General features: G+C 46.7%; 3 protein-coding genes and 1 non-coding gene across 7 annotated transcripts; 1 reads left to right on the top strand and 3 right to left on the bottom strand.

The window, feature by feature from the left end:
* Nucleotides 1-915: 915 nt before the first annotated feature.
* Nucleotides 916-20,248, bottom strand: Flcn (folliculin). 2 transcript variants are annotated; one of them, XM_048364936.1, is made up of 13 exons: nt 19,991-20,248; nt 17,906-18,000; nt 16,113-16,386; nt 13,349-13,495; nt 10,862-11,083; nt 9,929-10,089; nt 8,044-8,135; nt 6,374-6,564; nt 4,547-4,660; nt 3,737-3,860; nt 3,029-3,160; nt 2,815-2,920; nt 916-1,518 (listed from the first exon to the last, which is right to left on the bottom strand). In XM_048364936.1, the coding sequence occupies exons 3-13, from the start codon at nt 16,359-16,361 to the stop codon at nt 1,317-1,319; spliced, it is 1,740 nt and encodes a 579-aa protein (XP_048220893.1). In that variant the 5' UTR covers nt 16,362-16,386; nt 17,906-18,000; nt 19,991-20,248; the 3' UTR covers nt 916-1,316. The 2 variants fall into 2 exon arrangements, with proteins under 2 accessions (XP_048220893.1, XP_048220894.1); XM_048364937.1 differs by lacking the exon at nt 13,349-13,495.
* A 5,986-nt stretch (nt 20,249-26,234) lies between these two features.
* Cops3 (COP9 signalosome subunit 3) lies at nt 26,235-56,284 on the bottom strand. 3 transcript variants are annotated; one of them, XM_048364938.1, is made up of 12 exons: nt 56,091-56,284; nt 52,024-52,153; nt 49,259-49,371; nt 49,120-49,169; nt 46,209-46,301; nt 41,630-41,809; nt 39,932-40,072; nt 38,327-38,500; nt 32,460-32,546; nt 28,257-28,370; nt 27,065-27,145; nt 26,235-26,539 (listed from the first exon to the last, which is right to left on the bottom strand). In XM_048364938.1, exons 1-12 carry the CDS (start codon nt 56,143-56,145, stop codon nt 26,486-26,488), a joined length of 1,272 nt encoding a protein of 423 aa, XP_048220895.1. In that variant the 5' UTR covers nt 56,146-56,284; the 3' UTR covers nt 26,235-26,485. The 3 variants fall into 3 exon arrangements, with proteins under 3 accessions (XP_048220895.1, XP_048220896.1, XP_048220898.1); XM_048364939.1 differs by lacking the exon at nt 52,024-52,153 and having other exon boundaries at nt 56,091-56,236; XM_048364941.1 differs by lacking the exons at nt 49,259-49,371; nt 52,024-52,153; nt 56,091-56,284 and having other exon boundaries at nt 49,106-49,128.
* A 7,390-nt stretch (nt 56,285-63,674) lies between these two features.
* On the bottom strand, nt 63,675-63,891 carry LOC125366639. Its single transcript, XR_007213927.1, has one exon. It is a non-coding gene; the product is annotated as a small nucleolar RNA U3 (small nucleolar RNA).
* A 9,780-nt stretch (nt 63,892-73,671) lies between these two features.
* Nt5m (5',3'-nucleotidase, mitochondrial) lies at nt 73,672-94,533 on the top strand. The gene is made up of 5 exons (XM_048364942.1): nt 73,672-74,069; nt 77,942-78,042; nt 83,484-83,544; nt 92,925-93,039; nt 93,719-94,533. The coding sequence occupies exons 1-5, from the start codon at nt 73,797-73,799 to the stop codon at nt 93,859-93,861; spliced, it is 693 nt and encodes a 230-aa protein (XP_048220899.1). The 5' UTR covers nt 73,672-73,796; the 3' UTR covers nt 93,862-94,533.
* The last annotated feature ends 27,363 nt before the right edge of the window (nt 94,534-121,896 follow it).

Raw genomic sequence — 121,896 nt, 5'->3', positions numbered from 1 at the left:
TTCGATTCCTCAGCACCACATAAACAGAAAAGGCCAGAATTGGCACTGTGGCTCAAGTGGTAGAGTGCTAGCCTTGAGTAAAAGAAGTTCAGGGACAGTGCCCAGGCCTTGAGTTCAAGATCCAGGACTGGAAAACAAAAACAAATACAAAAAACAAAGGAACTTCTAGAACACTGTCTGAAATCACCAATGGCTTACACTTCTACCCCACTGAGCACTGGCCACTTGCTGGTGTTGTCATTACCATAATATAATTGTGTACCACGTAACCATATTCTGGCACTGGCCACTTGCTGGTGTTGTCATTACCATAATATAATTGTGTAGCCACCAATGGACCACACATACAACACTGGACCCATCTGTTGTCTGTGATGTTTGCACAACACCTGCTCTGCACACCTCCCCTGGTAAGCAATACTTTCCTGAAAGTAAGCACAGCTTGTAATTAGGCATAAAACATAAAAACCACAGTCAACAATTTACAAAAATACATATTTACTATGCCTCAATGTTCTTGTATTATACAGAAATCTAAACACAAACTCAATCTTCATGTTAAATATAAACAAAACTATAAACAAATTGGGAAATCTGCCAACAATCTTCCCAAGCCTTGAGTCCTTTACAAATCTGTATGGTAGGGTGAAGCCACACTGGAAGCAGTTAAGCGCAGCCCCAATAAATGGTGAAGACAACAGGGGAGATGATACAGAATAGTCATGGTGGGCCACGGTATGTCTTCAGTTAGGCAGGACAAGAGTAAAGCCTCATCATTGTTGGAGATCAGGGTCTCCATCCTTGAACTGCAGGTTCATGCCTCACGAACCATGACCCCAGAGCAACACCATCTTCAGAAGCCCAGAGATGAACATGGCAGCTTCACCAGAGCCTTCACAGCGCTCTAAGCAGCTGCCAAAAGAGCGGATGGGTGCATGTCTTGGACATTCACAAGTGTAACAAAACACAAACCCAGGAAACTTGCTGAGTTTCAAAGCAGGGAGTGCTGTGATGTTAACACCAAGAAAAGGCAGTTCCTGCAGGTCACACCCACGTCAGGCCTGGCCTGCCTGGCTCCTCGGGTCAGTTCTCACCTCTGCAGAAGCACAGGCACCTCCTCCAGACAGCCTCCTGCACCAGACTGCTCAACACAATGCAGAGACCCACTGTCTGCCCCCCGCCCTGCCTGCCAGCCCCACAAGCAGAGCAAAGGCCAACCCAGCAACTTGCACTTCTTCAGCTGGGAAACCCTGGCTGCCCTCCCCTCTGCAGCTGGAAGACAGTGCATTTCCACACACAGACACCAGGCCCTCAGCTCAGTTACGAGACTCTGAGGCCGTGGGGCTGCGGACTGTGGACATGAGATGTGACTTGTAGGTCTTGCTCAGACCTGTCATCCAGAACTTCAACAGTTTGACATTGTCCTCCTCTGATGCACCCAGGACACTCAGGAGCTTCTGCGTGTCCTCTTTGGGGCGACTGTCCACCTTGGTGAATTTAAAGAGGACCTTCACTTTGCTGCAAAAACACAAAAATACACAATCAAGACCCACAGCCCAAGCACCAGAGCTCTGCTTATAGGGCCTAAACAGCTTCTAGAACTGTGAGGGCCCTGTGGGCCCTGCTGGAAATCATGCTCAGATGAAAGGGCTCAGAAGAGCAGCTACCACCCACTTAGGACCTAGGTCAACATGGCAAAATGAGCAAGAGCCAGGTGTGATATGGCATGCCTGTAGTCCCAGCTACTCAGGAGGCTAGGCAGGAAGATCACCTTAGCATACAAACACTGGGCAACATAGGGAGACTCATGTTAAAAAAAAGAAAGAAGCCAGGTACTAGTGGCTCATGTCTATAAAATTCCAACTATTCAGAAGGCTGAGATCTGAGGATCAGTTTGAAGCCATCTGGACAAGAAAAATCAATGAGACTCTATCTCCAGTTAATCACCAAAAAAAGCCAGAAGCAGAACTGTGGCTCAAACAGTAGAGCATCAGCCTTGAGCAAAATAAAAAGCTCAGGAACAGCACCCAGGCCCTGAGTTCAAGCCCCAGAACTGGTATAAAAAACAAACCACTTAAATTCATGGAAGAAACTAGTTTCTGAGTTTCACTGCTTTATTTGAAACCAGGATGTCTGGTTTCTATGTCTGGCTAACTAAATCCTTGAAGAAAAATATCAAAGAGTCAAGACACAAGAAAACATCTGATTTTAAAGAAAAGAAAGTAGGGGGCTGGGAATGTGGCTTAGTGGTAGAGTGCTTGCCTAGCATGCATGAAGCCCTGGGTTCGATTCCTCAGTACCTCATAAACAGAAAAGGCTGGAAGTGGCACTGTGCCTCAGGTGGTAGAGTGCTAGCTGTGAGCAACATAAGCTCAGGGACAGTGCCCAGACACAGAGTTCAAGCCTCAGGACTGGCAAAAAAAAAAAAAGGAACAAAGGGAAGGGATCAGGCAAGGGTATAGCTCAGTAATGTGGCACTTGCTCAATATGGGTAAAGACCTAGGTAAAATACCCAGTGTAAGAAAAAAGGATTGGGGTAGTATTAGCTCATACCTATAATCTTAGCCACTGAGGAGGCCGAACTGAAGTTCAAGGACAGCCCAGGCAGAAAAATCTGCAAGACCTTCCCACAGTCACTGGATTCCAAGGTGAGTGGGCTGATATCTGAACCCTGCTCCTAACTTCCACTTATGTCAACACCCAGGGGCCACAGAATGGCCTCTTTCCCAGAAACAGCTTGTTTTCCCCCAGCAGAGCCTGCCATGGGCAGCTCTGTCCTCCCTGGGCAGTTCTGGTGGCTGAGGCGATGCTTACTTCATCCACTCCTCCTTGAGGCAGACGAGGCACTGGTCCACCACGTCCACGGACAGGTTCTGGTTGGTCAGAGCAGCTTCAATCTTATTCAGGATGGTAGGGCCAACTGGGGATGAGGCCGGGGGGTGGGGGGAAGCATCAGCACTGGATGAAGGGCAGGTCTTGGTACCCCTCCTGCCCTGCCATGGGGCAAGCCCCACACAGTGGCACCTACCTCGGTCTGCAGCCACGGGGCTCCCACTGGTCACCACAAAGTCGTACTTGCTGAGAGACTGGTCATCCTCATATCCAGCTGGGTGGAGGGTGGAGCGCGTGGCTGTGTGGACTTCCACAATCACCACAAACTCTGCAGCAACACCAAACACACGGTCCTGTGGTCACCCCTTAATAAGCTCACCCCAAACCATCTCACATCAGCCAGGAACACCCTGCACTGCATTTGCCAGAGCGAAGGTCACCTGAGAACTGTGGTGTTCAAAACCTTTTGTGAAAAGAGTTAAGGACTCATTTCTGGCCTCAGTTAAACTACTAATTTCTTACAACAATCACAATCATAGGCATCATGGCACTCATACAGCCCACCCCACCCTGTTCCATTCCACAGACAAGAGAGGCCTGAGAGCTCAGGAATTTGCCTAAGGTCACTCAGCTGGTGTAAGAAGCTCACAGCCATCTCAGAAAGCAAAGCTTTCCTAACTGTTCCTAACATGACCCAAAGAAGGGCAGCACGGCAGGGCTCAGGATGCAGGCCGGGAAAAGCACAGCCCTGTGAACCACCCTCTCGGGTCTCCACCCATTCCACAGTCAGGAAAGGGAGGCCCCTGCCACTGGGAACAGCAGGCCATGCCCTGAGATCCAGGTCCACAGTGAGCTGGGAGCCTCCCGGAGCAGCAGGAAGGGCACGTCCCGCAGAGGCACACACCTGAGGCCAGCACATGGGCAGGGATGGGCACGTGCAGGCTGAGCCCAAGGAAGTTGCACCGATAGGCCTCCTCGTACTGGCTGCTGTATGGGATGATGCGGACACAGCCCACAGGCAGCATGGTCTGCAGAGGACACGGTAGCTCAGAACCCACCAGATTCCCACCTGCCCCCACACCCCTCTCGACACCCTCTGCAGCTGGCTCACAACCTCTCTCCTTGGTGCATCCAGTCCCTCAGGGTGGTCTCCCACCAAGCGACCCCCAACTCCTGTCAACCATCATTCACACACTGATTCCTCTCTCATCTGCAGATGCTGAGGAGTCAGAACTGGCATCAGGGCTGCTGTGCTAGTATGCTGTGCACACCCTCCCCCCTCAAGAACACCTGCAAGATAGCTTCTTGGAGGGATGGGGAACAGTAGACAGGGAGACTGGCTCACACCTGTAATCCTAACTACTGTGGAGGCTGAGATCTAGGGATTGTGGTTCAAAGCCAGCCCAAGCAGGAAAATCTGTGACATTCTTATCTCCAATTAACTACCACAATGCCAGAAGAGGAGCTGTGGCTCAGCTGGTAGAGGACCAATCTTGAGCTAAAACACTCAGGAACAATGTCCAGGCCCTGAGTTCAAGTCTTAGGATCAGCACAAGAAAAAAAAAAAAGATAATGGTAGTGACTGTCATTATAGGTCCTAGTCTGGAGCAGATGATTCACAAAGTTCTATACTAGTAGTCACAGCCACATCCAGAGTCAGGCACTGACCCAACACAGCCTGGTCACACCGTTGGTAAGCAATAGATGCTCTTACCCGGAGAACGTCGAATGCTGACTGCACAAGGTCCACATCTCTGCTTTTCCAAATCACCTGGTTTCCCATGAGGACGTGCCAGGCTAACATGCGAAAAGACGGGGCACCCAGGACCTGAAACACAGCACACGGCACCTTCTACATTCCCCCAGTCCTCCTCTCTCCCCTACTGGAAGTTACTTTGTGTATTTAGAAAAGTTTCTGTACAGCAAAAGAGGCTGTAAAAAAGAGGACAAAGCTACTTCTTTTCTTGGGGAGGCTGACAGGAAATGTGGGAAGTTTTGATTTGTACACTTAGAGACAAGGAAGACTTGCCAGGTGCCAGTAGCTCACACCTGTAATCCTAGCTACTCAGGAGGTTGAGATCTGAGGATCATGGTTCAAAGCCAGCCTGTGCAGGAAAGTCCGTGAGACTCTTATCTCCTATTAAGCTCCAGAAAACTGGAAGTAGTGCTGTGGCTCAAAGTGGTAGTACCCTTGAGCATCAAGAGCTCAGGGAGAGTGCCCAGGCTCCAAGCTCAAGCCCCACAACCAAAAAAGTAAATAAAAGATAAAACCCAAAGTCCCTGTACTGAAATATCCTTCCCCCGATGCTACTTTGAAGCACACAGGTACTGACTCTGTACACTCATCACCCTCTCAACAGGCGTACTTTCTTGTGATGAGCCACTTGGAAGTGATTTGCCGCAGGCACCATGACTTGGGAACAGGAAGCCCAGCCAGGCCAGGCTATCCCTGGGGTGCCAGCCTAACAGCACCCTTTACAACTACAGGAGCCATCACGGAGTCCAGGCTGCTTTCCATCTGTCCACTTTTCTCTACCCCAGTATAGGCTCTCCCCACCTGCCTGGAACATTTAACTTCCCAACACTGACATTTCAGAAGAGGACAGTATTGGCCAAAAACGACTTTGAAACCACACAGCCAAAAGGAGGCTATGAAGCTGGGTGCTGGTGGCTCACATTACTCAGGAGTTCAAAATCAGCTCATGCAAACAAGTCCAAGAAACTCTTTTCTCCAATTAACCAACCAAAAGCTGGAACTAGAGATGTGGTGGAAGTGGTAGCATGTGAGATGTGAGTAGAGAAGCCAAACAAGTGTGAAAACTGGAGTTCAAACTCAGTGTCAGCAACCACCCAACCAAACAAATTAAACAAAAAACAAAAAAAAATGCTTCACAGCTTTTTTTTTTTTTAATTGGCTGTGGGGCTTGAATTCAGGGCCTGAGTTCTATCAGAACCTGGGTAGCTAGGATTATAGGTGAGAGCCACCAGTGCCAGGCGAGTCTTATGCACAACTCCAGGCTCTTCCACACTCCCTGTCAGCCTCCCTGGGAAGAGAACTCAGGGCCTGGGCACTGTCCTACCACTTTAAGCCACAGTGTCACTTTGGGTTTTCTGGTGGTTAATTGGAGGTAAGTGTCACGGACTTTCCTACCTGGGCTATTTTAGAACCGCCATCCTCACATCTCAGCCTCCTGAGTAGCTAGGATTACAGACAGAAGCCACAGGTGCCTGGCTGACCATCACTTTCAAGCTGCAAAGAATCTAGGCTGCATGTAGAAAATATGATCCTTTTAGAAGAGTCTAGAATAACAAAGATTAGGAGACCACAGAAAACAGCCAGGCTTCTCTCTGAACCTACACTGCAGCAAGAGCCCTGCTTCTGAGCTAATACATCTCAAATGCCCACTGTGCCTTCAGCCACCACTGCTAGTCACTCCGGCTGGGTCTGGAAGAGGCTGGGCCCAGAAGACCATGTGTGCTGGATGGAGAAGTCTGAACTCTTCTCCTGAGTTGCTCCTGGGGCTCTACACTTGCCGCTTACCTGTCTCATGTGTCGAAGAGACTTGAAGACTGAGAGCTTTCGGGGCTGCCAGGTGCCACAGTCTGAGAGCAAGGACGAATCTGTAGGACATTTGGTCAGTTCCCGTCCTCCAGCACCCTCAGGAATCACAGGGGCTTTCTCCTCCTCTTCTGCCTCTGAGTTGTCCCAGCTTTCTGATTCCTCCTCTAAGTCTACAAGACAGATGACAAGGACCATTTTGGACTGCAGCCTCCTCCTGTGATCACACCAGCCCCAAGCATCATGTGGCTACACCAGCTGTTGTTTCCTGGTTGTGTTCAGCTATCTGTGCCTGTTGCCCCCAGGACCTGGAAGGCAAAGGCTCTCACTGAAAGATGCACAGTTGTTTCCCATGGTGGAAGAGCTCAAATCAAGCATGCAAGGGCTGCAGAGTGCGTGTCCTGTGCTCCTCTGCAGGGGCTCCGCACACTGCTTCACTCAGTCTCCCCAACATTCTGGGTCCACATCCTCATTCACACTCACAGGTGAAGGCAAAGACTTGTTAGTTCAATTAACCCTAATAGTAGATCTCACAATCATATCTCCAGTGCATGTCATGATGAGACCTGGAACAAGGGGCCTATGGGTAGTGGAGCCAGGATCTGAGGTCAGGTCTGACTCCTGAGTGGGGGCCTAAGCCTACGCTCAGCTCCTTCATGACCCAACACAGTGCAGGCATGGCAGAGCGCCTCACTGGCCAGCATGTCTCTCTATCCTGCCTGAAAGCTTTAGTAGGCCTGACTTCTCACTGAGACATTATGACGGCATGCATTGGTATGCAAGTCTGAGTGGCACAATAATAAGCCATCTATGGCCAACTGACCATGAGAACAGGCAGGTAATGGCACGGTCTGTCTTTTCTGAGTATGCTTTGCTTTCATGGAGACTTCACTCCTGAGTGACCTCACAGAAGAGCTCTCAGGAACACAGGTGGGTACAGGGAAGACCTTGGAAGAGCTCCACTTAGAACTGATGGCTCAAGGGGCAGAGCATCTTGCCTAGCAAGCACAAGACCCTGACTTCCAACTCCAGGACTACCAAAGAGTTAAAACAACTTAGAAGAGCCATACTTAAAAAGGCACAGGAGGCACTGTCAGCAGTAAACTGTACAACATACACTGTAAGTGACCAGTGCTCTCCCATCCTCCAGCTGTGGGAACAAAGGAGACCCTGCCAGGGTTAACTGGGTCGCCACACTAGGGTCTCCTGGGAAGTCAGCAACAAAGGACTCAGCCCCAGGTTTAAAGGTTCAATCATGAACGTGGGGGGAAGGCCAGACCCCCAGAGGCTGGGGAAACACCACTCTGGATGGAAAACTCAGGCCCAACAGAAACAACCTATTCTTTGTTGAGCAAACCTTAAGAGAATGATTACAATGCTGGGCAAATTGCTATCGTCACACAGTAGGGGCAAAAGTTTTTCAATCTTTCAGTCTTCTCTATAGGCAGTCATAATGGTTACTTTCCCAGTCTACCTACAGAACCCTTTCAAAGTGAGAGAGACAGAGACAGAGACAAAGGAGGGAGAAGAATCACACAAAACTGCAAAGGCTCATCCGGCTTATTCAGACACGTTTCCCGTAGCACTCTTCCTGCTGAGATGCCCCACAGACACCCCAGGCAAAGGGCCTCAGCAGTAGTACCCAGCCTCACCAGCAAGCTTCTCCATCTGGACCAAGGTGTCCTCGGTCGGCGCGCCCTCCAGGAGCTTCTCAGTCAGTCGGCTGCCACATGCTTTCAGAAGCCTGGAGAAAACAGCATCAGCTATAAGGCTCCTTACAACAGGAAAAACATCAAGACCACTGCCCTGACAATCAGGCCTGAGTGCACCCGATGTCCCTATCTGGCCATTCTGTAAGACACAAGCCAGGTCTTTCATTAAAGAGTATGAGGAAGCAATGAGAGGAACTGTTTGTTCTGATCCTGATGCAAAGTCACCTCAGAGACAAAAAGACATAACATGGACTGCACTGGCTGACATTAAGGAACCAGTCAATTCTGTTAGGTAGGATAATGGAATTAGGGTATACTTGTTGTTTTAATGATACAACTAAGATTTGCTTTGAAAATAGGAAAAAAGTGAGGGGACAGTCAGGTGCTAGTGTCTCATGGCTGTAATCCTAGCTACTCAGGACGCTGAGATCTTGGGATCACAGTTCAAAGCCAACCTGGGCAGGAAAGTCTGTGACATTCTCATCTCCAATTAACCACCCAAATAGCAGAAAGTTGATCTGTAGCTCAAGAGATAGAGCATTAACCTTGAGCAAAAGACGTTCATGGATGGTGCCCAGGCCCAGAGTTCTAGCCCCAAGACCAGCACACACACACACACACACACACACACACACACACACACACACACACAAAAGCCAAGGGACAGGAAAAAAAAAAGTGAAATGGTATAAACGCTAGAGCTGGAGGCTCACTACACTGTCTGCTCTATTCTGAGCCTGTGAAATTCCATCATGAAAATGGCTTTCAAATATAGGAGCAAGCTGAGTGAGGTTTTAGGTGTTTCCATCACAAAGAAAAGAACAACAAGGTAAAGTGCTGGGAACACCCCTGCCACACTGTCTCTGTGTAGACAACACAGAGCTGACTATGCCATCCATCCTCAGGCCAGATGAGCTAGACAGAACTCCCCTCCAACGTGGCTACTGACTGAACGGCCATTAGGCAGCACATGCCCTCATGGTACACATACTGCTGTGCAGCATAAGTGTATGTGATTTAATTTTTACTTGTCAACTTCAATTTAAACACAGGAGGAACTGTGTTGGGTGGGAACAGGTTTTTTTCTCTCGGGAACTGCACCTGCAGGATCTCTCTCCAGGAGCTCACTCACACCAAGACAAGATTTAGACAATGATGAGAAGTGAGGCCTATCTATAAGGGAAGAAGGTACAGAGCAGCCACGTGTGGCCAGGAAAAACTGGAACCCAGTACATCCATGAACTCACCTCACCGACCTTCCTCCCTGCAAGCACTAAAGGCCAATCCTCCCTTGGCTGGCCTGGGTTTAGTGACATGGCATGCTTCTACTAAACACCTGCAAGGGACACACATACCTACTGAGCCTGGGCCTAAGGCCTTGTGGTTTCTACCCCATTCTCCTGAACCGTCAATCTGGGGGCACAGGCTCCATGAGGCCTCCACTGCACATGCACTGGCCCTTGGAAGGAACCATTTCAGAAGTGGTCTGAGTGAGACCTCATTAATGGCGGCCTAGCCAATAAAAATTCCTGAGACCTGAGCCAGATGTCTACTGTATATCTTCAGAGAGGTTTGCTGTTGGCACAGAAATGGTTTTCACAGCATGGGAAATGAGTGCCACCTCACTGTGTGACTGAGGCCAGGAGAGGACTGTCCCTTGAGTACAAGGCTCCCTGGTTCCCTGCTCACTCCTCAGTGCCCATGGGTCAGCTCAACCAGGAAATGGCCAGCAACCTTGGTCAAGGGCTGCTCTCCCAAGTTGTGATGATCTAGCCAATCCAGTGAATGCTTACACTGACAGCTGCCAAGCCCCGGGAAGTGTTACCAGGCAAAGGAGGTGTGCAAACACGCCCACAGGTTGTCATCACTGGTCAAGGAGGTCAGCGAGCGGGCAGCATTGCCGTTCCTCTGGTGCAAGAATGGCGTAAAGGCTGTGTTCATTCTCTGGGCACGTTGTGGGCACCCAAACTGCTCTGCCTCAAACACCTGGAATGCAAGGGGGAGGGCGTCCTCTTCAATAGCTAGCCAGACCCAGCTCTTTCATAGCCACTGCCACCCAGTGCCCCAGACAGCCCCACAGTCCTCTTGATAGAGCATGGAAGGTTCCGCCAGCCTGGCAATCCCATGCAAAGTGCTTCCTCAAGAAGAGGAGTTAATTCTTCCATCCTCTCTGCTATCTTACCCCTGGTGCCTCAGGGACCTGCCAGGCATTCAGGTCACACAGGCACATAACCCCACGAGTCCTGACACTTGTTCCCCTCCAGACTCTGTGAGTGTGTGTGTGTGAGAGAGACAGACAGACAGACAGACAGACAGAGACAGAGATAGAGAGACAGAGAGGGGCAATGACTAACTCTAGCAGCCACTCCAGGGGACAGAGACAGGGCTTCCAACACCCAGAGGTGCACCCCCAGAATGGCTCAATTCATTTGGAACTATTACAATGTGAGGACTGTCACCAGGGCATGACTTTTAGTCCTGAGAAGGCTATACTAGGCAGGAATCAACACAGACCAGTGGACAGTTGCAACAGGAAGAGCAAAGGAAGCAAAGAGCAAAGGGAGGAAGCCTGGCTGAAAGAGAGCCAGGAAGGTGTACAGGTGAGGCCAGAACAGATGGGCTGGCCAGCAGGCTCATCAGTCATCCTCAACTCTGAAGCCAAAAGAACAAACTGGGCACACAGCAGCTGCCAGGAAGAGAAACACAGCTGCCTGTGCAGCTGTGAAGATGCCACCATTACTCCTGTCCCCAGCGTCACCTTGAGGGCCTTGCCCTGGAGCTCATCAATGATCCCTCGGATCTTCCCCAGCAGGAAGGGCCAAGAGTTGATGAGGTATATCCGGTCCATCATGATGGTGATGATGCTGTACCAGCGCTGGAAGCCCCTGGCCAGGCTGTCTTTGATGAAGAAGGTATGACTGAACACAAAACCATGCTGCTCATCCCCAAAGAAGATGGGGCCTTCCCGGCCAGGGCACACCTGGGAGAAAAACATGGCAAGTCAAGAGACAGCTCTCCTGGCATCAGAGAAAACATGTCCGAGCCTCCTTAAACCCAGGAGTGGAACCTAGGGCTTAGTACACACTAGGCAAGTGCTCTACTACTGAGCTAAAACCTCAGCCCCTCTTCCGACCTTTCAGCATGGATTAGCCACAGGGAATACAAGAACAAGAGGAGGTGGATAGGAATGAAGGACTTTGCATTTACCAGTTCTTTTTCATTTTTACAATGTGAAGGATGAAACCTAATGCCTTGGGCATTCTAATTTAAGCACCTGGTCTAATACTAAGCCACACCTTCAACTCAGCAAACTTTCTAGAGGTCACATTATTTACTATGGAATAATAGGGCCAGGATACTGGGCTCATTATTTTCCTCCTCTTTGTACTATAGATCACTCTGTGCAAATATTCCATCTATTCCAGACTCTAATGTGCCAGCTTATTCATGTAGAGTGGACAAGACCTGTAGCCACTGCAGAGCCTATAGAGCAAAATCTGTTCCTCACAGGGCTTGAACTCAGGGTTTGGGCACTGTCCCAGAGCTTTTTCACTCAAGGCACTCTACATTTTGAGCCACAGCACCACTTCCTGTATTCTGGTGGTTAATTGGAGATAAGAGTCTCATGGACTTTCCTGCCTAGGCTGGCTTCAAACTGCAATACTCAGATCTCAGTCTCGAGCAGCTAGAATTACAGGCATGAGTCACCAGTGCCTGGACATCTGCATCTCTTTTCCTAGGCTTCAGTCTCTCCCCTATGACACTCCTGCTCTTATTTAATGCACACTTGGAGCACACATGACTGTCTGTTCATTTGCAGACACACAGCAGGAAATGAGAACACTGGCAGCAATGACAACCAGCAAGGGATGGGGGGAGCCTCCTCAGGTGGATGGATACAGGCTGAAAAGCTAAATCACTGGGCCTTGAGCTCTATGTGGTAGACCAAGAGCAGAAGCTATGGAGTTCAGGAACAAATTGGTCTACTTCTCAGGTTTCTAAGAACATGCGATGATTCAGACAATAAAATAGTAAACTACATACATATTGCAGAAAGTGTTCCTGTCAGGAATGGAAAAAAAAATCCCCTTTTGGGCTGGATGTAGCTCAGTGGCAAAGTGCTTGCCTAGCAAGTACAACATCCTGGGTTCAATCCCCAGTACCAAAAAAGAAAAGACCAAAAAAAAAAGATCCCTTTTTGTACAACCATTTACAGATAAAAATCAGGTGCCAGTGGCTCACTCCTATAATCCAAGTTACTCAAGTGGCTAAGATCTGAGAATCACAGTTTGGAGCCAACCGGGCAGACAAATCTGAAAGACTCTTATCTCCAAATAACCAGAAAAGGCTAGAACTAGAGGTATAACTCAAGTGGTAGAGCACCAGCCATGAACAAAAAAGATGAGCAAGAATGTGAGACCTTGAGTTCAAGGTGTGTGTGTGTGTGTGTGTGTGTGTACAAAAAAGGAAGATTATAACCCAGGTAAGCCCCCAACATAAAATGAACCCTACCTTGAAAATAACCAACACAAAAAGGAGCTGGACATGGATCAAGTGGTAGAGCTCCTGCCTAGCAAGTATGAGACTATATACACAATAATCTATATACCCAAACCAGGAATTTAGATTGCAGTCATTATATTCAATTTATATTATGTAAAACTTGAACTACATAACTCAAGGGTAAGGATGGGAGGGAGAATAATGGAGGAGAACAAAGGAAGGAGTGATATGATCAAGAGGCATTTGACTCACGGAATTGTACCCTCTTTGTACAACTGCTTAATAATAAATTTTTTTAAAAATGAACAATTTAGGGGCTGGGGATATAGCCTAGTGGCAAGAGTGCCTGCCTCGGATACACGAGGCCCTAGGTTCGATTCCCCAGCACCACACATACAGAAAACGGCCAGAAGCGGAGCTGTGGCTCAAGTGGCAGAGTGCTAGCCTTGAGCGGGAAGAAGCCAGGGACAGTGCTCAGGCCCTGAGTCCAAGGCCCAGGAATGGCCAAAAAAAAAAAAAGAAAAAAAAAAAATGAACAATTTAAAAAAAAAGCAATTAGTACTTAACATAAAAAGTTAGCACCCACTCAGAAAACCAGAGAGCCCACTACAACTTATTCTTTAAGCTTCAGGCAATGGTGTGCTCTATCCTGTAGTGACTGGCCAAGCAGGCCCTCCCAGCCGGTAACCAGCACTGAACTGTGCCTGTGTGGGTCTCCCACTGAGACAGGCCCCAGGCTTACCTCGCAGCTTAGGCTCCTAACACAGGCCTGGCGGACAATGCTGAAGAGCTGGGGGTGGTTGGGGTGCTGGTGACTGACATACTTGATTGACGTTTCTTTATCATGGCTGATATAGCCTGGGTGTCCTGCAGCAAGTGACCGGCAGCCCTGCTCAAGAGGAGAAGAAAGCCTTTTAGACAGAAGCAAGCAACAAACTGCCCTCCTTGCACAAATATGAATTTAGAAAGTTAATCTTTCTCTTCCTTTCTTCCTCTCTTTCTTTCTTTTTTTTTCATTTTGTCAGTCGTGGGGCTTGAACATTGGGCCTGGGCGCTGTCCCTAAGCTTTTCATCTCGAGGCAAGTGCTCTTTCACTTTGAGCCACAGAACCACTTCTGGTTTTCTGGTGGTTAATTAGAAATAAGAGTCTCACAAACTTTTTTGCCTGGGCTGGCTTTGAACTATGATTCTCAGATCTCAGCCTCCTGAGTAGCTAGGATTACAGATGTGAGGCACCAGTACGTGGCTTTCTTTTCTTTTTAGGATAGGATATGTCTCTACAGCCCAAGTTGGCCTAGAACTCAGGATCATCCTCCTGAGCCTCCTAACTTCTGGGGTTACAGGCATGTGCCATCACCCTCAACCTCTCAATTACTGGATAAAACATAGCTGGCTTCTAGATTTATACTCACCTCAGGAACAAAGAGTTTCCTAACTAGAAAAAGCAGGCCCCTGAGACCACAAAGGTTACAAAAGTTAGTAGGGCCGTCCACAGTTCATACAGGTAATGAGGAAGATGAGACAGAAGGATCACAAGCTTGAGACCAGACTGGCGTACATCTTTGACCCATATACGAGTAGCTCATGCCTGTAATCCTAGCTCCTCTGGAGGCTGAGATCTGAGGATCACAGTTGGGAGGCAGCAGGGTAAGAAAGTCCATGAGACTGATCTCCAATTAACCACCAAAAAGCCAGAAGTAGAGATGTGGCTCAAATACCAGAAGCAGTCTTCAGTGAAAAAAAACTAAGGGACAGGGGTTAAGAATGTGGCCTAGTGGTAGAGTGTTCACCTACCATGCATGAAGCTCTGGGTTTGATTCCTCAGTACCACATACACAGAAAAAGCCAGAAGTGGTGCTACGGCTCAAGAGGTAGAGTGCTAGCCTTGAGCCCAGAGAGGTCCAAGGACAGTGCCTAGGCCCTGAGTTCAAGCCCCCCTGAGTTCAAGCTCCAGGACTAGCAAAAAAAAAAACAAAAAACAAAAAACAAAAAAAAACACTAAGGAACAGTTCTCAGGTCCTGAGTGCAAACCCCAGAACCAGCACAAAAGAAAAAACAGTTCACAGGACAGGTAACAGGTGTTATGAGAACAATTCTGCCTGTCATACCTCACTCAGTCCCAAGTACAACTCTGGGCATGATTCCAGTGACACATTTCCATTTTACGAGGCAAGCACTATTGCCACTAGGCCATATTCCCAGCCCACACATTTCCATTTTAGATGGTATCTGAGGTTGTAGAGAAGTGGCTAGACACACAGCAGTGCCACTTTTCTGAATGACATCATCCACCTCCTCCTAGCCCTCAGTCCTTTGTTCTAAAATCAACAGGTGGTAAAGGCCTTGGCCATAGGTAAAGGTAGTGAACACATGGATGAGGGGCTTCACAGGGTCAGTGTGGCAACCTGAGGACCACCATTCAGACCACCTATGGGAATAAACATGGAATGGGCTATGCTGGTGGACACATAGCCACCCACCTTGTGCCACTGCTACACTGGTGCTGAAGTTGTCTTAAGAGTGGTCCCAGCTGGGCGCCAATGGCTCACACCTGTAATCCTAGTTACTCAGGAGGCCGAGATCTGAGGATTGCAGTTCAAAGCCAGCCTGGGCATGTGAGACTCTTATCTGCAATTAACCACCAGAAAACTGGAAGTGGCACTGTGGCTCAAGTGGTAGAGTGCTAGCCTTGAGCTGAAGAGCTCAGGGAGGGCGCCCAGGCCCAGAGTTCAGGCCCCATGACCAAAAAAAAAAGAAAAAAAGAGTGGTCCCATTCCAAGACTACACACTGGACACTGAGGTGAGAGTCCAGGAGATCAAGGAACTCTCTAGATATCTGGCCCAGCCACCCAAGACTGCCTGTCCCTCTTCTCCTGCCAGGCCTAAAGGTTCTGCCATCTCTGCCCATCCACTCCACCACAGATAATTTCGACAGCGGTTAAATCCCTCATAACACTTGGCATCTTTTTTCCTTCCCTCCTCTCTGTCTCTCTACCACCCAATTTCAGGCCTGATCCAAGACCTCCACACAGTGTGGCCTGTTAGGAGAACTTTGGCTCAAGAGGTTTGCAATGAGGACCTTATTATGTAACTGTACCCCCTCTGTACATCACCTTGTCAATAAAATTTAATTAAAAAAAAAAAAGAGGTTTGCAATGAGGAATGCCAGGATCCAACAAATAGGAAACTCCCTTTGGGGACACTCGGCTGAAGGGACATAAGGCTAATGGGTGGATGCAAGGGTAAATGCCATGTTGGGGCAGCAACTGTCTGTGGCTTAAAATGTTAATGCATATAGTGGCTTTAAATGCTAATACTGGGACAATGAGAATGAACAAAAGGGACCACAGTGAAGCATGCACATGCACAGAATCAAGGAAAAGCCCTTGAGGCCTGGGTCATTTCCTGAAGGCATTGTCCAACGCTTTCAACATCGTGGGGGTCTCCCACATCCACTTGCTTCTCAAAGACCAAAATGTCCCCAAAGATCCCAAAAAAACACTTGCCTCACACATGTCCGATTTCTTGGGCCCTGGGCTGCTGGACTCGGCACTGGCACCCTCAGCTGGACTATGGGCACGAACACGGCTGCTCATCTGGATGCCGCCTTCCTCTTCCTCAGCTTGTTCTCCCTGGCCAGGACTGTCTCCATTCCCAGCACCCTGGGGCAGGGGGGCATGCAGAACTTCCGTGCAGAAGAGCGTACGGGGGCCGTGGAGTTCACAAAAGTGACAGAGGGCAACGATGGCATTCATGGTGCCTTGGGTATGAGCAAGAAGCCTGTGGAGGCAGAAAGTGTGGTCATGGAAGCTAGTAAGTTCCTCTATAATAGGAGAGGTGGCATCCTGTAGGCCAAGTTGGAGAGGGTATGCCATGTAAGATATATAAGAGTTTCACTTATGATTTAACCTTGACAAAGTTATGTAATTATTTTACTAATATCTTATTGAGATATTGGAATTGTACCTGTTCACGCCATGGAACCTGCCCAGAGCCTCTGGAGTACTGGGACCACACATCACCTAGGGGCTTCCTGGTCAGCAGAGGTAAGTCACCCGGCCAGCACAACCAGATGCCTGTTCTAATCACACAGAAAGCTCTCCAGGTGCAAGTGCCACAGAGCTAGGAGACAGATGGTACAAGCAAACTGCACCTTGGAATGCCACCATGCAGCACCAACTTAGCACCACTGGAAAAAGAAAATGCCATAGGACCCAAGGAGAGGGAACTTCACCCAGCACTCCTACCTGCCAGGCAAGTTTGGATGCTGTGATGCACCCCTGGGGGCTTACCTCAATGGGCAGATAAACACATAGGTAGATAGCCAGATAGGCAACCATACAGACATGCACATGCACATGCGCGCGCACACACACATACACGCATGCACACACACACATGCACACACACACACACACACACTGCTCATCCTCGTGTGGGGAAAGGATGTGGAAAACGACATGGTGGGCCAGGGGAAGAAAATCCCACAAGGAGGTTGAGTGCAGGCCCCCAATAGACCTGAAGAAATGGGAGCATGCTGGCCAGGTAGAATGGGCCAGGGCCTGAGGGAGTATGGAGGGGAAAGAGTCAAGGACAGAAGCTACAGAAAAGTGATTTCATGGATCCCTGCAGGCCACAGCAAAGCTCCTGAAACTGCTTTTAGAGATAGCAGGGCTATCTCTGATGAGGCAGAAGACCTGAGCTGAACTTGAAGGCTGACATGCAAATGCCAACCGAGATGGCCCCACTGACTAGAGTGGGTAGCAAAGCCAGGAAAGACACTGTCAGAAAGGACAGTAGGGGCACAGAACCAAGCCAGCTGGGTTTAAATAAAGGGCTCATGGGACACACTAGAGTGAGGTCAAAAGAACAAGTATGGGGGCTGGGAATGTGGCTTAGCAGTAGAGTGCTTGCCTAGCATGCAGGAAGCCCTGGGTTCAATTCCTCAGTACCACATAAACAGAAAAAGCAGGACGTGGCACTGTGGCTCAAGTGGTAGTGGTAGAATGCTACCTTTGAACAAAAATAAGCTCAGGGACAGTGCCAAGGCCCTGAGTTCAAGCCCCACGACTGGCAAAAAGAAACAAACAAACAAGGATGGATAGACCACTGATGGAATAAGGAGTCTAAGGAGGAGGAAAGGGAGTCAGAATCCAAAGTAAAGGCAGAAGCACTGGCACTGGAAAAGATGCTACAAACTCCTCCAAGAGACAAAGAAAGAGAAATGGGTACTTCAGTAAGACAGCCACAGGAAAGCAGCTCAACTGTTTCACTCCATATGCAAATAATCAGTACTAACCTTACACTTAGAAGAAGCAGACCTCCACCATCCCATCTAGGCCAAAGCTGGATGAATCAAGTATGGTAACTTCAGATTCAAACCCCTAACATTATCTAAGGAAAAAAAAGTCAGAGAAAGAAAGTCAGGGAAAGGAAAAAGTCAGAGCTAACTCTAAGAGCAGTGATTCTTTCATTTTATTTGGTGTCAGTCCTGGGGCTTGAACTCGGCCTGGGAGTTGTCCTTGAGCTTTCTTGTTCAAGGCTAGTGACTACTTTAAGCACAGCTCCACTTGTAGCTTTTTGGTGGTTAATTGGAGATAAAGAGTCTCACAGAGTTTCCCACCCGGGCTGGCTTGGAACTGATTCTCAGTTCTCAGCTTGCTGAGTAGCTAAGATTATAGGCCACTGGTGAGCCTCTGGTTCTGACCTAAGAACTGTCATCTTTGTAACATGAAAACACCTTCTCAAGTAGTTATGCTTTAGATTCAATGCCTCCCAAATGCCATGTGTTGAAGGCTTGGTGCCTAGTTAACAGTGGTTTGGAAGTGGTAGAACTTTCAGGTGATAGGGCCTATTGGGAAGAAGTTAGGTCATTGGAGGATATGCCCCTGAAGGGATATTGGGGCTGCTGCCCCTCCCTATCCTCCACCAAAATGTCTGTCCTATAACCCCCAAAACAGAGTTTTGCTCTCTCATGTGCTCCCCTGCCAAGATGTTCTGCCTGATCACAGGCCCAGAGACCAAGCGTCTATAGACTGAAATCATGAAACAAATTAAGCCTTTTTCCTTTCCAGGTTATCATTTCATGTATTTAGTTACAACAGCAAAACACTGATACACTTGTGGCTCTGCGACTTAGGAGCTCTCCAGCCTATTCAAGGCCTTTCAGGGTCTCACAGTCCACAGCATTTGAATTCTGGATAGAAAGAGGCCAATTCTTTAGTCTCTCTCCAATTCCAATGATCGCTCCAATTCTTCTCAACAAGCAGTTCTGAGTGTGCCTATCACCCTTCCCAAAAAACTTTCCAAAACCAAGACAGTCATCATATTTAAAGTAAGTACTCAAAATCCTTGAAGAGGCTGGCTGCCTGACTATGTCCCAGCCCACACTGGCTGAGTCACAGGCCTGAACAATGATAGATACCAGGACCATCCTTCCACTTTCTATCACACCCTGGGTCTACTTCATCCTTACTTCTGCTGTCTTCTCACAACACCATGGAGAATTAGAGGTCACTAAGAGCAAGGTAAGAAAAGGAGGGATTACAATGGGTCTCAACCAAGCACACAGCTCTACAAACTCATATCCCATAGGAGAGTTTCACTCAGTAGGAGCTGGAATCCCAGCAAAGTACACAGGGATGAAAACTTCTGCAGGACATTCCTTCCAGCTCAGACTTGCTCCCTGTGTCCTACTTGTACCAGCTTCACCGGGATTTCTATTTATTTACAGAGCTCCCCAACACACAACACTAGAAGGGCAAACAATGTCATGTGCCACAATTGCTCAATCACTTAATGACAATGATGATAATCTAGCGCCTCCAGCACTAGAGTAGCTGTGGCCTTTCTCTGCTGGGACAGTTCTTCCTGCCAGGCTGGCCCAGCACCCTGGGTGGTGAGAGGTGTCTAAGGGCGGGAGAACCAGTACCAACTTTCAACAAGCTCCTTGCTCCTCTGCCTCCCGTGACTGCTGGGAACCACCCTGCACCTCAACGCCACAAGCCAACTACTGGGCTGGCTAAGTTTTCCAAGTGGAAGACAAAAGGAGATCTATAAGCTGTGCTAGGTCTATTACCGTATCAGGGGGTCCTCCCCCGGCCAACCAGGGAGGACGTGGCAGGAAGACAATCACTTCTCTCTCAAACCAGACGAAAGACAACCGGAGCAGCAGGCAGGCAGAGCACAGGGAATAAATGGATGACCCTGACCAGGGGATGCACCAGGTCACCTTCTTCATCCCCGAATTTAAGATGCGCCACTCCCCGTCCCTCGGCACCTCACGGTCTCCGTGATGCCTTCCACTCAGCTCCAAGCTCCCCCATCACGGCCCACGGCCCACCATTAACTCAGCTCTGCCCCTTCCGCCGGCCCCCAGACCCACCTCTCCTCAGGTCCGCCCCATTCCGCGGCCCGGCCTCGACCCGGCTCCTCCGAGAACCCCGGGCTCGCGGGACCCCGGGAGGCGGCCGCCCCGCCTCTGACTTCGCTAGGTAGGTCTTTACTGCGGGACCACGTGCCCCTAGGACGCAGCGGGCCCGCTCTGGGTCCCGACCCCACGACAGGCACGCCGGCCTCAGCCCCAGCCCTGGACGAGCGGCCAAAACAGGGGACACTATCCTCACCCGTGGACTCGCAGCCCCCGCCCTCAGCCCAGGCGCGTGACTCCGATGGGCCGTACCATCCGCCTCGCGCTGCCGTGAGGGGGAAGAAACCTCCCGAAGTCGCCCTGCATCGCCAAGGGAGCGGATACGACACAGGGTACGACAGGATACGACACAGCTACTAACACAGACCCGGTTCAAACAAATACAGAGTTTGAAAGGGAACCACACTCAGCGGCCAGACACACCTTCTTAGTTGTCTCTATTCCTCTTCCCCCTTCGAGAGGTACAGAATGGTTCAGCCCGCGCTGGGTGGGAGAGATGCTGGAAGAAACCATTTTTCGCGCGGGGGATGCTGACTTTTTTCCAAAACACTTTAAAAAGAGAACTTAGGAAGAATAGTCAGTATATGACTCTATCCTCACATATGAGTTAAAAGAGATGAACAGCCTTCTAAGTGCGCTATCGTTCCTCTCGGACTCACTCCTGATTTTTAATAAATTGCCAAGGAATTCGTCTTCTCCCCCGTTAAAAAGGGTGGAAGGGACAGCAGGGAGCCGTCACGTGACCCGACCAAGCCGGGTGCTGGGGGAAGACTGATTGCTAACGAGAGGCGGGCGGGCCGAGGGCGGCACGAGGGCGTGCTGGTGCTTGTGGCTCCCGAGCTTTCAAAACACACAAACCAATTATGGAGCTACTAGTGCATGAGGTAATGTGGGCTGTGCATCGCCTGCCGTAGGAGCCCGTGCTGCCACCTGGTGTGTGGTGACTCTGAGATGGCTGAGCAACACAAGCTCTGTTTTCTGGCTTGTCACAAGATAATTTCTGAAATAAAAATACACGCACACACAGAGATATGGTAATTTAGAATTCTATTTTTACTTCTGCCATCAACAGTATAAGTTTTACTGTTTGCAAAATGCTTTGAAGGCCTTAAAAGTTGCTAGAGACGTTCACAGCACCCTTTATCTGCTATCCAGAGTCCAAATTTCCACTTTGTCAAGGTGGTTTGTATTCTGGCCCAAAATGGTTATTCCTGCAGTTCTGAATATTAATATGGCTCCTCACAAGTTTTCATTACTATGGCTGGTTTTATGTAACAAGATTATTTTATAAATGTTTTCCCACATTTTCTCTTAGTGGTAGATGTTCTTTTGCACTCAAAATCAAACCCCAGGTTCTCCCGTGCTAGGCAAGTTATCACTGAGTTCTGTCCTCCAGCCCTGAGTGTTCTTGCAGTTAGTAGTTGTTACTGATGATTTCAGCAAAAAGTAACTTTATACCAGAAGTTTCTTTTCTCATATTGTTGGTAGAAGCCACCATCTTACTCAAGATTATCCTTATCTCCATGTTGATAGGCTCATGAGGTCCTATTGGAAGAAAGCCACTAGATCACTGGTATTTTCAATACCAGTGTGTACTCAGCAGCACTGGGCTTTGGTTTATGCCAGTATTATCTTCCTCAGCACTGGCTCAGCCGCCTACTTCTTTTAGAAGTGCGTTCTCAACTAAACCTATATAGATCTGTTAAAAATGAACAACTTGCCAAATCATTGCCACGGAGAATCTTACCAAGCATTTTAAAGTATTAATGAAGCTGGGTTGTCCTGAGTATACAATTTATAGAGCATTCAACAAAAGGAGTATCTTAGAAGTCAGGAGGAAAAATAACCTTCGTTATTTGCAGAAAGGCCATTAAATTCAGTGAAAATGTTAAGAAAGTAAAGTTGGAAGTAATGGTCTACAATTCACAACCAAATGAAATGTTAATTTCAAAGATCTCTCCTACAGTGAGAATTGTATGAAAAATTATTAGAAGCATTAGCTATACTACTGCCCAGAACTTTTTTTGTCACCACTAAAACAGTCTGGACCACAACTGAGACTTCTTGATGTTTTTCTGCCTTCTTACAAGCCCTGAACTAAGAAGGTTAAAATTATGGCTGAACATCCAGATTGATGGAGTATTTTCAGGCTACCAGAACCAAGTAAGTGAAGTCTCACAGTGAGATTTCTTAGAAGCTTTCAAAATACCCTTACCACCACACTCTCACCCTCTCATGCAGCAAAAGGGTACCTGGGACTTTCTCTTTAGGCCACATCATTTCACTGACTGGAAGTCCTCAGTTTCATAATTTTTGTTTTTTTCTTTTTCTTTTTTTGGCCAGTCCTGGGGCTTGGACTCAGGCCTGAGCACTGTCCCTGGCTTCTTTTTGCTCAAGGCTAGCACTCTGCCACTTGAGCCACAGCACCACTTCTGGCCACTAGTCCATATTCCCAGCCCCAGGAATGTTTGGTTTTTAAAGAACTAAATCTAATATTTTTAGTTATATCTTAAAAGTTACTATAATAGAATCACTATTTTTTTTAATAGTCAAGATTCTACCCCAGTCCCAGCACTCATGGACTCACACCTGTAATCCTAGCTACTCAGGAGGCTGAGATTTGAGGACTGAAGTTCAAAACAACCCAAGCAGACAAATGAAGAGTCTCATTTCCAAAACAACAACAAAAAACAGAAGTGGAGGGGGGTTGGGAATATGGCCTAGTAGTAAAGTGCCCGCCTCATATACATGAAGCCCTGGGTTTGATTCCTCAGCACCACATCTATAGAAAAGCCAAAAGTGGCTCTGTGGCTCAAGTGACAGAGTGCTAGCCTTGAGCAAAAAGAAGCCAGGGACAGTGCTCAGGCCCTGAGTTCAAGCCCCAGGACTGGCAAAAAAACAAAACAAAAAACCAGAAGTGGAAGAAGTAAAGGTGTGACTCAAGTAGTAGAATGCTAGTCATAAGTGCAAAAGCCAAACAAGAGAGCAAAGGAAGCCCAGAATTCAATCCCTGGTATAAAAAGCCTTATGCTAGAAGGGGGGAGGGGGAAATGAGGGAGGAGGTAACAAACAGTAAAAGAAATGTATCCAATGCCTAACATATGAAACTATAAGCTCTTTGTACATCATTTTGAAAATAATTTTTTTTTTTTTTTTTTGGCCAGTCCTGGGCCTTGGACTCAGGGCCTGAGCACTGTCCCTGGCTTCTTCTCGCTCAAGGCTAGCACTCTGCTGCTTGAGCCACAGCACCGCTTCTGGCGGTTTTCTGTATATGTGGTGCTGGGGAATCGAACCTAGGGCCTCGTGTATCCGAGGCAGGCACTCTTGCCACTAGGCCATATCCCCAGCCCAAATAAAAATTTTTAAATTAAAAAAAAGCCCTATATAACTTAGTAAGGTAATTCGCTACTGTTATCCTGGCTACCTGGGAGATGGAGATTAGGGCTATGGTTTGAGACTATCTCTGCGGAAAATTTCTTGAGAACCCCATCTCAACCAATAAAAACTGGTCTGTGTTGTGTGTGGCCTATTATCCTAGCTATGAGAAGCTTAAATAGCCAGATCAAGGTCCCGGCTGGCCCAGGGTATCAATGTGAGAATCTGTTTAAAAAAACTAAAGCACAAAGCTATCTAGGAACATAGCTCAGGCAGTGCCTGCCTATCAAGTATGAGGCCGGAGTTCGGAGTTCAAACCCTAGTACCTCAAAATATCTAAAAGTAATGCCTATGCAGCTAGGCAAATGGCTCACACCTGTAACCCTCCTTGTAAGTAGAGGGAAGATGGAGAGGATTCAAATTCAAGCCCAGTCCAGGCAAAAAGGTCACAAGACCCCCACATCTCAAGGCTGAAAAATGCTAGGCATAGTTGTGCATACCTGGTATCCCAGCTACATGGAAGTATAGCTAGAATGATTCCCAGTTGAGGCTAGATAAGCAAAAAGTGAGACTCTCAACTCAAGAACAAAAGCAAAAAGGGGCTAGGTTTGTAGTTCAAATGGAAAAAGCCTGCTTAGCAAGCATAAAGCCCTAAGTTCAAACCCAAATACTACCCAAAACAAGCAAACAGTTCTTCTTTATTTGCTTTGTTTTTTGTTGCCAGTCCTGGGCCTTGGACTCTGGGCCTGAGCACTGTCCCTGAGTTCTTTTTGCTCAAGGCTAGCACTCTGCCACTTGAGCCACAGTGCCCCTTCTGTCCATTTTCTGTATATGTGGTGCTGGGGAATTGAACCCAGGGCTTCATGTATATGAGGCAAGCACTCTTGCCACTAGGCCATATCCCCAGCCCCAGCAAACAGTTCTTAACTGACTTCATAAACAAAATTCCATTTATATATTTCCTGTTTCCTAAATACAGGCAGAAGAGAGCATAAATGATGCCACTTGTAAGCATAAAATTCAAAGAATTTGAGTTTAAATGGAAGCTCAATATACTACTGGCTTTGAGGTCATTTCCAATGGTTGTATACTTCTCTACAAATAAAGTTCTATTTGCCACTCACTGACTGCAACACAGAGCAGTTACAGCACACAACGCAGCCACAGAATCAAAATGTGGCCTCTACTTAGCTCAGGAGATTTAAGATTTTTCTTTTTAAAATGATGAAAAGCCAGGCGCTGGTGGCTCACATCTGTAATCCTAGCTACTCTGGAAACTAAGGATCTCGGTGTGAAGCCAGCCCAAGGCAGAAAGTTTATGAGACTCCTATCTATCTTCAATTAACTACCCCCCTCACTTCCCACCTCCCCCCAAAAGCCAGGAGTGTAGCTGTGGCTCAGTGCTAGCTAGGAGCGAATGAGCTCAGGACAGCCTCCAGGCCCGAGTCCACTACTGAAAAAAAATAATAAAAGAAAAGATGGACTGATTATGGCTGGTGATAGACCATTTGTTTAACTTGCAGAAGCTGGATTCTAGCTAGCCTCAGAACCAAAAATAAATATACTTGCAAAAATGCAGCCAGTCACTGGAAGCTCTCTCCTGTAATCCTAGATACTGAAGAAGCTGAGATCTAAGGATTGTGATTCGAAGACAGCCCAGGCAGAAAAGTTTGTGAGACTCATTATCCCTCTCCAATAAACTACTCAGAAAAAGCCAGAAGTAGCACCGTGGCTCAAGTGGTAGAGTGCTAGCCTTGAGCAAAATAAGCTCAGGGACAGTGATTAGTCTTTGAGTTCAAACCCCAGGACCAGCAATAAATAAAAAATTAAAATAAACAATGCAATTTATAATAAACAATAAAATAAACAATAATGCAATGTATAACACATCTGAAAAAGTGACTGATCTTAATGAGAAAAAATTAAGATAAACATTTCTTATTCATGCATACTAGGTAAGCTCCCTAGCACTAAGCTATACCCCTAGCCTGTTCAAAAAAATTTTTTTAAACCAAATTTAAAAAAGAAGTGATACAGGGAGTCAGATTGATTGGAACATATTGCAAATTTGTGGAAATGCAACAATAAAGTCCCTTCCTGTGTAATTAATACCTCATGTTTTGGGAGATATTTGTTGTGCTTTATTCTGACCACACTTGGTAAACACTCCACACTGAATCCTGGCCCAAAGACCCAAGGCGGGGGCCCTGAACAGAATTCAAATACAACTGTGTAGCTTACCAGAAGTGCTTCAAGAAGAAAAAGAGAAAAGCATGCTACTTGTTTCATAAAACTCTAAGAAGAGAAGGAAAGAATTCTCAAGAACTCACGAAAGGGCAAAAATGCTTCTTAAGCACTCACAATCCTAAATTCAGATGGTCACTAAAACGCACATTAACTCTAACTTTTAAAACATGGCTTTTAAGCCAGGCAATGGTGGCTCATACTTATAATCCTAGCTACTCAGGAGGCTGAGATCTGAGGGTCACAGTTCAAAGCAAGCCCAGGCAGGAAAGTCCTCTTATCTCCAATTAATCATAGAAAAAGCCAGAATACGCAGTGTGGCTCAAGTGGTCGAGCACTAGTCTTGAGCAAAAGGAGGTCAGGGACAGTGTGCCTAGGCCCAAAGTTCAAGTGCCATGACTGGCTAAAAACAAAAACAAATAACAACAACAGAAAACAAAAACCTGGCTTTTACCCTATAGATTCTCTTAGGATTTTTTTTTAGACTGATATCAACTTTTAGATTCAAATCTTCAAAAAAGTCCTAAAGCTTCACATACAAGAAAAAAGTGATACAGAAGACACATCAATGTTCAAGGAATTAAAACAAAATGGTAAATTTAATGCAATAATAACAATAATCTGAGGATAAATAAATCCACAACAGACTCTAGTTTGAACTTTTTTCCTTTCTTTGCAGAGAGAATGGTTTTCTGAAAGCACATAGGAGTGAAGATGTCAAAACAAAAGTGAATGTCCAGGTGGAACAGGCCTGGTGCTCCCTGCTGCCCTCCGCACGCTCTCGGCCACCAAGGTGACATTCGCCTGTGCAGCTCAGGATGGGTGTTAGTTTCAGGAGTAACTGGAGGGCTTGTTTCCTGAATCATCTTCTTGCGAGCCCATACTCTGTGAAGGGGAAAAGCAAAGAGTGTTTATGATTGCACATTAGTTATCTATTCCCCATTTTTCCCGCAGGACGGCACCCTGGGAATAACAGAGACAACCTGGGACCAACTTGGGACCTCCTTGCACATTCCTAAGCATACATCTAATGTTAACAAGTTCTCTTTCTTGCTCTCTTTTGATGCCACTACTCAGGGTCTTGTACTCTCACCTTTTATGCTCAAGGCTGGCACTCTACTACTTGAGCCCATATTTCCACTTCTGGCTTTTTGCTGGTTAACTAGAGATAAAAGTCTCTTGGATTTGTCTTCTTAGGCTGGCTTCAAACTGTAATCCTCAGATCTCAGCCTCCAGAGTAGATAGGATTACAAGCATGAGCCACCAGCACCCAGCTATAATCATACTTTTCACAAACAACTGAATATTTAATAACCTAAAACTAAGTTCCTGTGGCTGAGGTTAGAGGAAGGAGGCAACCACCCTCCTTTTCCACCTGACCACTTATCTCATGAAGGGAACCCCAATCACCTTTTGCACGAACTGGGGGTTCACTGTGATTTCCTGGTCCATGGCCTTCAGTCGCTCATCCAGCTCTATGCACTTTAGCATCTGCATGATATAACCCATGGTTAGCAAAGAGGCATGGGTCAGTCACATCCCCTGGGATCTTAACTGTTCTTAGACATGCCAGAGATTCACAATTCCTAATCTGGTACCTCAACACTATCAGGTTTTGGAGTCAGAACACTGTAGATTCAGTGTTACTTAAGTAGTGCTAGTTACTGTCTAACACCCCAGCAGTCAGAGCAGCCCCCATTGTCAAATACATCAACATCTTTTCCAGGGAAACTGAAGCATATTTAAGCTAAGTGTAAAGACTACATATCATTTCAGGCGACATTTTCCATTCATGAATTACCAAAACAATTTCTAGTTTCTAGTTTTTGTTTAATTGCAAGAAAGGAAATGTGTGTGTTGCTTTTAAATTTCTGAATGTGACATAAGTTCAATAATTTCTTTACTCAGAGTTAAGAATCCTAAATTCCCAGAATACAGAGCAGCACTATGGGGCTGGGGATATGGCCTAGTGGCAAGAGTGCTTGCCTTGTATACGTGAAGCCCTGGGTTCGATTCCCCAGCACCACATATATAGAAAACGGCCAGAAGTGGCACTGTGGCTCAAGTGGCAGAGTGCTAGCCTTGAGCAAAAAGAAGCCAGGGACAGTGCTCAGGCCCTGAGTCCAAGGCCCAGGACTGGCAAAAAAAAAACAAAAACAAAAACAAAACAAAAAAAAAACAGAGCAGCACTATGGGTGGCAGGGGTGGCCTATGCTGCTACTAACAGGGCACTCGGGTGTCCTCCTCCTCCAGCTGCCCCTGCCCCTACTCCTGACACAGAAGAGATGCTTCCTGACATCCCTACCTAGACATCCACGGACATAAGGCCACACTGTGGCAGCTGGGTACAGATAAAATTGTACCAGAGCCTTCAAGTGTCTCTAGAATTAGAAGTAGGCATCGGTGAGCCTGTTAAGAAATCTAACCTACCATTTAGTGTAACCATATAATCCAGAAGTGTTTGAAGCAGCCCATTTTAAACTTTCTAAATAGGGTTCATAAATTGGGAACTGTCTTAAACTAAAATTATGCTGGAGAAAACATTTCTAGTACAGCAACTAACCCATCAGTCAAAAATGCCCAAATCTGGCAACACATTTACCTCCTGATCGATGTTATGAAGCATAGCTGGGTTATTATATTTTTCTGGATTATCATGAAAACTGACCATACCGTCCTTCTGATTAATACTTGCAAAAATTTCACCATCTTCTATCTACAAAGAAAGAAACCAAGAAAGAATTCCAGACCTGAGCACCATGTGAATTTAGTCATTGGATATAACCAGGAAAAGCACAGAGTACACAACATAAGTAAACTTGGGTATATGTTTTATTATCGGTGGCACTAGGATTTGAACTAAAGGCTTCTGGATAGGGTCTCAATTTTGCCAGGCACACTCAGATTGTGTAGCTCAGACCACAGAAGTGTGGGATTGTGGGAACACACCACTATGCCAGCTTAATTAACCACTATAAGGTGAACAATTTGTGTCATCCTAAAAGGAAACCTTAAATCCTTTGTATTTACTCCCCATTCATTTGTCCACCTAGCCCCTGGAAATCAACAATCTGCCTTCTCTCTATGAAATCTGCCTGTACTAGGTGTTTTCCATACATGGCCCCATACATAATCTAGCCCTTTTCTGGTTGTACCACTCAGCATAAAACTGTGGAAGTGTCCTTACGCTTTTCTCTTTTGTAGAGCAAGGGATCAAACCAGACCTCATACATGCTAGGCAAGTGCTCTGCCACTGACTATACTCCAGCTCTGCCCTGCTCTCTTTTTGGAGACAGTCTTGCTATGTAACTCACATAGGTGTGAGCCACAATATTCAGCTCCTGCCCTTACCCTTACATGTTTTTTTGTGTGTGTGTGCGTGTGCGTGTGCGTGTGCGTGTGTGTGTGTGTGTGTGTGTGTGTGTGTTTTAATCATGCTGGTCCTGAGGCTTGAACTCACAGCCTGGGCACTGTCCTTTTTTCATTCAAGGCTGGTACTCTAGCATTTCAGCCATACCTCCATTTACAGCTTTTATGTGGTTAATTAGACACAAGAGTCTCTCAGATTTGTCTGACCAGGTTGGCTTCAAACTATGACCTCAGAGTTCAGCCTACTGAGTAGCTAGGGATATAGGCATAAACCCCTGGCACATGGCTTTTTTTTTTTTTTTTTTTTAATGCTTGTTCTGGGACTTGAAGTCAGGACCTCAAACTCTAGCTCAGCTTTTTTGTTCACATCTGGCACTTTATCACTTGAACTGTGCCTCCAGTTCTAGTACTTTGCTGGTTAAATTGAAGCTAAGAGTCTCTCAAACTTTGCTGCCCAGGCTGCCTTCAAAATACAATATTCATATCACAGCCTCCTGAGTAATAGAATTACAGCGTAAGGTACCAGTGCCAAGTTTCCTGCCCTTGTGTCTTTAAACAGCCATTACATTGAGCCATAATTTATATTGCAGCTGCCATTTTAAAAAGTGAAGACCTAGCCAGGCACTGGTGGCTTACACCTATAATCCTAGCTACTCAGGAGGCTGAGATCTGAGGTTTGCGGTTCAAAGCCAGCTGCAGGCAGGAAAATCCATGAGACTCTTATCTCCAATAAACTACTCTGAAAAAGCTGGAAGTGGAGCTGTGGCTCAAGGGGTAGAGAGCTTTGAGCACAAAAAGGATAGGGGACATCACCCAGGGCCTGAGTTCCAGCCCTCAGACCAGGAAAAAAATGAGAGAGAGAGAGAGAGAGAGAGAGAGAGAGAGTTAAAAACCTAACATATTATGATATTTTTGGTTTGTTTTTGTGCTGGTCCTGGGCCTTGATCTCAGGGCCTGGGTGCTGTCCCTGAGCTTTACTTTTTATTTTTTCTCAAGGCTAGCCTCCACCACTTAACCCACAGGCCCAAGACTTCTAGCTTTGTGAAGGTTAATTAGACATAAGAGTCTCACAGATCTTCCTGCCTGAGCTGGATTTGAACCATGATTCTCAGATCTCAATCTCCTAAGAGAAGATAAGATTACAGGCATGACCCACCAGAGCCTGGCAGTATCTTGCTTAAGCAGGGTACTGATTGTAAGAGGGTTTATCTTGGCACTGGTATGTTACTGCCTTATTGCATGACATCACAGACCACTATTAGTAAGGGTCTGGAGTCATAAGTCAATAATGTTGGAAGCACAACATCTTCTGGCAAGACTGTGATGTTATGGGGTCCTGTGAACTTACCACAGACCGAAGAGTAGATTGCTTTATGCCTTCTATATCTGAAACAACTCATGGGTATCTTAAAGTTCAAAACATTCTAACTATGGGGCTGGGAATGTGGCTTAGTGGTAGAGTGCTAGCCTAGCATTCATGAAGCCCTGGGTTCAATTCCTCAGCATCACATATACAGAAAAAACCAGAAGTGGTGCTATGGCTTAAGTGGTAGAGTGCTAGCCTTGAGCAAAAGAAGCTCAGGGACAGTGCCCAGGCCTTGAATGCAAGTCCCAAGACTGGCAAAAAACAAAAACAAAAAACATCTAGTCACCAAAATATCTAAAAAGGGCTGGGAATATGGCCTAGTGGCAAGAGTGCTTGCCTCGTATACATGAAGCCCTGGGTTCAATTCCCCAGCACCACACATATAGAAAAGGCCAGAGGTGGCGCTGTGACTCAAGTGGCAGAGTATGCTAGCCTTGAGCAAAAAGAAGCCAGGGACAGTGCTCAGGCCCTGAGTCCAAGCTCCAGGACTGACAAAAAACCCCACAAAAAAACATCTAGTCACAAAAATATGTAAAAAGGGCTGGAATATGGCCTAGTGGTAAAGTGTTGCCTTGTATACATGAAGCTCTGGGCTCGATTCCTCAGCACCACATAAATAGAAAAAAGCCAGAAGTGGTACTGTGGCTGAAATGGTAAGAGTGCTAGCCTTGAGCAAAAAGCAGCCAGGGACAGTGCTCAGGCCCTGAGTCCAAGGCCCAGGACTGGAAAAAAAAAAAAAAAAGAAAATATGTTAAAAAAATAATAATAATAAGAGAAAAACATAGGATACAATCATGCTGAATATAAGTACACTAATGTTATGATTCCATATCTTGTGTTTCTGTGTGCATGTGTGTGTGTGCATGCAAGATGCAAGTAGGTCCTATGGCTTGAATTTAGGGCCTCAGCACTATCTGACCTTTTTTGCTCAAGGATAACACTCTACAACTTGAACCAAAGCTCTACTTCTGGGTTTTTGGTGTTAATCAAAGGTAAGAATCTCAGTACTATCTTGTTCCCACTCACATCAACCTGCAATCCAAAGACCTCAGCCTCCTGAGAAACTAGGATTACAGGCATGAGCCACCAGCACCCACCCTCTTATCTCTTATTTAATGGCTCATGTGTGTAGCCACTATTGGAGATTCTAACATGTAGGAGGATAAGGCCTCATAGGAGGATCTTTGAGGTATAGCTTGAAGGAGACTGTAGGACTTCAGTCCTCTTTGCTCTGCTCTGGTTTGAGATGTGACTGCTTATTTCTACATACACTCCTGACATAAAGTGGCACCCTCACCAAGGTTAAACCAATGCAGTTGCCTGATACTGGACCTGAACTTTCAAAGCGGCAAGCAAAATAAATCTTTTCTTTTCTATGGGCAATCATGGGGCTTTAAGTCAGGGCCTAGGCGCTGTCCCTGAGCCACTTTGTTTGAGTGGTTAGTTGGAGGTAAGAGTCTCATGGGAATTTTCTGCCCCAGCTGGCTTTGAATTGCAATCCTCAGATCTCAGCCGCCTAAGTAGCTAGGATTACAGATGTAAGCCACCAGTGCCTGGCTTAACATTTTCTTTTTATAAAGGCATTACCTTGCAGTAATACAAAGAAAATAGAAAAAGTTCAGTTATACAACCATGATAATCCTACAGGGTATAGGGGAATGACCAAATGTAATAGTAAGTGACTTTGGAGCTCCCACTTTTCCCCTCTTTGATTTATTCTAATGGAATATAAATATAATACATTTTATAAGAAACAATAAGTTTATAATAAATAATACATTTTATAATAATTTTTTAAATTTACCTTTTTTGGGGGGTTGGTACTAGGGTTTGAATTCAAGGCCTCCTACCACTTAAAACAAATTCCACTCAACCCTTTTTTTTGTTTATTTTTAGATAGGTTCTCATGTTTTTGCCAGCCTTGAACCAGCTTTCCTGCCTCAATCTCCTGAGCAGCTAGAGTTATAAGAATAGGCCACTACATGCAGTTAAAAAACATTACTGTTACATTACTGTTAAAAAAAAGATACAAATCTACTAGTTAAGATTTTTAAATGAAAACACACATACCATGTGTAGAACATATTTTTCTGCCTCTTGAGGTCCAGATAACTGCACACGACTTGCCATATCTTGTAACGATAGCGTTAAGAAGGTCTGGAAACCAGAAGCAAATTAATCACAGGTCCAAATAACAGAAGAAAAACTTTTTAAAATGTATAGTTTGGGGGGCTGGGAATGTGGCTTAGCAGTAGAGTGATTGCCTAGCATGCATGAAGCCCTGGGTTCGATTCCTCAGTACCACATACACAGAATAAGCCGGAAGTGGCGCTCCAGTGGTAGAGTGCTAGCCTTGAGCAAAAGAAGCCCAGGGACAGTGCCCAGGCCCTGAGTTCAAGCCCCAGAACTGGCAAAAAAAAAAAAAAAAAAAGTTGTTTACTATACAAAATAAATATTGTTTTGTGAAAAGAAGTAGTTGCTATACAAAATAATATTGGTTTGTAAAAATTACTTGAAATTGATGAGCCCAATAGTTACAGCCAAAAAAAATTCTTAGTAGGATAATGACAAAGGCTTAATTTCATATATATATATGTATGTATGTATATATGAATATATAATACTTTTGCAAGAAAAAGGCCAAAGTCATGAAGAGTAAAGACTACAAACATGAAAAAATAAAATGGCTTGAGAATATGTAAAAAAAAATGTTCATCACAATTACATTAGAAAAATATAAAGTAAAGCTCTACAAGATTCTATTTTATCAGTTTATCAGTCTGCTGAGGCTCCCGAAGGTTTGATAACAATGGAACACTGCATCAGTGAAGGTATGAGGAGCCAGGACCCCAGTGCAAGCTGGCAGGAATGTACACAGATGCAGCTCTAGGAAGATGAGCCTGCAGAACCCTTAGTCTAGCAATACATAGGTCACCTGACCTCCTTCTGTAAGACAACAGTGTTTACTATAAGGAAAGACCATAATCCACTTCTGTGTTCACAGAGGAGTATGCTTAAGTAAAGCACATCCACAAGAATGGACTATTATACAGCTGTTTAAAAAAAAAAGGTGAGGGCATTTTTTATGAACTAAAAAGGAAGGGATCCAAGATACATACATTATTAAACAAGTAAAGAGTTGCTGAACAGCAGATGTGGCATGCTAACAGCTGAGTGTGTGTGCCTGCACATGCACGTGTGTGGCCATGTGCATTCATGTCCACATGGACTACCTCTAGAAAGCACTCCAGACATTTGTTAGAAATTCTGGGTTATTGGGGCTGGGAATATGGCCTAGTAGCGAGTTTGTAGCTCGCATACACAAAGCCCTGGGTTCGATTCCCCAGCACCACATATATAGAAAACAGCCAGAAGGGGCGCTGTGGCTCAAGTGGCAGAATGCTAGCCTCGAGCAAAAAGAAGCCAGGGACAGTGCTCAGGCCCCGAGTCCACGCCCCAGGACTGGCAAAAAACAAACAAACAGAAATACTGGGTTATTTCTGGGCAAAGACCAAAGGTGGTTGGGGTACAGAGATAAACAGAGATATTTATAGCTTTGGGATTATGAATGTATCATCTATTAAATAAAGTAGAAAAATTCACATTCTCCTTCAAATTCGAAGCTCTTTTTTATTTTTTGTGGTGCAGGTACTGGGGCTTGAACTCAGAGCCTTGCACTCTCACTTGACTCTGTCATTCACTGCTGGCATTCTGCTACTAGAGCCACAGTCCCAACTTTCTGCTGGTTAATTACATATAAAAGTCTCAAATCTGTCTGCCTGGGCTGAGTTTAAACAGTGATCCTTAGATCTCAACCTCCTGAATAGCTAGGGTCACAGGTGTGAACCACCAGTGCCCAGCCAAATGTCAAATTTTAAACAAACAAGAGAGCCAGAGGAAAAGCTGCACCTTTGTAAAGTACAAATGAAAGCAATGTTCACCACTGCTCTGCTTGGGATTTGATGAAAATGCCAATTTTAGGAACAAATTAAAAGGGCTCTTTTTTTTTTTTTTTTTTAGTGGCAGCTGGTAAAATTTAGAACAATGGCATTTTCAGAGTTAGGCACAGTAAAATCTTGATCTTGAAAAATTTCTCCGGCCTCAGAGACATGGCATGCAGCAAACACTCCTCACTAAGCTGTACCCTCAGCCCCAAGTTCTTGGTTTTTAAAATCTTCATAGTTTGGGAAGTGGATAGCTCAGTGATAGAGCCACTGCCTCCAGTGCCTTGCCTGGGTCAATCCCCCTACTGCCAAAAATAGGGGAATAGCACCCAAGAAACTGAAATAATTACAAGTTTAAATAAGTACCAAAATAGTTTAACACTAAGGACGACTCAAGAGTCTTCAAGATTCAAGGCTTTATAAAACTATCATTTGCCTATCTCAGAATAAATAGGAACTTCCACTTGAATGTCTACCATCAGAGGACTGGCTGAACAAATCATGATCCCTCCACACATGGGACTACTACATAAGGTATCTATGACTTGGGTTCATGTCCACAGAAAGACATTCACAACATATCAAACAAGAACAAGGTATGGGGCTGGGAATGTGGCTTAGTGGTAGAGTGCTTGCCTAGTATGCATGAAGCCCTGGGTTCAATTCCTCAGTACCATATAAACAAAAAAGGCTAGCAGTGGTGCTGTGTCTCAAGTAGTAACATGCTAGCCTTGAGCAAAAGAAGCTCAGGGACAGTATCCAAGCCCTGAGTTCAAGCCCCAAGACTGGCAAAAAAAAATTTTTTTTTTTTAACAAAGGCAAGGTAAATAAAGAATAGCATATAGGTGGGCTGGGAATATGGCCTAGTGGCAAGAGTGCTTGCCTCGTATACATGAGGCCCTGGGTTCAATTCCCCAGCACATATACAGAAAATGGCCAGAAGTGGCACTGTGGCTCAAGTGGTAGAGTGCTAGCCTTGAGCAAAAAGAAGCCAGGGACAGTGCTCAGGCCCTGAGTCCAAGGCCCAGGACTGGCACACACACAGAAAAAGAATAGCATATAGGCTAGGAATGTGGCCTAGTGGTAGAGTGCTTGCCTCGTGTACATGAAGCCCTGGATTCGATTCCTCAGCACCATATATATAGAGAAGGCTGGAGGTAGCGCTGTGGCTCAAGTGGTAGAGTGCTAGCCTTGAGCAAAAAGAAGCCAGGGATGGTGCTCAGGCCCTGAGTTCAAGCCCCAGTACTGGCAAAAAACAAAACAAGCAAAAAAAAAAAATAGCATGTAGAGCACAGCCCCAAATACATGCAACTGAATTTCTACAAAAAAGACAAGACCTAAAAATGTAGATAATCTCCACACTAGAAGCAGCATATAAAACCTTCACTCAAGGATCCTGGATGCCTGATTTCAGCTAGCAATGCTATTAGTTGTACTCTAGCACTGACATTAATGTAACACCTACAGGCCATGATTGTTTTGTTTTATTTTCTGTGCCAGACCTGTGGCTTGAACTCAGGGCCTGGGTACTCTCTCTGAGCTATTGTGCTCAAGGCTAGCACTCTATCACTTGATCCACAGTTCCACTTCTGGATTGGTGGTTTATTGGAAATAGTATCACAGTCTTTCCTGCTCTGTCTGGCTTCGAACCTCTATCTTCACATCTCAGCCTCCGGATGCCCAACTCAGACTATGACTTCTTTTTTCTCTTTTTTCTTTTTTTTTTTTGGCCAGCCCTGGGGCTTGGACTCAGGGCCTGAGCACTGTCCCTGGCTTCTTTTTTGCTCAAGGCTAGCACTCTGTCACTTGAGCCACAGCGCCACTTCTGGCCGTTTTCTGTATATGTGGTGCTGGGGAATCGAACCCAGGGCCTCATGTATATGAGGCAGGTACTCTTGCCACTAGGCCATATCCCCAGCCCCAGACTATGACTTCTTGAACAGCTTCTGACTTTCTGATTCTCTAATAAGAAAGAGGCTTCACTTGGGGAGAAAAATCCTTGGCTCTTTTCTGCTTCTATTATTCTGGCACTAGGACCTAATGCCTAGTGGAGAAGCCACCATCACAAATTTACATTTTGGATTAGACTCATGCTTTAGTGCAGCATTCCTGCTTTCTATACTTTATGGTATCCTCCTCTACTGCCCTCCAGCAGTGCTTCTAAGCCCAGTGTGCCACAATACACCATAAGTCAGTACATGAAGGATCCAGGACACCATGACTTTGTGAGTCACTGCTCCAGCCCTGACCTGAACACCCTGAGATGCTTCCTGTTTGTTTGGTCAAATTCTTGCTCTGAATTTTCCTATCTACAGCAGAAAACTGTATTTTACTATACAGATATTTCAAGAACAAGCTACCAACTATCCCCAAGAGATGACCTGTGTCTGAATTTGAAGTAAGAGCTGTTGCAGCAATGCCTACACAAACTAGATTGCATATGTTGGTCCTTTCAGTCTGAGGGTCAAGTTGGTTTTTTCCTGGCTGACAGGTCACATTTGTTTTTTATCCTTCCTGAGTTTTTCTTTTTCGCTTTCTCCGTCTTTCTCCGTCTTTCTCTTACAAATTAATGTTTTAAAATTTCTCTGCTGATTTCCTTGTGAATCAGAAAACTTTAAGTTACTCTCACCAGAGTATTCAGAGGAAATTCCTCCCTACTCAGTGACACTCTTCCTTCTCCAAAGTCCACGTCCTTGAATAGCCTCATCACCTGCACCTCTGCCCAGCTCCTTTCCTTGGCCTTGCACTGCTAAGTCCATCACTACTTCCAACTGCTGGAGACAGCCTGACCACGAACAGTGCCTGTTCTTCCCATGCATCCTGCAAACCCCTCCCCCCATTACAGATGTGGTTAAGGAGTATCACACCAGCTGTCTCTTGCTGAGTCTCTGACCACACTTCTCACCAGAACAAAAGCAAGGTGCTATTTGCTTAAGGTACTCTTATACCAACTACTTGTAGCAGCATGCTTTTTGAATACACAGATGATTGTTAGCCTTCTTATGCTTCTCTGTATGATTTAAACACTTAATAATACATTTTCTTGCTTTTTGAGACTGGCCTCAAGTGATGCTCCCACTTCAGCCTTCTGAGTAGGTAGGCCAGCATATATTTTCTATAATAAAAAAAATCAATTCTTGTATTTTTGTGCCAGTCCTAGGGCTTGAACTCAGGGCCTGGGCACCATCCCTGAGCTTTTTTGCTCAAGGCTAGTGCTCTACCACTTGATCCATAGCTCCAAGTCTGGCTTTTTGGTGGTTAATTGGAGAAAAGTCTCAGAGTCTTTCCTGCCCGGGCTGGCTTCGAACTGTAGATCCTCAGACCTCAGCCTCCTGAGTAGCTAGAATAACAGGTGTGAGCCACTGGCACCTAGAAAAGATCAATTATTTTTAACTTGAAAATAAAATCTTAGAAGAAGGCACAGTTAAGCATGCCTATAATCCCAGCACTCAGGAAGGTACAACAGGAAGATCAAGTTCAAGGCCATTCTGGATAGTGAGACTCCTGTCTCAAAAAACAAACAAAAAAAAACTATGTAATTTCCTTACATCCTAGAATTCAACTGCATGTGACATATACATCCTTGGCCTAAAGGTTATGTCAAGAGTCATATTATGTTTAAATAAGATGTTCAAGAAGAGATCAGCACAGGCTAAGAAGTTCAAGGCCAATTATCACTAGCACCCCTAGCTGCCCATATAGAACTGGTGACCCCTTCAGGGCTACTTTTTCTGCCTCCCAATGTAGCCGTATCTCCTACCTTGCTTCCTCTTCACCTGCTCCTCTTCTCAAATACCCTGCTCTAGCCCTGAAAAGACCAAAAGGTATCAATCAAACTCCTTCTAAGAACCCAGATGCAACAGAGTTCTCTCTTAGTATAGAAATCCTGCCACACTTATCTCTGGACCTGCTTCCTCTATGCTGAAAGGGAAAGAGAAGAAACCAGGCCCATGGCAGTCAGAAGACACCATCCAAGGGCCATGCTTGCCTCACCTTCGTTAGCCTCTGAATGTTCTTCTTATAGAGAGACGACAGGCACTGCTTCACCAGTCCCATGTTGTTATCGCGGGTGAAAGTTTCACTGTGCTTGTTCACCAGGTTTTGCAGTTCTGAGGGGTTATTGGTTGAATAAACTTGTGCTAACTCATGGTATGCATTACTGAGAGGCTAAAAGTTTGAAGATAAGGAAAAAAATCAGAATAAATCTTTAGAGGACTAAAACTTGGATAAGAAAAATGAAGTTACGGTATTCTATTTTGAGCAAATATATTCCATGCTGTTCTTATCAAGTTACAACTTATCCAAAGCAAATGCCTAGTTTTTAAGACAAAATATAGAAATTCACAAGGGAGTAATTTACCAAGAAAACTTATTACCAATAACTGAAAAGCATGTTGAAAGTCCACTGAGTTTAGGGAAGATAAACATTTTTTCTGTATCAGTGTTTCCATGTTTTTCTATTGCTAAGTCATACTAGGAATAAAGAATGCAAGAACTTCCATCATCTCCAACTCTCCCTCTCTCTGACATACCTCACCAGCTGTGCTAGAACAACCTATTATTTCTATTAAGGAATTGACGCAGGGTTCCAAGAGAATGTGGACAGGTCTTGAGAAGCACAGCCTTCAGACAGAAGCCATGTTCAAACCTACCTCTGACCCTGAAGTCCTGTTCTTTTCAACATCTATGGTATCATCATAAGTAAGTTGCTAAGTCATGTGAGTGGAGGCCCTGAATACGAAGACTTCACTTTATAAAGCATGTCCTCTATGGTCAGTAGAGGGACCCACAAAGCTATCCACAGTGCTGAGGCTGGCTGTCTTAAATCTACACTGCTCACCACTCTTCAACTGGAGTATCTTTACCAACCTCTCCCTTCACCTGTGACCAGCCAGTCAGAGCACTGAGAGCCACAAAGGGCTCTAAGGCAAAGAACATTAAGCTGTCTTCAACAAGCCAGGATGAAATCTCACTAGGAAGATTTTCAGGCTGATATTCCTAAAACTTTTGAGTTTTGTTTATAAGGGTGAAAGTTACTATAAAAATGACCACAGTCATAATCTTTCGCAAGTGTCAATTTTTCTTTAATTATGAATATGTGTTTTCTAAAAATAATTTTAAAATACTGCCCCAAAGGTAGGTTGTCAGTGAGAACTAGAACAAATGTACAGTGAGATAGAGCTGTGGTCTTCACATTGGGCTCTATTAAGATGTCCCCACATTTCAGAAGGTGGAGTTCAATCTAATCAACACCATTTTTCTCAACATTTTGGCTTAAATGTAATCAAGAAAACAAAATTAGAAAAATCAACCCTTATAAAACAACTTAAAAACCTATCATCTTTGTGCTCAGAGAAAAAGTTTGCAAAGAGCTTTCTGAGAAACATTCTCTGCAGCAGGTGAACAGAGTGTATATGGACTAGAATTAAGTTAGGCACACTGACTCAACTATGCTCTGAGACTCCACAAAACAGTTAATAAGGGTCTGCTAACCTGAAGCTGCTGGTTAAGCTAGATCACTATAAAATGAAATTACAGAGCTGTGTCATTAAAATTTCTTTATATACATATTTAAGAAAATTAATTTTAATAACTCACCTTAATAAATCTACCCACAATTTGAGATGTATATTTTGGTAGCTGTTGTACTTTGCCAAGCAATATCAAAGACACTAGAATATACTTTTTGTATGATTCCAACATGATATGACTGACCGCCATGGCAGGAGTTGTTATAGCCTGAGCAAGAGAAGAATGTGGAGTGTAAAGACTGTACACTGCAGCAGGAAACATCAAGAGTTAATGACTCATTATTACTGTGTATGTGTGTATGCACGCACCAGTCCTGGGACTTGAACTCAGTGCCTGGGCACTCTTCCTGAGCTTTTTTGTTCAAGGCTAGTGCTTCTACTGCTTGAGCCACAGCTCCACTTCCAGCTTTTTTTTTTGGCCAGTCCTGGGCCTTGGACTCAGGGCCTGAGCACCATCCCTGGCTTCTTCCCGCTCAAGGCTAGCACTCTGCCACCTGAGCCACAGCGCCCCTTCTGGCCGTTTTCCATATATGTGGTGCTAGGGAATCAAACCGAGAGCTTCATGTGTAGGAGGCAAGCACTCTTGCCACTAGGCCATATTCCCAGCCCACTTCCAGCTTTTTGGTGGTTAATTGAAGATAAGAGTCTCACAGATTTTCCTGTCCAGACTGACTTCAAACCTCAATCCTCAAATTTTAGCCTCATGAAGAGCTAAGATTACAGGTGTGAGCCTGACTAGAATTCAAACTGGATATCTAATGCTGAATTGGCTAGGGTTCTATCAACTGAGTCACAGCTCCAACCCACTGGCTGTCTTTAGTGTGTTAGAGTGTGTGTGTGTGAAGGGCTGACTTTCAATAGATGGCAGTGAGGATGCTGCTCTGCTACATATAAAACCCCAACCCAGAAGCAGGTCATCTACAAATGGGTTAGCGCCAGGTTCCACATGAACATGTTGGATTGAGGGTGGCTCACTTTCCAGCTGCACCCTGAAATATGCTCTTTTTTTTTTTGTTGGTCGTGGGGCCTGAACTCTGGCTGTCTTTTTAAAATGTTAATTATCCTAATAGATGTGAGCTGGTATCACACCATGATTGAATTTTTATGTCCTTTCCTGTTTAGCATGTGCCTGGGAATGGTCTGCCAATGTTAGACTTCTCATATAGCTACACCCCTCCTCAGTTAAGTCTCTAGAACTCTTCAGTTCAGTCTGGCTCCAAATTGAGGTCCCAACAATCTCAGCCTCCCACGTAACTAGAATAACAGATGGGAGCCACTGACATTCAGTTTGGAATTACTCTTACAAATAAAAATAAATTTGTCATTTTCTGGAATTTATGTAATAATACTATAATCTATAGCTGCATACATACTAATAAAATAAGTTTGCTAGAACTGGAGGTGTGGCTCAAGTGGGAGCCGAGCATGAATATGGAACTGAGTTCAAGCCCCAACAGTTGCCATTGCAACAATAGTTGCCATTAGGTTCAAATCAAGTCTTAGAATAAGACACTTCAGAGATTATTCAGTTCAATTTCTCCCCTATAAGCAAAAAAAGCTAAAAAGGTCAAGAGATTTTGTAACTTGACAAATCTAATGGGGTCTAGTCACTTCCATTTACATAATCAGAGCAACAAGTTCTGAGAAAACCTCCCAGGAAACTAAAGAAGCCCCATGCCCAATCCACCCCAGTTATAAACCAAGGGGGTCCTCTTAAGATCACATAGGTTCAAATTACCCCAGGGAAATGTAGAGAGATTATTACCTGTTCATAAAAGTAGAGTGCTCTTTCAAAGTTCTTCAGCCCAGTATAGATCATACCTCCATAATAATAATAACATAAAAAGTGTTTTGCATCATAAGCTCCGTTCTCTTTACAAATATCCATCATGTCCACATCAAGATACGGAAGGGCAGGTTTAAAACATTTTGCCAGCAAACAAAGCTGTGAAAACATTTATGCCATATCACTTTTTTTTTTTCCAAATCATCACTTTAACTTTACTATGGCAGGACTTAGTAAAAGAAAAATACATAGATTCTAAAAATTTCAAGGAAATGTTATTTTTCTTTACATCTTATTGATTAAAATGATCTAAATGTCAACACACAATTCTACTTTAGTCATTCAAAATGAAACAGCATTTATTTTTAAAATAATAATTATCTCAATAAGGTAGAGTACACCACAGATTAAAAATAAATATGGGGGCTGGGAATATGGCCTAGTGGTAAAGTGCTTGCTTTGTATAAATGAAGCCCTGGGTTCGATTCTTCAGCACCACATGTATAGAAAAAGACAGAAGTGGTGCTGCGGCTCAAGTGGTAGAGTGCTAGCCTTGAGCAAAAAGAAGCCAGGGACAGTGCTCAGGCTCTGAGTCCAAGCCCAAGGACTAGCAAAAAAAACAAAACAAACCAAAACAAAAAAAAAATGAATACAGGCTGGGCACCAGTGGCACATGCTTACAATTCTGTCTACTCAAGAGGCTGCTAAAAGCTAGAAGTAGAATTGTGGCTCAAGTGGTAGAGCACTAGCCTTGAGCACAAAAGCTTAGGGACAGCACCCAGGCCTGGAGTTAAAGCCCCAAGACTGACACTGAATGAATGAATGAATGAATACAAACAGACTCCACAGATGCATTCAGTTACCACTTAACCTGTCTAATACCCATTTGTTTACAGACAAGCAAACAAGTGTGTCTTTTTTCAACTAATTGATTATGAGGAAAACAAAAATGTACGATAAAATGGGAAGCTTGCTGGGTGCTGGTGGCTCATGCCTGTAATCCTAACTACTGAGGCTGAGATCTGAGGATCATGGTTCAAAGCCAGCCTGGACAGGAAAGTCTGTGAGACTTTTATTTCCAATTAACTACCAGAAAACAGGAAATGGTACTGTGGTTCAAAGTAATAGAGTGCTAGCCTTGAGCAAAAGAGCTTAGGGACAGCACGAGTCCTGACTTCAAGCCATACAATCAACCAAAAAAAAAAAAAAGTGAAGGTTATGGGCCTGGAAGCCTGACTTAGTTGATCAAGTGCCCACCCCACAAACAAAAGCACCAAGTCCTGAGTTCAAGTCGTGCTCTCAGAAAAAAGAAAAAGTGAGAGCCTTTTCTTTATTGATCCTTTTCCAATTTGAATCCTTTATGTAAGTAGAGGAAACTATTCAAGTCAAGATATCAAGTAAAAACAAGCACTCCACCCTGTTGTGGCACACAAACAAAGATGGCAAGGACAGTTTGCTACATAGCAGGCTCTTGTCTCAAAAAAAAAGAAAGAAAGAAAGAAAGAGGCAAATACAAGGCGACTCCTACGTGTAGATAATGGTAGCACAGTGTAAACATCAGCACAAGCACATAGAGTTGTACACATAAAATATTATGTGTTATACAACTCAGTTACAAAAATATATTAAAGAGGAAAAACAAAAGAAAAAAGAAATGTTTAAAACACTACTAAGTATCCAAAACACACTAGGTGACCTCAGATATACCCACTGCTATAAAACCATCTCCAAGATGGTTAAACAGGAAAAAGCACATGAGAATGTGTACAGATTACTGCAATGTGTGTGTGTGCCTGTAAAAGAGACCCAGAGTATGAAGGGTTTAGGCCAGCCTGGACAGAAAAGTCCATGAAATTCCATTTCCAAAATAGCCAGCAAAAAAACAGGCTGGAGCATAGTTTTACACTAGTAAAGGGGCAGTCTAAAGCCAAGGGAGTGTGAGTTCAAACCCCAGGAGTACAAAAAAAAAAAAAAAAAAAAAAGTTGGACACCAGTGGCTCATATCCATAATCCTAACTACTCAGGAGACTGAGATATGAGGATCACAGTTCAAAGCCAGCCCAGGCAGGGAAAAGTTAGTGAAAATCTTATCTCCAAGAATCTACTCAGAAAAGGCCAGAAGCTCAGGGACAGTGCCTAGGCCCTGAGTTCAAGCACCAGGACTGGCAAAAAAAAAAAAAAATTAATAAAAAGGAGAAAAGACAAAGAAAAAGAGACAGAGAGAGGGGACAGAACTATTCATACTTATTTTTGTGTGCATGCAGCATCTTTGGAAGGATACATAAGAAACTGACATACACACACACACCATCCAAATAAAAACACTAGGCTGGGAATATGGCCTAGCGGCCAGCATCCAAATAAAAACACTACCACAGATTTTCTTTGGATAGAAGAAATGGTGCCAAGCAAACAAGATGTAGGAATACTTCATATCCTCCCTTTTGCTTTTTTTTTTTTGTCCCAGTTCCAGGGCTTGAACTCAATCCTAGATATTGTCCCTGAACTTTTTTGCTGTATATGTTCTTGGTACATTGTGTATTGTATATATGTCTACCTGACCTAGGGAAGGGAAAGAAAAACAGGGTGTAAGATATCACAAGAAATGTACACACTGCCCTACTATGTAACTGTACCCTTTTTGAACAACACCTTGTCAAAAAAAATTTGTTTAATAAATAAATAAATAAATAAATTACAAAAAAAAGACTACTGCTCTACCACTTGAGCCACAGCTCCACCTCTTGGTTTTTCAGTGGCCAATTGGAGATAAGAATCTCAAGCCACAAAAAGTAAGTAAACAGATGAACAGTGTGTGTCTGTGTGCGCACGCACATATGTGCGCGTGCATACACGCACGTGCACACCCAAGTACTGGAATTTGAACTGAAGAGCTGGGAGCTGTTCCTGGAGCATTTTCAACTCAAGACTGGTATGGTACTCTACCATTTGAGTTATAGTTCCACTCTGGCTTTTTAGTGGTTAATTGAAGAGTCTCACGGACTTCCCTCTCCAAGCTGGCTCCAAACAGCAAAACTCATATCTCAGTCTTAAAGAGTAGCTAGGAGGGGCTGCCCCGTATACATGAAGCCCTGGGTTCAATTCCCCAGCACCACATATATAGATAATGGCCAGAAGGGGCTGGGGATATGGCCTAGTGGCAAGAGTGCTTGCCTCGTATACATGAGGCACTGGGTTTGATTCCCCAGCACCACATATGCAGAAAATGGCCAGAAGTGGCGCTGTGGCTCAAGTGGCAGAGTGCTAGCCTTAAGCAAGAAGAAACCAGGGACAGTGCTCAGACCCTGAGTCCAAGCCCAAGCCAAAAAAAAAGAAAGAAAGAAAGAAAATGGCCAGAAGTAGAGCTGTGGCTCAAGTTGCAGAGTGCTAGCCTTGAGCAAAAAAGAAGCCAGGGACAATAGTCAGGCCTCAGGACTGGCAAAAAAAAAAAAGAGTAGCTAGGATTACAGGCATAAACTGCCAGCACCAGACTAAACAACATTTCACGGCATAAAAATTACCTGTGCTTGAGGGAAGGGAATTGGGGAGGGAAGATGGGAGAAAAATGAGGGATAAGGTAACAAGTTTGATAAGAAATGTACTTACAGCCTTACGTATGAAACTGTAACCCCTCTGTACATAACTTTGACAATTAAAAAAAAGTTACCTGTGTTTAGTCTCTGGTAATAAACCCTTCTGAGGTTCCACACTTGCATTAAAAGAAAATGTTTGGCTGGGAATGTGGCATAGTGGTAGAGTGCTTGCCTAGCATGCATAAAGCCCTGGGTTTGATTCCTTACTACCACATAACAGAAAAAGCCCCAATTGGTTGAGTGCTAGCCTTGAGCAAAAGAAGTTCAGGGACAGTGCCCAGGCCCTAAGTTCAAGCCCCAGAACTAGGAAAAAACAAACAGAAAGAAAATGATCTTAATGAGCCAGGCACCAGTGGCTCATGCCTATAATCCTAGCTACTCAGGAGGCTGAGATCTGAGGACTACAGTTCAAAGACAGCCCAGACAGGAAAGTCTGTGAGGCTCAACTGACCACCAGAACTTGAAGTGGTACTATGACTCAAGTGGTAAAGTGCTAGCCTTGAACTGAGGAGCTCAGGGACAATGTCCAGGCCCAGAGTTCAAGCCCCATGACCGACCAAAAAAAAAAAAATCTTAATTTTTCAAAATGTTAAAACTAGGGCTGGGAATGTGGGCTTAGTGGTATGCATGAAGCTCTGGGTTTGATTCCTCAGCACCACATACACAGAAAAGGCTAGAAGTGGTGCTGTGATTCAAGTGGGAGAGTGCTAGCCTGGAGCAAAAAGAAGACAGGGACAGTGCTCAGGTCCTGAGTTCAAGCTTTAGGATTGGCAAAAAAAAAAAAAGTTAAAACCAATTACCCTACCCTAAAAGCTTACTAGCCAAGCCCCATCTTACATATTTCAACTTTTACAACATAGCATACTCTTCAGCAATTTACCCTTACCTATTTAATCCAATGTTGAACAAGCCCATGAACAGCCTTACACCTCTAGCCTGGATAGAATCAAACACTGGTTGCTTACCTGGCAGAGATCAGCATGTATTGAGGTCAGCTGATTTGTATTCATCTGCATCTTGTCTATGGCTTGCTTAAGGATGCCAATTCCTCGAAGGGGCTGTCAGAAATGACATCTCTTTCAGATAAGTTCTCAAAGATGGCAGCACAATGGATCTTAATGTTGTCACTTACAAATAAAAAATAACACTAATTGATAGGTTCTTTTAAATAGCAATACGAGGTTTCCATACTCTGTTAGGAAATGCCTGCCCTCATTAAGTCTGGAAATGTTTTCTTAAGTTGTTTCTTAGAATATTTAGACAATTTAGAGCTCTAGTGGCTCAATTGGTTAGCGTGTGATATTTAGATAATTTAGCAACACACACACATACACACACACACACACACACACACACACACACACACAGTTTTTTTTGCCAGTCTAGGGGCTTGAATTCAGGGCTAGGGCACTGTCCCTGAGCTTCTTTTGCTCAAGGCTCACACTCTATCACCTGAGCCACAGCGCCACTTGCTTTTTCTGTGTATGTGGTACTGAGGAATCAAACTCAGGGCTTCACACATGCTAGGTAAGTGCTCTACCACTAAGCCACATTCCCAGACCCTTTAGTACCATATTTTAAATAGTTTTTTTAAAACAATATCAATAATCAAAAACAAAACCATTTTCTTTATAATTGACTATATTTAAATCCAAAGAAAAATTTTTCCCATCACTTATAATAGACACAACTCTGAGCTTAGAAACTGTGTTCAAACATGCTGGTATATTTTCCACAGAGCAATCTGGCCCTTCTCTTGTAGGAGATCACTACTAAATCTAAAATCACAAGCCACAGATGGTTTCTGTTTTCTACCCCAGTTATAAGTAATAAGAATGTTTTTTGCCAGGTGCCAGTGACTCATACCTGTAATCTTAGCTACTCAGGAAGCTGAGATCTGGTGACCCAGGTTCAAAGCCAGACGGGGGCTGGGAATATGACCTAGTGGCAAAAGTGCTTGCCTTGTATACACGAAGCCCAGGGTTAGATTCCCCAGCACCATATATATAGAAAAGGGCCAGAAGTGGCGCTGTGGCTCAAGTGGCAGAGTGCTAGCCTTGAGCAAAAAGAAGCCAGGGACAGTGCTCAGACCCTGAGTCCAAGGCCCAGGATTGGCAAAAAAAATAATAATAATAAAAAAATTTAAAAAAAAATCAAAGCCAGCCAGGGCAAGAAAGTCAGTGGGACTTTTATCCCCAATTAACCACTAAAAAAAAAGCTAGAAGTGGAGCTGTAGCTCAAGTAGTAAAATAGCTTTGAGTAGAAAAGCTCAAGGATAGCACCAAAGCCCTTAGTTCAAACCTCAGGACTGGCACAAAAACAAGTAAATAAGGATTAATTATCATGTGAGGCACAATCAGTCTCTTGTCAGCAGATGAGACTATAAAATTACTTATATGGCTTTTTTTGAATATTTTATTTTTTTGTTAATTAAATTTTGTTGACAAGGTATTGTGCAAAAGGGTTATATGGCTTTTTCAATAAAGACTTGGGGGCTGAGAATGTGGCTTAGCAGTAGAGTGCTTGCCTAGCACACATAAAGCCCTGGATTCCATTCCTCAGTACCAAATAAACAGGAAAACCCGGAAGTAGAACTGTGACTAAAGTGGTAGAGCACTAGCCTTGAGCAAAAGAAGCTCAGGGACAGTGCTCAGGCCGAGTTCAGTCTCTAGGACTGGCAAAAATAAGTACATAACGACTTGGGGACTTTTTCTTTTTAGCTCTCTCTTCCAAACTTAATACTCCTACACAATAGAATACCAACAAATCCCTTCTGTCTTCAGCCTCCTTCCAGCCACCAATCTTAAAAGTTTACTTTCAAGCCCAGTGCCTGTGGCTCACTGTAAACACACACACACACACACACACACACACACGCGCGCGCGCGCGTGCGCGTGCGCGCGTGCACACGAAAAGCCAGAAATGGAGCCATGGCTCAAGTGATAGAGTGCTAGCCTTGAGCAAAAGAGCTCAGGCCCCACAACTGACTAATAAAATAAAATAAAAATAAAAAGATCAGGGACCAGTGCTCAGGCTCTGAGTTCAAGCCCCAGAACTGGCACAACACAGAAAAAGTTAAGTGAAAAAATTTAACAGGACATAGCATATTACAACAGAGACACAGAGACAGTACTTGATTGGAGGTAAAACCATTTGCCGGGGATATAGCCTAGTGGCAAGAGTGCCTGCCTCGGATACACGAGGCCCTAGGTTCGATTCCCCAGCACCACATATACAGAAAACGGTCAGAAGCGGCGCTGTGGCTCAAGTGGCAGAGTGCTAGCCTTGAGCGGGAAGAAGCCAGGGACAGTGCTCAGGCCCTGAGTCCAAGGCCCAGGACTGGCCAAAAAAAAAAAAAAAAAAAAAAAAAAAACCATTTGCCTTGGGCTGGGGATATGGCCTAGTGGCAAGAGTGCTTGCCTCATATACATGAGGCCCTGGGTTCAATTCCCCAGCACCACATATACAGAAAATGGCCAGAAGTGGCGCTGTGGCTCAAGTGGCAGAGTGCTAGCCTTGAGCAAAAAGAAGCCAGGGACAGTGCTTAGGCCCTGAGTCCAAGGCCCAGGACTGGCAAAAACAAAACAAACAAACAAACAAAAAAAACATTTGCCTCACACATACCAAGCAAATACCACTGAGCCAAACCCCCAACCCAGACTGGCAGATTAAAAAAACGCCACTATACTAGTCATCTCTCTCCAGGCACAGACTCTCTTAAACCACTACAGCAACGGTTTGGGGTTTGTTCAAGGAACCACATATACTAAGTGCTGGGATGCTGAGTACTACCCTGGAATCACAATAAACTACTTCACTATATGAGTTAGATACATGTTATAACAAAACTATGAATACTTACACAACATTTCTTACCTGTTTCCTCTCCACAAGTGCATTTGTTAGCTGATGGCAAAGCCCAGCAACTAGATTCAATAATAACAAAACATTGAATATACAAATAATCATAAACGTAAAATAAATTCAAACAAGGATAAAATATTATTTAGCTTACAAGTGTCTGTTGCATATCGAATGTGCTCCCCATTACAAGTACTGATGAAAAGCTGAACCTGGGAGAACAATGTTTCGAAGTCAGGAACACTGGGCATAGAAAACTTCACAAACCTAAAATAGGAAGAAAAGAATCTAGTTACCCTGATATTTCATAGGGTAAACTGTAGAAGCAACTTACAAATGAGGTCCTCCTGCTTTCAATACTGTGAGATTAAAAAAGGCCAACTATGACAGGCATAAGTGGCACATGCCTGTAACCCTAGCTACTCAGGAGGCTAAGATCTAAGGATCATGGTTCAAAGCCAGCCAGAGCAGCAAAGTCTGTGAGGCTCTTATCTCCAATTAACTACTAGAAAACTGGAAGCTGATTGGAATATATGTTAAATTAATATGGAAATGTAACAATGAAATGTCCCCCAAAGTTGGTCACTGGTGGCTCACTCCTACAATCATAGCTATTCAGAGGGCTGTGATCTAAGGACTGTGGTTCAAAGCCAGCGTGAGCAGACAAATTCAAGTGACTTTTTGGGGGGGTGGGCGGGGGGGACTTGGACTCAGAACCTAAGCACTGTCCCTGGCTTCTTTTTGCTCAAGGCTAGCACTCTACCAGTTAAGCCATAGTGCCCACTCCCAGCTTCTTCTGTATATGTGGTGCTGAGGAATTGAACCTAGGGCTTCATGCATGCTAGGCAAGCACTCTACTACTAAGCCACATTCCCAGCCCTCAAGTGACTCTTATCTACAATTAATCAACAAAGAGCTGGAAGTGAAGGTGTGATTAACGTGGTAGAGTCCCAACCTTGAGTGAAAAAGTGTGAGGCTCTGATTTCAAAATCCAGTACCGGGGCTGGGAATATGGCCTAGAAGTAGAGTGCTTGCCTCATATATATGAAGCCTTTGGTTCAATTCCTCAGCACCACATATATAGAAAAAGCCAGAAGAGGCGCTGTGGCTCAAGTGGTTGAGTGCTAGCCTTGAGCAAAAGGAAGCCAGGGTCAGTTCTCAGGCGCTGAGTCCCAAGCCCCAGCACTGGCAAAATAATAATAATTAATTTAAAATTTAATTTTAAAAAAAGATCCAGTACCCCCACCCAGCCATAAAAAAAAAGTCACCCCAAACACATATACTTCCTGGGCACCAGTGGCTTATACCTATAATCCTAGGTACTAAGGAGAATGAAATCTGGAGGATCGTGGTTCGAAGACAACCCTGGCAGAAAGTTTGCAAGAGTCCATCTCCAATTAACTGGAGGTAGAGCTCCAGGCATGAATAAGAAAGCTGAGTAAGAGAATACAAGGCCAGCCAGGTAATGGTGGCTCATACCTGTAATCCTAGCTATTCAAAAGGCTGAGATCCAAGATTCACAGCTCAAAGCCAACCTGGGCAAGACAGTCTATGAGACTCTAATCTCCAATTAGCCAAGAGAAAATCAGAAGTGGCACTATGGCTCAAGTGGTAGAGCTAGCCTTGAGCACAAAGAGGCCCAGGGATAGCACCCAGGCCCTGAGTTCAACCCCAGTACCACCACCAACAGCACCATCACGCCTCACACATATACACATACACAAACCTCATTTAACAAGAGCTGTGAATGTGGCCGTAGGTGGCAGAGTACATGGCTGGCAAGCATGAAGCCCTGAGTTCACACTCCAATACCACCACCAACAACAACAACAACAAAAAAAATCAGAAAGTGGCACCGTGGCTCAAGTGACAGAATGCTAGACTTGAGCTGAAGAACTCAGAGACAGCGCCCAGGCCCAGAGTTCAAGCCCCACAACTGACCAAAAGGTTGTAGAACAATTGCCAAGTGCTGGTGGTTCATGTTTGTTATTTTAGTTACTCAGGAGATTGAGATCTAAAGCAGCTCTGTTCAAAACCAGCCCAGGAAAAACGTCCAAGAGACTTTATCTAAAAAATAACAAATAAAAACCAGGGCTAGAGGTGTGGCTCAAGTGGTAAAGCACCAGCAGAGCAAGCACAATGTCCTGAGTTCAAACACCAGTACCAACAGTAGTTGAAAGCCTATGGATTCGGTTAATAAAAGTACTCCAAAAAAAAGGAGCTGGGCGCTGATGGCTCACACCTGTAATCCTAGCGACTCAGGTGGCTGAGATCTGAGGATCCTGGTTCAAAGCCAGCTTGGCAGGAAAAGTCTGTGAAACTCTGATCTCCAATTAACCACAAGAAAACCAGAGGTGGCACTATGGCTCAAGTAGTAGAGCACTAGCCTTGAGCTGAAGACCTCAAAGTCAGCACCCAGGCCTGGAGTTCAAGCCCCAGGACTGACCAAAAAAAAAAAAAGGTACTCCAATAAGACCAGGTACCAGTGGCTCACAACTGTAATCAGCTACCCAGAAGCCTGAGATCATAGTTCAAAGCCATCTAGGGCAGGAAAGTCCACGTGACTCTTATTTCCAAATAACCACCAAAAAGCCAGAAGTGAAGCTATGGCTCAAATGGTAGAGCACCAGTTGTGAGCAAAAAAAGTTCAGGGGCAGCACCCAGGCCCCTGGCACACATGCATGTGCACGTGCACATACACACACGTAGTATCTACAACTGGGATGGCTAATTTATTTTTTTAATAAATTTCAAAATGTATATAAACAGTCAAATCACAAAACTTAGTAAAACTATTATGACTATAGTTTTACAAAAAAGTTCAATATTGTGTACAATAGCTTACTTTCTACACATACATACACAGGGACAGAATGTTCAGTTTTAACAAGCATGAAACTGAAAGAAAATGACCCTTACAAAACAGCAAGGACGCCCAAGGAGTGTTCTTGTACATCCAGAGCCCCAAGCACAGTGTCCAGATGGGACAAATTCTTCGCAAGGAGTTCCCCACTCTTGTTGATCAGTTCACAAAGCTGGGTCATTTGCCCTGCAAAACAGGAATGCTAACATTCAGTCACAGTACTAAACCCAACTAAAGGAAATAAAACCAGACTCTGCTTAAAGCTGAAATGCCTAAAGATGACTTCTTATGCATCCTCCTCTTCAGTTGAAGACTTGAAACAAAGACGTAAAATTATCCACCTATGTATTAGAACTAATCAAGAGATGACACCAGACCCTGTTTTCCTCTAGTTTCTGGAAGTTTCCCCTTTTCCTCTAGTCCCCTTTCCAGTCCCTCAAGCCAGAGATATACACATTACTGTTACCACCTCCTTCATCTCCCTCACCATACCCAAAAGGTCACCAAATATTGCTTGATTTTACTCCCTAAATCCCTGCAGCTGTTTTCCTTTCTCTTCCCTCTTGCCTTAATTTAGATTCCATCATTTCTTGTCTAGGCTATATCACAAATCTTCTAATAGTATGTCTATTTCCATCTTTCCTCCAACCTATACTTCATACTGGTACTGACTAATCTTTCTAAGATGAAAAACAGAAAGGCGCTGGTAGCTCACATCTGTAATCATAGCTACTCAGGAGATAAAGATATGAAGACTGAGGTTCAAAGTTAGCCCAGGTAGTAAAGTCACTGAAATTCATCTCCAAAACACCAGAAGTAGAGGTATGGCTCAAGTGATAGAGTGCTAACCTTAAGCAAAAAAGATAAGGGACAGCATTCAGGCCTCTTAGTTCAAGTCCGTGTGGCTCGTATGCATGTGTGTGTGTGCGTGCATGCATGCATGTGTGTGAAGTGAAATTAAATGAAACTCATCTGAATTACTCCAATGGCTTTAAGAAATCTAAATGTGTAGCTGTGGCAAGAGTGCTTGCCTCCTATACATGAAGCCCTGGGTTCGATTCCCCAGCACCACATATATAGAAAATGGCCAGAAGGGGCGCTGTGGCTCAAGTGGCAGAGTGCTAGCCTTGAGCAAAAGGAAGCCAGGGACAGTGCTCAGGCCCTGAGTTCAAGGCAAAAAAAAAAAAAGAAATCTAAATGTCCCACAATGCCTCATATGGCTTGCAAAGCCCCTTCAATAACTGGTCCCCTGCCACTTTTCCAGTCTTACATCTTGCTACCATCCCTCACACACCACCATTCTTTGGTCACATCAAACCCCATCCCTTTCCTTCCCTCTACCACCTAACTCCTAATCCACACTTAACAATCAGCCTAGGCCTCCTCATCCTTACAATTATACTGAACATGTGCCCTTTTTTGCATGCATAGGATTGTGGTGATAAGGTAATTGAAAGTAAATTCAAGACAGTTCTGTTTATGTAGTTTCAGAATATGATGCCTGTTGGTAGCCAATCAACTAGCAGCTTGTTGAATTAATCTAATTCATTGATCTTCTCTCTATATCACAATCTATGTTCTACCAACAAAGGCAAAAAAAACCCTAATTAGTCCTGAATTAGTACTTTAAGATCGATCTATTTTGATGTTATTCTGATGACTGGCAGACACTTTTTCTAGTGGCAGTAGAAGGTAGTATAAGTCCATGGACATTGGTTTATTTTCCCCTTCAATATTTCTACTCTTCTATTTCTATTTTCCTTATAATGTTTAAAATGATTTCTGGCACCTTAAATTCAGTGTTTTATGGAAAACACTGTTATTACATACACTACAAAACAAAGTAAATTTCTTCTAATAGCAACACATCATCTTTTTATTTACAACCTAATGATAGAATGAAATAGCTTCTTCCAGTTAAATAATTTACACTTTTTTAAAACCCACTACTCCAAATATATTTACAATTTGAAACATCTGGAAATGATCATTCCAGTCCATTAGTTTTGTTGTTGTTGTTTTTCTTAAATTGAATGTGGAGTTGAATCTGAATGAAAACTAGGACACTATAGAAGCATAGATAGCTAACTAGTGCAAGGCCAATGAAAGAGTCAAAAGCAAGTGTCATATACATTTGAAATGAACCAAGTCAGAAATGTGTTTAGTGAAATTCCCTCAAATCAGTGAAAACTACAAATAACATTCTCTTCACTTTAAATGCACATTAGAAAATCCTGAGTACTGGTGGCTCACTCCTGTAATCCTAGCTACTCAGGGTCTGTGAGACTCTTAACTCCACCAAACAGCCGAAAATGGAACTGTGACTCAAGTAACAGAACACTAAAGCAAGCCTCAGGGAAAGCACCTAGGTAGACTCTGAGTTCAAGCCCCAGAAGTGGCACCAAAAAAAAAAAAAAAAAAAAGGAAAAGAAAGAAAATCCTGGGCTGGGGATGTGGCCTAGTGGCAAGAGTGCTTGCCTCCTATACATGAGGCCCTGGGTTCGATTCCCCAGCACCACATATACAGAAAATGGCCAGAAGTGGCGCTGTGGCTCAAGTGGCAGAGTGCTAGCCTTGAGCAAGAAGAAGCCAGGGACAGTGCTCAGGCCGAGTCCAAGCCCCAGGACTGGCCAAAAAAAAAAAAAGAAAAGAAAATCCTGAGTAATAGCGGCTGAAATAGGCACAGAATTTGACAGCAGAGAAAGTTATTCTATTTATTTCTGCCTAGCAGTCTGTTCCTAAAGCAGTGTCTTACACAAATTAGGAAGCAAAGCCAAAGGAACTTTTCTTAATTCTCCCAACATTCCTCATTCATCTTATAAATGACAATATCAGCTTAGAGAATTTAAAATGCTCACAGAAGTGACTGAGATTCCAACCTCGATCTTCTAGTCATATTACAACTCAGAAAGAAGAAATTATTTATGGCACAAATGATGAATGCGTCTTCATTCCTAAATACACACAAGCCTGGGCAGAGAAGGTGGCCAGGTATTCGAGCACCTGCATAACAAGCAAGGCCGAATTCAAACCCTAGTACCACCAAAACAAACAAAAAAAGCTAAATCTGTACCTGACCTGTAGACTTCATCCATATCAAAAGAAAGATATAACTATTATTTACTAAGCATGGATTCATATGAGATCATTTAAGCCTTACAGCAACAACATGGCAGACACAAAAACATCCCCTTTCTACAAATGGAGATGAGTCTAAAAGAGATTAAAAGCGACTTGTCCAAGGTCATACAGCTCTAGGTCTTTACAACTAGTGGCTGTCAACTTGTAGAGGTATTGATTTTATCACATATAATAGTCACCGGATATTTTTACATGGTTTCTCAATTCAGTCCCCACAACGCCACATAGTAAGGGTTTATTTATTTTCACTTTGCAGATGAAGAAACCGAAGCACAAATAGTTAAAGGGGCCTACATAGCTAATATCAACTATTTCAACTCCAAGATTCTGTCTATTAGGATGATATGACTTAGCCAAACAGCATGAAAACGAAGGGTCAATAGTCAAGGTAACAATTCTATCCCCTACAAATGAAGTTGTATAAGCGAGGGCTCCCTTGGCATTCTGTAGGCCCAAAATAGACAACCCTGCGCCAGTCGTGGGCCGAGAGGCCAACCAAGGCGAGCCTCCAAGTCAAGTAGCCCAAAAAGGACTCGCCTCCAGCCGGCTCCAAGGGGCCTAGGCTAGGGGCGGCCAGGAGGAGCAAGACGGACAGGGCGCTTCACCAATCACCGAAGAGAACGGAAGACCAGAGAGCCAATGAGAACTCAGGAAAGAGCCTAACGGAAGTCACGCCCCAAACTGTCAAGCGGAGCGCCGGTGGCTGGGGCCCGGGCTGGGGAGGGTGGGGGGAGGAGTGTCCCGAGGGCCCTTAGTCGGGGAGTCTGGCGGGCGGCGGCAAGGCTGAGAGGCCGAGCAAGGGTGCTGCTCACGCCCGGCCGCGCTCCATCCCGCCTTGGTCTAAACTCCGCAACCCTGAGGCTATCAAGAGAAGAGGTTCAGTCTAAGAGGGCGGTCCCGGCCTTCCGCGCTGGCGCCTGGGGATGCAGGCCCAGCCCGAGGGTCCATCCAGGCCCAGTTCTGCTACAGCTCAGGAGCTTACCTTGAGCTGAGAGCTGTCGGACACTGTTCACGAACTGCTCCAGGGCAGACGCCATGTTTTCCCGCAGGCGGCCCGAGCGGCAGGAGCAGCTCGCGCGGGAAAAGGCGGCCGCTCTGGGAGGAGGGGCCGCAGCGATACACCAGAGGGCCTAGAAAAACCACTGACGTCACTTCCGCCTTCTCAATCACCGCGAGATCTCACTTGGCTGGAACGCCCCCTGCTGTTTCCAAGGAAACAGTTCCGCCGCTCAACGTAACCGGAAGTCGGTCTCCCCATTCTTTTTTTTTTTTTTTTTTGGCCAGTCCTGGGCCTTGGACTCAGGGCCTGAGCACTGTCCCTGGCTTCTTTTTTGCTCAAGGCTAGCACTCAGCCACAGCGCCACTTCTGGCCATTTTCTATATAGGTGGTACTTGGGAATCGAGTCCAGGGCTTCGTGTATATGAGGCAAGCACTCTTGCCACTAGGCCATATTCCCAACCTCCCCATTCTTTCTTTGCTGTGTGCACCTGTGAAATCTCTCACCTCTTCACCTGGAGATTTGTAACTAAGCACGTTTTCCAGCTCGGTTTTTGCTAGGAATTTGCAGGGTTGTTGTTTTTTTTTGTTTTTTTCACCTGGAAGATCCTTACAGCGCACTGATTGGATATATCCTTCATGAATTTTTTTCCCTGTGAATTTAGGCTCTCGGTAGATTGGGCGCAAATCCCTTTTGTGTTACTTTGTCGCTTGTGATTTGAGCAAGTTATCTGGCAGCCCCAGGCTTCACTTTTCCAACATGTAAAAACATCTCAACATGCCCTAAGCACATGAAACATTTAGAATATCGCCTAGCACTGTATCTTCACCCAAGATGTATGCTGCACCTGGCACTGTTGGCTCAAGCTTGTAACCCCAGACACTGAAGCGGCAGAGATTTGAGGATCACAGTTCGAATCCAGCCTGGGAAGGAAAGACCTTGAGACTCATGTCCAATTGGAGCTGTGGCTCAAGTGTCAGGTGCCTGAGCTGAGGCAACTAAATCATATTAAAGTTATTGGACTTTTTCTGAGATTAGGAAGCTGCTGGAGGGTTTTGTACGAGGAGGTAGCGTTATTGAATTTCATCGTAAAAGCCTAAGTCTGATTGGGCACCGGGGGCTCACACCTATAATCCTAGCTTCTCAGGAGGCCAAAACCTGAGGATCATGGTTCAAAGCCAGCCAAGGCAAGAAAGTCTGTGAGACTCTTATCTCTAAATAACTACAAAAAAAATATTGAAGGGCTGGGAGTATGGCCTAGTGGCAAGAGTGCTTGCCTCATGTACATGAAGCCCTGGGTTCGATTCCCCAGCACCACATATATGGAAAACGTCCAGAAGGGGCGCTGTGGCTCAGGTGGCAGAGTGCTAGTCTTGAGCGGGAAGAAGCCAGGGACAGTGCTCAGGCCCTGAGTCCAAGGCCCAGGACTGGCCAAAAAAATAAATAAATAAATTGAAGCCAGAAGTGGAGCTATGGCTCAAGTGGTAGAACACTAGCTTTGAGCGCAAAGGCTCAGGGACAGTGTCCAGGCCTTTAGTTCAAACCCCAAGACCAGAAAAAAAAAAAAAAAGCAAAATAAAACATAGGTCTGTGCAGGGTGCTGGTGGCTCACAACTATCAATCTTAGCTACACAAGAGGCTCTCAGGAGACTTTTCTCTCCAATTAACCAGCAAAATGCCAGAAGTGGAAGGGTGTGGTTCAAGTGCAAAGCCCACTTGCCTTGAGTAGAAAAAGCTAAGCAAGGAGCTAGGAATATGGCCTAGTAGCAAGAGTGCTTGCCTCCTATACATGAAGCCATGGGTTCGATTCCTCAGCATCACATATATAGAAAATGGCCAGAAGTGGCGCTGTGGCTCAAATGATAGAGTGCTAGCCTTGAGCAAAAAGAAGCCAGGGACAGTGCTCAGGCCCTGAGTCCAAGGCCCAAGACTGGCAAATAAAAAAGAAAAAGCTAAGCAAGACCATGAGGCTCTCCCTGAGTTCAAGCCCCACTACTGGCAAAGACAAAAGCAAAACCATGGGTCTGGTTTCATGTGCTAACCCCAAAAGAGACCATTAGGAAGCTATTATGAGTTTGGTATATGGCTCAGTGGCAAAGCACTTGCTTTCCATTCTCAACAACAGAGATGGAGGGCTGGGGATATGGCCTAGTGGCAAGAGCGCTTGCCTTATATACATGAAACCCTGAGTTCAAGTCCCCAGCAACATATATACAGAAAATGGCCAGAAGTGGTGCTGTGGCTCAAGTGGCAGAGTGCTAGCCTTGAACAAAAAGAAGCCAGGGACAGTGCTCAGGCCCTGAGTCCAAGGCCCAGGACTGAAAACAAAACAAAAGCCAGAAATGGAAATAAGTTGGCCGATTTAAGACACTGTGCATGACTGAGCTTAACACTGTCCTCTCACATAGACATGCGCCCTGCCATAGCAGCCCTTGGTCCTCAGTCTTTGGTCTGTTGCAGCACTGGAGACAGGTGTTTGTTTTTATTTATTTATTTATTTATTTATTTATTTATTTATTTATTTTTGCCAGTCCTGGCAGGCCTGGAGGCAGTTACCTCCCCTTTCCCTGAGGTCACATCCTAATCCACCTGGCCACACCCCTCACCCCTGCCCTAGATGAGGCAGGGCTGGGTGAGGGTGGTTCCTTCTCTCCCTTCTCCAAGCATCATCTTGGCCACAGGCCAGCAGTTCGGTAATAAACTGTTCTGTCCTACCTGAATACCATGTGGTGTTCTCCTTTACCGGATACCTACTTAAAAAACCAAACAACTGGAAATGCAAGTTCAGGGACTCCCACACTAGACTTCCTACTCAGAAACAGGAGTTTACAAGCTCTTTCAGGGAATTCCGAAGGGCACTGAAGTCTTGTAGGTTAGGCCAGTATAAAATTTGTACTTGCTTCACAACAGCCAAGAGCAATTGTACCCTTCTCTCTTTCTCTTGAGAATAAATTGGGCCCAGCACGGGTGGCTCACACCTGTAATCCTAGCTTCTCAGAAGGATGAGAGCTGAGGACCAGGGTTCAAAGCTGGCCCAGGGGCTGGGGATATAGCCTAGTGGCAAGAGTGCCTGCCTCGGATACACAAGGCCCTAGGTTCGATTCCCCAGCACCACATATACAGAAAATGGCCAGAAGCGGCGCTGTGGCTCAAGTGGCAGAGTGCGAGCCTTGAGCGGGAAGAAGCCAGGGACCCAGTGCTCAGGCCCTGAGTCCAAGGCCCAGGACTGGCCAAAAAAAAAAAAAAAAAAAGCTGGCCCAGGCAGGAAAGTCTGTGAGACTCTTATCTCCAGTTAACCATCAGAAAACCAGAAGTGGTGCTGTTGCTCAAGTGGTAGAACACTAACCTTGAGCTGAAGGGTTCAGGGACAGTGCTTAGGCCCTGAGTTCAAGCCCCACGACCGACAGAGAGAGAATAAATTCGTTTTGTTTTGTTTTTGTTGCCAGTCCTGGGGCTTGAACTCAGGGCCTGAGCACTGTCCCTGGCTTCCTTTTGGTCAAGGCTAGCACTCTACCATTTGAGACACAGCGCCACTTCTGGCTTTTTTCTATATATATGGTGCTGAGGAATCAAACCCAGGGCTTCACGTATATGAGACGAGCACTTTACCACTAGGCCATAGTCCCAGCCCAAGAGAGAGAATAAATTGGAAGACTTGAGATTACAAAGATAACCTTGAACACATTCTGATTCTTTTTTGTCAGTTGTGGGGCTTTAACTCAGGTTCTGGGTGCTGTCCCTGACCCTTTTTGCTCAAGGCTAGCACTGTACCACCTCCTGTTTTGTGAAAGGTTAATTAAAAATAAGAGTCTCATGGAACTTCTGTCTGAGCTGGCTTCAAACCACAGTCCTCAGATCTCAGTCTCCTAAGTAGCTAGGATTACTGGTGTGAGCCACTGGCCTGATTTTTGTTCTTAAGCAGGTCCTTTGGAAAATGTAGGAATTACTGGAGACAAACAGCTGCCACAACAGTGGGTGAACTGATACTTTGAATCTCTTATTCTTCCATTCTTTGAACACATCTTTACTTTGTGTCAAAGAAATACAAACCCTGTGCCTCATGCTAGGGATGTATCCTTGAGGAAGATAAAGTCCTTGTGTGAAAAACAAGGAAAAGTGTAGCCCCTGAGCTCCTAGAAACAATAGGGCTTGTAAAATTTCACTGTCTTAGAGTTTACTCTTAACTTCTATAACTCCATTTTGGTGACTCCATGCTAGAGGGCTGCACCCCTACCCATGAGACTAGTTCCTTGTAGTCTGACATTTAAGAATATGTGTACCCCTTCTCTCTCTCTGTATCTAGGTAGCAACTATAGTAATGTATTAAATGATCATAGTAATAGATTATAGAAATAACCATAGTAGTAGTCATAGAAATGCCATGGTGACTGTCAGGTTGGTCCACTTATGATTGAGTATTGTTTTAGTCTGCTCATGCTTGCCTAGTTGATATTAGGGGAACATGGTAACAATTGTTAAAATAGAGTTGATATTAGGTCAGCCTGATTGTGAAATTCTGACTTGCTCTGACCCCCTGCATTGACACCCTGGGTCTGTACTTACTATGTGACTACCTGCTGTAGAATGCATAGTTTCTACCTTTAAAAACCCAGCCCTGGGGTCGCTCGATGCTGTTCTTTACCATCCCAGTGGTGGAGGGCAGACACTGTGCACAGCTAAATAAAGACTCCTCGCCCTATTGACTGAGTGCTGGTGACTTTCTTGTCATGGGTGCGAGTCCTGGGTGGCCAGGATACTGCATTTCGTGAATGGAGGTTCTGGCTGGGAAAGGAAGATAATTAGCAAGTAAACAGAACAAATTTAGGGGGTCATATGCACTGTGGAGAAAATCAAAGACAATAATGGACCATAGGAAGGAAAAGCCATGTTTCTGAGGTCTGAGGGTAAGAAGGGGCCATTCAGAGAGATCTGAGGCCAGAGAGTTCAAAACAGAGGAACATGTGTGATGGGCAGAGGTCTTAATGTAATGGGGGTCCCCCCAAGGGAGGGGACCACAATGTAATGGGGCCCAAGGGGGGATCCCCGGGGGAGGATCCCCCATCCCTCCAAGAGTCCACCACTCAGAGACAGTCTCAAGTAAAATGATGGATTTATTGGGGAAGTAAAAAGTATACTGACTGGCCAGGGTCACAGCCCAGACTCGGGAGCTGAAACTGCCACTGTAAAAAGCAGGCTGGCCAGCCAGGGCCAGAGCCCAGACTCTGGAGCTGGGACCATGCGCCCCGGGGCCAAGCTGGGGGCCCAGTTATAAAGGCAAATACCACATGGTCAAGCCTGCCACATGCAGGTGGTCAATGAGGTTACAACACTTACAGAGCATGCCAGGTCACACGCAGGTGGCCAATGGGGTTACATTCTGCCTTATAGCAACTGTTTGAACCAACTTACCACTTTAGGGCCTGGGAATATGGCCTAGTGGTAAAGTGCTCGCCTCGTGTACATGAAGCCATGGGTTCGATTCCTCAGCACCACATATGTAGAAAAAAGCCGGAAGTGGCACTGTGGCTCAAGTGGCAGAGTGCCAGCCTTGAGCAAAAGGAAGCCAGGGACAATGCTCAGGCCCTTAGTTGAAGCCCCAGGACTGGAAAAATAAGTAATTTAAAAAAGTCTCACAGAGTTTCCTGCCCAGGCTGGCTTTGAACTTCGACCCTCTGATCTCAGCCTCCTAAGTAGCTAAGACTACAGGTGTGAAGACTGGCACCTGGCTAAAACAAAGTTTTAAAGTCTGATAGACATTTTGACACATTTTCTTCAGTGGATACATCTTGACTTCAGCCGACACCTGTGAAAGCACTTCCTTAATCAAGACAGTGATTCCCTCATTGCCCCAGAAGTTCCTTCTGTCCTTTTGTAAATTCCTTTCCTCCCTTACATCCCCAAATGCCCTAGCACCCATCCTGTCACCATAGACTAGACTGAGTTCCCTAGAAATTTATATAAATGGAACCATACTGTGTTATTCAGCTTTATTACTACAACAAAATACTTGAATCAATTCACAAATAAAAATGGTTGCTTTGAGTTCCTAGTTATAGAGGTTCCAGCCCATGACTGGCTCCAATCATTTTTTTTATTTTAATTTTTTTACCAGTCCTGGAGCTTGGAATCAGGACCTGAGCACTTCCCTGGCTTCTTTTTGCTCAAGGCTAGCACTATCTCTTGGGCCACAGTGCCATTTACGGCTTTTTCGGTTTATGTGGTGCTGAGGAATTGAACCCAAGCCTTGATGCCTGCTAGAGCCACTTTCCCAGACAGGGCTCCAATCTTTTGGCCTGTGGCAAGACAACAGTGGGGGAAAACTGCTCACCTTACAGCCAGGATTTCCCGCATAATCCTCTTGTGGGTCATACCCACAACTACCTAAAAAACAGCCACTAGTCCAGATCACATCAATAGTTCCACGTAGGGACCCCAAGCTTTTGTGTCTTTGGAGGTCATTTAGTATGGTATATATGCTCTTTTTTGGTCTAATTCATTTTATTTGTCATCATAAAGATATATTAAGCATTTGCATTCAACTTTTCCTTTTTCTGTTTCCAATCAATGCTACTTTATGGCTATAGCACAGCTTATTTAACCACATGGACATTGGATGTTTCTGGCAGGAGGGCAGGGGAGAGAAGAGCCAGGGCCAGTGGCTCACACCTGTAATCCTAGCTACTCAGGAGGCTGAGATCTGAGAGTTGCTGTTTGAAGCAATCCTAGGCAGGAAAGTCTGAGACTCTTATTTCCAATTAAGCACCAAAAAGCCAGAAGTGGAGCTCAAGTGATAGAATGCTAGCTAGCCCCTGAGTTTCTGTCTTTCCTATTTTCTTTCTTTCTCTCTCTCCCACTCTTTCCGCCCCTGCCCCCTCCATTCTTTCTCTCTCTCCACCCGGCCGATTCAACCTGTACTGTGCTGTCCTGTCCCCTGGGGCTTGAACTCAGAGCTTGAGCACTCACTGTCCCTGAGCTTCTTTTGCTCAAAACTAGCAGTCTGCCACTGGAGCAGAGCATTTTGTTTTTGTAGTACTGAGAAATGAACCCAGGCCTTCATGTATGCTAGGCAAGCACAGGAACCACTAAGCCACATTCCAAGGCTGTCATTTTTCACAAATACAATAATTTCATCTTTATCACTGTTATTATCAGCAGACTAACCAAGGGCTCTGATAGATGAGGAAAAAGAATAAAGGGTTAAAACTATGTCTGTAATCTGATGTCTAACCCTAGCTATTTAGGAGGTCAAAACCTGAGGAGGGAAAGTTTGGAAGCAGGCCAAGTAACCTATGAAAAAAATCTCAGGGCCCATTAACCAATAAAATCCGGGAAATGGAGTTGTCGCTTAAGTGGTAGAAGGTCTACATTGAGCTGCTCACAGGAACAAGACAATATTGGTTCCCCTTTCTGCCAAATATAAGTGGTAACACTTTTTCTTACAGGCGAAGTACTGAAGGAATCAACTTAAAGCAACACAATAATAAACAAAGCTTAAGCAGACTTCCCCAAAACGCGCGCTCTCAGAGCCGTTCTTGGGAGCTTTCTTTGTTACCCAATTTAAAACGAGAGCCACTCAGAATGCATTCTCTCCCTCTTACTCTCTACAAGAAGAGAGAAGAACGATCATCAATGGCAAAAGGCAGTTGTAGTAAAACAACACCTGATGCCGGCTTCACGCTCAGAAGAGAATGCTTCATCTCCTCCTCGTGGTTCTCGGTGCTCTACACGATCAGTGAGATTTCTCTAGTAACATACTATAGAAATGATCCCTGAAAGTATAGTCTTAATTCGACAGTGCCCGTCGCTCCCTAGTCAGGAAAACGTTTACATATTTAGCTGACGGTGAGCTATTCATAAATTATCTTCCCCCAATTCAGGTATGTATCTGTCTATATATTGTATTAAATATCTTTTTTTCGGAGTTTACAGAGAATTTTAAACACTTTTCAGACTTTGAAGTCATTTCAAATGTTATGTTCATTAGCATGCAGTGACTGACCAACCAATCGCTCGCTAGCTGTTTCCAACTCCGCCCCTCTCCACTTCCGTGGCGCGTAATGTTTGCGCATGAGTTCTGACGTGTACAGAGTGCGCGGCAGGGTTGAGGATGGAGTTCAACGACGCCGCGCTTCATCTATCATGTCGAAAGCCTCGGGTTCAATTCCCAACGCCCTTTAAAAAGCAAGTAAGAAAAAACACCATCTCTCGAGTTTTTAGTGCCCCAGCCCCAGCCTTCTGCTTTTTGTTGGTTAATTGGAGATAAAGATCAGCTTCCTGCCAGGGCTCGCTCTCAAACTCAATCCTCAGCGTTTTTAGTATCCAGGGTTACGTGTGAGCCACTGGTGTCCAGCTTGAATGTCTTTCCTTGTTTCTTTCAAACCAAGGAATTTGTATTCTATGACACATGTTAGGATATTATGTCCCTGCTTTAAGATTCAGTGGTTTTTCTACCTCCGGTTGAGGGAAAACTTCCTATGTATTTACAAGGCCCTTCATGGTCTGGCCCACACTCACTTAAATCTTATTTTGTCCTACAACACCCTCATTCCAGTCAAATAGCCCTCCTGCAGACCTACCTTCTTATAGACCTCAGACATACTGGCCTCATACTAGCCCTGCTCCTTCTACCACAGGATTTTTGCATAAGTTTGTTGTTGTTGTTTTTAACAGAGAATCTCCCCCTCTTCCCAATCTCTGACCTGCAACTTCAGTTCATCATTCAGAGTCCCAAGTATCATTGTCTCATAGGACCCTTGCTCTGACCTCAACAGAACACCTCTGATATGTGATTTTTAAAAACAAAATTAATTAATTTTGACAATACTGGGGTTTCAATTCAATACCTCACACCCTTGTTCCAAATGAATGAGTCCAAGTACACAAAACTAGGCTACATAGGGATCATTGGACATTCATAAGCCATAGAGAAAAAAATAAGTCACCAAAAAATACTACCCAAACAGTGGGGAGGGGTAGTTTAAGAATGATGACCTAGGGGCTGGGAATATGGCCTAGTGGCAAGAGTTTGTGCCTCGCATACACAAAGCCCTGGGTTCAATTCCTCAGCACCACATATATAGAAAACGGCCAGAAGAGGCGCTGTGGCTCAAGTGGCAGAGTGCTAGCCTTGAGCAAAAAGAAGCCAGGGACAGTGCTCAAGCCCTGAATCCAAGGCCCAGGACTGGCAAAAAAAAAAAAAAAGAATAACAACCTAGGGCTGGGAATGTGGCTTAGTGGTACAGTGCTTGCCTAGCATGCATGAAGCCCTGGGTTTGATTCCTCAGTACCACATAAACAGAAAAAGCCAGAAGTGATACTATGGCTCAAGTGGTAGAGTGCTATTCTTGAGCAAAAGAAGCTCAGGACAGTGCCCAGGCCCTGAGTTCAAGCCCTAGGACTGGACGAAAAAAAAAAAAAAAAAGAATGACAGCCGGAGGCCCCTACCCTTACATTTTTTGTTTGTTTGTTTTTGCCAGTCCTGGGCCTTGGACTCAGGGCCTGAGCACTGTCCCTGGCTTCTTTTTGCTCAAGGCTAGCACTCTGCCACTTGAGTCACAGCGCCACTTCTGGCCATTTTCTGTATATGTGGTGCTGGGGAATCGAACCCAGGGCTTCAAGTATACGAGGCAAGCGCTCTTGCCACTAGGCCATATCCCCAGCCCCCTACATTTACATTTTAAGAGGCAGACTAAGAAAGAAAAAAAAAAGCCAAAAAGCAGGGGCATCAGAATGACTTCATCTCAGATTAGTTAAAGAGAGCAGAAGCCGACTCCATCTTCTCTAAGATCTCCCCCACCCTATCCAGGGAAGTTTCCCTTCACATAAGATTGTGTAAACTGTTTTACCACCTTAGTAGGAGAATGCTCAAGGCTAAACCTGTGCCATCCCATGAGTAGGCGTATCCACTTGCATCATGGGAGCCCCACCAAATCCATGCGCCAATTCTAACTAGAATGATAGGTTGGTTCAAACAGATACTATGAGACAGACTGTAACTCCATTGGCCACCTGCTTGTGACCTGGCATACTCTGTAAGTGTTATAACCTCATTGGCCACTTGTGTGTGGCAAGCTTGATCATGTGGTGTTTGCCTTTATAACTGGACCCCTAGCTTGGCCCAGGGCACGCTGGCCAGCCTGCTTTTTATGGTTGCAGTCCCAGCTCCCGAGTCTGGGCCATGACCCTGGCCGATCGGTATACTTTTTATTTCCCCAATAAATCCATCTTTTTACTTGAGACTGTCTCTGAGTGGTGGACTCTTGGAGGATGGGGGATGTCCCCCCCCCCAGACCCCATTACATTGTGTTCCCCTCCCCTAGGAGGACCCCATTACAGTAAGGAAGACCTGGAAGAAATCAGTCATGGTGTCAAGGAACTAAGAATTTCAGTCAGAGCATAAGAAGTGACAAGTCCATCTTCCTAAATTCAGTGACTGAAAACTTGTTTGTTAGTTTGTGGAAATCAAGTGAAAGGTGTAGGGAACCCCCTTTATTTGAGTCCCTAGAAACAGCAGGCTTAGACAAAGTAGTGGGCCTGGGGAAGGGCAAACATAAGTTGGTTGACCTTTGCAAAAGAAAAGAATGAGGAAGACCACTCAGTTTGCATGTTTTAGTTTAGGAGAAGTCCCAGAAAGAGAAAGATCTAAGGTGAATTAAGTTGAACGGGGGCTGGGAATATGGCCTAGTGGTAAAGTGCTCGCCTTGTATACATGAAGCCCTGGGTTCGATTCCTCAGCACCACATATATAGAAAAAGCCAGAAGTGGCACTATGGCTCAAGTGATAGAGTGCTAGCCTTGAGCAAAAAGAAGACAGGGACAGTGCTCAGGCCCTGAGTTCAAGCTCCAGCACTGACAAAAAAAAAAACAAACCAAAAAAACAAAAAGCAAAACATGAAGTTAAACAGGTAAATACCAGGCTGGGAATATGGCCTAGTGGCAAGAGTGCTTGCCTCATATACATCAAGCCCTGGGTTGATTCCCCAGCACCACATATATAGAAAATGGCCAGAAGTGGCGCTGTGGCTCAAGTGGCAGAGTGCTAGCCTTGAGCAAAGAGAAGACAGGGACAGTGCTCAGGCCCTGAGTCCAAGGCCCAGGACTGGACAACAAAACAAAAAAAACAGGTAAATACCAGTCACACCCAGAACCAAGAGTTGTATTGCTTTGGTTGCTTTTTTAGGGGAGCTAACTGGAATTGTAATCACTAACAACTATTCTGCTTCTGTATGTCTGCTTGCTTGCTTTGCCTAGCTTGCCAGTCCACCTGCGTGTGGTACATGTGATTTTTGCCTTCAAAAACCCAGCCTTACTGAGGCCTAGTGCTGTTTGTCACCATCCTGGTGGTGGCAATCAGATGCTATGCACAGCTAAATAAAAGACTCCTAGCCCAATTGACTGCGTGCTGGTGACTATTGTTGTGGGTTCAAGGCCCACCTGGGTATCCAGTATACAAGTTTACTCGTTAGTCTAAGAGTAATGGAGAGCAGAAAAGAAGAGGGGTAGGAACATACCATCATCTAGAAACCAATTAAACTTTTTTTTTTTTTGGTGCTGATTCTATGGCTTGAACTCAGAGCCTGGGTGCTGTCTTTGAGATTTTTTTGCTCAGGGCCAGCACTCTCACTAGGCCACAGCTCCACTTCTGGCTTATCTGTGATTAAGTGGAGATTAAGTGCAGTCTTTCCTGCCTGGGCTGGCTTCAAACACAGCCTTTTTTTTTTGGTCAGCTATGGGGCTTGGATTCAGTGCCTGGGCACTGTCCTTGAACTCTTTTGCTCAACACTAGTTGCTCTTATGGCTCAAAATGAGCCACAGCTCCACTTCCAGGTTTCTTGTATTAATTGAAGAGTCTTAGGACTGACAACAACAACAAAAGTCTCAAGTACTGGCCAAGGCTGGCTCAGGATGGCTTTGAACTGCAATTCTCAGATCTCCTAAGTAGCTAGGATTATAGGTGTGAGCCACCAGCACCCAGCCATATAAACCACTTTTAAGCCTTTTTTAAGCCACAGTTTAGTAATGTTAAGTCCATTTACATTGTTTTGCAACTAAATCCCAGAATATTTTTCACACTGCAAAACTGAAACTTTGTACCCCTTAAAGAGCTCCTCATTTTCCTGTTCCTATGAACTCTACTGCCCCGAATACAGGCAGGATCCTACAGTGTTCTTTTTTTTTTTTTTTTGCCAGTCCTGGGGCTTGGACTCAGGGCCTGTCCCTGGCTTCTTTTTGCTCAAAGCTAGCACTCTGCCACTTAAGCCACAGTGCCACTTCTGGCCGTTTTCTGTATATGTGGTGCTGGGGAATTGAACCCAGGGCCTCATGTATACAAAGCAGGCACTCTTGCCACTAGGCCATATCCCCAGCCCCATTGTTCTTTTCTTGTGGCTAGCTCATTTCAAGTTTCATCCATGTTGTAGCCTGTGATAGAATTTAATGCTTTTTTTCTTCACTTGTTCAATGTCTAAGACATATTTGAATAAAATAAATAAAAGGAACACAATGTTTCTAAAAAGACTTTGCCAACCTAGTCACAGTAACTGGTAATCTGCAGATGGTATCTGATCAGACACCTTTCATTCTCCCCCTGTAGTCAGAAGTAAAAAAGTATATGAGTGGGGCTGGGAATATGGCCTAGTGGCAAGAGTGCTTGCCTCATATACATGAAGCCCTGGGTTCAATTCCTCAGCACCACATATATAGAAAATGGCTAGAAGTGGCGCTGTGACTCAAGTGGCAGAGTGCTAGCCTTGAGCATAAAGAAGCCACGGACAGTACTCAGGCCCTGAGTTCAAGGCTCAGGGCTGGCAAAAAAAAATGGACAAGTGGTTTAGGAAACAAAACTAGCTTTCTTCCTTCCTTCTCCTTGCACCAGGATTTGACTTCAGGGCCTCACACTTGCTAGGTTGGTACTCTACCACCTGAACCACACTTCCAATCCAGCTTTTGGATGGTTTTTGTGGAGATAGAATTTCTTATACTTTTCTGCCTGGTGGGGGGTGGGGTGCTTGGCACCTTGATCCTCAGGATCTCAGCCTCCTGAGTAACTGTGATTACAAGTATTCTTTTGCTGCCTGTGGGGCAATGTCCTAATCTTAGATGTTGTACCCAAAGGGTTGAAGAGCATCTGGAACCCCTCACACAGTGACAGCAATTACACTCAGCATCTTGTTATACCAGGTGTCCAGAATTTTCTTCCAATGATTGACCCAATGGTATTCCACTGTAAATGCATCAATGGACAGTTGTGTCATTCCCCAACTGGTTACTGTGAATAATGTGGCTAAAATCTGGGTGTAGAAAAAATCTCTTTCAGACACTCCTAGGCTTTATTTTTTTTATTTATTATTATTATTATTATTGGCCAGTCCTGGGGCTTGGACTCAGGGCCTGAGCACTGTCCCTGGCTTCTTTTTGCTCAAGGCTAGCACTCTGCCACTTGAGCCACAGCGCCACTTCTGGCCATTTTCTGTATATGTGGTGCTGGGGATTCGAACCCAGGGCTTCATGTATATGAGGCGAGCACTCTTGCCACTAGGCCATATCCCCAGCCCACACTCCTAGACTTAAAAAAAATGATAGCTGTGGGAACTGAAGCTAAGGGAACTGAACTCTCAGATCTCAGCTTTTTCAGTAGCTAGGATTACAGATGTGAGTCATTAGCACTTGATAAATTAAGCTATTTCTTTTTTTTTAATAAAAAATTTATTTGTTTGTATTTCTCATGGTCCTGTGGCGGCTGAGAGTCAAGGGTGAGATGCAAGTGGGGTGAGTTTTTTTTATTTTTATTTTTGCCAGTCCTGGGGCCTTGGACTCAGGGGCTGAGCACTGTCCCTGGCTTCCTTTTGCTCAAGGCTAGCACTCTGCCACTTGAGCCACAGCGCCACTTCTGGCCATTTTCTGTATACGTGGTGCTGGGGATTCGAACCCAGGGCTTCATGTATACGAGGCGAGCACTCTTGCCAGTAGGCCATAGCCCCAGCCCTAGGCTTTGGATCTTAAGTGTCTCCCAAAGGCTCATGTATCAAAGACTTGGCTCCCAGGTGATACTGCTATGGGGAGCTGGGGGGAGGAAGGTAGGTTGCTGGGGCGTGTCCTTGGAGGGCACATTGGGATCCTGGGCCTGTCTTTTCTCTCTTTCCCCGCCACCATAAGTTGAACATTTTTGCTCCACCATGCCATCCATCCCCACTATGATGTTCTACCTTGAGCCAGGCCCACAAGCGATGGAGCCAGCTGACCAGGGACAAAAATCTCAGAAACCATGAGCCAAAATAAACTTCTTTCTCTGTATAACTTGCTTCTCTCAGGTATTTTCTCATAGTCACAGATGGAGGGAAAACTGACTAATGCATGGGTGAAACAACCCTTTTATTGTTGCAGCCCACATCCATACACTTTGGGCTATTTTTTTTTTTATTTTATCAATTCGGCCCAAACTCTTTACATTACTACAGTGTGAGCATGGTGAGGACTCCAGAGAGCACTCACAATGAGACAATCACTGGTTTTTTTTTTTTGTGTGTGTTTTTGTTGTTGTTGTTGTTGTGTGTGTGTGTGTGTGTGTGTGTGTGTGTGTGTGTGTTTGTCTGGTTTGTGGGTGAATGAAAGGACATGTGGAAAGCCCAGAAGCATAGGGCCAAGCATACAGTAGGCCCCTGATAAATGTGAGTTTTCTGTGGATCCCAGCTGGTTCACTGAAATTCTAGGTGAATACAGAGATAGGAAGACAGCAGGACAGGAAGTGTTGAAGACATAAGGGCTTGGTTGGCATACCATTGTATTAGTTGCCAGGTGTGAACCGGGAAGTGTCACTACACTTCCCTGAGCACATTTCACTCTGTGAAATGATGGTGCCTGCCTCAGAGTCATTGTGAAATTCAGAGATGGGCGCAATGTCTCAGAACTTCATACTCAGTTCTAAGTACTTCAGAGGTAAAATTTGTGTAATTCCATAATGACTCATCGAGACAGGTGCCCATGGAGAAATTCAACCCAAGAAATGTTTAGAGATGTGACAGATAGGCATCAGAGACATGGCTCAGTTGGTAGAGCACTAGCCAATGAGCAAAAGTAGCAGATAATGAGTTCAAATCCCAGTGTCAGATCCAAAAGAACAAAAAAAACTAGAAGTGGAGCTGTGCCTCAATTAGTAGCATGCTAGCCTTGAGCAAAAAAGCTCAAGGACAGAGCCCAGGCCCTGAGTTCAAGTCCTAGGACTGGCACAAAAAAATAAAAAAAGAGAGAAGAAAAGGGGTTGGAGGTGTGGCTCAATTGATAGAGCAGTAGCCAATTAGCAAAAGAGGCAAGTACCAAGTTCCAGTACAAGAAATGGACCTAAAAAAAAAAAAAGATGTGACAAGGTGTCCTGGCTAGTAAGAAACAGTCAGATTAGACCAGGTGGGTGATAGTGATAGAGGCAGTACCCTGCTACAGAGCAAAAATCAGGGCACACTCCCTCTCTCCTGTCACAACCACTGAAAAGTGCTGTCCATGTCACACAGCATGGCATGCGGGGACCCCTGTGAAGGACAGATATTATCCTGAACATGATGGCCAATACAGTCAGATGTCTATCTGAATTTGAATCCTGGTTATTAATTTGCTATGTCATAGTGCATTACTTCTCCATGGTTGTGTAAAGAAGAGTCCAAAATTTATAGGCTTAAAGCAGCCAAAATTCATTGTCTTATTTTTTTCTTTTAAAAAAATTGTGCATGTGTGTGTGCACATGCTCGCACGCATGCTTGCACATAAGTACTGGAGTCTGAAGTCAGAACTTGAGCCCTATTCCTTAGCTTTTTCACTCAAGGCTGCTGTTCTACTGCTTGAGCCATGCCTCTATTTCCAGCCTTTTAGAAGCTAATTGGAGATGAGTTTCAAGGACTTCCCTGCCCAGCTGGCTTCAAATTGCAATTCTTAGATCTTAGTCTCCCTTGGAGCTAAGATTTATAGGTGTGAGCCAGTTGCTTCCTGAGTTATGAACCTGAAAGCCCTTTCGCCAAGTAGTTCAGAGCCAGAGTGTCACATAGTTCTTAGTCTCAATGTTCTCAAAAAGCCTTTAATGACTATAGTAGATGTTTTTCACTACTGTGATGATATGCCTGAGGCTGACTACGTATGAAGAAAGGAAGTTTATTTGGCTGACAGTTCCAGATGTTTTAAAGTTCAAGATTGGGCATTAGTTCAGCTTCTGGTGAGAACAGTGTCTGGCATCATCTCATGGTAGGACTGCATGTAGCAACCTGCAGCGAGTAGGAAAAGGAGGGGCTACGCTTGCCCTTCCTAGTACAAACTTCAATTATTTTTCTTACCTATTATTGAATTAAGAGTATCTGTTGTGGGGGTTGGGGATGAAGCTTAGTGGTAGAGTACTTGCCTAGCATGCACGAAGTCCTGGGTTCGAGTCTTCAGCACTAAGTAGAAAAAGCCTGTAAGCCTAGCTACTCAGGAGGCTGAGATCTGAGGATCACTGTTTGAAGCCAGCCTGGATAGGAATGTCTGTGAGACTCTTATCTCCAATTAACCACCAGAAAACCAGAAGTGGAGCTGTGTCTCAAAGTGGCAGAGCACTCACTAGCCATGAGCAAAAGAGCTCAGGGACAGTGTCCAGGCTCTGAGTTCAAGCCCCACAACTGACCAAAACAAAACAATTGGTTGAGCTAGATGCTGGTGGCTGAGGCCTATAATCTGAAAACCATGCTTCCAAGCCTGCCTATGAGACTCATTCTCTATCCAATTAACCAGCAAAATGCCAGAAGTGGAGGTGTGGTTCAAATAAGGGAAAGTGACTAGGCCATGAGTTCAAGGCCCAGTACTGGCAAAAAACCAAAACAAACAAAAACCACAACCCCATTTGTTAAATGTATGTGTGAAATTACTGAACATAACTATCCACCAGGCATTGTTGAAGGCACTGGAGACAGATCCTTCAGTGAACAAATCAGTCAAGGTGATGCCATGAATTTCCCCAGTTGTGCCTGAGATGCTATTTGGGTTGGGTTGGGTCAAGGGTCAGCGTGAGGTCCCAACCCTATTTCCCCATTTTTTGATGCTTCCTTCCTGGCCTCTGACTAAGCACCACGAGGTGCTGAGCTTTGTGGTTCCTGTATCCTAATGTTAGGAACCTAAGTTCCCTGACGGCTGGAACTCTCACTGCACAACGCAGTAAATGCTCCAAAGATAACTTAAGGACCCAAGTTTGTGTCGTGGGGGTTCCAGGGCACAGGTCTGTTTCGTGGGGGCCACAGCTGGTCCATTCTTTGTTATTGGAGTGGGAGGAGGGAGCCGGGGACAGCTCCAGCTCCTAGGTGAGAGCGGCAAGCAAAACGGTGCGGGAAGACGTCCGGAACCCCCAGCACCTGGAGCTGTCCGCGCCCCGCCCCGCCCCGCCCCGCCCCGCCCCGCCCCGCCCGGCGGGCTGCGCCCTCCGGGCCCCGCCTCCGCCCGCCGCGGGTCCCTTTAAGGACGTCAGTGCCGCGCGGCCGCGTGGGGTGCGCGCCGCGGCCTCGCTCTGGGGCCGGAGCCTGCGCGCTCGCGCCCCGCGCGCCCTGCGCCCCGCGCCCCGCGTGCCCCCCGCGAACCTCCCAGCGGCGGGGCTTCTCCTGCGCGGTGGTCATGGCTCCGGGTCGGCCACTGCAGGGCGGCGAGTCCCAGGCCCCGGGGCCCACGGCAGGCGGCGGCGAGGGGCCATGATCCGGCTGGGCGGCCGGTGCGCGCGGTGGCCCCGCGGCGCGGCGGTCCCGGCGGGGCGGCGCCGGGCTTCGGGGGACCCGAGGGGCCGGGCGGGGAGCCACCGCGCCCTGCGGGTGCTGGTGGACATGGACGGCGTGCTGGCCGACTTCGAGGGCGGTTTTCTCAAGAAGTTCCGCGCGCGCTTCCCCGATTTGCCCTTCGTCGCGCTGGAGGACCGGCGCGGTTTCTGGGTGACCGAGCAGTACGACCGCCTGCGGCCCGGGCTGAGCGTGAGCGATCCCCGTCCTGGCCCCCTTCCTGTCCCCGCAGACTGGGGAAACTGTGGCCGCCGGCCCAGATCCGAGCCAGGGAGCGCCTTTTGCGCGGGCTTTTGTAGATAGGCAACCTGTGTGACCTTGGGCGGGTCACAGCCCTAGCGTTAGGGTGGTCTTCTGGCAAAATAGGAACCTGGGGAGGGCCAGGGGCCACAGCTCTCAGTTTCCCCAGCTGTCACATTGGGCCTCTAACAGTAATCTAACTCTCCATCTTCTATCTTCGGTTCACTTTTAGATTCTTGGTATATTGACTTTAAGACGTTTGTTGCGTGTGTGTGTGTGTGTGTGTGTGTGTGTGTGTGTGTGTAAGTACACTGGTTTCTTTCTGCTCTGGACTGGTGTCATCAAACCGCGATCTTCTAGATCTCAGCTTCTTGAGTAAGCCCCAGCATGTTACCCTTTTTTTTCCCCCCTGTTGGTGATTGGGCTTGAATTAAGGAACTGGGCGCTGCGCCACCCCCAGCTTTATTTGCTCAAGGCCAGTGCTCTACCACTTTGAGCCACACCTCCACTTCAGTTTTTGAGTGGTTAATTGGAGATAAGAGACTTTCCTGCCTGAGGCTGGCTTCCCACCATGATCTTCAGATCTCAGTCTGAATAGCTAGGATTACAGGTTTGAGCTACCAGCACCCAGCTTTTCTTTTTTAGTTTAAATAAGTTAAATGATATAAATTAAATCCTCCTTCACCCACACTGGCAATGATTTCTGCACTACTGATTAGAACAATACCTTTACCCTCTGCTCTTCTTTACTGCTTTGGGTCCATAGCATCCAGTGATAATGGTGGCTTAAAGATAATGTCTGTCATGGTATCACCTGGGACTCAGTAGGTGCAATCTGACATTCCCTTCCCCCATACTGCCCTGCCCCCTAAGTCCAGTAGGGATAGCTGGAAAGCCCAGGTAGAGATGTTTATAGACAGAGACTTTGGTTTGTAAATTTCAACTATTTTGTGACAGGAACAGGGGATTTTGTCAGGCATTGCTTGATTGGTGACATAGGGTGACTACCGGAGAGTTTTTTGTTTTTTTTTGCCAGTCCTGGGCCTTGGACTCAGGGCCTGAGCACTGTCCCTGGCTTCTTTTTGCTCAAGGCTAGCACTCTGCCACTTGAGTCACAGTACCACTTCTGGCCATTTTCTGTATATGTGGTGCTGGGGAATCGAACCCAGGGCTTCAAGTATACGAGGCAAGCACTCTTGCCACTAGGCCATATCCCCAGCCCTATCAGAGAGTTTTATGCCAAGGAGAGGGGTGATAATCAGAAGCAGTTATATAGCCCCAAGTTCACTGCTTTATCTCATGTAGGTAGACATTGTTTATCTCCATTTTTTGCCAAGGAGGAACTTTGCCCTAAGTCATGAGATAGCTAGGGGCACTAGCAGGCTTGAGACTCAGTTTGTCTGCTTGACACACATACACTTTTAAAAGCTTTCCAAGGTCCTGTTCTTTCTCTTAGTGTATTTATGAATGCCATTTCTTTTGACTTCAGAAAGCCACATTCCCAACCCCATGAGAAAAGCTCATTTTCACTGTTGGTATAGATGAACTGAGCCCAGAGAGGAAGATTGCCTTGACTAGTGTTTCCTAGTAGACTAATGTCAGGGAAGGCATGGGCATTGAGAAGCTGTCTTTAGGTGCTAGGGCCTGCATACCTGTTATATCCTATATAAGGACCTTGTAAGGAAAGGCTGGGTTCCTGTTTCCATTATGTAGATGAAAGAGTCACTTTGAGCAGGATGGAAACCCAGGTTCACATAGCAAGGACCAAGACTCTCTGACTCCCTCTGACCCTCCCTCTGTGGGTGTGCTTAAGTTCTGATAGTGTCATGATGCCTCCAAGGCCTTGAAGAAAATTGAAGCTGGGCATCATGTTACATGCCTATAATCCCAGCAGTTTGGAGGCAGAAGCAGGATTGAGAGTTGGAAGCCAGACCTGAGCAACATAGTGAAATCTTGCCTAAAAAAACTAAACAGGGCTGGGAATATGGCCTAGTGGCAAGAGTGCTTGCCTCATATACATGGAGCCATGGGTTCGATTCCCCAGCACTACTATATAGAAAATGGCCAGAAGGAGCGCTGTGACTCAAGTGGCAGAGTGCTAGCCTTGAGCAAAAAGAAGCCAGGGATAGTGCTCAGGCCCTGAGTCCAAGGCCCAGGACTGGCAAAAAAACTAAACAAACAAAACCCCCACTATTCCTTCTCTGTAAACTGGGGACTCCTGGGCCATTGTGGCCTGTGAAGCTCAAACAGGAGAAAGTATGGTAGTATTGCCAAGTCTTGGTCAGCACCGGTACAGCTAGAAAGGGGGTATTGCTGATGCCACCTCTTGGCTGAACAGAGGCACTTCCTGTACTGCATACCCAGGACCATGGTTCCCTTCTAAGTGCCCCAGATGTGTCTTTGCCATTCTCTGGCTATAGAAGACTAGGATTTGGCTCAGCTATCTGAGGCTGAAAAGAGCTCACCTGGGAATTGGGAGATGAGGTTGGGGGGTGGGTGGTCTACCTGTGAGGCTACAAGTAGCCTGTGACTTCAAGTAGATATCCTCCCCATTCTGAGCCTTAGCTTTCTCCTAGGTAAAATGAAGATCTAGTTGGTTGTTTTGTTTGTCTTTTGAGTTAGGTTCTTGCTATGTAGCTGAACGCAAACTTGAATTCCTCCTGCCTTTACCTCCCAAATGTTGGCATTACAGGTGTGTATCACCACACTCAGCACAGTGCCTGAATATTTGTAGGGTTTTGGTGTGTGTTTTTTATGTTTATGTATGCCAGTACTGTGGCTTGAACTCAGGGCCTAGGCACTGTCCTTCAGCTTTTTCACTCAAGGCTGGCACTCTAGCATTTGAGCCACAACTTCACTTCCAGCTTTTTGGTTGTTCACTGGAGATGAGTCTCATGGACTTTCCTTGACTTGGCTGACTTTGAACTGCGATCTTTAGATCTCAGCCTTTTGAGTAGCTAGGATTATAAGTGTGAGTGAGCTTCTGGCATCTGACTGGATTCTTGCTTTTAAACTTAATTTTTGGTCATGGGGCTTGAACTCAGGGCTTGGGTCCTGTCCCTGAGCTGTTTTTGCTCAAGGCTACTGCTCTACCACTTTGAGCTACAGCACCATTTCTGGCTTTCTAGTGGCAAACTGGAGATAAGAATCTCACAGACTCTGGCCTGGGCTGGGTTTGAACCTGGATCCTCAGATCTCAGCCTCCTGAGTAGCTAGGCTTACAGGCAGGAGCCACCAGTGCCTAGCACTTTTAAACTTTATAATCAAAACCTCCCTACCTTTTTTATAGTGTATATTGATACCTTAACACATAGCCCAAATAAAAGCACAGCTGTTCTGATTCCATGCAGAGGAACCTAAAACTTTCCTGATTGTCCTTATACCCTACTTCCCTTACCTCTTGCTCCTGATACCAGGTATATTTAAGGCTCTTTGAATTGCTTCAACTCTCAATTGTAGTGACTGTCATGGCCAGGCCTGTGCATCCTTCGAGCTTCGACCATACTGCCCATCTGGATCAGGCCTAGCAAATGTGTGGTTCATGATCCCTGGCCTCAGGCCCTAGAGAGCACAGGGTGTCTCTCCTAGAGCTGACATAGGAGCCCGTGGCCCTGACACTTTAGCTGGTCACTGCTGGATCCTAGCAGAAATCACATCTTCTCTAGAAAGAGGCAGAGTGCATATGTGCCCCCCCCCTTTCTGTGCACATCCCCCAGGAGACATCCCTAGGGGTGAGGGGAAGGTAAGATCTCTTCTCCAGCTGGGGAGATCAGTGAGAGGCCCAGGCCATGGCAGGTAATCCAATCCTGTCTCTCTCTCCTCAGGAGAAGGCTGTCAGCATCTGGGAGTCAGAGAATTTCTTCTTTGAACTGGAGCCTCTGCCAGGAGCTGTGGAAGCTGTGAAGCAGATGGCCAACCTTCAAAAGTAAGTTTGTCTGCCCACCCAGGGGACCCCCTGTACAGTTTGCTTTTTTTTTTTTTTTTTTTTGCCAGTCCTGGGCCTTGGACTCAGGGCCTGAGCACTGTCCTTGGCTTCTTTTTGCTCAAGGCTAGCACTCTGCCACTTGAGCCACAGCACTACTTCTGGATGTTTTCTATATATATGGTGCTGGGGAATTGAACCCAGGGCTCCATGTATACGAGGCAAGCACTTTTGCCACTAGGCCATAGTCCCAGGACCCTCCCCCGCTCCCCCCATACAGTTTGCACCTCCTTCCTGGTCCTTGGCTGTCCTCACTCACCCTTGAACAGTACCCTGGCTAAAACCCTGCTGCACAAGGCACTCACAAGTCAGTGCCTCACAGCACTGGGGCTGATAGGCCCATGGCAGGCATGAAGTAGGTTGGGGAGTCAGGGGAGAAGACCCCAGGCCATGCTGAGGTCGGGGCAGGGGAGAGCAGGCGGCCTCACTTGGAAGGGAGGGTCTAGGAAGGCTGGGGGTATCATTTGAGAAATTTCTGTTCTACTGAAATGAGAGGCTCCTTGGGATGAGCCCCTCTGGTAGCCTCCACACACAGTCTCCAGAGACTATGAGCAACAGCATGTGATGCACTTCCCTGGGACCTTGTAAAAATCCATGTTCCTCTCTCTCTTTTTTCTCTTTCTCTTTCCCTCTTTTTCTCTTCTTCCTTCCCCTCTGTCTCCCTGCACCTCTATCTTATGCTCCTCAGTTTGCTCTCCCCTCAATAAACTCTTTTCTGCCTGGAAAAAAAAAGCTGTGTTGATGTACAAGTCATCCTGTACAAGTCACCACTAAAGTGGTTTTCAGTGGTATTTAGTGTATTCACAAACTTCTTCGGCCATCTCCATCAACAGTTTCAGAACTCTTCTATCGTTGCATTATTGACAACTCTGGGCCCTTTCACAGCACCTGGCCACACCTGCTCTTCTGAAGCCCCTGCCACTACTTGTCTACCTCCTGTCTCTAATGCTTTGCCTCATCTACACAGTTCATGTGAATGACATCATTCAGTATGTGGTCTTTTGGGGTCGTAATGATTTCAGGGTTCATCCACTTTGTGGTGTGTGTGTGTGTGTGTGTGTGTGTGTGTGTGTGTGTTAGTCACTGGAGATTGAAGCCAGGGCCTCAGGGTTCATCCACTTTGTGGTGTGTGTGTGTGTTAGTCACTGGAGATTGAAGCCAGGGCCTCATGTATATTAAACAAGTGCTCTAGTACTAAGCTACATCTTCAGTGCAAAACTTATGCTTTCCTTTTTTCATATGTGTGCAGGGTACTTGGGTCCGAACTCAGGGCCTGGTCCTGTCCTTTCGCTTTTTCTGCTCAAGGCTGGCAGTCTACCACCTTGAGCAGTTCCATTTCTGGCTTTCTGGTGGTTAATTGGAGATCAGAGTCTCACAGTCTTTCCTGCCCAGGCTGACTCTGAACTTGGATCCTCAGGACTCAGCCTCCTCAGTTGCTAGGATTATAGGCGTGAGCCACCAGAACCCAGCACCATGATCCTTTTGATACATACTTTCTGAGTATCTAGAATTAATGCCTGCACTGTGCATTCTCTACTTTTGATATTTTCACCTTATAACATGTATCCTCCTATGCTGTGGCTGTAGTGGTAGAGTACTAAGCTTGAGAAAAAAACCTCAAGGACAGTGCCCAGGCCCTGAAGTCAAGCCCCAGAATTGGCAAAAAAAAAAAACCAAAACAAAAAAACCCCAAACCCAACCTCCCCAAAACATGTATCCTCCTAGTAAGTAAAGAACATCTGTATGTAGAAAAGAACACTTTTTTCCAGGCACTAGTGGCTCACACCAGGTTCCGGCTATCCAGGCAGGAAAGTCCTGAGATTTTTATCTCCAATTAACTATCAAAAAGCCAGAAGTGGAGCTTAAGTGGTAGAGTGCCAGCTTGAGCGAAAAAGCTAAGGGATAGTGCCCAGACCCTGAGTTCAAGCCCTAGGACTGGCACACACAGAGAGAGCAGTATGAATGAAGAATAACTGAAGTGCTCACTTCAGCAGCCCATGTACTAAAACTGGAGCCACACAGAGAGTAGCCTACCTCTGCAAGGATGACATGGAAATCTGTGAAGCAAATCCTGTTTTTGTTTTTTGTTGTTGTTTTGTTTTGCTGTTTTGTTTTGTTTTTGCCAGTCTTGGGGCTTGAACTCAGGGCCTGAGCACTGTCCCTGGTTTCTTTTTGCTCAAGGCTAGCACTGTACCACTTGAGCCACAGCACCACTTCTGGCCTTTTCTATATATGGTGCGGAAGAATTGAACCCAGGGCATCATGTATACAAGGCAAGCACTCTACCCCTAGGCCATATTCCCAACCCGTTTTGTTTAGTTTTTTTTTTTTTTTTTTTTGGCCAGTCCTGGGCCTTGGACTCAGGGCCTAAGCACTGTCCCTGGCTTCTTCCCGCTCAAGGCTAGCACTCTGCCACTTGAGCCACAGCGCCGCTTCTGGCCGTTTTCTGTATATGTGGTGCTGGGGAATCGAACCTAGGGCCTCGTGTATCCGAGGCAGGCACTCTTGCCACTAGGCTATATCCCAGCCCCTTGTTTAGTTTTTAAAGAAAATTGTTTCACAAACCATATTTTCCAAAGATAGAATATCTTATGGAGTTTGAGGAATAGAATACTCTAGTAATGAACTAGATAATGTCAAAATGATTATCCCATTCCAGAGGGAAAAAGCTGTGAGTTAAGGCCAAATGCTTGCTTCAAGTTGTTGCACAGTAACCAGAACGTTCAACACCATGGGGCTCAGGGTCCCAGAGATACAGCTTGCCTGCCTTTCTGATGAACTCTTAGATAAGTCTGGGAGGGTTCATTTGGCAAGGCCCTGGTGACTCACGCCTGTAATCCTGGCCATTCAGGAGTCTGAGATCTGAGGATCATGATTTGAAGTCAGACCAGGCAGGAAAGTCTGTGAGACTCTCATTTTCAATTAACTACCAAAAAAGCCAGAAGTGGAAGGGTGGTTCAAGTGGTAGAGCATGAGCCTTAAGCAAAAAAAAAGCTCAGGAACAGTGCCCAGGCCCTGAGTTCAAGTCCCAAGACTGGCCAAAAAACCAAAAAAAGTGGCTTGTGTTACACACACAAGTCCTAAGAACTAGAATATGTTTTCACTAAGCAGTGGTATTACCGATAGATAGCATAGGCTTATTGGAGGTCCAAATGTCTTAAAACAATGAAATAAGGAGTGATTGAGGAGGAGGTGGAGGAGGAAGAAGAGAGGGACGATTCTGGGAGCCAGCTCCTGTGAGGACAGGGGAGAGGCTGGGAGGGAGGAGGGACACAGTGGGAAGGGAGAGGCAATCTCAGGCAGCTTGTGACTGGTGGTGGGAAGGGAAGGAGGGCAAAGGAATTCACATGGTGAGAAAGTCGAGGATGGAGGAAGAAGATGTCTGTTCTAGCTACAGTGGGAGCTGTGCCATGTGCTGTGAGCACACCAGGGCCCAGCACCCCCTACCTGGAGTGCCCCACCCCTGCCCTGCAGTGCCCTGTCCTGGTTTCATGTGTCAAGGGGAAGATGCTCCAAAGGTGAAGTGAATTTCCTTTTCTAGCAACCTTCAGTGGCTTGGTTGCAGGTGGGAAGAGTTGAGTAGTTGTGTCCTTTCAGGCTCTCCCTGAGAGAGGCACAGGCAGAATTCACCACAGAGCTGGAGCTGGCAGAGTTGGGGAGCAAGGGATCCCACAAAACTGGCAAGTTGTCTGTCTAGATGAGGCAGAAGAGTTGCATCGGGGATGTTGGAAGACGTTGCCAGAGACTTTATAGGTGGTGGCCGGCCAGGTCTAGTGTGGTACTGCGATTTTGGCTGCAGCAAATGGAACCCCCAGCTACACTGGTAGAGAGAGGTGCTAGGGACAGGGCAGGGCGGAAGTAATTGAGGCACAGTGAGAGGCACAGGTGGGGTGTGCATGTGTGTGCACATATGCGGGTGTGTACTGGGTGCTGCCACCAAGCATGATAGCTGGTAGATGTCGGCATGGAGCCAGGGAGTAGAGAAGATAGCGGAGGGATGTAAATGGCGACAAGGAAGGGCTGAGGCAGGCTTGGGGTGAGGGTGTTGGTGAAAGGCCTGTGACTGGAGCCTTAGGACTCAGGGATTTAGAAGGAACAGTGGAGAAAAGGCAGAGACACCTTTCTCTTCCTGGACATGCCCTCTGAGGCGTGTGGGGTGTGAGGAAGAGCAGCCCTCATTGAGGAGGGCTCCGCACAGGAGGCACCTCTGTGTGATACCACCTTTTGCAGAGGCAGGGGTGAGAACATTGGGGCCAAGGCTGAAGATTTAGGGCCACAGCAGGTATAAGGGGGCACTGGGAGCACAGAGTCCCCAGGGACCAGCAGTCTTCCCCAGGACCTCCATGAACCACAGAGGAAAACAGGAATCCTACAGCTCAGCTTGAGGGACCAGAAGGTATGATGCCAGAGGCATGCATTGGCACTAATGAGGATGTTTTGAACCAGGGGACACTGGTAGTGAGGGACCCTGGCCCTGTGGGGGAGGAACAGGCACTTGGGAGGTTAGTCTGGGTCAAGGTCAGTTCCCCCAGGGATAGCTGGGACTAGCCATGCTGTGGGAGATGCAGCCCTCATGCAATTCCCATATGGCTTTCAAGGGGCCACAGCTGGAGAGGTTGGCTCCCATGTAGCCTGCAGTTGGAGGACATGCCTGAACTACAGAAATTCCTCCTCATAAGTTTCTCTCCTTATTCCTTGCACTGCCCCAGGCCTCAGTTCTCATTCCCTGTACTTTTTCTTTTTCTCTTTTTGGCTCTGGGGATCTAACTGTAGATTTTTTTTGTCAGTTGTGAGATTTGAACTCAGGGCCTGGGTGCTATTCCTGAGGCTTTTTCAGCTCAAGGCTACCACTTTGAGCCACAGCACCACTTCTGGTTTTCTGGTGGTTAATTGGAGATAAGAGTGTCACAGACTTTCCTGCCCAGGCTGGTTTTGAACCTGGATCCTCAGATCTCAGCCTCCTGAGTAGCTAGGATTACAGACATCCGGCTTTAACTCTAGGTCTTATGAATACAAGACACATGCTATACGACCCTGAGCTATAGCCAACCCTCTGCAGCTTTTTTTTTTTTAATGTTGGCTTGTTGCCCAATGCCTTTCTCTCTCCTAGTTCTCTATTCAGATTTTGGAGAGAGTTTCTAATTAATCCAGCTAATCTTTTGAGTCCAATGCCTATCCTTGAGCTTCTTGCCCATGGTCAGGGTGGGGTCACTTACAGCTGGCCAGGGATACTGGGTAAGACAGAAGTGCAAGCTGAAGTCTTGGTGTGGAACACCGGGTTTCTCCCAGAACTGGTGCGGGCTTAGACCTGTCCTGGTGAAGGCTAGGAGGTGAGTGGGCGTGGGCTGATGGCTGTTGGCTCACTCTCCTGTCTTTCCTGGCAGCACTGACGTCTTCATCTGCACAAGCCCCATCAAGATGTTCAAGTACTGTCCCTATGAGAAGGTAAGGTATGCATCTTGCTCTGGGAGGGCCATATGTGCCCTGAACATCTCAGGCAAGGGCTGCTGTGCGGATAGGAAGGGCATGGACTGGTGGACTAGGGCTTCTTCCCCCCTCCCTGCCTCTGTGTGGGCAGCTCTGCTCCTGAGGTGGCTTCCAGCTCCAGCCTGAGTGGTGCCCCTTGCTCTGGAAGCAGGCTCCATAGGAAGCTATCCCTCTTGTTGATCAGATACCCCTGGCCCAGAACAAGCAGCAGAGGAGGCAGCAGAGAGAGAGACAAGGGAGGGGCTAGAGGCTCATGGACATCTTTAGATGAAAAGTCCCGCCCCTTTTTCTGTGGTAGTGGGGATGAACTCGAGGCCTGGTGTAGTCTCGGCAAGGGCTCCACTCTGAACTATGTCATTAGCCCTGTATGAAAAGTCTCACCAAAAGCCAGGCATGGTGGTGTGTGCCTAAAATCCCAGCACTCAGGCCGCTAAGACAGGAGGATGGAGCCTGAATTCTAGGATAGCATGATCATATCTTAAAAAAAAAAAAAAAAAAATTCTGATCAAGGGGAAATGGCTAGAGTTCCTTTTGCTACATACATACTCTTGTCTTATTACAAAGTAGAATTATAGGAAATGGAGGCCTTTCTGGAAATTGGGAAGCTATAGTTACTGGTGTCTAGAGGCAAGATCTGTAATCTAGGAGGAGGGGCACAGGGATGGAGGACTTAGGGCTTGGCTCCTCTCCAGGGTTTTCCAGCAGCTTCTCCCCAGTCCATCCAGGCCTCCCCTGCTCAGGGGTTAAAACCTTCAAGCAAAAGTTCTGCTCTTTCCACCTTCCCCTCCTCCTACCTCTACACTTAGTGGAGAAAGGCCTTCCCATGCCTCAGTGGGACGCCTGCTTATGGAAGAGTTATTCTGGCCTTGGGCCAGTGCCTGGTGCCCATGTCCTCTCTTCACGCATCCCCTGTGAACACTGTGAGGTGTCTGCTCCATGATTCAGAGCCCACTTTCTCCCAACCAGCCTGCCAGGTGACTGAAAGACCTCTTAGCTTGAGACCAGGGAGCCAAGTGACTTGGTATCTCCAAAGCCCTCCCCACATCAAAACCTTTTATAGGGGCTGGGGATATAGCCTAGTGGCAAGAGTGCCTGCCTCGGATATACGAGGCCCTAGGTTCGATTCCCCAGCACCACATATACAGAAAATGGCCAGAAGCGGCGCTGTGGCTCAAGTGGCAGAGTGCTAGCCTTGAGCGGGAAGAAGCCAGGGACAGTGCTCAGGCCCTGAGTCCAAGGCCCAGGACTGGCCAAAAAAAAAAAAAAAAAAAAAAACCTTTTATAAATTGTAGTTTCACACATCTTCCATGGACTTTAAGTAATGTCTAGGTGACTCATACCTAATACAGTGTCAGTGCTGTGGGAGTAGCACTGTGCAGTATTTAGGGAGTAATGAGAAGTCTGCACATGTTCAGCACACGCGGTTTTGGTCCGTGGTTTGCTGAGTGCATGGAGGAGGAGGAGGGACTAAAGGCAGACTGCATTTACTGGAGTGAGACTGGCAGGCAGGTTTCCACTCACCCATTCCTGTGGGTTTTTACAGCATCTGTATGCTGACTACCCTCTGCCCCATGCACCCCAACCCCATGTGCTACCCCTTCCATACAGTCCTGATCCTGAGAGTTTTCTTTCTAAAATATACTGGCATGTCTGCTTGTCTCTTCTGACTGCCATCACTGTAGTACTTTCTCCCAGAACTCTTCACAGCAACAGCACTGAGGAGGCCTTTCATAAGGTGGATTGTCTGGGCTCACGTTAATGATCTCTCTTTAAAAATGCCTATGCAAAGGGAACAGATGACACTATGCAAAAGGAAATGTATGTAAAGGTAGCCCGGCTGTATATCACCTATGCAAGCCTATGCCATACCTATGCAAGCCGGGCACCAGTGGCTCATGAGTGTAGTAATCCTAGCTACTCACGAGCTGAGATCTGAGAATCATGGTTCAAAGCCAGCCCAGTCTGTGAGCCTCTTATCTCCAATTAACCAACAAAAAGCTAGAATTAGAGGTATGAATAAAGTGATGGGGCACCAGCTTTGAATGAAAAAGCCAAGTAATAATGTGGGCTCTGAGTCAAGCCCCATTATCAGCATACACATAAAAAATACCTATGCAACGTGGGGTATCAGTTTCTCACACCTGTAATCCTAGCTACTCAGAAGGCTGAGAGCTAAGGATCATGGTTTTAAGCCATCCTAGACAGGAAAAGTCCATGAAACTCTTATCTCCAATTAACCACCCAAAAGCCAGAAGTAGAGCTTGTAGTTCAAGTGATGGAGAGCTAGCCTTGAACAAAAAAGTTCAGGGACAGCATGCCCAGGTTCGGAGTACAAGCCCCAGAAGCAGCAGACAGAATGACAGACAGACTCACAAACCCATGCAAATTCCTGACCCTGCCTTCATGGCCTGTCTGCCTCTCTCCAGCCACAGTCTGCTCATTCTTTTGTTCCTGTGCTGTCACTCTGCTTTGATGTCTCCCACAATTCCAGACCACCAAGCCTGAAGCACCTTCCTGTTGTGCCTCATTCTGTTTCTTGGCCATTTGTTTTTTGTGTATCACTCAGCACCACTGGGGTGGTCGTGTGACATCAGTGAGGGTGGTGAGTGGCCTTCCTGTTCCCCATTGATCCCAGCCCCCCCAGTGGAGGGCCAGGCTCATGGGGAGGAGCACTGGGCATTTCATTATTGGGTGACTAGATCTATGTGTTTGGAGAGTTGTCATAGAAACACTTCTGTTTATTTGAAACTATTAGGCCAGACACACTTTTCATTATGACTTTTACACTTATAGTTGCTCCCTGGGAGACAGGCATGCTTTTATAATTTGCTTAAAATTTTTTTTTCTGCTTTTATAATTTGATAAACTGAGACCCAGATTGTGAAGGTAGTCTATTGAAATGGGCCTAACAATGACATGGCCAGTGGGGCCAGCTTATATCTGCCACCCCGAGCTGGGCCCTTAGCTGTCATCTCCCACAAGCAGTACACGTTAGCAGCACATCAGAGGAGCAGGTAACAGTTAGAAAGGGCTTTAACCAGAACACATGTAGGTTTAGAAGGATGTTGGTTAGTTCAGAGAAACAAAAAGGGAAGTTCAAAGAAGCAGGCCTCAGACAGAGGAACTAAACCCATAGCACATTGAAGTGTCCAGCAGAGATGCATCTAGGACCCGGGGAGCATATGGGTCTCCATGAATGGCTTTTGTCACCAAGCTTCACAGTCCAGAGAGAATCTAATTTGTGATTTTCCCTGTCTCCCATCACATGAATACCATACATTCCAGGGATGGGTTGAGTACAGCCATACCAGCTGCCTCCATTCTGGGGACTAGGAACTGTGGGCATGGAAACGCAAGGAGAGACAGGAAGGAGCTCAAAGGTCCTGTCAGGTCACCACTCTTGGCAGACTTGGGCAGTGATGGTGGATCTGTCACCCAAATAAAAGAAAAAGCAGAAACCAGCTCCACATTCCTGCCACCTAGAGGAAGGAATGCTGCGGGCATCTGACATGTTCTTTTCCATTTTTATTCCCATGCCCATTAATAATACATGAATTTTTTTTTTTTTTTGCCAGTCCTGGGGCTTGAACTCAGGGCCTGAGCACTGTCCCTGGCTTCAGCCACAGCGCCACTTCCGGCTTTTTCTATCTACGTGGTACTGAGGAATCGAACCCAGGGCTTCATGTATATGAGATGAGCACTTTACCACTAGGCCATATTCCTAGCCCCAACCTACTGTATTCTTAGTCTTTTTTTTTTTTTCTGTCAAACACTACTCTTTAAAAATATACTCTTGGTAGCTGGTTTAGTAAATAAGTCTGTGTTTTTACATTCTTAGAGTAACTTCCAAAAATAGGGCCCCATAAGGGAAGGGAGGACACATATCACCCACAAAATCACATCTGTTTCCCACCACAGCAGTGGTTAGAGTCCTTGCCCCACTAGGGACCAGGCTAGGTCATATAGGGTCACTTGGTAGAGGAAATGGTACACTGAACAAGGTCATAGAGACAGGAAAGTGTGCAGTGTATTTGAGGAACTCTGGATTGAATCTTGCCTTATTTTTGTCTTGCCAGTCTGGGCTACTAGGACTGACTGGAAAGGACAGTTGGGGCAGGGCCAGGCTATGTGTGTTAACTTCTTCACAATTTCCCACCCCTCTGAGATGGAAGTAGCTCCACTGCTTCCTCACCCACCCATCCCTGACCCCCCATTCACAGGCAGACAGGTCTCCTTGGCTGGTGGTGGCTAGGGAGGTAGCTGTTCATGGTTCTTCTGCACTGGTTCTTCTGGGACTGGTCTCAGGGCCTGTGTGTCCGGATGTGTTGTCCCCACCCCACGGTAGCCTGGTCTATATTCAGACCCCAGAGCTCCATGGTCAGCTCTGCCCATTGAGGCAGATCATCTGGCATCATAAATGTGTTTATGTGTGGGATGTCTCTGGGACTGATTTCCTTTAAAGGCCTTGTCAGAGACCAGGAACCCAACTGACAGCTGGTAGCTAGCTCTCAGCCACATGCTGTGAGTCAGGGCAGGGCTCTCTCCAGACATCAGACCTTCCTCCTGCCTGGAGCTAGCCAACATTTACTCCCAGATTGGAGCATAGCAGCTGACTGGTAGGTACCACTTGGGCAGGGTGTGCGGGTGCCTGAGGTGCACACGGCCTTCACAGCAGCCTTACTGAGACTGCCCTTACCCTATCTCACAGATGAGGAAACTTAAGCATGGGGGGGTGGGGGTGGCAGTTGCTAAGCCACTTGCCCATGGTCAGCAGCAGGAAGCAATGAGCCAAGGCCAGAGATCCCTGGTTCCCAGGCCTTGTCACATCTCTTCTCACATTCCACCTGGCCTGGAACAGAAGTACCATGACTTTTGCTTTATTTCCCCGCCCCACCCCCCAGTAGAAAAATGTTAAACTCTATGGCAAGGTGTTGTGTGCAGGTGTGACATTTTCTCTGGCCTTTTCTAGTCCAACAAAGGGGTTAATGGTGCTTGGAGTGGGGGCTGGGTGGGAAGGGGAGCATGTTCTAGTGCTTTGAAGGCTGGTTTCCAGGTAACATGCCTGCCAGAATCTGCTTCGGTTATAAGAATAAATGTTAAAAATTCCCACTCCCATCTCAAATAGGAATGTAGGCCAGCTTCTAAACTTAGGAAGGTAATGAATCTAGGGTGGGGGTGAAACTCAGTGGCAGAGCACTTGCTTATACCTCAAGACAAAGATAATGAATTAAAGTTATGTCTACATTTTATACCCATTTGTCTTGCTGCTCCCAGTTTACTGACCAGCGGTAAGACATGTGTTAATAGACACAAGATTCCCTCTCACCATGTAAAGAAGCCACAGGTTCTTTCAGGGGTTGGGGCTGGAGTCACACTGCCTGCAGTGCAGGGGTTCACTTGCTGGGGCTGCCTAATACCCTCACACTGGGGATCACAGTGGCTTTTGGTCCATACCAGTTTCTTTGTTTGTTTTCTATTGCTTTGTTTTGTTTTGTTTTGTTTTTTGCTAGTCCTGGGGCTTGAACTCAGGGCTTGAGCATTGTCCCTGGCTTCTTTTTGCTTAAGGCTAGCACTCTACCACTTGAGCCACAGCGCCACTTCAGGCTTTTTCTATATATGTGGTCCTGAGGAATCAAACCCAGGGCTTCATGTATACGAGGCGAGCACTTTACCACTAGGCCATATTCCCAGCCTCTCGTTTTCTATTGCTATAACAAAACACCCAAGACTAGGTACTTTATAAAGAGAAGAGTTTTGTTTTGTTTTGTTTTTTCACTCTGGAGGTTGACAGGTTCAAGATTAGGCTGTTGGCATCTGTTCTGTGTATAATGAGGCCTTGGGAGGCTTTAACCCGTGGAGCAAAGCAAAAGGGCAATCCAATGTCAGGGCAGCTAATCTACTCCTGAGAGAGTGAGAACTGACCGAATACCTCCATTCTTTTTTTTTTTTTTTTTTTTGCCAGTCCTGGGCCTTGGACTCAGGGCCTGAGCACTGTCCTGGCTTCTTTTTGCTCAAGGCTAGCACTCTGCCACTTGAGCCACAGCACCACTTCTGGCCGTATATGTGGTGCTGGGGAATTGAACCCAGGGCTTCATGTATGCGAGGCAAGCACTCTTGCCACTAGGCCATATCCCCAGCCCCCGTGTTCTCCATTCTTTCATAGATTTTTATAGATTTTTTTTTCCCCCGGAGCTGAGGACTGAACTCGGGGCCTTGCGCTCGCCAGGCAGGTGCTCTTCCGCTGAGCTAAATCCCCAGCCCTATCCATGTTCTCCATTCTTAAAGACTCCACCCTGAGCCAAACACTGCCCCCAGGCCCCAGAACCCTCTTCCACAGACCTCATCCACCACAGACTGCTACCACTGCTTCACTGAGACTTAAGCCTCAACCTGAATTTTAGTGACAGACCTTCAACCCATAGCTCCAATGTTTATTTTAAAATTTGGTGTTTCATGCTGATAAGTATGGGGTGATGGGAACATTACATAGTAAGGTGTGGTAATAGTCTCAATGCTAGGGACATACAAAGCTGCATTTGCAGGAATAATATCTCAAAGTGACTACAAAGGTGGAAAAGAAACAGCCTTTTTTAAAAATTAAATTTCATTGTCAACACAGAGAGATTGCAGCTACATAATAAGGTAGTAAGTACATTTCTTGTCATATTTATTAAACCCTCATTTTTATTACACCCTCATTTTTCTTTCCCTTCCCTAGCTCAGATAAGCACATATACAATATCCAGTGTACCAAAATCATATACAGTAGCCATGTAGGGTACGCCATAGGAAATTCACCTAGTACATTAAACATGACCACAATAAAATCCTCCTGTTTTCATCTCTTGGATTTCATTTTGCTTAGCCTCATTTTGTCTATTTGTTTTGTTTTTGTTGCTAGTCCTGGGGCGTGGACTCAGGGCCTGAGCACTGTCCCTGGCTTCTTTTTGCTCAAGGCTAGCGCTCTACCTCTTCAGCCACAGCGCCACTTCTGGCTTTTTTCTATATATGTGGTGCTGAGGAATCAAACCCAGGGCTTCATGTATAGGAGGCAAGCACTCTTGCCACTAGGCCACATTCCCAGCCCGCTTAGCCTCAGCTCATATAATCATATGTACATAGGTGTTGAGCTGTTGTAATCCTCTGATAGGTCTATCCTTGACCTTTTTATGATTATTTAGTAATTGTTTGGTTTTAGAGACCTAATGTAAAGTCTCTGACCCAAACATGTGGAGATACCATTTAAAAAGAAGTTTGTTATTTTACAGTCATGATCTCTACTGTTCTCTTAACCCCCTAACATCCAGATTTCAGGGAGACCGTGCACCTTTGTTCTCTGTGTTCCAGGCTTATCTCACTCAACATTATTTGTTCAAGCTCTGACCATTTCCCTGTGAATACCAATATTTTATCATTTCTAGTCACTATGTAGAATTCCATTGTGCACAGGCACCACAGTTTTTGGATCTATCTGTAGTGGGATATCTGGGTTGTTTCCATATTTTGGCTATTGTGAGTTGTGCAGCAATAAACATGGATGTGCAGGTGTCTTTGTGGTATCTTGGATCCTGTTGTTCAGGATAGATGCCTAGGAGTGGTATGGCTGGGTCATAAGGTATGTCTATGCTGAGCTTTTTGAGGAACCTCCAGAGTGGTTGTACTAGTTTACATTCCCACCAACAGTGGAGTTGGATTCCTCTTTCTCTGCATCTCCTCCAGCATTTGTTGTTACCTGAGTTCAGAGTATAGGCCATTCTAACTGGAGTGAGGTGGTATCTCAGGGTTGTTTTTATTTGCATTTCCTTTACCAAGAAACCGCCTTCTTAATATAGGATGACTGCACAAGGAATAGATAAAGTCTTATTGCCAGATATTTTAGGAAGTCTTACGTGATAGCTAATGGAAGCGTTGAAAGGCATGACTGCTGGCTTAACCCACGTGGCAGTTTTAGAACACTCCACAGAAGGGTGAGTTCCCTTGTCTGGTGTGGTGGCGGGGCCCTTTTGAGGATCAGCTGTGCTATGACACGATGGTTATTCTAGAACCACTGCAAGCGTGAATGACATCTAAAGGAATTGTTCAGATGGCTGATGTTTCCCAAGCAGATTGTGCTCTGCTACGTAGATCTGGCCGTTTTATCTTCACAACAGGGACTGTGGATAAAGTGTGTAGTGCCTCTCTAGGGCCTTAAGTCAAACTGCCCATCCTGAAACCTCAGCTTGATGGTGGTGGTCTACTAGTCTTGTTTGCCACCCATCCCCCCAGCTTGAGGCTGCCTAGGTTCTACCTCTCTGAGTGAGCACCTGGAGGGGCCCACCCAGCCTTTGCACAGCATGGACTGTCTGGCTTGGACATCTCTCTGAGCTTGGTCCTGAGCCTATGAGCCACATGGCTTGGGGAAGGCAGGGGGGTGGAGTGGAGAGCTTCCCTGTCTGTCCTTCCTTCAAGTCTTCCTCAAGTCTTGGCTCACAGAGTGGTGGGTTTCATGAACTTCTACTTTCGTTCCAGGTTGTCTTGGAGACAGGGCTTCCTGGAGTCCCTCCGACAACTCTTTATCCACACGGAGTTTTATTTTATTTTTGTTTTTTTCTTGTGCTGGCACTGGGTTTTGAACTCAGGGTTTGGATTTTGTCCCTTAGCTTTTCCACTCAAGGCTGGCACTCTACCACATAAGCCCCATCTCCACTTTTGGCTTCTTTTGAGAGGGAGGAGGGGCCTTGAACTCTGGGCCTGGGTGTTGTCCCTGAGTGCTTCAGCTCAAGGCTAGTGCTCTACCACTTGAGCCACAGGGCCACTTCTGGGATTTTTCTGGTGGTTAATTGGAGATAAGAGTCTCTGGGCAGGACTTTTCTGCCCAGGCTGGCTTTAAACTGCCCTGGCTTTTTTGGTGGTGAATTGGAGATAAGAATCTTATGGATTTTCTTGCCTGGGTTGGCTTTAAACTGCAATTCTCAGATCGCAGTCTCCTGAGTAACTAGGATTACAGGTGTGAGCCACTGGCACCTGGCATAGAGTTCTATTTTTTGAAATGGTCTCAGGTTTACCATCTTCCTGTGTGCTGGGATTACAGGTGTGGCCACCACAGCTGGCACTTAACAGTTTCTTATGAAGAGTAGAAGTTGTAAATTTTTAGCTTTTATATTTTGGTCTGGATTTCAGCAGTGACTCTGCTGTACTCTAACCACAGAACATGGATGAGAGTTATGTCCCTCTGAGTGCTAGCTCCTTGGGCTGACCGGTCTTCCTCCCAGCCACCTTCCTCCCTGTATCAGTGCTGAGGTCCTAGGCTGACCCCTTCACATGTCTGATGTCACTTTCTTCTCATCTTGTGTTTGCAGTATGCCTGGGTGGAGAAGCACTTAGGCTCTGACTTTCTGGAGCAAATAGTTCTCACCAGAGATAAGACTGTAGTCTCTGCTGACCTTCTCATCGACGACCGGCCAGACATCCTAGGCAAGTGTCCTGTGGCAGGGGGAGGAACAGGTGGGCTGACCTGGGCCTCCTTCCCCCTTTCCCTGAGGGCCACCCCTTGGCTGACTCCTTATGCCTGCTGCCCACTCCGTCTCACCAGGTTTTTGTCACATGTTCAGTCTGAAGCTGAAAGCTTGGATATGCAAAGGGCCTGTATTCAACAGTTGGGGAGCTCTGGGGTTGGTGTCAGGCACTCAAATCCAGCACAGGTGGCTGAGGTGGCTGAGCAGGGCAGACTGGGAATGTGGCAAAGGTCCTTTTTTTTTTTTTTTTTTTTTGCCAGTCCTGGGGCTTGGACTCAGGGCCTGAGCACTGTCCCTAGCTTCTTTTTGCTCAAGGCTAGCACTCTGCCACTTGAGCCACAGCACCACTTCTGGCTATTTTCTGTATATGTGGTGCTGGGGAATTGAACCCAGGGCCTCATGTATACGAGGCAAGCACTCTTGCCACTAGGCCATATCCCCAGCCCATGGCAAAGGTCCTTTAACCGTGGGATGGAGATAAAGACACTGACAGTCACAGAAACCATGTTGAGCAGTTCCTGTGTGCCGTGCCTGGACAGAGCCTTGTGTCCTTCTCAAACCATCTGTTATATGGGTGCTTGTGTGGGCCCCACCTGCAGAGTCCCAGGCTCTGATTGAAGTGCTGCTTTCCCATACAGGAGTGGAGGCGCAGCCCACTTGGGAGCATATCCTCTTCACAGCCTGCCACAACCAGCACCTGCAGCTGCAGCCCCCGCGCCGCAGGATGCACTCCTGGGCCGATGACTGGAAGGCCATCCTGGATAGCAAGCGGCCCTGCTGAGCCTCCTCTCCTACAGCCTCCACCTCAAGGCTCCCAGCTGGGGCCTGTGGGGTCCAATGGCTAGTGCTCTGGACTGGGGGTTCCATCGCAGCCAGGCCAAGGTGACTTCCTGCTGCATGTCCCCTCCCTTTCCCCCAGCCCTGCCAGGCCTTAACCTGATCTCAGGGCAGGGCTGGGTACTGGGGACCCTGGAGCAGAGGCAAGTGCTCCCAGGTAGTTCTGATGACCTCAGCCAGTGGCTCCTAGCTGCCAAGGACCCCAGGGGATCATTACAGGAAGGAGCAGAGGCCACTGTTCAGGTGTACTCTTGGGGAAGCTCCTTAGTTGTTGGGGTACCTTGTCCCAGAGCCTGCAGCCCATTAGCCAGGAGGGCCGGGAACATGAGGTTGGACATGAGGTGCCTCCACTGGGCAGAAGCCCTCACTATCTCCACTATGGCGCCTGGCCTGCCTGCCACCTCGTCCGCTCTCGCTGCCTGGTCTATCATGTATCGGCATACTCATCAGCTTCCAGGGGCCCCCAGGCTCTGTGCTGGGGGTGACGCTGGCCCTGCCTGGGGACCAGCACCAGAGCCTCTCCCTTCCTGTCTCCAGACCCCACGCAGGGCCCAGCAGGAGTCAGCAGGCTTCATGTTTGATGAACGCATGAGAAATAAATCCTGTTCACATGTAACCTCATGTTTTGGCCTCTTCTAGCCCCAAGGTCTTCTAGTGTACATTCCCTAAGGAACTGTGTCACAGGAGTGTCTGGGGTGGGGGTTCCATACACAAGGAGCTGGGCTGAGGGGTGCAGTCCCTTGCGCTTGGGTCTTGCATGGGATGTCACATTGGGCCAAAGCAGGATGGCCCTGAGGGTGGCAGAGCTGGTGCCCATGGAATGCTGGGCCCTACCCTGCTTGCAAGCACCTTTCTCCAAACCAGCCCCACAACCCTCTTCTGACCACACAGGTATGGGCCCGTCCTGTCTTCTGTGTTCCCAAGGCCAAGTAAGATCTGGGGAACTGTTACTAGAGCCTCGACTTTTGACTCCTGGTAAGAGACAACCTGCCCCAAACTGGCCTCCGACTTGTAGCCCTCCTGCCTCTGCCTCCTTAGCGTTGGAATTACAGTTCCTGATGTCTTCTTGAGATTTGGGGCCTGGTGTCCTTGAAGAGCATTGCCCACGCTCCCTAACGTGTCCCACGTCTGGGCTCTCCTGGAAAGCTGTGTGGCATCAGCACCATGACAACAAGCACTTGGTGGGCTGCCTGGGGGAGGGCCAGCTGGAGAGAATGCAGGGGGAAGGATGTTGGCCCAGCGCTTTAGCTTTCCAGCTTGGAATCTCCTGCGTTTAGGATGGACCGCCTTAGCTCAGGGAGAGGGGGCCCCTCTGGATTTGGCCAGCCCCAACTCTTCACAGCACCGCCTGGTCCTAGCACTACAGCAGCCTTCTCCCCAGATGAGAGTCTGCAGGTCTCTGACTAGCAGTGTATGGCATTGCACTAGGTGATTAGAAGCCACCTGGCCTAGGGCAGAGTCTTAGGCCCTGGGAGGAAGCCATGCCTCCAAGTGCTGGCTCTCCAGCTTGCTCTGGAGACTTTCTGCTGATGCGACACAGACACTCACGAGCCCTCCTTGCCCAGGGCCAGGCCATGGTGTGACGTCAAGATGACTGAGTCATTTCCTGTGACTAGACTGGATTTCTCCCCCATCAGCAGCAGGCCCTTCCATCACCATTCTGTGTGACTCTCCCAGCCTCTGTGCAAAGCGCGGAGGTCACAGGCTGCCTGCCAAGTCTCCATTCACAGAGGCCCTCCCAGGGCTGGCAGCCTCCAGCCATGGCAGTGATGGCAGCGTCTGCAGGGAGGAGGTGCCAGAGGGGCTCAGTCTACATCTGAAGACACAGCAGTGAATGAGGGCTCCCCCTAGCCTTGCCTTGGAAACTACAGAAAGCCCATTTCTATCAAGGAGCCTGTTTTGTTGCTGACAAGCATTGCTACTGGGGCGGGGGGGGGGGGGGGGGGTGGTGGTGGTGGCGCGGTTAGCCTCTTCTGGGTTTCTCCTCCCCCACCCTGCCCAGTGGAGACCCTCCCTTTGTTCTCTCAAAGTCCTCATCATGTGCTGGGGACACAGAATGGTAGGTGAGCCGAGAGGTGCAGGACCCCTCCATCCACCCTCAGCCAGCCTCAGTCCACCTTCTCAGGGCCATCTCTCCTAGACAGCAGCCCTGTTCCTCTTTGGACACACTGAGCTCCCAGTGCATGAGGTCTTTGGTGGGTGCTGGGTGGCCTGCGGCAGTGATACAGAGCAGATATAAAAACAGCCCACGCTCGCTGCATTTGTTTTCTGCTTGCTCAGGTGGAATTGCTCACCTGAGGCAGACGAGCTGCAGGAGAGCCTGGCGGGAGGTTTCGGTAGGGCCATGGTGGCCAGGCATCTCCAGGGAGGTGCTCCTGCCACCCTCTTGATTCCTGAGATGGTCACAGCATGCACAGCAGGTGGAGATCAGAATCTTCTGTCTGATATTAGCTGGTTGGAATCAAGGTCATTTCCCTCTGACAATAAGGAAGTGTGTGCTTTGCTGCAGACTCAGTTTAGAAATCTTCCTCTAGAGCAGACAGCGGAGCTTGGTTCTGTCTGAGACAAGGCAGCTGCATCCTTTCCCTTGTGCTACCTGACTGGCTTCTACTGACTCCTCTGCTCCTACTGACTGTTACAATTCACCCCATTTGAAGTCACCGGAAATAGGGGCTCTAGAACCAGAGCCTCTGAAGGAGTCACTTCCCTGAGGTGGAGAGGGGTGGGGAGCAGGCCATGAAAGCAAGTGCAGGCAGCAGGTGAGATGCCCGACCTTACTCCTAGGAACCATACCGCTGCCTCTCTGTCCCATTCCCCACCAGTCTCCACCAGTGGGACATCCTGCAGTGGGTCCTTCTCATTGTCCACCTACTCCTCCATTCCTGTCTGCAAGGTGTTCCCTGTCTGCTGTTCTGAGTTACGTCCTCGGGGATGGACCGTGGGAAGCTTTGTGACTGCCATTGCTAATGGCCTCACCAGTGCCCTGTCGGTCTGCCAAGGGAGCAGTCTCCAGACCCCCCTAACCTTCAGTAGTGTGCTATCCCTGTGTATGTGGGGTGTCTGGCAGGGACAGGTGGGGCACAAGTCACTTCCATAGGGACCCGTGCATATCTCCCTGCTCAGACTCCCACAGGCCCCAGTGACTCCCATCTTGGCAAGGGAGGGCAACTCTTCCCTCCTCTGGGCACAGGGCCCGGGTCCTGCAGCATGGAGCAGACAGCACTGTGGGCTCTGAGGAAGAACACAGGACAGTCAGTCCTTCCCAGGATGGCCAGGTCAATGTGTAATGGACATGTTACCACTTTCCTCACCCACGTCCTTCCTCGCAAGAGTCCACAGACAAGCTCAGGAGGCTGATATCTGAGTATCTTGGTTCATTCAGCCCCAGAAGACAAATCTGTGAGACTTATCTCCAATTAACCAGCAAAAAAAAAAACAAACAACCCAAAACAAAACAAAACCAGGAATGGAGATAAGGCTCAAGTGGTAGAGTGCCAGCCTTGAGTGAAAAAGCTAAGCAAGAGTACAAGGCCCTGAGTTCAAGCATTGCTCCTCTGTAAAGGAAGGAGAAGGGTTAGAGAAGGCCAGCAGCTGTCCAGGCCACACCAAGCTTCAACCCGTCTCATGTCTCACTGTGTGCTTTTCTCTCAGCATGTGGCCTTTTCTTCAGACTGTGTGCCAGGCAGTGTGGCCTGGGCCTTCTCTGGTTGGGCCCCCTCACTTCACTGTGCTAGGGGCAGTGCAGACCCCCTCAGCTGTACAGCCTTTTAGAGCAGATGGAGAACCACCCACATACAGGGACAGCTGGGGGTGTCCTGTCCCCTCTGAGCAGTAGGTGGACTCCCTAGCCAACTCTGCTGAGCTTCTTTCTATCAGTTGTTAAAGGCGGGCTGGGAATATGGCCTAGTGGTAAAGTGCTGGTCTCGTATACATGAAGCCCTGGGTTCGAATCCTCAGCATCACATATATAGAAAAGGCCTGAAGTGGCACTGTGGCTCAAATGGCAGAGTGCTAGCCTTGAGCAAAAAGAAGCCAGGGACAGTGCTCAGGCCCGGAGTTCAAGCCTCAGGACTGGCAAAAAAACCCACAAACAAAAAACCCAACCAAACAAAAAGAAAAAACAAAACAAAATGAAAACACAGTTGTTAAAGGCTTCATGTCCCTAGCTCTCCCAAGTGTCAGAGGTGAGAACACTTCAGGACTCCCAGTGTGTGTGTGTGTGTGTGTGTGTGTGTGTGTGTGTGTGTGTGCACATGAGTCTGGACATGTCACCATTAGGGAAGACCCAGAGCCTGGCCCAGGCTGGGCAAGTGCTCCGCCACTGAACCACATCCCCAGCCCCTCCCACAGCACTTTTACGTCTTTGGTTTCATGATGGAATCTTGGATGACTTGTTGGGTGGTTGCAGGCCTCTGCAGATGTGGCCTTATTCACAAGGAACCCAGATGCCAGGGAGCAGGGAGGGAGGCCTTAGCTTGGCTCAGCCTCCCTCCACCCAGGGCTGAGGCCACAGCCTCCACTGGCTCACCCACTTGTAGCACAGAGGAGGCAGTCCCACTGTGTGCAAGGAGCAGGCATGAACTAAAAGGTAGTGACACAGAGATCAGGGCTGCTTTCTTGCCACGCCTTTTTGTGAAATGGGGACGTCACGAATATGTCTTTGCCTAGTGTGGAGGCTATGCCTGTTATCTGAACAAACCAATAGGCAAAGACAAAGATAGGGAAGACCACGGTTGTAGGCTACCCAGGCAAAATGCCAGCAAGACGCCCACCTCAACCTATAAAGCTGGATATGATGATATACATTTATCCCAGCTATGGGGGAAGCATAAATATGGTTGTGGTCCAGGCTGCCTGGGGCAAAAATGTGAGATCCTATTTTTAAAAAAATTAACAAAAGCAAATATAACCAGCTTTTATTATCTGAGACTTAGTTTCCTATGCTGGAAAATCAGTTGGTCAGCTTTCAGAAGAAATGGTGACATGAGGGGTGCTGAGTTCAAGCCTCATTACTACCAAAAAAAGGGGGGGGGGGAGGGGAGGGCGGAAAGAAATAGGAAAAACTCCAGAGTGTTCCTACCCAGTTCAAGAAATGACTTACCCCATGAATCGAGGTGGGAGAGAGAGTGTGTGTGTGTGTGTGTGTGTGTGTGTGTGTATACATGCGTGCTTGTGTGTGTGCGTGCGCGTGCGTGTGTACATGTATTAGGGGACCTGCTCTACAGAGCCCTATGTTCATTGTCTTGGTTTGGTCACTAGGTGGTAGCCTAGCCCCTCCAATGGTATGGGGATGCAGGAATGGGATGTGGGGTGGCCCCAGCTCTGGCAGCTGTGGAGAAAGAAGCACGAAGCTTCAGGTCCCCCTGGTTTTCTTCTTGCCCCTTCCCCAGATTGTGGACAAGGGCCCTATAGGCCGTGGGTGTCAGCCAGGCAGAGGCCCAGCTTACCAGGATGGGAGACTGACCAGATTCACCATTCCTTGTCCAGGATGCTCTCATCTGTAGCCATGAACCTCAGACACCCCCCTCAAGATTTCACAGAGTCCTGAAAAGAAGGTCATGGAGTGTGGTGGCTCAAGCCTACTTCAGAGGCAGCGATTAGGGGATAGCAGTTCGAGGCCAACTTCAGCATAAAAGTTCATGAGCTGATCTAAATTAATGGCTCGGCATGGTGGCACATGCCTGACATCCCCAGTGACATGGGAAGCTCGAGTAGGAGGCTCACAGCCCACGCAGGTCTAGGCATAAAGTAAGACCTTGATGGCTCACATCTGGAATCCTAGCTACTCAGGAGGCTGAGATCTGAAGATTGTATGTAGTTTGAAGCCCGCTGGGGCAGGAAAATCCCAGACCACCAAAAAGCTGTGGCTCAAGTAGTAGAATAGCCAGCCTTGCAAAAGTTAAGTGACAGGCTGGGAATATGGCCTAGTGGTAGAGTGCTTGCCTCGTATACATGAAGCCCTGGGTTCAATTCCTCAGCACCACATATATAGGAAAAGCCAGAAGTGGCGCTGTGGCCCTAGTGGTAGAGTGCGAGCCTTGAGCAAAAAGAAGCCAGGGACAGTGCTCAGGCCCTGAGTTCAAGCACCAGGGCTGGCAAAAAAAAAAAAAAAAAGTGACAGCACCCAGCCACCAAGCTCAAACACCGCCCCCCCCACATCAACAGCAACAACAAAAACCTAAGCTAATGTGTGATAGGGCCATAAAAAAATGACTTTTTTGTTTGGATAGTGCATCTGGATCCTTTCCCACATTGAACTCCTGGCTCAGGTATGTTAGACAGGCTACCACTAAATCTATAACACCAGCCTACAAAATGCTTTAAAAAAACAACAAACTATTATTTCTGCTGGGTGCTGGTGGCTCATGCTTGTAATTCTAGCTACTCACGAGGCTGAGATCTGAGGATCCAGGTTCAAAGACAGCTGGGGCAGGAAAGTCCATGAGACTTTTATCTCCAATTAACCACTAGAAAATCAGGAGTGGCACTGTGGCTCAAGTGTGCCCCAGCGCAGAGTTCAAGCCCCACGACTGACCTAAAAAAACCCCAACTATTATTTCAAATACATATATATATATATATATATACATACATACATACATATCGGTATATTATACATATACAAAAACATACATAATATTCTTGTTATAGAACAGGTGCAAAGTAACTTTTTTTTTTTTTGCCAGTCATGGGGCTTGGGACTCAGGCCCTGAGCACTGTCCCTGGCTTCCTTTTGCTCAAGGCTAGCACTCTATCACTTGAGCCAAAGCACTACTTCCTGCCTTTTCTGTTTGTGTGGTGCTGAGGAATCAAACCCAGAGCTTCATATATGCTAGGCAAGCACTCTACCACTAAGCCACACTCCCAGCCCTAACTTAAAAAAAAAAGTGTTTGTAGAGGTATTGGGGTTTGAACTCGGGTCCTTATGCTTTCTAGGCTGGCAATCTGCCATCTGAGCCCTGCTTTTTGCTGGTTATTTTGAAGATGAAGTCTCACAGTTTCCTCCCTCCCCCATACTGGCTCCAAACTGTGATCCTCCAGGTCTTAGCCTCCTCCTGAATAGCTAGCTGTGTGCCACTAGAGCCTGGCCAAAGTGACTCTTAGAAATACATAGAAATAGTAAGCAAATTACATGTCTAGTGAATGTTTCTGCCCAATAGGCAGTTTAAGTGGGAAAAAAATTCTTGATAAGATTGGGCAAAACTGGCTTGAACTCACAGGCTGGAGGCCACAAAGACCAGTAGTAATTAGTCTACTTAAAATTTAGAGAGTTGGCTGGGAATGTGGCTTAGTGGTAGAGTGCATACATAAAGCCCTGAGTTGGATTCCTCAGTACCACATAAACAGAAAAATCCAGAAGTGGTGTTGTGGTTCAAGTGGTAGGGTGCTAGCCTTGAGCACAGAGAGGCTCAGGGTTAGTGCCCAGACCTTGAGTTCAAGCCTCAGGACTGGCAAAATTAAAAAGAGAGAGAGAGAGAGAGAGAGAAAGAGAGAGAGAGAGAGAGAGAGAGAGAGAGAGAGAGAGAGAGAGAGAGAGAGAGAGAGCGCTAGGTGCTGGTAGCTCATGCCTGTAATCCTGGCTACTCAGGAGGCTGAGATCTGAGGATCACAGTTCAAAGCCAGCCTGGGCAGGAAAGTCTGTGAGACTCTTATCTCCAATTAACCACCAGAAAACCAGAAGTGGCACCGTGGCTCAAAGTGGTAGAGTGCTAGCCTTGGTCTGAAGAACTCAAGGACAGTTTACAGGCCCAGAGTTCAAGCTCCATGACTGACCAAAAAATGTAGAGAGAAACATATAGAGGAGATGCAGGTTGTGATGCAAAGTCTAGGAGTCTCACCTTGGTTTGCTAATATAGCTGGCGAAGTTTTCCTCTCTAGTGAAACTGTTGGATGATCAAGCCATGTGTAGAGATGCAGTTTACAGATAGGACCACTGGATGGCACCAGAGGACTAGCAGACTAGCTCTAAGCTCTAGCTCCTTGGTGCCCCCCCTACTCCCCAACCTCCCGCAGTCCCTTTCCCCATAGCTAGATCAGGCTCATTCCCCTCCACCCACTTTCTGGTCTCATTCTGTAGCTCCAACCACCAGCATGCCTTTCTGATTCTGTATCCTTCTGGTAGCTCCTCAGCAGCAGAGCTCAAGGACCTCAGGGATGAGCCACATCAGCTCTTAACCTCACCTAAAAAAGTGAACTGCAAGGAGAAAGACAGAAGCCCAGCTTGGCCAGGTTGGGGGAAATTCAAGAGCTCAAAGAGCTCAGGGATCCCTGCTGTCACAGCAGATGGTACCCCATTCCGTGTGTGTGTGTGTGTGTGTGTGTGTGTGTGTGTGTGTGTGTCTACTGGGGCTTTACTTCAGGGCCTGGGTGCTGTCCCTTAGTTTTTTCGAACAAGGCTGACACTTTACTGCTTGAACCACAACTCTACTTCTGACTTTTTCTGGTGGTTAATTGGAGATAAAGTTTCATGGATTTTTCTGCCTGGTCTGGCTTTGAACTGAGATCCTCAGATCTTAGCCTCCTGAGTAGCTAGCATTACAGGTAAGAGCCACAGGTGCCCAGTGTCTGGTGTTTTTGTTTTTGTTTTTGTTTGTTTGTTTTTGCCTGTCCTGGGGCTTGAACTGGAGCACTGCCTCTGGCTTCTTTTTGCTCAAGGCTAGCACCCTACCACTTGAGACACAGTGCCACTTCGGGCTTTTTCTATATATATGGTCCTGAGGAATCGAACCCATGGCTTCATGTATACGAGGCTAGCACTTTACCGTCAGGCCATATTCCCAGCCCTGGTGTTGTGTTGTTTTTTTTAAAGGGTGCTTTTATATATTCCATCTTTGAGCTCTAGGGACACCAGGCAGCTGTGTGGGTGGGAGCACTGAGCCTATGAGTGGTCTTTGGCTGGATGTTCTCCTCTGGGACTCAGCCCTCATCCCTCTCCAGGATCCAGCTCTGTTCACACATTTATGCTACCTCCCAGGCCTATGTTGGCATTTGAGTCCCTGGCTTTTAAACAGTGCACACTACTATCCTCCACATACCCACCCCTCCCCCTAGCCCACAGCCTAATCTTTTCTTTTCCCACTTATCTCAGGCTTCTACCTTCAAGGTTCTGTGGTCTGTCTTCTTGTGGAGTCCCCATAAGCTGCCCCAGCCCAGGATAGCTGCCCTCTGACGTCAGATAGCAGCAATTCCACATGGAGTCCAGAGGAGGAAGTGACTGTCTAATGCAAGGGAGAGTCCAGAGATAAAGGAAAGAGCTCTACAGTGATCAAATGCGTGCCAGATGATGTGCTAGGCCATCACTAAACCTCCCAAGGGACTGAGAGGCAAAGCAGACTTGTTTTCCTTTTGTGAAAACTGGTGCAGAGAAAGTAGAGTTCAGGACCAGCTCATGTCCCAAGCCCAGCACAGCTTGATCTGAGCCTCTAAGGCTGAGGACAGAAGGATGCCCAGAGTGCTCACTAACAGGTGCCAAGGATGCTCAGAACACCCACAAATAGAGAAGGATGGAGAGGCGGAGCAACTCACCGTGGGGTCCTCCCCCCTCCCACTGCCCACAAATTCCTCAGAAGGATAGAAAATCAATATTTTAAATTCACAGCCACATTGGGAAATAAGAATGCTGCCCTTGGGGAACCAGACACATTCCTGCAGATGGAAGGTGCTGAGAGAAGGGAACTGCAGGGCAGAGGTGGCTCATGCTATGAAGAGAGGATCTCCAGGCCCCAGGACAGAGATGGGATCAAGGCCCTAGAGGAATGCCTGATTGGTCAACTTTGTGTTACTATAACAAAATACCTAGGCTATAATAATCTTGAAAGGTGTCTTCAGACATCAAAGGTTTATGTAAACATCAGAGGTTTACTTTTGTCCAGGGATGTAGCAGTTGCAGACCAGAGGTGATAATGGCCTTGTTCTTGGAACTGTGGTGAAGCAGCACATGGTAGCATGGCAGCTGGGAAGTCCTTCCATGAAGTCCTGCCTCCCAAACGATCCATCATTTCCTAAAACATAGCACCACTTCAACTCATGGGCCTTTGGAGGATGCTCAAGATGCAGACTACAGCGCTGTTTCAGGGGCCTCTGTAGGGTCCACATCATCAAGCACAAGCACGTACATATGCATGCACATCTCTCTCTCTCTCTCTCTCTCTCTCTCTCTCACACACACACACACACACACACACACACACACACCAGGGCCAAGTGGAGGTCACACAGGTATCTGGGTTTTGAAGGAGTGAGAAGAAGAAGGTGTGAGGGCTTGGTTTACTTGGTAGAGCACCTACCTAGATGTGTCAGTCTCTGGATTCTGTTTTACGCACCACAAAAGTAAGTACATAAATATAAATTGTTTATATAGATTGTCCATAATGTTGAAATAGTGAAAAAGCACAGATAAAGCTAATGAGGACATCATACTTATCTCTTGGGGAGAGGTGAAGAAAAGCAATGGGAGAGTCCAGCAAATTTTCTGGGTTCAATGTGCATGCACCACTGCTCCCTTAGAGTGTAAGTGAGAGCTAGGAGAGGGAGGCCCCCTCAGTCTGAGGAGGCAAAGGGTGAAGGCAGCCCTCTGGGAAGGCAGTAGAATGGAGAGGGGTCTGACTGCAAGTTGAGCATCTCCTAGGTGGTCCCATCTGCTCCCATGCAGTGGGAGGTAAGAGATGTCTGCACTTAGGTTCTGCAGAAAGAAAAGGCTGAGATGGATGCATGGTTGGTTCATCCTAGCAGGGCCAGGATTTAGACCTTGATCTGCCTATCCATCTCTCTGCCATCAATGAGTGCTTGTAGCTGGAGGTGAAGAACTTTTGGGGTCCCCTGAAGGGGATGTGGTGATAGGCTCTTTAAGGAAGTCCATGAAAACAGGAAGAAGGGACTGGTTCTTTAAGGTGCATGTGCATACCCATACTGGGGCTTGAATTCAGGATCTAGCCATTGTCCTTTAGTTTTTTCACTCAAGCCTAGAGCTCTACTACTTGAGCTACAGCTCCACTTCTGGCTTTTTAATGGTTCATTGGAGCTAAGAGTGTCATAGATTTTTCTGCCTGGGTGGAATTCAAACCATGATCCTCAGATCCCAGTCTCCTGAGTAGCTAGGATTAGAGGCATGAGCCACCAGCACCTGGCTTGAGGTTGGTTCTTTAATGAAGTCGATGATCCAGAAAACAGGCAGAAGCACTGCCTGACAGGTAGGGATAGAGTCCAGAGTTAGAGCCTGGCCAGGGAAAGGGAGCAGTCAGTGGCCTGTGCTGGCTGTCTTGACGGGCTCATGAGTTCTGGTTCTGCTCTGGTTGTCAGAATGAGAAAAGACACACACACACACACACACACACACACACACACACACACACACACAGAGAGAGAGATCTGGAGCCATCTCTCTACGCCTATCACTTCAACAAACAAGAAATTCGTAGACAGGGCAGGTGATCCAGGCTCCTCCAGCCAGTTGCTTGGGCCAAAGAGAGGCCCAACACCCTCCCATCCCATTACCCTAACCCTAGCATCCCAGCAGCCCATATCTGCACCTCTCAGAGGCTGACCATCGCCACCTTCTCTATACCACAATGTGGCTTCCAGCAGCACCCAGCAGCCTGAATGCCAACAGGGAGCAAGGAAGACGTGAGCTTCTAGCAAAGGGTTGGATTTGGGTTGATTCTTAAAGCAATCATGGTAAAACACACATATAGAATTCTAACTATTCTAAAGTAGTGTCAAGTATACTCATTCTGCTTTTGTACCACCTGGTTCTAGAACTTTCTCATCACCCCAAACCCATTAGCAGTCACTCTTCCTCCCCAGCCTTGTACTGGGTATGAATTTGCATCTTGTGGATAATTTCTAAGGATAGAATCAGGTAATGACCTTTTGTGCTATTTTTTTACATGGCATGTTTTCATATATGTGTAATTTAGTCCTTTTTTAATGGTTAAATAATACTCCATTATGTGGATAGCCCATACTGTGCTTCTCTGTGTCTCAAGCTAACAGACGGTTATGTGGCTTCCACCTTTTGTGACTGTGAACACTCATCTGTTTCAGCTCTGTGGGGCAGATGCTGAAGAGCAGAATTGCTGCAGGGTGCCCACTTCTATGTTTGGATTGCTGAGGAATCCATTTTGGTTTCCATAGCAGGGTGGATTTCCCCTGACCCTTTCCCCTTACATTCTGTACATTTCCAAGTACTACCTACTCCCAGCTGCCCCCTGCAGCTGAGCAAGTTCCTGCCCTACTTACTCGGATCTCTCCCCCAACTGTCCAAAAATGACCCCTTGGACTTCCTAACAGCATCTCTTTCTCAGATCTGCTTCTGTCTGAAATGGATTCACACTGCACTCTGTGTTGCTGCCATGGGAACCCAACAGGTGACAGAACTCCTGTCATGGAGAGAGGTTGGGGTGCTGAGGGGAGGGTGCCACACCCACTGTGTGTGGCAATTGATCACACCACTTCATGCCAGCACTCTCCTTTCTGGCTCTGGGATCCTTCCATCCCTAGAAACAAATTCAGGAGTTGGAGAGACCTGTTTTGACATGGACTCAAGGCTCAGAGTGGTCCAGGGAGTTGCCCAAGGGTGCACAGCTGTGGAGGAAGGGGATGAGCATATAAAACAGTCTGTCTTCTCAGGGGGCAAAGTAGGTCCAGGGGCTTTGGGGAACAACAGACTTTGGGAAAAGATCAGTTAGAACTTGGCTTCAGACCAGCCCAATGAAGGAGAGATGGTAGCTGGCAGAAGCTCCTTCTAGGGGTTGACGTTGGAGTGAGGGTCCTGGGGGTGGTCAGATTTGGTGTTTCCCAGCTGTTACATCCCCAAGGGAGGGCCTCGAGCCCTGGGAGCTGACAGACAAGTGAATGCAGGAAGCTGCTGGAGCTGATGGGTTGCAGTGAGAATGACCTTGCTCCAATGCCAAGAGTCAACTCACAGGGCAACAAATTAATAGCTCTGGGAATCCATGAGCCAACTCATAGGGAGGGAAACCAGGCTTATAGTGAAGGCAGTGACTGGTGTCCCGGCTCTAATCTTGGACTCCATGGAGGGTTGGGAAGCCCTTGGGGCCAGGCTTCCAGAAGGCAAAGTGTGTGCTTGACGAACTGAGGTAGGGAGCTCTCCTAGGAAGAACTTGGGCTTCCTGAAAGCAGCCAAACTCAAGGTAACTGGCTTATCCTACCCATGGAGGGGCTTCTGACATCTGGAACCCAGAGACGCAGCTCTAGTCCTGCAAGGCCTGGAAGGAGCAACAGGAAGTGTGGAGGTGCCAGGTTCACAGGCTCTGCCCTTTCCTGAGCTCTGCACCCTGGTGCTGAATATTCATGCCTGCTTCCCTGACTTTAGCCTGGCCTGCGTCTGAGCTGCTCTATTTATAAAGCTCTAAGGATGGCTGGCTGACGAACATGGTGAAAATTTCAAAATCTAAAAGCCCAATGCCAGCTGTTTAGTTTGGAAAACAAGATGACACCAGTGTTCTGTCCCCCACCTCCAGGACAGCAGTGTGAATTGGGTGGGGAGCCAGGGACTTGGGGCTACTTACATACCCTCTATCCTATAGTGTGAACCTAGCCAGGCCTCTGTTCCCTCCTGCACCTCACTTTTCACTGACTAAAAAGAGGGGTTTGAAGCCCATTCTCCCTCATTGGACTTTGGCTGATTTGAGAACTTTTTCTCTGCAAGGAGTGGGGTAGTTTCCTCCTCCATCCGCCATCCCTTCATGTAGCGCAAGTGCAGAAACATGACCTTCTGGGCCTGTGTTGTCATCTATTAAAGAGGAAGTGACAGGGCCCTCTCGGCTCACTTCCTGCTGGGGTGGGGCCCCAAAGTCTTGGAAGAGGACAGTGGTGGACACCAGAAGTCCTTTCAATCCTTTCAATGGCATGAACTACCCAGATACCAGCTGAGGGGCCTGGGAACAAAGAAATCTCATTGCTGATGCTGAGGTGAGGCCAGCAAGCTGGGAGGTAGTTTCTGAGCTGGTCTTCCAGGGTGCCTCTGTCTCCCACATTCTCTGCACTTGGTCTTGTCTTTCCTCTTAGATCCAGGTGGGACCTTTGACTCAAGGAGGAGCAATCAAACGTACAAGGCGATATCTGAGGTGAGGATGGCAGAGGCCATGCCATTTCTGCTTCACCATCCAGTTCACAGAAGATGCTCTGCCTGCCTGAGCCCTCCCGCAGCTTTCCCTCCACAGAAACTGTGAGAAACAATGAATTGTTGGGGTCTCAGCAGCTAAGTTTTGGGGACTCTGCCACAGTGTCATGGTAGCCGGCTTCAGAGATGGCCAGTGTGGGAGCAGAGAGCAGTTTCTCCTTCAGAAAGTCCTGGCTGGGGTCCAGGACTTTTGAAAAGGTCAGCGGGACTTTGAAACCTTGGAGTGCAGTAATGTGGCTCGCTCATGATAGGAGTGTGGGAATAGCCGCATCTGCTTCCCAGTGGAAGTATCACCAACCCCTGAAGCCTCTTTGTGAGAGGAAGGTGACACAAGAGCCCCCAGGTGGAACACATGTCAGTCTGAGTGGGTCCCTGGAGACCTGCAAAGAGGAGACTCCGCTCATCAACACAAATCTCTGTGGTATGAAGCCATAGAGATATGGGAGTTATTTTGTTATGCAGTATAAAATAACCTCATCTAACAGACACAGAACAAAACCAAAGAGAGCCCGATGTACCCCTGTTTTATTGTTAGATCATGAGCATTAAGTTAACCGTTAGTTCTTCTTGAGATACTGATTTCTGCATCTTATGTGGATTGTCCCCAAAAGCAGACCTTGAGACGAGGAATTGAATGTGAGAAGTTTATTTGGGAAAGGATTCCAGGAAGCACTGACTGGGGGAGTGGGAAGGTGAGATGGGGAGGGCACAGGATGAGTGGGCCACTGCTGGGGGAAACTGGAGTTCAGCCCTTCTGGGGACCACTGAGAGACTCTCTATAACACGTTTCAGTTCTCTTGATTCACAAAGTAGGGAAGCAGATGCATCCATCAATTGCTGTCAGGCACTGCTGTAATCTAGGGCTGCTGCCAGGTCTGCTGCCAGGCTTGTGGATGCTCTGTGCACATCCAGTGGTTTTTATTTTTTGTCATTTAAAAATTGTTATAGCCGGGCCCCAGTGACTCACACCTGTAATCCTAGCTACTCAGGAGGCTAGGATAATGGTTCAAAGCTAGCCTGGGCAGAGAAGTCCATGAGATGCTTATCTCCAATTAACCACCCGAAAACCAGAAGTGGAGCTGTGGCTCAAGTGGTAGAGTGCTAGCCTTGAGCTGAAGAGCTCAGGAACAGTGCCCAGCTCCAGGTTCAAGCCCCATGATTGGCAAAAAAATATTGTTATTGTAGAGGTGGTGTACAGAAGGGTTACTGTTTCATAAGTCAGGTTTCTTTCTTTTGTTTTATTTGTTTATTAATTGAACACAATTTTTTTTTTGGCCAGTCCTGGGCCTTGGACTCAGGGCCTGAGCACTGTCCCTGGCCTCTTTTTGCTCAAGGCTAGCACTCTGCCACTTGAGCCACAGCGCCACTTCTGGCCATTTTCTGTATATGTGGTGCTGGGGAATCGAACCCAGGGCCTCATGTATACGAGGCAAGCACTCTTGCCACTAGGCCATATCCCCAGCCCCGAACACAAATTTTTTTACAAGGTGTTGTGCAAAAAGGGTACAGTTACATAGTAGGGCAGTGTGTACATTTCTTGTGATATCTTACGTCCTGTTTTTCTATCCCTTCTCTAGGTCAGGTAGACATATATACAATATACAATGTATCAAGAACATATACAGTATTCACAGACTTGGTCTCTACTGTCTCTCCGTCTCCCTTTGTTAACAGTCATATATCAGGGAGATCATGCCCCTTTGTTTTCTGTGTTCTAGGCTTGTCTCGCTCAACATTATTTGTTCGAGTTCTGACCATTTCCCTGCAAATAACAATATTTCACCATTCCTAATCGTTAGGTAGTATTCCATTGTGTATAAGTTCTTTTGTTTTTTATTATTTTATTATTATTATTTTTATTTTTATTTTTTTGGGGCCAGTCCTGGGCCTTGGACTCAGGGCCTGAGCACTGTCCCTGGCTTCCTTTTGCTCAAGGCTAGCACTCTGCCACTTGAGCCACAGCGCCACTTCTGGCCATTTTCTGCATATGTGGTGCTGGGGAATTGAACCTAGGGCCTCTTGTATATGAGACAAGCACTCTTGCCACTAGGCTATATCCCCAGCCCCTTTTTATTTTTATTTTTATTTTTATTTTTAATGTTGATTCTGGGGCTTGAACTCATGGCCTAGGCACTGTTCTTGAGCTTTTCCACTCAAGGCTAATGCTCTACCACTCGAACAAAAACTCCACTTCTGGCTTTTTTTTTGTGATTTATTAGAGATGAGTCTCATGGACTTTCCTTCCTGGTCTGGCTTTGAACAGTGATCCTCAGATCTCACCCTCCTGAGTAGCTAGGAGGACAGGTGAAGTTAGTTACTTGTGCCTGGCTGCTAGTGTGTTCTTGAACCAGGCAGGGCAGGGCTTTCAGGGACAGGACAGGACAAGGCAAGACAGGGCAGGAGGAATCTATTTTATTTTATTTTATTTGTTTATTTATTTATTTATTTTTTTCCCAGTCCTGGGCCTAGTACTCAGGGCCTGAGCACTGTCTCTGGCTTCTTTTTTGCTCAATGCTAGCATTCTACCACTTGAGCCACAGTGTCACTTCTGGTCGTTTTCTATATATGTGGTGCTAGGGAATCCAACCCAGGGCGTCATGTATAAGAGGCAAGTACTCTTTGCCACTAGGCCATATTCCAAGCCCAGGATGCATCTATTTTATAGACAAGAAGGAGAGATTCCCAGAAGGGAATCCAGTCCACAGCAAATCTCTGGCTCAACCTCTGGCCTGCCCCGCTTCCGGGTCTGTGCTCTGAATTGCTGAAGGGCTTAGTGGGAAAAGTACCCGACGCCAGGGTGGGAATTCCAGTCTTGTGCTGGGCTGTTGGTGGGAGAGAACCATGACTCTTTCGCTGTGAGCGGCAGCTCTGCATCTGTGGAAACACCCCACAGGGAACAACTCAAGACACAGGCAGGCGCTTGGGGAGCAGTGTGGCTGCTAGCTGGATGCCAGCCCACAAGTTTGACGTGGTGAGCTGGGCACATGGCCAAGCCCCACCTTCTCCAGCCCTGGTCTGACGGCAAAGAGCCATAGGAGAGGCTAGCAGCACCCAATCCCTTCCCTACTGTCTTGAGGTCCCCTTGGCATGGTCTCTTTGGACTGTCCAGGAAGTGGAAGAGGCTTCTGAGACATGCTTGAGAAATCTTCTAGCCTTGGCTATCTTCCTTAGCTGTGTGACTTTGGGCAGGATATTTTACCTCTCTGGTTTTCAAGTCCTCACCTTCATTTCTACTTACTTTTTTTGTGTGGGTACTGAGGCTTGAGGTTGGGACCTAGGTACTATGTCTGAGCTCTTTTGTTCTAGGCTAGTGCTCAATCCCTTGAGCCACAACTCCATTTCTGGCATTTTCCTGCCCAGGCTGGCTGGCTTCAAACTGTAGTCCTTTAGAAGAGCCATTTGGACTGCACCAACCATGAGACCCTTGTGCTAAGGGACTACTGGCATAGGAGTCAGCCAGTCCAGATTTAGATCTAATACTATTATTTCCTGGCCATGCAATCAGGTGACTTCATCTTGCTAAGCCTGGGTTTCCTCACAAGAAAGATGACCTGTCAGTCTGTTGTGAATAGTAATGGTGTCACATGTGCTGAAGGGCCCAGTGTTCTGCAGTCTCCATGGTCCTCAGTGTCACAGAGGCCTGTGGAGATCTTGGCTCTTCTGCTTTGCTCTGTGACACTGGGGCGGTGGGTGGGGGGCAGAATGCAAGACCTCTCTGGGCCCTGATTGTAATGCTTGATCCTGCTCTGCCCAGAATTCTTGCACAGGGTAGATGTGCTAGGCAAAGCAAGGTATCACAGGGCCACTGAGGAAGTGCAGGGGTCAGGTATAGCACTCTGATCTGTAGGTCCATCTGTCTGCTTTTTTCTTTGATCATCTTGGTTCTGGTTTAGCTGCTGGGGTTTGAACCATGGCCTCATGCATGCTAAGCTCTCACTGTACTGCTGAGCTTTATTCCAAACCTCCTCAAACTGTCTGGTGGGCAAAGCTGCTTGCTAAGGCTCAGTGAGGGGCAGGAATCCTGGAGATTGGCAGCGTGGCCCCCACCATGCATGGACATTCTGATTTGTACTGTGTGGTCAGAAGTACTTGTCCCCCTGCTTTTTTTTTTTTTTTTAAATTTCTGATGCTTGTCCCTGCCCCCATATCCATGTGTGCATTGCACACCTACTGGGCACACTTGTTGGGCACCTTGTAGACCACTGAGAGGGAAGTATTCAAGCTGAGATTTCTCAAAAATAATATACCTGAATTGGGATCAAAAGTATACAAATAACCAAGTCAACATGTGTTAACAGATGGAGCATGGAGTACCATGGACAGCTTTCTCCTGTCCTGTGCGATGTTGTGGCTCCCTGAAGGTCGGTAAGAGTCTGGTAAGAGTCTGTACCCTCCTGTTCCCTGTGGCCACGAAAGACATTTGGATTGAGTCTTAGAAGACATCACCTCTGAGATGATAGAGGGGCAAGAGTGGACTTGGGTACCAAGACTAAACCAGTTGGGGCTGCTTAGGTTTTTGGAGCTGAGAGAAGGATGCTACTGAACACCACTAGGCAGGGGCAGAGGTATTAACAAAGGTGGTGAGCTGGGTTCTCTCTACAGAGGGTCAACTTTACCCACACAGGGATGGAAGGGCCAAGTTCTTTCTCATCCTAGGTCTGAGGAGGGAGGAGGCCTCATCATCACACCCATGGTTTGAGATTTAAAACGACACTTAAGGAGGTGTCAATGAAAACAGACATCTAAACATACTCACATCTATGGAATACTGCAAAAGTGTGAGGAAGGAAATTTATGGGTGTGAATTCTTACAAGGCAGAAAAGATCTCAAGTCAACAACTAAACTTTATTAGTCAAGGAACTAGGAAGACAACAATAGCAACAAAATGAAACCCAAAGGTAGCAGAAGAAAGGAAATAAAAAAAGATTGGGTGAGAGATAAATAAAATAGAGAATAAAAAATAAAGAAAATTAACAAAACCAAATGTTTCATTGAAATGGCCAACAAAATTGATACATCTTTAGCTAGATTGAGAACAGAGACTGAAAGAGAGAGGACTCAAATCAATAAAGTTGGAAAAGAAAGCTACGGGTTCTGCTGAAATGAAAAGGAGCATATGAGAATGCTACAAACAATTATCACAACAAATTGGACACTCAAATGAAATAGATAAATTCCCTGAAATGCACAAACAAAATTTCCAGAAATGGAAAATCTGAATGGTCCTCTAACAAGAAAGGAGATTAAATCACTTATATAAAAATGTCCTGACCATGAATAGCCCTAGACACGATGGCTTCACTAGAAAATTCTGCCAAACATTTAGAGGACTAAAATCAATCCTGCTCAAATGTTTCAAAAAATGGAAGAAGAAGAACTGCTTTCTGACTTGGAGTCTGGTATCAAAGCCAGCCAGACTCTACAGGAAAGGAAAACTACAAGCCAATATCCCTAATGAATAGCAATGAAAAAAAAAATCCTCCAAGGGCTGGGGGGCATGGCGCAAATGCTAGAGTACCAACCCTGAGCAGAAAAAGCCAAGCAAGAACATGAGGACCTGAGTTCAAATCCCAGTATCAGGATAAAAAAAATAGTTAAAGTAGCTGGTCCCAGATGGCTCACTCCTGTAATCTTAGCTACTCAGGGGGCTGAAAACTGGAGAATCACAGTTTAAAGAAATATCCACAGTATCTCCATCTCAAATTAATCAGCACTTTCTTGTCTTTTTTTTTTCAGTACTGGAGATTGAACACAGGCCTATGCATGTCAAGCAAGCACTCTGCCACTGAGCTATACCCCAACTCTGGATAACACTTTTAGTGCCTTATTTAAAAAAATCATTGCCTGTCAACATAAGACATATGGTGCATGTTTGTAATTCCAGGCAGGATGATTGAAAGTTCCAGGCCAGTCTGGAGAAATGAAAAGTCCTTATCTTAGAAACATAAGGAAAACCAGGCACTGGTGGCTCATGCCTATACTCCTAGCTACTCAGGAGGCTGAGATCTGAGGATCGTGGTTCACAGCCAGCCCAGGCAGGAAAGGTTATGAAACTCTTATCTCCATTAACCACCAGAAAGCCAGAAGTGGTGCTGTGTCTCAAGTGGTAGAAGTGCTAGCCTTGAGCAAATGAAGCCCAGGGACAGTGCCTAGGCACTGAGTTCAAGCCCCAGGAGGACTGGCAAAAAACCCAAAAAAGTTGTCAGGTTTGGGGAGCAAGGGATGCTGAGATCAACCTATTACATTCTTCCCAACAAACTGCACTCCCAAGGAACAACCTCCTTTCCTAATTTGCTCCAAAGAGCTGAATGAACTCCAGGAGTCTCCATTCCCTGGGCCAAAGTCTTGTGATGCCTAAGCCTCTTTTTTCATTCATTTACACAGGCGACTCCATCCTCCTGACCATCTTTTCCCTCCCTATTCCCTGAGCACCTTGTCTTTCATAAGTTGCTATTTCCACAGAAGTGCCTAACTTGGAGGGTCCCATCTGTCTCTTAGCTATACAGGAAGCTGAGATCTGTGAGAGTCACAGTTTAAAGCCAGCTGAGGCAGGAAAATCCATGAGACTTATCTCCAAATAACCAGCAAAAAGCCAGAAGTGGAACTGTTGCTCAAGTGGAAGAGGGCCTGCCTTTAGTGAAAACACTAAGGATAGCACCCAGGCCCTGAGCTCAAGCCCCAGAACTGGCACACAAACAAACAAAACCCAGCAGGACAGGACCTCAAAAGGGTTGGGCAGCCTGGACATCAGAGCTTTTGACCTTCCAGATAAGCAAGGGCAGATAAAAGCCAGTGAGCAACTAGGCCCTGAGAAGCCACTGTTTGGGCAGCTGCAGCAATAATGACCCTGGCTGCAGAGTGTGCTCAAAGTGAACTAATAGGCAATTAGTGTTACAGCATCTCCAGCCCAGCTTGATGCCCATTAGAGTCAAGACGGCTTTACCAAATCCTGTCTTAAAGAGCGCTATTTAGTCCGTTTAATATAAACTGTTCCTCAAAGAAGGAAAATGTCCCCATGATCCTGGCTGAGAGAACAATTTCCAGCTGGAGTTTCCTCCTACACTGGGCAGGAGGGGAGCCAGGCTGATGACAGGTGGGCAAAGTGGATTGGCGGAGGTGGCCACTTCCTGCTTGTGTGTTTCACTCTGTTCCAGGGCCTTTGCCTGCCCACCCCTCTAGTGTTTTCTATATTTGAATCCCAGAAAGGCACTGCTATGGGGGTGAACTGAGTTTATACTTTTGCCCAGCGTGGTAAAATCTGGTGGCACTGGGGCTGAGACTCTGGAGTTACAGGTATGGATCCTCTATGCATCTGTGTCACTGGCTCTGGCCCAGGGCACAGCTTCCTTTCCTGTCACCTTTCCCTTTCCTGTTGAAGAGGATGATGTAGCTGATGTGGTTTTCTCTCTGAGCAGCTTTGTGGGGTCTCCTACATGTATGTGCCTGGCAGTCACCAGGTTCTCCGAAGTTCTCCAGAGTTCTCCAAAAGCTGATACCAAGCTCTTCCCCAAGAGTCTGACCTGTGGTCAGGTGGTATAAAGTAGGGCTCCAGCTGGGGACTGCACAAGCAGTCCTATGTCAGCTAGGGTGGAGACCTGCTAATTCATGTCCTGCCCATGTCTTCTCCCAGGAGATCCAGCTCTTGTGGTCCTATGGGAACCCAAGGACCACACATCCTATGAGGTATACTGAATTAGACATGACACTTGGGTGAAATACCTTGGCAGCTGCCCTGGGCAGGGCTTCTCAACCTGAACTCCTGAGTTATCAAAGAATGTGTTGGAAGTACAGATCCCATTGCTGGGTGCCAGTGGCTCATGCCTGTAATTCTAGCTACTCAGGAAGTTGAGACCTAGAGAATGACTGAGGCCAGTCTGGACAGATAAAGTCCATTAAAACTCTAATTTCCAAAATAACCGGCAAAAAGCTAGGTCAAACGTAGGACTAATGTGGTAGAGAGTGCCAGCTACGAGCAAATAAATCAAATGAGCAGGAAGCCCTGAGTTCAAGCCCCAATGCTGAGAGAGAGAGAGAGGGGGGAGGGAGTGGCATATGGGGGGGAGGGGGGGACACAGGTGCAGATTTCCAGGCTGGGGCCCAGACATAGGGCAGAAGGAACTCTGGGTTGGGGCCTGACTGACTGTGTTAACAAGCTCTGAGAGTTCTGATGGGCCTGGTATTCTAGAACCCTGGTCCTAGAGTAATGGTGGGATTATCACTGTGGTTCTATGCCTTTCAAAGTGTTGCAGGGACATCACTCCTCTGAGATAACCTTGAAATGTTGATTCTGATGTTGTCAGCTGGGCCAAGAGTTGGGGTTCCCAACAAGGTCCCAGTACTGTTCCTGGGCAAAGGCTGTAGAGGCAGTTGAAGAGGACTGTGTGTGCTGGACACTCGGCTTAGCCCTGCATGGACCATCTCATCCATCTTTGGACCATCTTCTGGGAAGCATTTTATCCCATTTCACCTCCATTCACTGCTGCTAAGAGTCAGGTATGTTGCTAGACTCTCTGTTCCTTAATATTTTGGAGAAATAATATATCATTATGCACTTCCTCCATTCAAAATATATGATCCAATGGCTTTTAGTATATTCAGAGTTGTGCAACTATCATCACAATCAATTTCAACATTTTTTATCACCCCACAAGGAAACTTTCTTCTCTAGCTTCTGTTCTCATAGCTCTGTTCTCCGTCTGTGGATTGGCCTCTGTATCTCTGGATATTTCACATAAATGCACGATTGACCACCTTTTGTGGCTCGCATCTTTCACTCAGCATCATGTTTTCAGGGTTGGTTCCTGAGTTATTAGCCTGAGTTAGAACTTCACTCCTTCAAAGGCTGAGTAGTTATCTACAAATGCCACACTTTGCTTCTCCATTCATCCAGCAGTGGATGCTTAATCTGTTTGTAGTGGGGTGTTACAAACAGTACTGCTGTGAACATCTGTTTACAAACGGGACCACTGAGTCTGAAGCTCAGCAACCTGGCCAGGTCACTAACTGGGACACACTGGGGGCTCAGCCATCCGGCTTGTAGCCCTCCATGCTTTCTGCTTCCCTCAGTTTATCTCAGAGACTCAGGTGGTGGCTGCAGGTGAGACAAAGGGAGGGTGACTGTTTCTGAGGAAGGAGCAGGAGACTTTTGAATCAGGGCTCCAGGAGGTGAGTTTTGGCTTGCCTCTTTGGAGGGCTTTGAGCAACACGCTGAAACCCTGAGCCTCTCAGTCTCTTCATTAGGCAAATGATAAATCTATCCAAGAGCTGTGATTTGAAGAGAAGGTGAGGACGAGAAAAGCCAGAGGGGCCAAGAGACAGAGCAAGAAGGGAGAAAAAGTGGGAGAGGGAGAGCGAGGGAGAGCAAGAGAGAGAGCAAGAGAGAGAGAAAGAGAGAGAGAGAGAGAGAGAGAGAGAGAGAGAGAGAGAGAGAGAGAGAGAGAGCAGTCCTATCCCACCCCCAGCCACCTGCATGTCAAGCCCTAAAGCTTTCCCCGCCCTTCACAGCCATCTATCCAGCCCTGGGGATAATTGCCATCATTTCAAGCCTGGGTAATGCCAGGCAGATTAGAGTGGCAAAGGCTCCCTCGGGTTCCACGGGAACATTAGGCACAGTTATAAATGTCAGAGGCTGACAACTTGTCAAGAGCACTAGAATGAGGCGAAGGCTCTCCAGCCCTCCCCTTCTCCACTTCCTCTGGGCCAGGAGGGACCATTATATCATCATGCCTCACCCGGCCCCCACCATGCCCCCTTCAGATCCCCTGGGCTGTAACCTTTGCCAGCCTCTCCTGTGAAGGGGGCCAGTGCTGCCCTTGCCAGGCCCTACTTAATTATCCCAGGGACACACAGGGACAGTTGCCTCCTTTGTTCCCATTGATCAGGAGAGAAGACTGAGGTGTGGGAAGATGAGGCTACTTATTTCTGAAAGTGTAGAAGCTGGGGAAGGGGAGGTGACCTCTCAAAAACACTTCCAACCCTCACTGCATAGACTATCCTGAGCACTGGATGTTGGAAGTTTGGCATCAAGTAGAGACTGTTGTGTTTGCAATCTGTGGTGGTTGCTGAGAGCCCAGGGAGGAAGAAAGCAGGTGTCTGGAACCCCAGCTAGGTACCACCCTAGGTCATGAGGGAAAGACTATGGCTGCCAAGAAAGCCCATTTAGAGCCTAGGGCTCCTGGGTCTCTGCCTGGCCTCTGCATGGGTGGGTACCATTCTAGAAGCCCTGGCTCACTATCTAGAACAGGTCAAGTGTGTCCTTGGTCAGTGTGCAAGCGTGGCACATGTGTCTGCTCTCAGTCACTGGCAGGTAGGCTTCAAAAGGTCACTCTTCAAGAAGGGAGAGACAATGGAGAAGATGGGGGCTGAAGTAGGATGGATTTGCCACCCCAGAAGCCTGCATGGTCTCACACCCCAGGGCCTTTGCTAAGCTCAGGAGACATTCAGTAGTCCCATCCTGAGCTCTAGGACCCCATGGGCCTTTGGGACAATGAAAGATCCTCTGTGTGTATGTGTGTGTGTGTGTGTGTTGGGGTGGGGAGTTGAGTAAAGCTTTTTTTTTTTTTTGGCCAGTCCTGGGGCTTGGACTCAGGGACTGAGCACTATCCCTGGCTTCTTTTTGCTCAAGGCTAGCACTCGGCCACTTGAGCCACAGCACCACTTCTGGCCATTTTCTGTATATGTGGTGCTGGGGAATCGAACCCATGGCTTCATGTATACAAAGCAAGCACTCTTGCCACTAGGCCATAGTCCCAGCCCTGAGTAAAGCTTTTAAGGCCTCTAGGAAGGAGATCAGATACCTGCACCTGCAACTTCCTGCCCTACTGTCCCTTCATTTTCCTAGTGCTTTGCTGTGGATATGTTAGAATGTATGAAAAGTGAAAGGACTGTACAGAGAATGCCACTACCACTACTACCACTTCAAACTCACACTGTGCTGGGCATGCTTCACAGTACACCTCCTCCATCCATCCCACCATCTCTCCATCACACCATTCCTCTCATCTCTCCATCTGCCCACCCACCCATCCAATCATCCATCCACATACCCATTCACCTCTCCATTCTTCCATCCCTCTGTCAATCTCTCTCCCTCCTTCCATCCCTCTTTCAGTTCATCTCTCCATCTTTTATCCTTCTATCTGTCCATCTCTCCATCCTTCCATCCCTCCATCTCTCCATCAGTCTATATCTCCCCATCCCTCTATCCCTCCATTATTGATCCATCTCAGTGTTTTTTTGGTGGGGGGATTGTTTTTTGTTGGTTATGGGGCTTGACTTCAGGGCTTGGGCTCTGTCAGTGAGCTTTTTTTTGCTCAAGTCTAGCGCTCTACCACTTTCAGCCACAGTTCCACTTCTGGTTTTCTCGTAGTTAGTTGGAGATAAGACTCTCATAGACTTTCCTTCCCTGGGCTAGCTTTGAACTATGATCCTCAGATCTCAGCTTCAAGTAACTAGGATTATAGGTGTGAACCAGGCCCAACTCAGTTTCTGCTGTACGAATGATCCCTTACTGTGGTTTGACTTATGACATTTTAACTTTAATGTTGTGTACAATGACCCCATTCAGTAGAAAGCCATGCCTGACTTGTGACTTTGGCTCTTTTCTGGGGATAGAAATGTGTACACAGTCCTCTCACTGTGGTGCAGTGGCAGCACTCAGGCAGCCACACAACCATGAGGGCAAATGATGGGCAATTGTTGCCAGCAGTTTGGAGGATATTATGCTTTGCATTTTCACATAACATCTCATCAACAAAACAATCATCTATGTTTCTTTCACCCAACACACCTGTGTTGCTCAGGCCCCTGCAGATGGAGTGTCACTGTCATCCTGAAAGCTTGTCTGGCTCCTGCCAGTCTGTCCCATCCCCTTCCCTAGGAGCAGCTGCTATCTGACCTTTTCACCACTGTGTAGTTTTTCTGGTCCTAAAATTTTACATGAATGGAGTCGTGCAGCCTGCATTCTTTCATGCCCTTTTTCCCTGGCTTCTTTGGCCTTGCCTGTGTATTTTGAGATCCATGCATATTGTTGACTATGTTCACTGTTCCTTTTTATGGCTGAATAGATCCCATTTATTTACCCCATTCATCTACAGGTCCTTTGAATTATTCTCAGTTTGGGGCTACAATAAATTAAACTGTTGGGAACATTTTGGTGTGAGGCTTTGTCTTTGCTTTGTATTTCTCTTGCATAAATGCTTAAGCCTGGAATTATTGGCTTTCTTTTATATAAGAAGAAAAAAAGGAAGAAGGAGAAGAGAGAGGAGGGGGAGGAAATGGAGGAGAGAGAGGAGAAAGATGGGGGAGGAATCAGAGGGAGGGTATGAGAATATATAAGGGAGGAAAGAGATGAGGTGGGAGAAGTTGTTACCTTAGGTAACTGGATGGAAGAGGCTTTGAGCAATCACCATCCTTTTCCTAAAGAGGGAGTTTTGACATCAAGACACACTTGGTTCACATCCTGGCTCTGCCCCCTATAAACTGTGTGACCTGAAGCAAGTTTCTTAACCTGTCTGAGCCTTAGTTCCTTGTTTGTCAAACCGTGGCAATGATAGATAGCAATCAGCTTAGGGTTTAGGGGGAGCCCCCAAGGGAAAATCTGTAAAGGGTGTGTCTCAGGATTTGGCCCACAGTAGACCAACATAAATCCCTCTCCTCACCTATACAATCTTATTTTTCACTCAAGCTCCAAGGTCTGGTACCTTCTCAGTGAAACATTTCTTCTCCTCCCCTCCCCTCCCCTTGCTTCCCCTCCCCTCCCTTCCCCTCTCCTCCCCTTGCTTCCCCTCCCCTCCCCTCCCCTTGCTTCCCTTCCCCTTCCCCTTCCCCTTCCCCTTCCCCTTCCCCTCTCCTCTCCTTTCCTTTCCTTTCCCCAGTCCTGGGGCTTGAACTCAGGGCCTGGGCACTCTCTCTGAGTTTCTTTTTACTCAAGACTAGCACTCTACCACTTGAGCTACAGTGCCACTTCCAGCTTTTTCTGTTTATGTGGTACTGAGGAATCAAACCCAGGGCTTCATGCATGCTAGGTGAGCACTTTACCCCCAAGCCACATTCCCAGCCCTCAGTGAAGTATTTCTTGAAAAATCTTGATAGAAATAAGACTATACCATTGGCTATTTTTCATGACCCAGCATGGCTCTGCATGTTTTGTAGGTATCAGCTCACTTAAGTTTTCCCAGCAATTCCATTAAGAGGCACAGAGAGATTCAGGGATTTGCCCAAAGTCACACAGTAAGGAAGTGGTGAAGCTAGAATTTGGACTCAGTCAGGACAGTTCATCTCTGTGGGTTTGCCTCTTCTGGACACTTTATACAAATGGAATAAGGCCAGCATATGGCCTGGGGTCTGGATTTTTTTCATCCAGCCTTGTGTTTTCAAAGGTCTGTTCCTGTTGTGCCCATTGTACATTTTACACTGAAGAATCTGCTGCTGCCCAGACACACCGTGTGTTGTCTGTTAGCTTACCTTTTGGTGGACAGAGGCAGTTTGCCCCTCCTAGTGATTATGCTTTTGTTAGAAGGTCTGTTTTAAAATTCCTTTCCACCTGCTCCTGAGCGTGGACTTGTAGGTTACAATGGTAATATGTGCTTAGCATCTTCTGGAACTGGCTTACTACATGCTGCTTTTTGAACCCTCTTGGGGTTGCAGCTGAAGACTAGGATAATGACGTGGGAAATGGTTTTGCAACACTCATGGATATCTTACTGATACAAGATACAGTGAAAGGACGTCACTAGACTTTCACAAGTGTTCCCTTGCCAAGCCAGGCCTCCTTCCCATGCCTGGACATCTTCCTAGACCCATCCAGCCTTTTCCTGAGCTCCCATCCCTTCAGC

Source organism: Perognathus longimembris, chromosome 17 (assembly GCF_023159225.1).
Source record: "Perognathus longimembris pacificus isolate PPM17 chromosome 17, ASM2315922v1, whole genome shotgun sequence".
NCBI classification, from domain to species: domain Eukaryota; kingdom Metazoa; phylum Chordata; class Mammalia; order Rodentia; family Heteromyidae; genus Perognathus; species Perognathus longimembris.
Note: the sequence above shows the minus strand (reverse complement) of the source record. Positions and strands in the feature narration are given on the sequence as shown.

What these genes read in the sequence shown, in the direction of transcription:
- Flcn (XM_048364936.1), bottom strand. Translation starts at nt 16,361, where the DNA reads ATGAATGCCATCGTTGCCCTCTGTCACTTTTGTGAACTCCACGGCCCC. An exon ending in CCCCGTGGCTGCAGACCGAG is followed by an intron (nt 2,921 to 3,028) that starts GTAGGTGCCACT and finishes CCTCATCCCCAG; the next exon opens with TTGGCCCTACCATCCTGAAT. An exon ending in CTCAAGGAGGAGTGGATGAA is followed by an intron (nt 1,519 to 2,814) that starts GTAAGCATCGCC and finishes GTGTTTTTGCAG; the next exon opens with CAAAGTGAAGGTCCTCTTTA.
- Cops3 (XM_048364938.1), bottom strand. Translation starts at nt 56,145, where the DNA reads ATGGCGTCTGCCCTGGAGCAGTTCGTGAACAGTGTCCGACAGCTCTCA. An exon ending in TCGATATGCAACAGACACTT is followed by an intron (nt 49,170 to 49,258) that starts GTAAGCTAAATA and finishes TATTGAATCTAG; the next exon opens with TTGCTGGGCTTTGCCATCAG. An exon ending in TTGTGGGTAGATTTATTAAG is followed by an intron (nt 38,501 to 39,931) that starts GTGAGTTATTAA and finishes TCAAACTTTTAG; the next exon opens with CCTCTCAGTAATGCATACCA.
- Nt5m (XM_048364942.1), top strand. Translation starts at nt 73,797, where the DNA reads ATGATCCGGCTGGGCGGCCGGTGCGCGCGGTGGCCCCGCGGCGCGGCG. An exon ending in CAGATGGCCAACCTTCAAAA is followed by an intron (nt 78,043 to 83,483) that starts GTAAGTTTGTCT and finishes CTTTCCTGGCAG; the next exon opens with CACTGACGTCTTCATCTGCA. An exon ending in CGACCGGCCAGACATCCTAG is followed by an intron (nt 93,040 to 93,718) that starts GCAAGTGTCCTG and finishes TTTCCCATACAG; the next exon opens with GAGTGGAGGCGCAGCCCACT.